Source organism: Marmota flaviventris, chromosome 9 (genome assembly GCF_047511675.1).
Source record: "Marmota flaviventris isolate mMarFla1 chromosome 9, mMarFla1.hap1, whole genome shotgun sequence".
NCBI lineage: Eukaryota > Metazoa > Chordata > Mammalia > Rodentia > Sciuridae > Marmota > Marmota flaviventris.
In genome coordinates, this window is record NC_092506.1 from 30,688,312 (window position 1) to 30,832,490 (window position 144,179).

The 144,179-nt window shown below is 43.2% G+C and overlaps 2 protein-coding genes across 3 annotated transcripts; one reads left to right on the forward strand and one right to left on the reverse strand.

Moving 5' to 3' along the window:
- The first annotated feature begins 44,462 nt into the window (after positions 1–44,462).
- On the forward strand, positions 44,463–63,281 carry Elf5 (E74 like ETS transcription factor 5). Of its 2 annotated transcripts, XM_027936664.2 has the most exons (6): positions 44,463–44,583; positions 52,907–53,140; positions 55,983–56,033; positions 60,937–61,005; positions 62,341–62,536; positions 63,005–63,281. In XM_027936664.2, exons 1-6 carry the CDS (start codon positions 44,463–44,465, stop codon positions 63,099–63,101), a joined length of 768 nt encoding a protein of 255 aa, XP_027792465.1. In that variant the 3' UTR covers positions 63,102–63,281. The 2 variants fall into 2 exon arrangements, with proteins under 2 accessions (XP_027792465.1, XP_027792466.1); XM_027936665.3 differs by lacking the exons at positions 52,907–53,140; positions 55,983–56,033.
- A 5,557-nt stretch (positions 63,282–68,838) lies between these two features.
- Cat (catalase) lies at positions 68,839–104,763 on the reverse strand. The gene is made up of 13 exons (XM_027936470.2): positions 104,610–104,763; positions 94,361–94,532; positions 93,132–93,242; positions 92,038–92,168; positions 91,308–91,412; positions 90,576–90,701; positions 87,905–88,096; positions 87,287–87,439; positions 83,298–83,436; positions 80,347–80,477; positions 72,261–72,368; positions 69,868–69,951; positions 68,839–69,554 (listed from the first exon to the last, which is right to left on the reverse strand). The coding sequence occupies exons 1-13, from the start codon at positions 104,673–104,675 to the stop codon at positions 69,489–69,491; spliced, it is 1,584 nt and encodes a 527-aa protein (XP_027792271.1). The 5' UTR covers positions 104,676–104,763; the 3' UTR covers positions 68,839–69,488.
- Positions 104,764–144,179: the final 39,416 nt, after the last annotated feature.

Sequence of the window (144,179 nt, forward strand, 5' to 3'; positions counted from 1 at the left end):
CGCTTGCCTAGCATGTGTGAGACACTGGGTTCCATCCTCAGCACCACATTAAAAAATAATAATAATAAAATAAAGGTGTTGTATCCATCTACAACAAAAAAATTAATTTAAAAAAAATTCATTCCTCTCTCTTTCTCCCCACTCCCTCTATTGGATAGACTTTCTTTCTGTTCTGGTCCATGTAAAATCATCAATCTAGTTACTTTCAAGTAAATTAAGTCAACAGCAGTGCTTTTTAATCCCCGTTTCTGCTGCGTGTGTGCGCATGTGTGTATGTGTGTGTAACAGGAGGGTCCCATGTGCGATGAAGGAAGGGATCTACCTCTATTTCAGTGCCACACTCATCTCTGCCTTCAAATGTAACTCTTCCCACCCTGACCTTGCTCCTGCTGCAGGCTGGCAAGTTGGGGTGCTGCTGTGTCCTCAGGTGCTGGAAACTTGGCCCATCCACCCTCCACTCTCATCTCAGCAGGGAGCCTCTCTGGGCCTCCCAGCTCTGGGTTCTTTGCTCTCTCTTCTCTCTTCTTCCTTCTCTGCCTCCTGTCCCTCTCCCTCTCCCTCTCCCTGTCATCCTCTGTACACCAGCTGCAGGGCCAATCAGATGCCCAGGGCTGTGCATTCTGAGGCTATGGGGGACAGGAAGGCTTCCCCTGTCTACATACTATACACCCATTTATACACTATGCAGGCCTTTCTAGATGAGGAAGGAAGTTCTAGTGTGGAACTTACCTGAAGCCTGGGGACTCCCCCAGACTCCCTGGGAAGCTTGTCGCAGGGTCCCCCTTGACTTAAAGCAGTTCCTACCTTGCCTCCCTAGCTAGGTTACATCTTGGAAGATGGGAGATCTTACATCTGTAACTTCAAACACTTGAAATTAAAGACACCTGCCACCTCTGTTTGGAAGTTGCACCATGCCATGGCTAGAGAAAGGCCCTCCGGATGCAAGTGAGTGGAATATGGGAGATGCAGCAACGGTTGACATGTTTCGTCACACTACAAGCTAGCATTTGTAGACAGAGAAGAAGAAGGGACACTATTAATGCTCTGGATGTGATCACTCAGGAGCCCAATGAGCTCTAAGAAATAGAGCCAGGACCAAAGCAGAATGGGAAGGCTATGTAAAGATATGTATCAAATGCTTATTTTTTCCAAAAATGTGTGTCCCCTACAGCCAAGCAAGTCTTTCTAGGGGTTATCTTAAGACAATCAGAGAAGTACACAGTGGCTCTCTACAAAGAAGTTCCATGCAGAATTGTCTACAATGAAAATAACTGGAAATAATCTCCATGTTCTACAGTAGGGAACAGATACTTAAATAACTATGTTCTTGCAATGGAATATTATGTAATTATTAAAAAGAGATGTTCTTAAACTGTATTGGAGTAGAAAGATATTAAGATATCTGATTAGGTGAAAAAGCAGGTTACTAAATCAAAAGTACAGCATAATCATATTTTTATTGCAAAGATAAAGAATATATTATATTTATGTCATGCATGTGCGTGTGTGTGTGTGTGTGTGTGTGTTTGTGTGTGTGTGTGTGTGTTTTCAGTCATCTCTTGGTATCTGCAGGTTATTAGTTCCAAGATCCATTCTCCTATGCCAAAGTCCAAGAATGCTCAAATCCCTTGTATAATTTGCATATCCTCTTGGATGCTTTAAATCATCTCTAGATTACTTATAATACCTACATAATGTAAATAGGTAAACAGTTATTATACTATATTGTTTATGGGCTCATGACAAGAAAGAAGTTTGTATGTGTTCATTACAGTCAATTTTTTTTCAAATATTTTCTACCCATGATTTGTTGAATCCATAGATATGGAACCCATGGGTATGGAGAGCTGACTGTACAAGATATAATATCTATGTGCCTGTGTGCGGTATATAAATATTCATATTTGGTATATAATATTTATATATGTAAATATTTATATGTGGTATGTAAATATTGGCAGTAGCTATCCTGATATTGGATGTGCTCTGTTTTCATTATCTATATGTTTTCAATTTTCTACAAATAATAAGTTTTACTTTTGCAGTTAAAAAAAAATAATGAAAAAATTTTGGTTGTGTTCAGAAGATAATCTGTGTGTTTTGGAGAAAATATAGAAAAACCACTCATTGAGAAAGCAGAGAGCTACAGCTTCTGGAAACATTGAAAAAGACTAAGGTGCCCAGCTTCAGGGGACAGCTCTTCTCTGCCCCTGCTCTTCACAAAAGGTTGGTGCACTAATTGGGGTTCTTTGTTGCAAACAATAGAGCTCAATATGGCAAGTTCCAACATTATTCAAAGATATTAGGACTTCTGTTTCTGGAAAGATGCAGATGTACTTCCTGCTTTCTCTCCAACTGAGTATATCTATTGAGACCCCAGGAATGATGACCCAGGAGGTAAGTTTTCTGAGTTGGTTGTTGGTTTCATATATTTCAGATTTGAATAAAGCTTACATTCTGTAACTGAGAAATGCAGATGAGCACAGACATTAAAAGCCCCCAAAGAAAGTGATTCTCAGTCCAGGAGCAGGAAAGGGGCTTGGTAGGAAGAAAGAAGTTTTTAGACTCTCATCACTCTACTCCAGACAAACACCACAGGAAAAAACTGTGCCTGACCACACCCAGGCCACCAAAGGCTAACTGGGGCACTACCTAGACTCCCACATTGGCCAGGCTGTAACTGAGGCTCCCAAACACCCCCACCAGTGTGGTGTCAGAGAAGGCCAAATGGGGAGTGGGGACCTTCAAATGGCAGCAAGCACCCTCCCACCACAGTGACCAGGAGCCCTCAAGAGGAGCCTGGACTTCCACCCGCACCCAATAGTGTCAAGTTGTCCTTCCTCCCCACACCAGGGTGCTGTCAAAGGAGGCCTTAGGAGAAGTCAGGGCTTCACCACCACCCGGAGATAACGAGGCCACCTCCCTTTACTGTTGTGTCATGGAGGACCCGTGACAATCAGTAATAAGGCACTCTGATACTTCCAGCCTGGGTGACATTAGTGAAATCCAAGTAGGAAACTGGGACTCTGGTTTCTGTCCTAGAAAAGGCAAAAATCTTTCCTCCACCCAAGTATCAGCAGATACCAAATGGGGAGCCTGGACTTCTACCGAAGCTGACAGTGATAAGTAGCACCTTCCTTTCCCCTGTCAGAGCACTGTCCGAAAAAGCCAGCTAAAGCAGAAGGTGTAACCTAATAATCCAAATGTCCAGTTTCAATAGAAAATAACTTCCCACAGCAAAAATCAAGAATATTTATATAAAAGAGAGTCACTAGGTTTCCAATACCAATATGGCAGAAACCTTAAAATTATCTGAAAATATTTTCAAGAAGTTATCATAAATACTTCAATGTACATTTTTAACATTGTTGAAGCAAATGAAAAAAAAATAGAACCTTTTATCAATGAAATAGAATGTCTTGATAAAGAGAAGATATAAAGGAGAACTAAATAGAATTTTAGAGCCGAATAAATGAAAAAAATAATAATAGCAAAATGTAAACACACACACTTTAGTGACTGAGCTGAACAGCAGACTGGAAGGAGGAGAGGAACAAATCAGTGGACTTAGAAATCATAGAACTAACCCAACCTGAATAACGGAGAGAGCAGAGTCTGGATTGAAAGAATTAACAGAGACTCAAGAACTTATGGAACTTTAACAAAAGACACAACTTCATATCAATGGAGTTGCAGAGGAGAGGAGAAAGAGGAAAGGGCTGAAGAAGTAATCGAACACATAATAGCTGAAAATTCCTAAATTTGCAAAAGATATATAGATTCAAAAAAACTGAGCAACAAATTCCAAACAAGATTAAGCTAAAGAAATTAATTCCAAGGAACATTACAGTCATCGTTCTATAAACTAAAGACAAAAAAAAATTTGAAGCATCTATGGAGAAACACCACCTTGCCTATTAACTAAAAACAATTTGAATGACAGTGACTTTCTACTTAGAAACGATGAAGGCCAAATGGGAATGGAACAATAGTTGTTCAAATGCTCAAAGAAAGGACCTATCCATCCAGAATCCAATTTCCAACAGAAATTTCCTTCAGGAATGAACGTAAAATCAAGACATTCTCACATGAGGGACACTAAGAGAATCTGTCACCAACAGACTTTCCCCAAAAGAATGGGTAAAGGAAGTTTTATAAATAGAAAGAAAAATAACAAAAGAGGGAATCTTAGAACATGAAGAGAAAAAAAAACTATGGTAAGAGCAAAACTGAGTAAAATCAAATGAAAAAGTCTTTCTTTTTCATCTTGAGTTTCTTAAATTATTTGACAGGTGAAGCAAAAAGTTATAATATTGGCTGACGTGATTCTCAATACATTTAGAGGAAATATTTAATATAATGGTATGACAAATGGCGGCAGTGAAGGTACATAAATGGAGATAACTCTGTAGTTCCCTTGAACTGGTAAATGTCAGCACGTATAGACTGTGAAGATATGAATGTATCTCTAGAACCATCCCTACAGTAGCTATCAGAAACACAGAAAAATCATTGTGATTCTAAAAATGTTTTAGTAACCCACATAAAGGCAGATAAAATGAAATAGGGAAACAAAAGAGAGAGAGAACAAAACAAAACCAAAAAACCCTGCATATTTAAGGTCTAAGATACTATTAATTACATTAAATGTAAGTGGTCTTGGGCTGGGGTTGTAGCTCAGCGGCAGAGCGCTCGCCTAGCACGTGCGAGGTCCTGGGTTCGATCCTCAGCACCACAAAAAAATAAATAAATAAAACAAAGGTATTATGTCCAACTACAACTAAAAAATAAATATTTTTTAAAAATGTAAATGGTCTAGGTGTAAGATTAAAAGACAGAGATTGTCAGAGTGTGTTCAAAAATATGACTCTATTGATTGCTATCTTACCTCAAGTATAATGACATAGATAGATTGAAAGTAAAGAGGTTGGAATTTAAAAAAAGCAAGGTGGCTATATGAATATTGGATAAAGCAAATTTCAGAGCAAAGAAAATTACAGAGGCAGAAAGTATATCACATAGTGACTGAAAAGAGTCAATCATCCAAAAGACACGGGAACCCTGAATGGGTATGCACCAAATGACGGAGCTCCAAAATAGGCAAAGCAAAAACCAATAGAAGTTAAAAGGAAAAAATAGACAAAACTGTAAGTATAGTCAAAGACTTTAACACTTCTGCCTCAACAATTGATGAAACGACTGGACAGAATATTGTCATGAAATAGAAGAACTCCATAACACCATTGACCAACAGAGTCTAACGTTTGTAGAGCACACCACCCAGCCACAGCACAATAGGCACCTTTGAAAGCATCTAAGGAACAAACATCAAGATTGACCAGGCCATTAAACGAACATCAACCAATTTCAACAGTGCTGGGTGGCTCACAGGTCTCCAGGAGGGTCAGAGAGTCACACTTGGGAATTTTGCCCCTGTAGTGATTTGGATGTGATGAGTTCCCCAAGGATTCATGTGTCAGAATCTTGGTCCTCAGTGTGGTGGCTGGAAGTGGTAGAACTTTTGAGAGTTGTGGTCTAGGTTAAGGTGACTGTCATTGTGGACACTACCCTCAAAAGATATTAATGTAGTTCTCAGGGGACCCAGATTAGTTCTCTCAAGAAGGTTGTTGTAAAAGAGAAGGAATGGCTGCTCCCTAGTCTCCCTCTGACTTCTTTTCCCACCATGTGATGTTCTCCCGTGGGTTCTCACCATGAACCTATTGACCATCATGTGACTGATTTAGCTGGTGGAGGGAGGAGGTCACCAAAGCCAGAAGCAGCAAAGATAACTTTATGCCTACAAAACTGTGAGCTCAATAAACCTTTTTTTCTTTATAGAGAACCCAGCCTCCAGTATTTTGTTACAGCAGCAGAAAATTGACTGATACAGCCACCAAGAATAACACCTAGACCCCACATGCTTTTTCAGAGATGCCTCTGCCACCAACACTAGGCAAAAGTATCACATCTCGACAGTGCCATCCCAACCCTGCCAGGACTCTGACCCACTGCCACCCATGGGAATGAACCCCTCTCAGGGACAGCTTCCTCACATTTTCCCCTTCAAAATCAAAGTCTTGGAAGAGACATCTTGAAGGATCCTAAGTCCCATTATGTCTCTGATTTGTAAGTGGAGCTGAGACACCGGAGCCTGCCGCTTCCATTGAGGAATCAAGACTCAAAATGCAGAAACAGCTCCAAGAAGAGCGTCCAAACCAGCTAGCCGCCACAGCCCGGGCTCTGCCTATTCCAGGACCAACGGCCCCCGAGGCCTGTCCCAGCAGCCCCAGCCCCTCTCTGCACCCAGCTGAGAGACTGGGCTCCTGAGCATTTGCAGCAAGGAGACCTCAGCTCTCCGTAAAGAACCTGGATGCTTTCCCAGCTTCCCCTTCACCCCACCCCAGCCTGGGACTTGCTTCTCCTACCTTTGAACTCCCAGGTGGAAAAAAGTCACCACAGTATCTCGCCCTTCCATCTCGCCAGAGCGGACTCTTATTTTCAGGTCGGATTGTTTTTCACTAGAATTGAATCTAATTGAGGCCGCCCAGGGCCAGCTATCTATCAGGAGGAGCAAGTGAGGGTAGGCGGGACACACGTGGGACACACATTCACACTTGACCCTCACTCCTGTCGAGCTGAGGGAGCAAGAGCAGTGACTTATTCACACCCAGCTCCAGACTAACTGCAGGATCCCCTGTCCCCAGCTGAGGGGCTCACAGGGCACACAGCAGGGGACACAGGGCAACTGGAGGGGCTGCCCTTCTTCTCCAGATGGCCTGAGCTCTCCCACCCCTGGGGAGTTTGGGGCTGCAGTGCAAAGGGAGGAAAGACAGCAAGACGTGGGATGTCACCCGGGGAAATGGCTGGGAACTGGGGTGTCAGGCGGACCCAGCTCCAAGCCCATCTTGGCTGCTTCTCACCGTGAGGTTTGGTGCTCACAGTCTCTCCCTCCACACTGGTGGTGTGCTCTGAAACTGTGATAACAAGACCAGAGACGCACAAGGGGTCTCCAGCCCCCATGAGTCAGGGACACAGAGGCCACCTGAGGAGCAGGGGGTGGTATGAGAACAAGACAACAAGAAATCACAGGAGACCCACATCCTTGGAAGGAAGTCTTCCCCCCTCCATTAAAGGAGGACAGAACTCTCAGAGGACAGAGGAGCACAGGTAGGCCTGAGTGAGCAGAGCAGGTCAGAGCCGAGGTAAACTGAGACCAAGCCCACAGACATCCAAGAATGAAGGGGTCAGAGCCCGCTCAGATTTACTCTGAATCCCCACACACCAGGAAGAACCATTTCCTCAAAATACAGTCAAAGAAGACTCATTCCCCAGGGCCCATGCCCTCAGGAACACCTCTGATGGTAACTGTCAACAGGGCACCAGCTCAGGAGGAGCAACCGCCACAGCAACTGCTTCCTGCAACTTCTGCCAAGGGACAACTCAATTCAAATCCCAGATCCGCCATGACTAGCTGTGTGACTCTGGGCAAGTTGCTCACATGATCTGAGCCAGAGTTTGCCATCTACTGAAACGGGGAGAATGATGATCCCAACTGAACAGGATGTGGTGGAATTAAGCGAGCTTTTACCTGTCAAGTTCGCACAACAGTGTCCAGAACACATTGAGCACTCAGAACACCATGCTCAGTGGGGTGTGGACGGCTCAAGCTTCTACCATCTGGGTTTGGTAGAAATAATTTGGTTTACTAGATGGTTTAAACTCAGCTGCACACTGAAATTGCCTGGAGAGTTTTAGAAAATACTGATGCTCAGGATCTCGCTTTCAGGGATTCCGGTTGACATGGCCCACAGCCTGGGAAGTGGGAATTTTTTATAGCTTCTCGGGTGATTTTGATGGAAAACCAAGTTTGAGAACCACTGGGCTCAGGGGCAAGGACTACGTTTTACCCACCATTATGATAATTATTGTTATTGCTGTTATTATTCACATTAGTTAATAATACTCTCCCCCGCCCCAACCTGACCACCAAGGAAACAGCCCAGGAAACCACTCTTCTTAATTTTTGTGGGACCTGGGAGTAGAGATGAAATCCACCAGGAAGTGAGAAGTGAAATGGAGAATGTGACTTCATTCCTTAGGGTCAACACCGGGCAGCTGTTTCTCAGGCAAGACAAACATTGGTTCCGAGACAACGCTACTCTGCGATCTTTCTCGGAGCTTCTGCACTCTCATTCTCAGCACAGGGAATGGAACCTCCTTTGCAGATTTATTCCTGTGGATTAAATTGCGCCCATAAAGATTTCCACGTGCCTCACACATACTTGGACCCCAGTAACTACCTGGGTTCCCTTCCCCTCATCCCAATATAGTCCTCGATTTCTGGCTTAAAGGTCATGGTTCTGTGTTCAACCTCCACAAGGTCATAGGAAAAATCTTCCCTACCCCGGATGTCATCATTTCTCCCCTTCCCTCTGAATTCCCAACAACATCCGGCAAAATATGACAGTTAACACAGCAGAAAGCCTGAGCTCAAAGTCCAGCTCCTTTGATGGCTCTGGGACACTGGACACATGACTTCCTTCCCCTGGCCTTTGGTATCCTCATTTACAGACCACAGATAACAGCCTACGACATATGGTTTGGTGGTTTAGTTCCATGGATTTAATTGTACATGATACATAAGAAGGCCTTAGCTCATTAGACCTCGGCACATAATTAATGCCCCACATTTTGCATACATTATGTCATTTGATTCTCACAACAATCCTACATCCCCAGCCTGAAACTAAGGCTCAGAGAGGTTCCTCCACCAACTCCAATTCTCACAGCTATTTCTGGTGCCCTTTTTCGGTTTACCTGGGAGTTGCCAGAGGTCAGGCTTTTGGTCAAACAGGTAGAGAAGAGGAATTCCAGGAAGGCCCAGCAAGGGCCTTGGAGGCCTGCCTGCTGCAGCTCTCCCCCCACCCCCCGGGGGAGGGGGCGCATCAGAGCAGCCCCTGGCTCTCAGGGAGTCTCCCACACAATGTGGGGCCCCTGTAGCTCCAGGTGTCGGTGCCCATGGTTCATTTTCAAAGCCAGGAGCATGCCGGTTTCACAAGGAGATTGTTGGCATCCCTGTGGTCTCTGTTACTAGAGACTGAATAGCCAGTGAAAGGGACCCATTGTGCGGCCTCTGCATAAAGAATACTCCATTTAGAGAAAGAATTCAACTGGTTTCTCACAGAGAAAGAGGACAGCCCCAGTCAAGAGAGAACAATGCAGATCATTCACTAAATTTTTACTTAATGTCTGAGTCCCGTGACCAACCAGGTTAAGGGCCACACATGTATGCAGAAAGGGAGACTCAGGCTGAGGTTCTAGCAGAGGCCCCCTCCACTGTCCACCAAGGCCAAATTAACTCTGGACCCTTATGGACAAAATGAGGGGTGTGGATGGACTTCTACCATTTGGGTTTAGCAGAAATACTTTGGTTTGCTACACAGCTGTGCACTGAAATTACCTGGAGAGTTTTAAGAAAATACTGATATTTGCTGCTAGGGATTCTAATGGACATGGCCCACAGCCTGGGCACTGGGAATTTTTTAAAGCTCCTCAGGTGATTTCAATAAGCAACCAAGATTGAGAACCAGTCAGTCCAGGGGCAGAGATTGTTTTGTCCACAGTTACATCTAGAGCCGAGCACAGGACTTGACTCGTATTTGGTGCCAATAAATATTCGTGAGCTGAGGGGGTACCTGGCTGACTCTGAGAAGCTATCAACCTCGGCTTCCCTGGTGGAGTTCTGTCTGTGTTGATCACTTTACCCTCCGTTGGGATTGAGCACAAGTTTTGGTTATTTTTTTTTTGTTAAAGGGTTGTCTCCTTTAAGCACTTTTTTAAAAAACCACTGGACCATAAAATCTCTTAAGATTCTTTCCAACTCTAAAGCACACCGACTCCAAGACCATAAATCCCTTCTTGCCCTTTGAGAGCAGCGATGTTTTAAGATAAATTATCAGGGCAGGCAGGTCCTGGGAAGGGCCCCTGGGAAAGCCACTTGACCACCCATCTGGTCCCTTGCTGGTCCCTGGCTCTTAGAGCTGAGCCCTTTCTGCTCTGGGTGATTGACATCTCCAACTTCCATTCTCGTAACTTCTCCTACTGGTTTATACTCAGTCCCTGAGTGAACTGAGTCGCTCCCAAAGTTTTGATTCTGATTTAGAAGATGGAGTTTTCCAAATCGAGATCTCAAGCTCTGCCCTTTCTCCTGAGCCCTGGACTCAGCTATCCAAGTGCCTGCCGGGCATCTCCACTTCAATTTCCCTTAAGCATCTCAAATTCAATCTGTCATCGCCTTTCCCCACCCAAACCTGCTCCTCCTCCCGCCTCCCCTATCTGGATGAACAACATCACATCCACCCAGTTGCCCAAGTCAAGAAACCCCAGAACCACCTTCGACTTCTCCCTCTCCCTGCCTCACACCCCACCCTCTGAACAAGCCATTATTTCATTCTTTTGTTTTGTTGGTTCTTTTCAGATCTACGTAACCTTAGAGTGTGTTTTGACATATCACACATACATGGAGCATACCTCCCCATTCTTTTGGTTGTACAGGATGTGGAGCTTCACTGGTCATGCATTCATATATGAACATAGGAAAGCGATGTCCGATTCATTCTACCGTCTTTCCTATTCCCGTCCCCTCTCCTTCACGCCCCTTTGCACCACCCCCTACCCCCCACACCCTCACCCCATCCCCCACCCCCCATTGTGTGTCAGCACCTGCACATTGGAGAGAACATTCAGCCTTTGGTTTGGGGGGACTGGCTTATTTCACTTAGCATGATTTTTCTTCTGAGTTCTTTATCCCCACAGCACTGCCAGGGGACCTAAAACAGGTTCAAAAATATCACTGGGAATAAAGTTTGGGCTCCTTAGAAAGAAGGAGAGATGGATAGTCTATATCGGGGCACTGGGCACTTCCCCCACTCCCAGTTGCTTCTGGTCACCTCCTTCCTGCCCTTATGTTCTGACCGTATTGGCTCAACCGGGACATATTTGCTGCACCCTGTGCATCCTTTGTACAACCTCCAGGTCAGGTCAGGTGCTGTGCATAGGATCCTTACCCTCCTTTTCACTTCTAACTAAAATGTCCTGCCCCTCTCTACACAGCAAATATACTTATTCTTCAAAATCCACTTTTCAAAGCTTTGCCTCCCTCCTCCCAGGGCCTGCTTGGACAAGAAATTTCTTTTCTTTTTTTTCTTTTAAGTGTTAAATACTATTTATTTGCTCAGTGCTAGGCAATTTTCTAAGTACCTGACATCTTTAAACCAACTGAATTATCACCACAACCCAGGGAGACAGGAATTGTGACTAACCCCATCTTACAAATAGGGTATGAGAAGTATAGCCCAGAACCTGGGATTCAAGTTCCCTTGGATAAAGCCCTTCATACCTGCCTCCTAAGAGCAAGTATCTGGGTACCCGTATCACAGGCTGTAAGAAAACAGCATGCTATTTAGATGAGGACTCTTTCCTTCAAATCAGACCTTACCCTAACACCCAAGCTCTTGCAGTGGAAACAGGAGGCTGAGCCCAGCAGGCGGAGGGACCCAGCTCCCATGCCTCCCACCCCTAGCATCAGTGTGCAAGAGCGTGGTAAGGGAGCCCAGTTCCTAAGATTTCTTTCGTTTGTCATTCTGATGTTCACGGTAAGATGGCCTTCCTACCCAGATGCAGCTGTGAAATTGCAGACCTACCTCCAGGGCAGCAACTCAGTTTTTGTGTTTAAAATGTCCATGTGCATCTTTCTTAATGAACGAAGCCACATATCATTTCTGAATGGCTAGAGCTTATCCCATAAAAAACCCGAGAGGCTTCAAAGCTTTCTGTAGCAAGGTGCTTCTGTTGCATGTCCTTGCGGGTTGTGGCCAGTTGTGTGGGAACGTTCCTTGCTGCCTAAAGTGTCCCCTGTGCTCCAAGTGAGCCCAGACTAGCATCCTATTGTGTGCTTTATCCTGTTCTCGTCCCTGCAAGGGTCAGGCTTACCTCCAGCAGCCTCTCTTCTGTGCTCTTCTTAACCTGTTCTTTCCACCCAGCCACTGATTTTTTTAAAAAAATCAATCTTGTTTAAATTGTGCCTGAAGTAGGAACAAATAGGATGAGAGAAGTTCTCAGTAAAATAAATGTCCTTCAGGACAATATCTTGTGACTTCTCCCATCTTCATTCATTTAACATTCACAAAGCACTTATGCACCAAAAACACTGGGTGTCAAGAACAAAATCATGGGTAAATTAGAGCCACTGCCCTCAAGGAATCACATTTAGGAAGAGAGATGCACAAAAGGAAATAATGATACCTCTATAGGTTAAAAATGTTATCTGCAAAATGCAGCATGTACACATATACATACACATGTGCGCGCAAACACACACACACACACACAGATTTAACTCTCCCTTGAGGAGTAGCAGTGGTCTGTCAAGGCTTCCTGGAGGAGGAGGCATTTGAATCAATTCCTGAAGCAGATCGCTCCAAATGCTCAAAGAAAAGATAATGCAAATTTTGCAGTGCAGATTAATAATTAACTTTACTACACCCATATGGAATCAATGAGCCAAGTCAACTTGCTGCAGGGAGACAGAAATAACTAGCGTTGTGCAATTCCCATTTTCCCAACACTGCTGGAAGTGCTTTCCACACATCAGCTCATTTAATCATCGCAACCATCTTATGAGGCGGGAATTCATGTCACAAGGAAACACAAGGGAACAGAAGCAAGGAGGAGGTGAGCAGCTTTCCTGAGGACACACAGTAAGAAAAGGCCATCCAAGTGTTGAGCAAGGACCTTAGCCCTTTGGCGTCCTTGGAGTAGAAGTCAGTGACCTGGCGAGGACCAAGAGCTAAGGTATGAAGAAGAAAAGGAGATGGGAGGAAGAGAGAGGGAAGAGAGGAAGAACAAGAGCATGCGTGAGAGACAGCAAGAGAGAGAGTGAAGTGCAGAGCTGGAGTCAAGGAGGAAAGCAGGAACCTCACCAGTGATCTCCGGGCAGATCCCTGAGCTGCAGTCTAGAGATGGGGGGCCCACCACCCGGAAAACCAAGAGACTCCACCAAGCCCAGGACTCCCCAAGTGCCAGCCTCACAGGTGAGAAAGGAGCTGACCAGCAGCCAGAGTGTAGGCAGGGGACAGAAACAGAAGCTTTCCACCTCTAACCAACCCTCCCCCCCAAAAAAAAAAAAAAACAGTAAAGGAAATGGGTCCAAAGACTTCCGGGCTGGAAGAGCCCTAGAGAGCAGCCAGTGCAGACCCCAATTTGATAGCTGATGCAACCCAGAAAGGTTGCGTGATTTGTCCACAGCACTATCCTTGTGTGCTTTGGCTCTCTTTGCCTAAAACTACTCCACTGGTAAGGAAGGAGGCAGAACTGAAATCCAGGGCTCCTGATAGACTGCAGTCCAAATGTGTGTCACTATCCCCTGCTTCCTGCAGAAGCAATTGCTCACTGGAAGCACCACCCTGCCAAAGAACGGAGGTTCAAGGGGCAGGAGCAATGGGGGTAGAAGGCTTTGTGAGTGTTCCAAACCATGGTTGAGCTCTTGAGGAACAGGCATGGGGGATTACTCCCATGAAGTACAAGAAGAACCCCAATTCTTTATCACTTGTTTCTTGAATAATCTGGCTTCCATTAACTGATCAAGGAGAAGAGGGACTTCTGGAAAAATAAGTGATGAAAGACTGAACTCCAGAAAAGCACCTGGGATAACCCTTTGGAAGTGCTAGGGATTGAACCCAGGAGTGCTCTCCCACTGAGCTACATCCCGGGCCTCTTGGTTTTGTTTGTTTTTTTTAAGAGAGAGGAAGGGAGAGAGATTTTTTTGATATTTATTTTTTTAGTTTTCAGTGGACACAACATCTTTATTTTATTTTTATGTGGTGCTGAGGATCGAACCCAGCGCCCCGCGCATGCCAAGCGAGCACGCTACTGCTTGAGCCACATCCCCAGCCCCAGGCCTCTTGGTTTTATTTCAAGACAGGGTCTCACTAAGTGCCCAGGCTGATCTCAAACTTACAATCCTCCTGCCTCAAACTCCCAAGTAGCTGGGATTACAGGTGTGCACCACCATACCTGTCCAGAAGGGAACCTTCTATGAAGATTTAACAGGGTGTCCTGAAAATGTTCTGTCCTGTGCTCTGCAGAACAGTCACTCAACATTCAGATGCATATTCTAGTGTTAACCTTGTTAAAATTGTTGACAAATAAGTGATATCCTTCACTCTTCCCTGCTTCTCTGACACCTATCCCTGAAATGTCCCATGACCAACAAATAAATGCTGATGTTCCAGCACCAGGGGTGCCCTAATATTCAGGGTGATTCCTGATTGGTCAGTATTAATCCAAATACAATTTGTTAAATAATTTGAATATTACATCTACTCATAAGAAAAGCTCTGTAGTTCAGTTTGAATATATATATATATAGTCTTTCCATCAAACCAGCACAGTATCTCTTGAGAACCTACCAGGTCAAGGTCAGGGAATAAATCTGGCATGAGTCTATGCCCAGTTCATAGCTTTCAGTCTTCCAGTCCAGTCGGGAAGGGCCTATGCTCAACTCCATGCCACTGTCAAACAAGAAGACCTGCAGTGTTCACTGATGGTTCTTAGGTAGGGGTGGTGCAGTCCCTCTGTGGAGTTTCTAGAAATGAGGGAGGTATTTTTAGTTGATGTGATAACTGGCTTGTAGCAGGAATTCAATGGGCAGTCTCACAAAAAAAAAAAAAGAAAGAAGAAGAAGAAGAAGAATCCTCCCCCCAAATGCTAATAGCACCCTGATTTCATAGAAAAATATAAGCAATCAACATGGAATCCATCAGACAAAGCGTTTTGCATGCTGAACTGCTGCCTCCCAGGTTTCACATGGTGCCTGCCATTTAACCATTGGGCGGAGTCTATGGGGGGATGAAGTTCTAAGAATCTAAGAGGCAAAAAGGAATTTAAGGGGGGAATGTTCTGTTTACAGAACCCTACCTTTCTATGTGGCACAGAGCTAGTGCTCCTTCTCCTGAAATGAGGCAAATGTTCTATATTCTGAACACAGTACCACCAAGACTCCCCCTGTCCAAAAAAAAAAAAAAAAGTTTAATGAATGCTATATTCATGCTAGCCTAAAACCATGGATCTGGAATACTGAACTTGAGCCAGTACATAAACAGTTAAACCATTTCTTGCTCCTGTTTTTGTTTTTTCGTGTTTTTCATGTGCAATGCAGCTCCTAATCCTACTGGTTTCATTCCTATGAAATGAAAGTATTGTCTGAACCAATACACTCCTCTCCTAAGCTTCCTTTACAGTCCCTCTGTTTCAGAAATAGCAGAAACGGGAGTATTATTTACACCCTTAGAATTCCACTCGAAAGAAGCAAAGGATCTCTTGTCCCTGACCACAGAGCCGAGAGCTGGTAAAGCAAATTCTAGTGAAGAAATAAGTCGTGTAGAAAACTAATCCATCCTTCAGCCAAAACTACAACATATTTTCCCAACATTAATCCGGATTCCCATAACACGACTGTGAGAGCTAGAGTAGCTTAAATATCGTGGCCGTGTAGTAGACAGGCACTGGAGATCTGCCGAGCATAAGAATGAGATGATGAAACTATGTACATTGTGGGAGGCAAGGTCCAGATGCTGCCCGGAGCTGCCAAGAGGTCAAGTCCATGTGAAGTTCAGAGGCTGGAACCTAAAGCTCTGCCCTGACTTCTACTAAGTATTCAATAGCTTTTCATGGATTTATAACAGCAGCCACAGCTGATCATGACTAGGTTTCTCTCGCATGACAGTCGCTGCATCATTATACTTAATCCTCCCAGCAATGCCGAGCAGTGGGGTTCGTCATTATCCCCATTCTACAGATAAGGAAAGTGAGGTAATGAGAAATTGAAGTACATGGCCAAGAACACACTGCTAAAGGAAGCAACACAGCAGGTTTCCAGTCCTGATCTCTGATCAAGTCAGCCACTCTGCCCTCTGGGATGGGAGGGGAGTGAGTTCCTGACTTTCAATTATCTGGAGCCTTGTAAGATTTCAAAATGTCCCATCTGGCAGATTTTAGAAAAATGGGAGTGGACGGAGCTACTTCTGAACACCAGAGCATCACCACCAAGGACCTAAGGAGACTGTGCCAGATGTTGTGCCCCAAAACTCATTAACAAAAGGATGTCTAAAGAGTTCTGGAGGCTCCGGGGCTAGAAGAACAGAACAGACCAGAGGGCAGAAGCAGGTTCAGGGCTGTGTTCCCAGAAAGACCTCTGACAAGGCTGGAAGAAGAATGGGCTTAAGAGAAAAGAGACACAGAGGGAAGAACATTTCAAACAGAGGGAACAGCATGTCCCAAAGCACTGCCTCCAACCTCACCATGTCCTGCCAATGAAAGGAGAAGAGAGATTCACCTGGAAGAATTTTTTTTCTCCCGCCTCCTCAAACCTGCTGTCAAGACCCAGGGGCCAGGTCTCAGCATACTAAGATTAACCAGCACAAACCACGAATCAAATCTCTGGGGGAATTGCTAAGAAGGCATTTGCAGGGTGATAGAAAAGAGCCCGGAGCAGGCCACCACCCTGCAAAGGAGTTCTGCACATGCCAAGAACCCAAGGGGCCAGAGTGTGTATGCTTACATCAAAAGAGCCTGCCCCTTTGAATTTAGGGGATCTTACAATAGAAGCATGCACATCTGTCTAGAGCTTCAGCTTTCACAGGATCCTTTAATTACTCCAAATTGGAACTGAATCCCGATTTATTTATTCATGCAAACTCTAGAACTTCTCAGACAACAGCAGAGTTCCCAGGTAAACTTGGGGCTCTGTTCAAGATGAGTCACTCAGAAGAATTAAGCGGACCTCTGAGATGGGCCAGGTCTGTCTTCAGCAAGAATTGCTGGGAGCCCATATAGGATAAGTACCCTGGAACAAGGGCACCTGGGAAACCAAGAGTGATAGGAGAAGAGGGCAGAAGCACCTGATGAGGGTATCTAGAGCATTTTGGATGTGTTCATTAAGAGCAATTAGTGGACACGGCTTCTCGGCTTCTCATGGTTATTCTTAGGGGAGTCAGATTTGCACTGAACAGTTTCAAAGAGTAGGTTTTTAGACACTGTGCTGCTAAGATTATTGTAGCTCTTCTGATATGACAGAGATTCAACTCAAATAGCTTTAAAAAAAGACAGAGGATGGTTATTAACTTATCTAGCTGAAACTTGAAGGAAAATACAGGCATGGCTGGGTCACAGGTCCAAACAATAAACAGGACTTGGTCTCTCTCTGTGCAAACTCTCTGTGCAAACTCTGTATGTGGGTAACACATCATATAGCCCCAGAAGGTGTCAGCTTACAGCTCCCAGCTGCACACAGAAGAAAAATTCCTTTTAATCACTTTTAAAAAGAACCCAAGATAAAGTCTTCACAGTAGAGTGGCTGGATTCTAAACAAGCATCTCAAGGAGCCCCATAGTATCATGGTTCTACCCAGATTCAATGAGAGGGAAAAATAGAACCCAGCTCTCTGAGAAAAGCATGTCAATGTTACACTGTAAAAATAGCATGTGTAGTCCGATACATTATTGCAGCCATGTTTGGAGACTATGATCTGAAGGTGATTGATAGGCACTTTCCAGTTAGAGAAGGCTTGCGCTACAATTTCTGGCTCACTGCTGACTGGGTAATTTGCTTTCCAGTTCCTAATATGTACAACAACAAAACATACATAGTGTACATCATTTATATCATAAATGCTACCTCTGTGTACACACAGCAAATAGGAAAGCATGCGCTATTTTCTAAGTAATGTCCTATTGTCACTCATCTAGTCACTGAGGGAGTATATTTAAGGTGTCAAATTAATGGACAAGGCATGGTTCTAGGAATGAAGTGATAACAAGATGATGCAGCTCCTAGTTTTGTGAAGCTTCAATCCAGCAGAGAAGACTTCATCGAGTAATTGCAAGTATAAAGGATATAATGACGAAAAAAGTCAAGGGGCCCAGGAATTTAAAGCAGGGAACACTCACCCAGTCCAGGGCTTCCTCCCATACCTCATGAGAAGAAGCCAGCTGGTCTCATTAGAATTTGCAACACAAAGCCCCACTGACCTGCACAACCTACCCACTTCCTGGATTTATTTTTCTCTAGAGCTCTTCTCTTTATCTGACATAAAATGTTTTATGCATTTACGCTTCTATATTGTCTGTCTGCCCCTTGGGGAGCTCTCCAAAGGATTAAATTCATGTCTTTTGTTCACTGTATAACCCCAGCATCTGTTTGAGTACCTGGCATAATTAGCACTGGATGGATTCAGGATATTCCAGACAGGGGGATTAGCACAAGCAAAGGTCCTGGGGAGAGAAAGCGTGGAGAATCCCATTGAAAGAAGAAGGGCAGCAAAGCTGAAACATTGAGGAGAAGTATTTGGATATGGCCCTTGAGGTAATTGGGTTTAGATGAAGTCATAAGGATGGGGCCCTCACCATGGGGTTAGTGCCCTTGTAAATGGAGGCAAAAGAACATTCTCCATCCATCTCCATCACTCTTCTGCTCTCAGACTCAGTTCTCTTTGCACATTGGTCCCATTTCCTTATGCTGTTGATGGCTTCCTCCATGTAATGAAGGAAAATGTCCCCCAGATCACCAGGATCATTGTCCTTGCAGTCCTAATCCCAGAGAAAGACAGATGTTCTCTTTCTCTGGATGCAACTCTACGCTCAGTGAGAACTCTGGCTGTTTCTGTTTGAGGTGCAGGAGGCTGGAGACCTCTCTAAATGGCCAGCCTGGTCAAGGTCTAAAAAATGCCTGGGAGGAGGGAAGAGGGACTTTAATAAAGGAAAAACAAGCTGCTTTTAACCAGAAAAAGAGAAAAAGGAATAGTGGCCAGTCAAAAATAACAGGAGTCCTCCACATTACCACGGGATACTTGCCAAAAACAAGAACAAAAGGGCTGGACTCATGTCCTCTCTGAGATCGAGATGTCACTGCAAATAATAGTTTCATCAATTCTTCTCCCTCTGTCCTCCCCCAGTAGCCAGACACTACCAAACCTTCAGCTTTAATCCAAATGTTACTGCTTCTGCAAGGTCCTACCTGATTTCCACTATCAAAAGTGTTCATCCTGCTCACCATTGTTGGGCACTCCCTGTGTGCCCAGAACAGAGCCCAACATGACGTTAATACCATGTCATCTCATCGTCACACCTCATGAAATAAGTATACTATTGCCCCCTAGGTTAGTTTGCTAGGGCTGCCAGAACAAAACTCCATCACCTGGGTGGCTGAAACAATAGCAATTTATTCTTTCATACTTTTGGAGCCTAGAAATCCATATCAGGGCATTAGCCCAGGTGGTTCCATCTGAGGCTGGGAGGGAGAATCAGTTCCATGCAGGAGCTGCTGGTAGCCCCACACATTCTTGGCGTGCAGATAGCTATCTTCTCCCATTTCCCCCACATCTTCCATCCTCTGTATGTGTCTGTCTCTGTGTCCAAATTTCCCTTTTCCATAAGGACACAATCATATTGAATTAGGACAGACCTTAATGATTTCATCTTAACTTGATCATCTGCAAAGACCGTATTTCCAAACACATTCATGGGTGTGGAAGTTTAAAACTTCCCTGTCTTTTGGGAGCATACAACTTGACCAATAATACTTCCCTTTTACTTCTCACATGAGGAGACTGAGTCTTGGGGAATTTATGTAATCTACCAGGGTCACACAGCCAGTAAGAGACTCCAGTCTCTTAAGGTCCAGGGTCTTAAGAACCTTACTCTGTTTCTCTTCTTATTCTTCTCCAGAAATTTCATCTCTCTTCAGGACACTATTTATGGAATTTGTTTACAGTATTGCCTCACCCCCTTCTAGACCAAGACCTCCTTATGAGCAGAGGTTGATCATATGTATTGTTATTTCTCCCAATCACCTATCAAGGGCTCAGCCAATAGCTCTCAGATGAAAAGAGGTGGACATCAAGATCAGGCAAAACCTAACCAATGTTCTTCAGAGATGATTTCATTTGCGAACCAGAGATTTGTCTTGAAGAGTTTAAAAAAAAAAACCTTTTCACTTGCTTCTCTGGTTTGTTTTGGCAAATGTTTAATGAGTCCCTCCTTTGAGTTGAGCACAGTTCTAGGTACCCAGGACATAGACATAAATCAGAAAGAGCCCACACCCTACCCACTTAGTGCTTATAACCTGGTGGACAAGACAGATGAGTCAATAAATCCTTTTAATACCATCTCAGGAAGCATTTGACTTCTCGGGTAAAGACTATTTTAGTGTGGGGAGTCTTCCAAAAACCGACGAAAGCAGGCATTCTAGAACTTTCTCAACCTCTCAGAAGTTGGAGAAGAGTTCCTATGAGCCAGGGCCCATCTTAACACAGAGAACTAGAATATAAGACAAACACTGGCAAATCATCCCCCCACCATGATACAGAGGAGAGTCAGACTGAAACAAGTATTCTTAAGAAACTGTGCAGAAGCTTGGACTAAGCCATAGAAAAATGTCTTGTGGCTTTCTAATCCAGGCAGATCTGAGTTCAAATGTAGATTCTGCTGCTCATTAGCTGTGTGCAAATCTCTCAACCTCTGAGTTTCTTTTTCTATCAAAAGGGAAAATAACAAATGGAGCCAGCTGCTAGGTGGGTTACATGGAACAAACCCCCCAGCACCCCCACCCACCCCACCACCCCCTACCCCTGTAGTAGCAGAGATCCTGGAAATGTAGTTAAGGCAGACTCTGGGCATGTTGGATGTCGGTTGAAATTCCAGCTCTGAAGCCACCTTGGGGAGTTACTATTCCTCTCTAAACCTCGAGTCCCTCCTTCTAAAATAGGAAGAGTAATCATGGAGGTGTGTGAGGTTCACAAGATAGCTATCAAGGTGCTTAGCAGGGTCTGGTCTGTGACAGATTGGAGTAGTTCCACTCTTCTTGTGAACATGGCCCTTTGGCTCTACCTATAACCTTATGTTCTTTTCCTACCTTTTATCCCAGGATACCTTTACTTTGTCTCTTATTGTGGTAAGATAGACATAACATAAAATTTACCATTTTAGCCATTTTCAGGTGTGCAGCTCAGTGACATTAAGAATACTCCCAATGTTACGCCACTGTCACCCCCATCTACCTTCAGAACTTTGTCATCTTCCCCAACTGAAACTCGGTACCTGTTAAGTACCCAACCCGGCCCCAGTCCCCGTCAGCGACCACCACTGAAGTGTTCCAGGTACCTCATGGAAGTGGAGTCCTGCAATCTTTTGTTTCTGGCTTATTTCATTTGGCATCACGTCTTCAAGTTCCGTGCATGCTGTAGCAGGCGTCAGAATGTCATTCTCTGACCCATTCGTTTTAAGCTCAAGTTCAAGTTTTGTTCCTTCCTCCAACTCAGGCCACCTTCAGAGACACAATAACATTCAAGACGGTGACGACAAGAAATAAGCACAAATTATCTTTTTCCTCATTGCAAATACACTCGTGCTGAACACTGTGGCGCACACCTGTAATCCCAGCAGCTCAGGAGCCTAAGGCAGGAGGATTGTGAGTTCAAAGCCAGCCTCAGCAACTTAGCGAGTCCCTGTCTCTAAATAAAATATTTTTTTTTAAAGGGCTGGGTATGTGGCTCAGTGTTTGACCAAATAATAGCAATGCCTATTCTTTTCCACGGGACATCAGAGGACAGCTCAAAACTCCTTTAAAGGCCACGTGGTCGCCCATGGCTTTGTGGAGAAGGGATGTGTTTCATGCAAGAAATGGCTTCTTGGCACTTCAGCCCCTGGGGTGGGGCATGGCTGAAGGACAGGCAGCTTCTTGCCAGTGTTTACTCCACACAGTACCATTATGTGTCCATAAATCTATGCTTGCCTCTGTCTCCTATCTCTGGATCCAAAGTTGAAAACGCCCTACGGTTCTCCTCAGTAGGAGCATAAATCTCTGCTTAATCCTACTCATTTAAGACAAGAAGAAATACTGTGGGTTGTGAAGCCACTCCTTCATGCTAATAAGCTTGACCTGGCCTGGCCTGGGCCTCTGCCTCCCTCCAAGACTCTCGCCCATCACTGACAAAGGGCTGGGCTTTGGGAGGCTCAGTGTGCACCCCACGGGAGGTGCTCTACCCCACTCCACCCCCTGAGCTACCATCAAAAACATCCTGTAATGGTGTTTGTGATGGTGGAAAATTGAACACAACCAAACCGTCTAACACAGCCATGCAAACGCTGGAGGTCGTGAAGAGCACAGTGAAGAACACAAAGGTGTGGGAAGGTGCAAGTGTGTGCATGTGTGTGTGTGTGTGTGTGTGTGTGTACGAGTGCTTCAGCTCATGTGAGGAGCAGTGACTTTGACTGTTCTTCTTCAGACGTCTCTGCATGTTCTGGAGAGGACATAGATTCTTTTGTGTGTTCAATTCTGAAGGTTGCCATAACGTTTCACCACCATTGGGTGACTTACAAAAACAGAAATTTATGCTCTCACGGTTCTGGAGGTCAGAAGTTCTATGTCGAAGTACCAGCATGGCCATTCCTCTGGCACAGTACAGGGGAGATCCGTTCCTGGCTGTTTCTTGTTTCCGGTGCTGCTGGCCTTCCCCGGCTGGGGGTCCTCAGCACTCCTCTCTCTGCCCCCTCACCTTCTCTTCCATGCCCCTGTGTTTAACTCCGCCTCTCATAAAGGTATGTGTGATGGCGATTAAGACACACTCTGCCTCTCGGGACCCTGCTCTACACACACTATTCACTCCCGACTGGGAGTGGGAAACTGGAACTTGGGTCTGTCTTTGGAGAGTCACTTTTCAGCCCAGTATACTCAGGTTTTCCTTTTAGGTGCTGCAACTTTGTATGTTACTTTAACCCCAGTGCCCAGTGCCTGGCTCATGACAGGCTCTAAGTAAGTTTTGTTTTGTTTTATTTTGTTTTGTTTCGTTGAAGAGATGAAAGGCCCAGAGAAGGTACCGAGTTCAGGGTGGAAAATTGGGATGACTTCTTTTCTCTTTCTTTTATTGTTACTACTGATTTTGGATGTCATTTCCTTCTTTTTAAAACCTAGATTTGGATATTTGTTCCTCTAAAACCAGGAACCTAAAAGCCTCCTCTAGTCCCATACCACAGCACAGAAGCAGCTGGAGGTTTCTCGACGACGCCGTCTCTGTCCTAAAAGCCTGTGAGTGACGAACTCCCACCCTGTGCCCTCCTGGCCCATTCTTTTGGGCAGCCCCCTCCCCACAAAGCACACGAAGCTCTCAAGACATTGAGAAAAGCTCCATCCTGTCCCTGTGCCCTCTCCTTTCTAACACCAGGAACACTGATGAGAACACACCCAGAGGCTGGGCCCCAGGGTCTAGTGCCTAGTGTCCTGCTGAAACTCCTTTCGCCCGCCACCTCTTAATTCCACTGACATTATTCACACTGAGCCTCCACAGGTTCTAGCTTAGGGATGGCAAATAGATTACGAAAGCATGGAATATACTTTGTTCTAACTTAGTTCCCAGTGCTTCCTCTTTTCCCCTCCCCTCCCCTCATTCCTTCCTCTGCCTGCCACACACAGCAGGCACAGAAACACGGTTCATGATGTGGATTCTGCACACAAAGCATCGGGATCCTCCTCAACACCACTCCTCGGGTAGCCAAGCCAGCCGTCCAATGTGGCACATGAGATGAAAGCCATGTGCCATTCTTCATCCGGCCTGTGGTGAGGAATATGTCTTCATCACCAACATCAGATGTGGATGGTGCTCCTAATGTACGCAGGGGTCTGTAATCCAGGTGTGGTTTTGGGAAAGATATAAAAGAGTCACAAGGCACTGCCAGGCAGCCTGGGTAAGAGTCAAAAGACACCATGCAGTCAACATGCTGGAGGAGCTGAGATGACAGCAGAGACCCAGGAGGGCTCCAGGTAAGCTGCTTGAGGGAATCCAAGTCAGTGGGACCATAACAGGAAGAATACTAGGTGCCCTCCAGCAGATGAATGGATACAGGAAATGTGGTATACATACACAATGGAGTATTACTCAGCCATAAAGAAGAATGACTTTATGGCATTTGCCCAGTAGATGGATGGAACTGGAAACTGTCCTGCTAAGTGAAATAAGCCAGTCCCCAAAAGTCAAAGGTCAAATGTTTTCTCTGATATATAGAAGCTAATCCAAAATAGGTGGGGGATAAAAAAAAAAAAGATGAAAGATCAGTGGAGTAGATAAAAGAGAAAGAATGGAAGGGAGGAGAGATGGGATAGGGAAAGACAGTGGAATGAACCTGATCTAACTTTCCTATGTACATATATGACTATGCCATAGTGGGTCTCACCATCTGTGCATCCACAGGACACTAATTTAAAAAAAAAAAAAACTATAAGTAAATAGCAGAAAAATCAGTAGAGTAGGGGGAAGGAACCAGGGGAGGGGAGGGGGAAAGAGGAAGCACTGGGAACTAAGTTAGAACAAAGTATATTCCATGCTTTCGTAATTATGTCAAAATGAATCCTAATGTTACGTATAACTAAAAAGAACCAACAACAAGACAGAAAAAAAAAATCAACTTTAAAGAGAGTGTGGTCTAAAGCTCAGGGACACACAGGAATGGGTGAGATGTCTGCAGGAACCAGAAGTCAATGAATAGAGTTACTCCCAAAGTCATTCAGGAATGGTATCCCCTCAGAGAGGCCTTTCCTGATAAGCTAAACATGACCAAAACCTAGACTGGGAACCCTACTAAGATAGGAACCTGTCTGCTTTGTTCTTCACGGGGCTCCATGACAGGGACTGTTCAGAAAATATCTTGGAAGAAGTGGATGGACCCAGGTGCCTGCTGGGGATCTTGCAGGACCTGAATATGGAGAAAGACGCAGGCGCAGTTGTCTACCGTCTTTGGATGTCAAACCCAGGCACGTGGCCTACTGGAAATCTTTTCCAAGTATTTCCCGCCCAACCCCACCAGATGTACGAGGGCACAACGGCCATGCCACGAGCAAGTGCAGTTGGGGAACACTGAATTAAACAAAGTGGAGCACGTGTCTTTCCGGTCCATCTTTCTTACACCTTTACCATGTCCTTGTGGCTTTCCAAGTGTCCCCGAGGATTCACTCGCAGGGTTCTTTTCATTCTTTATTCTTCCTCTTCCTCTCTTTCTTATTTATCTTCTTCACAATTACTCTGGACTTAGTGCCTCCCTGAAGGCACTTTGGGAAATGGAGCTACAGGAGGTGGAAGCTGGAAAGACTCTGGAGGAGAGGCGCATGCAGACACCATGGTAGGTTAGAGGATTAACCCGGGAGCGGGGATTAGCAGAGGTAAGAGCCGAGAAAGGCAGAGCCCAGCTTGGAGGATGTCGCAGGAATCCTTCCTCCATCATCACGTCATAAAGAGGATGGGACAGGCACTATCCTGGACAAAAGGGATAGAGAGACAACTCCAAGGAGCCCATCCCTCATGGACGGGGGGGAGCACATGTTCTGGTTTCCCCCACATACCTATTAGAAAGTACCATATTTACTCTCAAAATTGTCCTGGTCTGGATAATAACTGGCCACTCAATGTATGCACCATATTTGTTTTCAAAACTATCTTGGTTTGGATAACAAATGGCCAGCCAATTCATGCCTCTTACCTATTACAGAAGAGACTGTGAAGCCAGCCCACAAGACACCTTTGTACAAAGGTGACATGGCCCACAGATTCCTATTGGGACAAGTAGCTATCTCCCTTGTGAGCATTAAATAAAGGTGTTTTTGTGGGATGATGCTGGTCCTTCCAGCACACTCAGCTGGGCAGGTGGCGCTCGGGGTGGATTTCTGCCTCCACTCCCTCGCTGTGGGCAGAGATTTGCAATCCAGGTGTGGATTCAGGAATGAAGCGAAAAGACACAGGCCCTGTCTGCCCCAGCCCTCTTGTGCCAGGGAACAGCCTGCATAACAATTAGTTGACATCTTGAAGATGATCGGTGGCCAGTAAATATAAACACAGTGCCCAAGAGTGGAAAGTACTGCAAAGAAAACTAAAGAGAAGGGGAATGAGAGTCGTGGAGACGAACACGAACACGGTGCACAAGTCCAGAAAGCACCAGTGGCTTTGTGGTCTATGGCAATGGCGCCCCCTGGGGTCGAGTAGCACGGCCTCCCTGACAGGAGGTGCTATTTTAGAGAGGGTGGTCAGGAAAGGCCTCTCTGGGGAAGTGGTAGATAATCTGGTGCTGACTGTAAGGAAAGACGGACAAACATGAAGGAAACAGTCTCCATGACATGGTTGGTGACTGGCTTCATGCAAGGGCTTTGGGGAACAAGCGTTCCAGGTAACTTTGAACTTCATGCTGAAAACTAGGGAAATGAAGGTGGCCACTCAGGTTCACCCAACACACCAAGCCTACCACCAGTGGGCAGAACAGGGAACACACTGGCAAAAGAGGAGCAGTCCCTTGTCCTGGGGAGGTGACCAGCTCAGTCAGAATTTCCCAACATGTATCGGGTAGAGCCCTAGGTGGGTGGTCTGCTAGTGAGTGTTACTAGAAAAAAACTTACCAAAGAAGTAGAGGAAACGCTGGGTTTAGCAAAATCAGACAGGTTTCTCAGAGCTTTCCCTAAGCTCATACACTTTGTGAATGCCACACAGCTTCTCCCTAACCCAGCTGCCCAAGGAAAGTCGGGGTCCCACAGTGTCTCAGGCGCTGCCCCCTGGGGGGGGGGGGGCTGGACAAATGCCAAATGCGCCAGACTGGAAAGCAGAGGTAGATAAGGGCAGGAAGGAGACCGAGCTGGCAGAGATAAGGAAGCCACCGCAGAGCCTCCTGCTCAGCCCCAAGAAGGGCAGGGGGTTCCCACAAGTGTCAGAACCCCCAGCTGCCATCCAGCAGAGCTGCCTGTGGCTGTCCCCAAAGGCCTGGCTTCACCCAAGCTCCAGTGGTAACCTCTGAGTCAGCTCCCCTTGGGGCCAAGTTTAGCCTCTGACTGACTGGCTAAAGTGGTTGTCTGACTTCCTGGGCCTCCACTTACCCTTCTATAAAATGGGGATAAAAATATTGCCCTCCCTCTCCTGGGTGGCACGAGGCTTTGATAATTACTATTTGGCAGGGTGCTGAGGTGCTGACAAGCTCAGTCTGACACATTTCTCCCTGGCTCCTCTGGACGCCGAGCCTCGCCTCCCTGGAGACCTCAGGCCCGGGCAACGTGCAGCCAGAGCCCGGCGTCCGTCTCTGGCTCCCCATCTCATTCTCTCTCATGACGCTCCCGTCAAAGCAAGCGCCTCGCCTCACCCTCTGCTGACACCTGGGCATTGTGGAGGTGGAAGAGCCAGACGCCAGCTGCCATTCCAGGACCCTGCTGCACCTGGGAGGCTGCTCAGGGCCGGGACACCCAGAGGAGGTGTCACCTGCCTGGAGGCAGCCATGCGGTGTCCTCGCTGAGGAGGAGGGGCCCCTGCAGCCCGGGCCGTCACAGGCCACGGTGATGACAACATCGGAGGACCTGAGTCCAGCCCAGCCTGGTGGGACAAATGAGCTGAGGTGGGTGACCAAGTGTGCATGGTGCCCTGGGGGCGGAAGGGACACAGGTGTCCAGTGGACAGAGCTGTGTTTGCCTCAGTGCTAACCAGCCCCGTGACCACTCTGAAGGGGCAGAGCACCATGGTCTTCTGGGGCTGCTTCCCCTCCAGGTTGACTGTGAGCTTCATGGTTACCCAATCTCAACCAAATAAGGGGTGGCGGGGCGTCTGCCAAGCTGCACCTGGTGTCTGAGCTTGGGCTGGACTCCCTTGGAGACAGCTCTGCCTGGTGTAAGTGGCCTAGGCCAAGGTAGGAGGATGGACGAGGAGGAGCCGTTGGGCCTCTCTGTGTGACTTTCAGACTGGTGTGCTCATCTGCAGGATGGGGTCGTGACGTTGGCTGGCCTCAGAACCCATTCACTGATGCAGTGCCACCTTGCGTATCTGCACAGACATGCCTTTTGCTTGGCCTCAAAGCATCGCTTGGGGAGTGAGTTTTCATTTTCTCCCTTGGCTAAATTCAGCTGCTGGAAAATGCATACGACGGGGCTGAGATCCATGGGAATGTGGTTGGAAACCTCTAGACCCCCGACCTTGAATGGCAGTTTTAAAATTGAGATCTCTTAATTCCTGGAACCTGGGAGGACCAGAGAGGGACTAGGTTAGAGAAGACGGTAGAGGTCTGCGTGGCTCAGTTTCCAGTCCCTGCCTTGTTTAAAAACAGTCACCGTCTTTAGCCCTAGCATGTTACCAAGTGACTTGTCAATGTCAGAGGAGTCACGCAAAGAATCTCTGGCACGTCGTTAACCTCGTTCCAACATGTAATTAGCCCAAAAGGCCTCCTCATGGCCTCCATACAGCCTGACATCATAAAGAAGCAGATATTTTACTATTCACCGAGCACTGTGAAGACTTGAAAGAGTTAATTATGGCTCACTGAAGTCTGTCCCCAAAAGCCCGGGACCCAGGAATGAAACTGTCTATTTTTGAGTGTCCCGTCTTCAAGAGAGGAACTCAGAGCCATTTTCTCCATGAGTCTGAGAGTGAGCCTGGTTTGAAAGTAGACCCACGGAGGTCCCGGAGGGAGGGCTGGAGGTTGGACTTGGATGGGGGCCTTCCTCCTGGTTGGGGCCATGTATTTTAAGAGATATCATCTGTACAACCCCGGGAGAGAAAAGAGGAGCCAGGAGAACTGGAATTCCACTTACCCTCCTGGTTCCATGGGGTGAATCCACCTAGAGCCGCTTGCAATCTCTGAGCTGGAGAGACCAGGAGTGTGGCCAGAGTTCAAAGGGAGTTCAGTCCTAATCTGGATGTTACAATCTAACCAGCAGGCTCTCAGGACATTATTATCAGTCAAGTGTAATTATAGATAAAATAGTTTTATTAATCAGCTTCCTAAGGGGACTGTGTTTATCTGATGATTGTGTGTAGAATGTGTGCATGGGGGAGGAGGAGGGAGGAATCTGCTGTGTGGTCTATGTGATGGAGGGGGGGTCGGGGTCCAAGGACAGAATGACACACATGTGGCTGGGAGTAACGTCTACATGCTAAGTAAACTCTGTGTGAGAGAGGCAGGACTGTGTGTGGTAGCAGAATGGTGTGTGTGTGTGTGTGTGTGTGTGTGTGTGTGTGTTTACCCAAGTTCTTGTTTCTCCACTAGACCTTGGATCTCCACTAGACCTTTTCTCCCCCACACACACAGAAAAGGGCTTTCCTATATTCAGACTTAGGTGGGGGACCACAGACCTCCCTGTTTGCAAATTCCACCTGCAGGTATCCTCTTTGGTCATGCTCGGCCACATTTTCAAATCTTGTCTTCAGATCCAACTTGGCTTGTCTTAGGTGTCCATCACCATAAGTCACTTTGTCAGTTCTGAGGGATCCTGAACAGGCAGGGATCCCCCTCCATATTGTATGGACTGACCCCAAAGTCAACTCCACTCACCCCTGAGTAGGAGAAATGAACTTTGTGGGATTCAGATGCTGGAGCTCTCTGTGGAAGTCTGCAGGTCTAACTTCGACTTTATGAAGCATCAGAGGTGAGATGGGTGTTGGGTGACACTCCAAGGCTGGGGCCCCTAAAGTGAGGCTGAAGGCTAGGCAGCTGCCTGTGGAACAGGCACAGAGCCGGTCTGGTCACCCTGCCCTTCCCCTGCAACCTACTCGAAGCATTAGGTGCCTTCTCGGGAAATGCCCCATGTCTGCTGGCTCATGCAACTCACCGTTCGTGTGGCCTGGAACATTTGACCAAAATTGTGCCCCCAACACCACTACCTCCCATCAGAGGCCCTGGTGCAAATTCTGCCCTCTGTCTTGAACTTTGCTTGAAGTGACAGCTGTAACCTGGGGGTGGACACAACCTGAAAGCCAGAAAGCCCAAGTGGCTGTTTTCTTTCCCGTCGAGGCAGGTGGCCCACATTCTCCCATGGGGACTTCAGAAAGGTGACCCCACCAAAGCCCCACCCCCAGGGCCTGTGCAGAGAGATGTAGGTGGTGCCATCTGGATTGGTTGCGACCAAGAGGCAGTTCTGTTGGCAGGTCTGTGGTGACCCCTTGGATTCCTGGACCTTCTTTGCTCCCAAAAGGGCACTTTGAAGTCGGGAGGGGGGAGTTGGGTGAAGGAATGAATGTTGTATGAAAACCTTGTTCCATTTAAGCTACTTAAGGACAATTGGCCAGATATAGTGACCTCCTTACCCAGGTTCATCATTTTTTTGATGAGTTCCAGGAAAGAAACTAAAAATGAACAAATGGATATATGAGTACCTAATTATGTGCCAGATGTATACACTCATATTGTTTTGGTTGGATCTAGGGAGCAGCTAACATTGTTCTCATTTTGCTGATTAGGAAACTGAGACTTAGATTGGGTTAATAATAATTGTATTATGATGATGATGATATAATAATTTGCTGAGTATTTAATAGGTGCCAGGCACTGGGCTAAGTAGTTCTTATGTTATATTATCTCACTTAACAGTCAGCAAAACTTTTTGGAGGGATCATTTATTTTCAGAAGAGGACACTGAGGCTCAGAAAGATAAGTGATTTGGCTAAAGATGGAGATCTGAAATCCAAACCCACATCTATCCGACTTAAAGTCTTATTAGTTCTTTCTAACACTGGCTGTTCCTTAGTGGTCTTTGCATCTGGTTTTTACTCTTAGCAACACCATGGTAACCTGTTTAATTACGTTGTTCCAAGGGGAGCCACAGGGCCAGCTGTCAACTCCAAGGGAAGTATTGTTCCACCCATCTGCCTTCACACACCGAGAAGGAATTAAAACGTAGTTATAATAAAAAAGGATGTGGGTGAGAGTGAAGTTAGGACTTTGAAGACACCTGTCTTCACTTGAACTCCCTGGGCTCAATGATAACACCAAGGCTGTGAACCCTGGGCACGTATCTTGGGGGTAGTCAGTTCCTAAGAGGAGCCTCCCTTGGTCTGCAAGCTCAAGACACAAGTGAGTCCATGTTGATGGTGAGACTGGGAAGCTTCCCAGCCTGAGGGCTGTCCCCTCAGACCTACCAGGAACCATTGGATTCCTCATGGGAGATAACGGCAAACTTTGTATTAAAGTAATAAACCAAAAACACAAGATTTTCATTAAAAAAAAAAAAAAAGAATTCCTACCTTCATACACGACTCTGTTTTCCATGGAGACTGGTTCTCCAAATGAGTTTCTGATCAGAACCAACCTTAGGAAATTTTAGAGTGTAATTTATTCCTTTGAACTTGTGGTGGGGGGGTGGGTGGTATTGTTTTTGGTACTGGGAATTGGACACGGGGACATTTAAACACTGAGCCACAGCCCCACCATTTTGTATTTTCTTTAATTTTAGAGACAGGTCTCACTAAGTTGCTTGGGGCCTTGCTAAGATTCTGAGGCTGACTTTGAACTCAGAATCCTCCTGCCTCAATTTCCAGAGCCATCGGGATTAAGGCCTGCGCCACGGCGCCCAGCTTTTCATGACAAATGAAACCGTGGAAGACGGAAAAATATTGCAAAGCCACTATTAAAAAAAAAAAAAAACTATTAGCTCAGAGCTGACGGAAGAAGAAAACCAAGCAAGAACCCATAAGAAACATCAGTATGACTCTCAGGAAAGCAAGAAAGTGAGGCAAGAGTAAGAACAGACCTAAAGTTTGTGGTCGAGTCTCCACTTATTGCCCTGCACAAGGTTGCCCCTGCAGAGTGACAAAATCCGAGGTTTCCTCAAGGATGAGGTCCCATCCATGGGCTAGAGGCCGCTTGTTCATAAGGCCGGGGCTGCCAGGTGGGGACAGGTGAGGCTAAGCCGACCCTTGCTGAGTAGGCATCTGGGTAGCCACACTCCTCCCCTCCTCCCCTGCACCTCCAGTCTCCCTTCCGTGGAAAGAGCCTCCCCTCTGGTCACCCCAGGCACCACACAGCACAGTGAGTGGTCAGTAGCCTGGACTTTGAGTCAGGTGACCCCAGAATTGAATCCTGGTACAGCTGCTTAGGTGATAACCCTGAGCAAATGACTGAAGCCCTTTGAGCCTCAGTTTCCTCATCTGTAAAATGGGGATAATGATAGCCCCTACTGCTGCTGTTGTTGAGCCTGGCCCATAATAAGCATCCATTTTTAGTAGGTTATCCCAACCCTTCCTCACTCAGCTCAAATACCAAATCCCACAAGAGGTTGTTTTTTTTTTTTTTTCAGATGGCCCCAGACCTTATTAGCCTCTTCTCCCCCAAAGTCCTATAAGTTCCTGCCTCTTGAAATTATTAAATATTTCCTCTTGAGTTCTGTGTTAAGGTATCTGTTCCTCAAAGGCCATATCTAGGTTTTACTCTTTTTTATATTGCTCTTATTTATAAATATAATGCTACCTTGTTGCATTTATTGGGTTTTTATGACTATATTTACCAAATTCAAATATTTGATATATACTTCTGTAATCAAGATAAGCTTCCTAAGCCGGACGCTATGGCACACACCTATAATCCCAGAGGCTTGGGAGGCAGAGGCAGGAAGATCACGAGTTCAAAGCCAGCCTCAGCAACTTATCAAGGACCTGAGCAACTCAGTGAGCTCTGTCTCTAACTAAAAATACAAAAAAAAAAAAAAAGGTGGGGGGTAGGGTGGCTGGGAATGTGGCTCAGTGGTTGAGTGCCCCTGGGTTCAATACCTAGTATAAAAAGAAAAAAAAAAAAGATAAGTTTCCTAATCCATCTGTACATTTAACAGTGTGTTCCCTCCCCAAGATTATTATTTAAGTAAATAAACATGGTAAAGAATATCATCCACAGAATCTTAGAGATAATGTTTGGTTAATCAATGAGGATAGATCCACATGGATCCAATTGTAAATTCCCCACCATCCCTCCTCAACTGCCACCCTCTGTCCCCAGGCCCTTCCACCCCCATGCCTTTGTATGGTGACTGACAGGAGAGAGGAGTTTGGTCTGGGGATAGGAAAACTAGCCTGGTCACACACTGGCTACCTGTCAGGCTACCTGAGTGCTCATTCCCACTCAGCAGGTGAGCAAACGGGTTCAGAAAGTCAAGTTCACCCTGCAAGTTCAGGGCTAGCCTGCCTGTGGGAAGATCCAGGCTTTAATGAATGGTTGAGGCTGGGAATCATGGCACATGCCTGTAATCCTAGCACTTCAGGAAGCTGAGGCAGGAGGATCTTGAGTTCAAAGCCAGCCTCAGTAATGGCGAGGCACTAAGCAACTCAGTGAGACCCTGTCTCTAAATAAAATACAAAATAGGGCTGGGGATGTGGCTCAGGGGCCTAGTGCCCAAATTCAATCCCCGGTACCCACCCCGTGGCAAAAAAAAATGAATGTCGGATTATCCGTTGTTGACCTTCATTAGTGAGGCTCCAGATGAATTGAGCTCCTTAGTCATGTCTGCAGGGACAGGCTCACTCGCTATGGGGATTTCAATGGTGGCGCCACTGGTCCCAACTCACCCTCTAACCGGCAGCATGGAGTGGCTCTAGAAGTCAAGGCCACCGTTTCTCAAATGGTCACCTCCAAAAATCTCAGAATGCAAGCTCGTGCCTGCTGAGGCACTGGGGTTCAATAGGAAGACAAAGGAAAAGGCTGCCTCAACAGCCCTCCTCTGAGAAGGGTCACCTCCCCTACCCTCTCAGATCTATGCTCTCTCGGAGCCAGATTCGAATTTCTGATCCAAACCCTGGAAATCCTCAACAGGTTGACTTCCCATACTGAAAGAAAGGGGGAGAGGAAATCGAGCCAGGAAGCTGTGCCAACTCTTTCCCAAACATCAGAATTAAACTTTAGGAAATCACTCTTTTTCCGTGATGCATCTTAACAAAATCAGCTTCTGCTATTTTTCATCAGTAGTTTTCATTTTCCTTAAGTTTCTGCCAACCATCGTCTTTGCCAGAGTTTGACCTCCGTGATGCCTTCTCTGCTGGAGATCCATATAGATGCCTTCTATGCTTCCGGAAGGTTCATAGCCAAGGAAGGGTTCCTAAATTAGGGAGCCACCTCACTGTTGTTCTCAACTGAATTGGGGCTCCTGGTCAGGAGGATGGACAGTGTGGAGAACTAAAGAGTGAGCTAGACACAGGAGGATACCCAAAAAGAAAACAAGAAAGAAAGAAATCTGAGCGTGTACGATCCAGAATTGCTGAAGCATCTATTTGTCCTCAGGTCCATGCCTAGAATTTAAGGGCACAAAAGGTCTACAACTCTTGTCTTTGCTCTCAAGGGCCCTGCCAGCCATCTGGGGGTACCCCAAAACATTGGTAGGTCTTCAGCCTACATTCTGCCTCCCCGAGAAGTACCAAATGATAGCATAATGGCCTACCTCAGCTCAAATCCAGCCCCAGCTGTGTGACATTGGGCAAGTTACTTGAACTCTCAGAACCCGTATCCTCATCAACAAATTTCAGGTGGTGATAATGATACTTACCTCGTAGGAATGCTGTAAGAATTAAATGACTGAATACACACAGCCTGCAGGGACCCTGCCGGGACAGTTCCTGGCACCCAGGAAAGGCTAGCAAACGGCAGCTGGTAGGATTATTCCCTGTGGCAAAGCAACGTCACCCTATTTGGTACGGTAATCTCAAAGGTCGGGATCTCAATCAACATCGGCATCTCTCTCCATGGCCCGTTATCACAGCTGCCATTACTAAAGTCCACTGTGCACCAGGAGTGATCACAGACAAGGTCCTGATAAGGAAACTGAGACCCAAGACATGGTGGGGGGGCCTCACCTAATGTTTTGCAGGCAGCAGGTGCCAGGAGTTTGCTGTCCACACATCCAGGGACAGAAAACTTTGTTCTTAAGTATTTGAGCCAACAGAGCATAGAAAATATACAACTGTTCCAGTAGGTTCCTTTCTAAAATGACATTGGGAGATGGAACCAAACAGCATCTGCCACGGTTTACTTAAACCTTTCTTTTGCTTCACTTTGGTTTTGGGCCGCCTCTTGCAGGGAAGGTCAATGTGGCAGGTTTGGGGGAAGAGGAAACACTGGCGTGGAGGGAAGGTTCTAGAAGTGGCAGAGACATGGAGCCCCTTGCATCCAGCAGAGAACTGGGTGGGACATTCGATGGGACCCCACCCTGTCCCATAGCGATGCGTCCCTTGAACACAGGATTCCTTGATGTCTGTACCCAGTGTCTTTTTTGTTCCAAGAACCGTGCAGGCACAAGATCCCATGAGGTCCCAGGATTTCCACCCCAAGTAAGAGACAGACTGTGCTGGCAATGACCGTGAGACACGGGACCTCAGGCCAATGGAGAGGGAGGGGTCCAGAGAGGCAAGTGCCAAGGCCAGTGCAGAAGCAGAGAAGCCAGCTCCTGTTTCCACAGTCCAGTTTTAACACTTGGGTAGGCTTGAGGTCGACCCAGGGCTGGTCACCAACCAGCTGGGTGGCCCTCAATAAGCACGTTACTTCTGTTTCCTCCTCTTAAAAAGGAAATGATAGCTACTCTCCAGCATTTCAGTAAAAATGACCAAGATAAGACAGATGAGCCAGCCAGCATGATATTTGGCTTGGTAGACACTCCATACCTACGTGATCCCCCCACCACCACCAAAGAACTAGCCCAGGAGCACCCAGAAACTGGTAGGCCATGCAGTGGAGAGGATGGGCTCTGGAAGTAGGCAGTCTAGAATAAAATACTTGTTCTACCACTTGTTCACCATGTGACCATGAACAAGTTACTTAACCTCTCTGTGCCTCAGTTTCCTCATCTGTAAAATGGAGATGTTCCAACCTTGTTGAAGATCCGTGAAAATTTAATGTTAGGAATGTCACAAGACAAAACACAGATAAGCCACACTCAGGGCTCTCGGCACTCCCCGTGTTTTAAATCGTTAAGCTACACAACCAGCCTACAGCTGATGGGTTCCCCACTTTGCAGATGAGGCAACTGGAATTCTGAAATGCTCCATCTGCTTCCCAGGTGTACCCCGCCAGCAATGGCTGAGCAGGGATTCAAACCCGGGGAGTCTCCCTCCAGAGTCAGCTTGTTTAATCACTCTGTTATGAGATTAAGCCCCAGGAATGTTCCCTGTTATTGCTACATGGTGACACCAGAACAGGCTGGGGAATCTGAATGCCCCATTCCGGCCTCTGCAGGCCTTCGCCCTCCTCCTCCTCCTCCTCCTCCTCCTCCCCAAGCCCCATCTCTTTTCTGCGTCCGACATTCGTCACGCAGTTGTGAGAAGTGTAGTATTTGAGATCACCCAAGATCTCCATTCCAATCAAATTTAGATTACGTGTGATGCTTAAACTTTAATTAGAGTTCAATTCCTCTTTTATTTTGGTTTTATCTTAATCATCCCTTTCATCCACTGGTCAGAAGCCTGTAATTTCACACAGTCACCCAGAGATGCTGCCTTGTGCGTTCAGGACTCTGAGATGGTCGGTTGCCATCAGACACGTCCTCTGCCAGAGAACTGCTTCCTGGAGAATAATCGAGCCCAGAGAGTGTAGAAAAAATGTGATTTCTCCAAAAGGCTCTTTTCTAAAAATACTATCACACTAATATGTTTTCCCCGATAACATCTCCACTGTGAAAAATGAACACATAGCGACACGGAGAAGATGGGACAGTGCTCAGCAGGAAGGACTGAGAGAGGGCCCTAGAGACCAAGCAGGAAGAGAAGTCTCAGGGCTTTAGAGCTTACAGGAATCCCAAGACCATCTAATCCAGTTATTTGCAAAGTCCTTTTAAGTGCAGATTATTTTGTTCAAGTGAAATCTTACCCAGAAGATTTATAGAAAAGCTGAGATGCTCTTACTGAGTCACAAGAGTGGTGGTGGGGGGGTGGCATTCAGAATCCAACCCCACTCCACACCCTTCCTCTCACCCCTTATGAGGGCTCTGGGGAACCCCTAGGGTTCCTCAGGACTCAGTTTGAAAATCACTATCCTAATCCCCCTTCCTCCCTCTACCACGGAGAGAATGAAGCCCAGAGAAGCTGCCTGACTTGCCCGAGGTCACAGAGCCAAGCCCGCAGCCCAGGTTGTCCCCTTATCTTTCTTTAACAACTTTTCCATGATGACACCTAAATCCTTGAATGAACTGCCTTTTGTTTGCTCCAGCTCCGGTGTGAGTTTGCATGTTTGTGCCCATGCCCAGTGTTCCCAAGAAAACCCAACAAACCAGTCCCTTGCTTTCCCTTTAAAGCTTGGAGCCTGCAGTTTGGACACAGTGTCTTGGCCGCTCAGATCGCCAGGAGCCCGCACGGAAGGCAGAGGTTGTAAACCTCGCCCCGCAGCTGACCTGGGGCTGTTTCGCCATCTAAATTAGGTTGAGTTTCTGCTCCCCAGGGAAGGCCTAAAAATGCCTTAAGTTCTCAGAGAGACACCCGAGAAGAGAAAGCCAGCAGCCAGGTCAGGGCCCCTGGCCCACCCGCTGAGGACACATGACTGTCCTCTTGGGGAACAGGGCATGGGCGAGGAGCCACGTGGTGGCTCCGTGTGTCCAGATGTGGACACGTTGAATAAATTCATGTGGTTGATAATCGCACTGGTGCTCACAGTGGAAAAGCCCAGCAAAGGTCTCTCAAGCCACCTGTGCCCTTCACCTGGCCGAAAGGGGTAGGTTGGAAGAAATGGTAAAGAAGGGGGGACTCAGATCAATGTGCCGGGTAAAGGAAGTACTGGGAGCATAGCAGCTAAGGACGTTATCTTAGATGGCCCTCCCAGCAGCCCAAGAACAGAGGTCATTCCTTGCATTGACTGATGTCGCTCAGACAGGCTCATAAACTTATTCTGAGTGGCACAGCCAGAAAATGGATTCAAATTCTGAGTCCCTCCAAAGCATCTCACTGCAGAACTGGCATCCTTAACCACTACCCCACACTGCCCCACCCTTCCTTCCTATCACACAGGAAAAAGGGCAAATGATAGGACATACTAAGGCATAGGATTCAGCCAGCCCCAGGGGAGAGGTGACACAGACAGGCACTAGGGCTGGATTTCTGAGTTTTCCCCCTCCAGCTTTGCCCCAAGAATTCCCCAGCACACGCTGGATCTTACGAATCTCCCAGAGGCAAGAATTCTCTGCTTGTTTACTGAATCCCCTGGACCAGGGGGTGAGTGAGCTGGGTACAAAGCAGGATAAAGGTAAACTTTCTGCATGTGAGCACCATCCCCCCCCCCTCCAAGGAGCATGTCACACTGTATGTCACCGTCATCAAAGGGGCTGTGCATAAACCTGAAAAACCAAACGAACCTGTCTGTAGGTGTCACTTATATCACAAGGCTACAGGTGCCTTTTTTCCAAGGTCTGCTGGTGCCGGGAGCGCCTGCCTTCACTTGTCTCTGGACCTACAACCGCTGTCCTCACGTAAGCACTTTTCTTTACTCTCTTGGATGAACCTTAAGGGGCATCAGGGCTCAGAGGCTATGCCCAGGACCTGGGTCTGTTTCTCAGTCTCCAGTTCCAGCGCCAGCCCACTGTGACTAGGCGGTCACAGTGCCTCCCGGGAGCTGTTTGACTCAGATGCCACTGCCTGCCTGAGAGGGACATTTTTCCCTCCCCAGGCTATGGGGCCACCCACCCCCTCTCTCCAGCCCCTGTTCCCCTGGATCACTTGATAGAAGTAGAGGGAACTGAGAGTGAATGCTGACAGGGGCTCCACCCTCCACCCTTCCTAAAGCTGTCTGTACACAGACAAAAATTCAGCTTCAAGCTGAGCCCCCCACCCCATACCTGCACTGGACTCCTCAGATCCCCCATTGGCCTGCCCCCACCCTCAGACACAGAGGACTGCCTTGTTACAGTTTGGGGCATTTTTTAGGAATTTTTCTGTACAAAAGAGTTTAAAGGAATCCCACTTCACCCTCTCACACCCCATTAGAGTAGTATATTTCCAGAAAGGCAATGGTGAAGGTTTTTTTCCACTGTCTTCCCTGGGGTATGTGGGTTTCCTGTGTTTCTCCCCCTGCTGGCAGCAACTGGTAGCGCATGCTCCCTCCTGACACAAGCTGGGGACCCGCATCCATCTGCATGAACGTGCTGAGAATTTCATGAACTGGAAAGGAAGGGTGTCACAGATCATTAGGTAGGACTTCTTCATTTCACAGCTGAGAGAACTGAAGTCCCCAAAGGCTCCGTGATTTAGGAAGACAGCTTTGTGGTTTGGTCTAAAGATTCAGGAAAATGGGTTATTTGCTTATCCGAGTGAAAGCTGGGTTTTGTGGTCTTCGTGTCCTCTGTGAGAATCTTTCTTCATGAGTCAAGGTGTATTTGACAGGAGTTTCCTGTGCCATTGTCTTCTTCTCTCTGACATTGCCAGAGTAGCGATTTTTCAGTATGTTGACAGTGGTTGATTTTTCTCTCTGGGACAGGAATGGATGCAGATATTATGCCAGCCTTCGAGTGAGCATAATATATTAACTCATTTTATTAAATCCTTAGGACATTCTGAGGATTTCATGTGAAAATTCCCATTTTAAGGGTGAGGGAACAGGAGCTCAGGGATGGTCGTGAATGTTGATATAGCACAGCGGTATGAAAAAACAAACCAAGAATTTGAGCAGATGGAGTAGTAGGAAATGGGATCTGTGTCTCCTGCCTCGTGAGTGGCCGAGGTAGAATTAAATGCCCCCCGCCAATGCAAAACAGGTGGACTTTGTGTTGAAGCCCCACAGCAAACGATATGGCGTACCTTCTATGGGTCTATGCTGTACCTTCCAAAAAACAGCTAAAAACAAACAACCAAACTCCCTAAGCAAGTTGAAGAAAAATGAGGACTCGCTTGATAAGCCGCCAGCTTGGCTCTCAGGGTGGCTGTGGTTTCTCCCAGAGCAAACACTCATGTGCCCAACCCACAATCTTTCACAGCAATTGTTGAAATATCCCACTCAATTTTCCCCCTTCCCACTGAAGAGTGGGAAGTTGACTCCGCCTCCCCCACAAGGCTCAGGACCCAGTGGACACTCAGGTGTCCCAGGGGTTTGGGAGGAAGAAAATATTTTTCTTCCCAGCCACACTGCCCAGATGGTCGGATTGGGGAAGGTCCTCTCAGCCCCCTTTGGTCCGCGGTTTGCACCTGCGTGGCCTTGTTCTATCCGGCGATGTTTTGATACATAAACAGCCAATGTGTAGGTGCTTAATTGGGTAGATTTTTGGTCACATGCCCGGAGCAAAGTTGATGATCCCCGCCAGGGTCAGGAAGGAATTTTCCTCCTCTGGTAAACTGGCCAAGGCTGGGTGGTTTTCTCCTTCGCCTCTCTCTGGAAGGCTGAGCAGAGGTGCCTGGGTGCTGAGGCCATGGGCCCTGCACCTGTTATTGCTGCCTCTGGTCCGCGAGGGGGTGAGAAGCACACAGGCCTATCCTGACTGGGTGGACCCTCTGTGCGGGCCGTCGGTGTGTAAGCTGGCTCCGAGACGGGCTAGGAAGCCACCAGAGGCATCAGGGGACCTCAGCTTGCATACCATCGCTGTCTCACTCCCAAAGGTACCTGAAGCCGGTCTTTCTTATGCCTGATTCTTCCACCTTGTGTTAATCGTGTTTAATCCTTTTCTACTGACCCGGCAGCTAGAACAGTAACTAATACTGGGGGAAACTGATTCCCACCACAGTGTGTCTGTTTGTGGGCAGTAAGTGAGAGTCTAGAGCAGGCAGAGCACCCTGCTATCCCAGAGAAAGACTCCAACCATCCTGAGATTCCCAGACTGGGGCAGAAGGTAAAGGGCTTCTATTTTCCTTCCATAATTATTTCTTGCATTTCAGAAGAAAATAGAGAGAAGGGGGAAGAAGTCATCAGAGGGCTTTTTCAGAGCTATGAATCTAATCTGTGGTTGTACTAGTCAGACTTTACCCCCATTTCGTGAGTAAAGTCCAACCACAGTATCCAAATATTATCAATCTACATCCAGATGCAGGTGGGAAGGTGTGCATACACCCCAAGTTTGGATGTGTTGGCTCAGTCAGGTGGAGGCTGCAGACTATCACAAACGTGGGGTCTTCTGGAAGTCTACCCACCAGTGTCCCCGTCTACTAAGTGAAGAACTAAGGTTTGGAAAAGTGCAAGGGGCAGAATCATGAGTCCAAGTTCAAGGCTCAGTCCAGGATGACAATCAGCCTCAGAAAGCAAAGCGTTGCTAGACCTACGGGTCAGAGAATTTTCTAGACCTTCCATTCTTGTTCTGAGTGGTCATTAGGTCTACATAACCTAGTGCTTCTTGACCTTCTTTTCACTCCACTAGCCTTTTCTCACCATCCCTCCTGGAGAATGGCTAATCTAACCTCAGGCCTGGGCTTGCATATCACTGGGCCTCAGATGTCCTCACTGAGAAAGGGGGCCCCACACCTGCTCCTTCTCACCCAACCCACTCCACTGCCATTAGAAAGTCTATAAGAGCCAAAATGTCCAATTACTGCAAGGACCTTAGAGGGCCTACAGAGAGGAGGTGCTCAACAAAGCAGGCATTATCGCTGAGCTTGCCCACCTGGTACATGCTGGTTAAGAAGCCGAGGTCTTTTGTGCTGAGCTGAGACTCAATAGCACCTCCTCCTACTGCAACAGCAAAAAAGGAAGAAGGGGGGGTGGGGGGTACTTTGCTGCAGTCATAAAAGACATTTTCTTCCGAAATGCAAGAAATAATTATGGAAGGAAAATAGCATGTTGTGCACTTGAGAGAGCCCTTTAAGAAAACTTAATGGGTCTAATTTGCCATAGAAGGAATTACCATAGGGAATCAGATACGGCATGTGCACAGCGCTGGAGAGATTACAGATCAAGTCCAGTGGGCTGGACTAGAAAGGGGAAAATCCTTAAAGGAGGTAAATACCCTATTGATCCAAAAATTCCCTAATTTTTTTATGATTAAATTCAACTTACCTAATGACTTAAAAAAAAGAAAGAAAGAAAATACCAATGCTACTTGTCAGGCATTGACTGGGAAGATCTCACTTGAAGTTGTGGTCAAATTCTGTATTTGGAGGACGCCCTGTGGACATTGAGGGCCTGGGGACTGTGTTTCTGTTCTCTTGCCTTTGGGGTCCTCCTCTCCTTGCTCCAAACTCAATGAAGGTCTTGCCAGAGGGCTGCCAACTTTCTCTGCAGTTTTCTGAGCCTTCTGGCCCAAGAGTGAAGGGGCATGTTTTCATCCTTAACCTTCACTTAGAAGAACTTTTCTGAAGTCTCGTCCAGAAAGCAGAAATGACTTTGGATTCCAGGGGCCCTTCCCTCTCATCCTTCTTCACCCTGCCCTCCAACACCCGCTCACACTCCACCTTCACTTAGGATATAAAATGGGCCAATCCGTGGGAACATCGGAGTTCCAAACCCTGGCAGCCTTGACTTGTGTTTGATAGGCTCCCCGGGGAGATCCATGGTCATCCTTCCAGGCCCATGACCCTGTCCAGGCATAGGAGAGAAGTCTTCCTACTGGGGTCTGGGGACTCGTGGGTACTGGCCCAGAAAGGGTATCCAAGCTCGGTTCTTCGTTTATGTGCAGAACGCAGGTCTTTGTATGATGCAGGTGGCGACGATGGTGATGATGGTGGCAGATTTGTGAACATCCCCAAGGATTTGGTGCCAGAGTCACACAATCCCAGCCCTTCTTAGTATTGCTATGAAACTGTTTTTAGCAAGGAAGCAGATACGTCAAGAGTCTGAAAACATAGGGCCTCCCACCTTCTTAACTCTCCCATCTCTTGCTGTGTGACCTTGAGAAAGTTATACACATTCCGTGGGGCTTCAACCTCCTTCCCTGAAAAGTGGCAGGTGAGAGGAGAGATTAGACAAATGTACTATGTTCCAATGTTGGTACTCACACCACCGACAAGATGATTCTGGCCAGAGGTTGGCAGACTCATTCTCAAAGATCCAAATAGCAAAGGTTTTAGGATTTACGGGCCAGTCAACAAAATTAATGATATTATGATAATATGGGTACTTATTTTAAAATACAAAATCATTTTTGGCTGCATTTAAAAGTAAGTGGGAGGTTGGATTTGTCCTGCCGGCTATAGTTTGCTAACCTCTGACCTAGGAGGTGCGTGAATGAGCAATTCCTATTTAAATGCTTGTGTATTATTTTATGTACATTGAAAGAACACTAACTTTCCATTTATGGTAAGTAAACATTTATGTTAAAACAAAAAGGGAGTGGATTTTTTTTAAATATTTTAAGTAAATAATGGTGCTTAGAAGTATATAGATGGAGTGAAATTATCATAGTAGCAAATGCCTAAAGAGTGGACTGAAGACATTGGATTAGATGATGGATAAAACCTAACTGTCTTAGAATTCCATCTTTCCTTATCCAAGGACTTGGAATCTAGTCTTTTCCCTGATGTTGACCAGTGCAGTGATCCCGAGCTGCTGTGCCCTCGGTACACGTGGAAAGGGACTGTCGCATTAACATTATTTCAAGAATCAGAGAAGTTGAGTGAATACATTTTTTTTTTAAAGAGAGAGAGAGAGAGAGAGAGAGAGAGAATTTTTTTAATATTTATTTTTCAGTTTTTCGGTGGACACAATATCTTTATTTTATTTTTATGTAGTGCTGAGGATCCTTTGCCTACCAGTTGGCTGATTCTGCCCTTGCTGCCCGAAATCTCAGCACCTCTACCCCTCAGCTCACACACCCCACTTCCAGGTCCTAGCTCAGAGTAGTTGTTCTGAGGAGGCCAGGAGTCATGAAGCTAAAATGCTAATGTACCCAAAGTGCATGGAGCCCAAAGTGTGGTGTTTGTGACAGTGACACATGCTCTTCTCCAAGACCTGGGGGTCAGATGTGCTGCAGAATTCAGAAGCCTTCAGGTCTTAGGTAATGCAGTGCACACACCCCAGAATGCAGATCACCCTTCAGGGACTCAGACGCCTCCAACACATTCATAACTCTGCAGTGAATCCTAGTCACTACATGGAATAAATAAAACTGTTACTAGTTCTAGAATCATATGACAAATAGTTTTATACACTGTTATATATGTGCACATGCACATGTGTGTTTATACAAACACACATAAAAATATGTATCACCAATTCAGTGGCGTTTTGCTGGAGAATAAGTGTACCAAATACACATGTGCTTGTGCCCCCCCACACACACACACACTCACACACTCACACATACACACTCACACTCATACACTCACACACACTTTCAGTTGTCAAACTTAAGGATTTCAGAATTTTGGATATAATCCTACATAGCAATTCTTGCACTATACTCAGAAGCATATTGCTAGCCAGCATATGTCAGAGTTCCAAGGGTCAGCCAAGGTCACTAAGAGGCAGGATGGCACAGCAAGAGCCTCCATCCCCAAGTCCCAGCTTTGCCACTTTCTAGTTCTGTTTCTCGGGTGATTATCTCCACCCCTCTCCCTCAGTTTTCTCATCTACAAAATGGGGATAAACAGGATGTGGAGAGGATTAAAGAGCACTACTGTGACCAGCAGTTAGAGAGGTGCCTGGCCAGTGTCATTTTCAAAAACCAAAGGTTGCACTGCTGGGAGCTCCCACCTGGTGTGGCTTCCAGAGCCCACCCCCTGCACCTCCTCACAGCCTCTCTGCCATTGCAGGGTGATGTTGGACTCGGTGACACACAGCACCTTCCTGCCCAACACGTCCTTCTGCGACCCCCTGATGTCGTGGACCGATCTGTTCAGCAATGAAGAGTATTATCCTGCCTTTGAGCATCAGACAGGTACGTACACCTGGAGGGGACCGTTTGAGGCAGCTGGGAGGGGCTCCAGAAGGGGGTGCTGGCCTTGGGCAGACGACAATGCTGTGTCGGGGCCTCGAAATGGCAGTGTTTGGGATGGAGGCTAGGATGGGGAGGCCCAGGTGGAAGGACAGGCAGCCTCTTGCAGAAAGGAAACACTAGAATCCTCACCCAAAACTCTCCCAAGTCCTGTGTGGAATATCAGGTGCTCAGTCCACTTGCGTCCCTCTGTTGTTCCCAGGCCTTCCTCCTCACCCTTCCTCCTCTCTCTCTCAGCCCATTTTTCTCCACCTGAGAAGAAACCATGAGAACTTGCGCAAATCTCATGCCAGAGGGAGGCCAACTGAGCTTTGCCCCAGAAACTCTCTGAGGGCCTCTGTCCCTGAGTGCTTGGGTGACTGCACATCACAGCAACCCTGGCCGAATGCTGGCCCGGCAGGTGCACACCCCAGGCAGTGATGCAAGCCCTCACCAAGTGTCAGTCCTCAGTGAGACTTAACCCTGCAAACGCCGGCCTAGTGGAGTCCAACCTGGTGTCCAGAGGCAGTGCCCAGAAGGGGCCAAGCCTCCAAGTCTGCAACACAGTGTCCACCACCACAGGGAAGCCCCCACCTCTGGGACCACAGGCCAGGGCTGCACACACACAATTAGGAACTCACCCACACCATGCAGTCCTGTACCCACCCCATGCACACACTCACAAATCTCTCGCCATCTTCAGAAAGGTCTAGATCGTTGCATTTGGACTTGAATCATTCAGACACATAACACAGTTCTTCCTCAAGCCTAAGAAGCACATGGTTTCCCAGAAACACAGTGAGAAATGTACTCCACCTCCTTCCCCTGAAATTGGGGTAAGAGGTTAAATCTAAAGGAGAAAGTGACAGCTGTCAGGTCCCCATTCCCCCACGTGTCCCACCTAGGCATAAGGCCAGCCCTCATGTCACCCCGACCTGCCATTGCAGGACCTCCCTCCCTGCCTGTTCTCCTGGGTGGCAGCTGGGGCGTCAGCAGGGGGAACAACCTCAATGACCTGCAGGCACCATGCCCAGGCTCTGGGCTTCACGTTCCATGGTCATCGAGATCCAGGTGCTCTCAACATGAGGTCTGGCTTTGACACTCTCTCACCCTCTCATGCCCCAAACCTCCCACCAGCCCCATGGGGATCACAGGTGCCTACCTGGTAGGGTGGTGATGAGCCTGAAATGAGTTAATATTTGTGGAGCATTTGGGCTGTGGTCTGGCACGTGGCCAGCACACGTAGTGTTTACAAAACGGGTCAGTCGTTCCAGTTTGGGATGATGAGAGAGTTCTAGAGCTAGATGGTGCTGATGGTTGTGCAACAATGTGAACTTATTTGATGTCACCAACCTGTACACTTAAAAAGGGTTAAAATGGTAAGTTTCCTGTTCTGTTTATTTTTCCCCAATTTTTTTAAAAATGAAGAATCAAAAAGGAGTAAGTCACCCATGAAATTGCCAGTGTGGCTTAAATCTGTCCAAGTCTTGGATTCTCAGACACGGCCTTCCCCATGGAGGCCTTTGCATTTTTATGAGTGTAATAGAAGGTAAGGCCAGGTCATGGCTAGGATTCCTTCCAGAAGCTTCTCTAAATCCTGCATCTAGCAACATCACATTCATAGCCTTCTCTTTCCCCCACTCTTAAGAGAATAGAAATTTCCACAAGGTGTGAGGCCAACGTCAACACAATATCCTTCAGGAGTGGCCTGGGTCCTAACATTCCCTGCCGACACACATGGCTTTTGATAAGTCACCGGGCCCTCTGTATTTCAGAAGCTGACCTCCTAAAGGTCAAAGCTGGGCATGAAAGCTCAGTCTGAGTGAACACCTCTCCGAGCTGCCCAGCGCCAGGTGAGCCTCACGGTCTCTGGCTCTCCTCGGGGTCCCCGTGGTGGGAAGAATACCTGGAGGTACATTCTTGTCCTCTTCTGACAAGGACATTGCCACCCAGAGAGGTGGTGCACTGGTCCAGGTTTCCACAAAAGCACTTTCTACCAGGGAAGCATCAAGGACAGCACATTTGCCCCTGGGCACCTCTGCAAACTTTCAGTGCTGTGTGGCTCTGAGGCATCTCTCCGAGGTCCCCGCCCACCTCACAGGGACCTCTATCTTGAATCAGAGCTTGCGTTGGTGTGGACCTAATGGCAGCTTCCTGTGCAAGTCCGGCTTCAAGTCCTGGCACTGCTGTTCACCAGCCCGTGTCTTGCAACAAGTTTTTAGAGATATATTTTCCTTTGCTGAAAGAATAATTGCCTCCTAGCCTTGGGAGGAGGGAATGAGATTTCTTATGTTTAGCAAGGTGACAGCACTCGGTGAGGGCTTGCCGTAGGAGGAACGTTTCTTAGTCCCCAGGTAGGTGCAGGGACAGCCAGCCATCTCTCACCTCTCCTCACTCTTCACGTTGGACAAAAGCCACACCGGTCTCCATCGCAACCTTCCCAATTCAGAATTTTTGACAGAGTAGGTACATTGCAACCAAAGGGAGGGAAAGCCAGAGAGAAATGATGTTCCCCTAGATCAATGATGTCTAGGAGAGGACAGGGAGGAAAACATCCCAAATGGTTTCAGCAGATACAGCTGAAACTGTGCCCCGATGAGCTGCCCACAAAGGATTCCAACCGGCTCTTTGAAGGGGACTTTCATGCAACTGCACCACAGGCTGAAAGGGGGACAATCACAAATTGCAAAATTCCCTAGAATTGCATAACTCACCCTGACCTTGAATTTGGCTTTTTCAAAATAAAGAATTATCAATAGTGAAAATGTATTCAAGTTGAAGAGGTGCGTACATTTCACATGCGTACACTATTTTTTAAATTTTTTTTTAGTTCTAGGTGGACACAATATCTTTATTATATATATATATATATATATATATATGTGTGTGTGTGTGTGTGTGTGTGTGTGTGTGTGTGTGTGTGGTGCTGAGGATCGAACCCAGTGCCTCACGCATGCTAGGCAAGCGCTCTGTCACTGAGCCATAATCCCAGCCCCAACATACACTATTTTTAAAAGATTTTTTTCTCCAAGTTCCAGGAGTCAGTCCTGTGATGAGTCATTGAGTATTCTAGCCTAGTCCTGACTTCCTAGAGCTCTAACCTAGACCTCCACATCCCACATACCTGTCCCCTGACTGCCAAGGTGGCTGTGCCTACACCAGGGACCTTCTGGGCTTTGGAATCTCACTTTGTCTGTAGCAGAGGTTTCCAGGCTGGGGCATTTCTAGGGGTTCTCAGTACCTCAGGGCACACCCTAGAAGAGAGCTAGGTCCCAATGACAACTGGACTCATGCTCCACCCTCTCCACCCCCATCCTCCAGCAGTTTCCTCCACTTGACTTCTAAAGACAGTAAAGCACAGTGGGTATCGAGGTTTGGCTGCAGGAGTTAGAACACACCTATAGGACCCACTCCTAGCTCTACCCTTCACCAAAAAGTCACCTGAAGACTTCCTTTCTTCATTTGTGACATGTAACCATAGAAGACTTCATAGCATGTGGGGAGTATAACATGAGAAAACACAGGGCTTAGCATGACAGGCAGAGGTGAAGCACACAATAAATATGTTAGCTATCATAATCAAATGTGAGATTTTATTTTAAGAAAGAACTTTTAAAAAGAAAAAAAAAAAAAGTAAAATCACTGAGCCAGAAAATCAGGGAGAGAGGCATTTGGATCCCACACAGGCTTTTCTTAACAAGATTCATGTGCTTGGGTAGAGCTGTTTGACAGCAGATAAGATACAAAGGTTAAGAGTCTCAGAACTTCTATATCAAAACCATATAATCAAACACAAAATCATCTGGAAGTCTGGGGCGCCCTGTGGCAGCAGTCACATCCCAGGGGACCTTGCCTCTGCTTCCTCCTCTACACATCTGAGCCTCTGGGTAGCGTGGCCCCGACACCCCCCAGGCTTGGCCCTCTCTGCACCTCCCTAACTCACCCTGACAAGCCATGGCCCTTGGCAGATCCCAGCCGGCTGGCTCTCCTCCTCTTTCCTGCACCCCATTTCCTACACTGCTCCTGGGCTTTCTTTTTCCCATCTCATGGTCTGAGTCATTCCAGAGGTTGGGATGGGGAAGCCAAGACGGCCCACTGGATGGGCCTAGCCTGGCTCCAGGAGGAATCTGGAAGCAGTTTACCTATCAGTGCGGGTTTTCCCTCATAAAGTCCTTCTTGCAGTGACAAAGCTACAACTGATGGTGCCCCTCCTCGCTGCCCAGTTCACCCACCACCGCTCTTTAGGGCCGCCTGGGGCAAAACACTTTCCCAACTCCCTATGCTAATAAATCATGCTAATTATGGGCTGGAGTTGCCCGGCTCAGGCCTCCTCTGAGGCAGACTGTCTGCCTCCCCCTCACCAAGCCCTCTGCTGACTTTGTTCTGGTGTCCCTCAGCTAGACCGAGGAAAACCTCCCTTCCCTGAGAACAAACGTCATCCTGCAAGGGGAGTTGACTAGCAACGGTCCCCTTTCCAGTTCCCAGTGTCCCCAGGGGGGCCACTTCAGGCATGGATGTTACCTGCCAATGCTGTGAGCACTGGAGAACACCAGCTCAGCCCTGAGAGAGCTCAAGTCCTTCAGAATTTAAATACCTCCCAGGATATGTTACCACCATGAGAGTTCCCCCAGAATTGCCAAAACTCCCTCTAGCTCCCCAACGTCCCTCCCTTTGCACCTGGCCCTCAAGGTGTCCTGACCCACTTCCGACTTCAAAGGAGCTGACACAGCCTGCTACTTAATAGTGGCCTTTGGACACAGGCTGCTGGCCGGCCTCAACCGGAGACACAGCAGGAGGGCCGCAGAGCTCAGTTTCCCCACCAAGTTTAGCTGCTGTTTTAGGATGATAGTTCCATTAAGGAAAACTCTAGGCATTCTAAAATACATTTGCTTAAAGGTGACAGATGTGCGGATGTACGAATTCATCCTTTATCTTCCCTGAATTCTTTTCTTCCAAGTAGCAGAAGGGTCTTCTTTATGTCATTCGCTGGGGTTGGAAATACTGGCATCACCATCTCTCCATCCGCTTTCTGATTTTTCAAATCTAGACTAGACAGACAGACAGACAGATCTTTCTCCTTCTTGACCCAAATCTTATTTTAGTCATTCTTTGAGGTAGGCACTGCCCTTGGTTGGCGTGGGCCCAGTGTCCCTTACTGACCACACCGTGACCTTAGGGGGATAGAGAACCTCAGTCTCCTCATCTGGAACAGGAGGTGATAATCACTGGTCACCCTGTTACACCAGCTGTGGTCTGGGTCGGGCTCCCCGTACCCCCAATTCAGGGTGGGCAGAGTCCAAGGTCTGGGGAGGGAGGTGCTGTGAGTCCTCTGAGCACTTCTGAGAAGGGCGCCTGAGGGGAGGGGAAGAGCGGGGATTATGCTAGAGATGGCAGAAGGGGACGAGAAGCACCTGTGGAAAGGCTGGGCCATGGAGCAACCTGAAGGAATGGACGGGCTGTGACAGGGAACGCAGGGTGGCAGGGGTGGATAGGGCGGGCCTTCTCACCTCCCTCAGCCTCCCCAAGGATGGGACCATGGAAACACACCACCACCAAAACCACCCCTGGGTATTGGCCCTGTGGCCCTCCTTCATGTCCCCGAGGACAACCGCCTTCCTCTCAGCTCTGGGCTGTGGGAGGCTGTGCTGACAAGGAGCCAGCCACTCTTGGCTCTGGCCCCCAGCTGCCCGCCAGGGCCCAAGCTGCACACAAAGCCTGCTCTGTGGCTGAGCCTGCCTCCCAGAGCAGCCGAGAACAGGGAGCCAGGCCAGCAACACCTGCCTAGTGTCAGCATCCACCCCCACCCGGGCACTTCTCCGAATCCTTGAGGCCCTCTTGGCTTCCAGAAACAATATGGTCCCCTTTGAGTGCCAAAGAAAATAGCAAGGTGGTAGAAGTGGAGAAGGGAAGAGAAGAGCGACTCGGTGGAACCTTCCCATGAGCAGAAAAGTAGGCTGTGGCCTCCCACGGTCACACACCGATAGCCATCTCAGCCAGCAGGGCCCAGCGGGACCAGCGTCTGAAGAATGTCAAGGCTCATAAACATCTCTCATCAGGAAACCAGGAACGTCCAAAGGCCCCTCAGATTTACTCAAGCCAGAAATCAGTAGATGAAAGCACAGAACTGACTTGGGCTTGGCCCCTGTTATCCCAGGAGCTCCTGCACGCGTGTGGTGACCGCCATGTGCCTGACAGGCCGGCCCCAGCCAGCAGCCAGGGAGCAAGAGCAGGGGAGGGGGGACTCTCAGCCCTCCTGGCCACCTCACGCTTCTCACCCACCAGGTAGAAGCAATGACATCAGCCTTCACCAGCCTGGAGGAATATTGACTCCTTCATTGACACGCGTGTGAAATTCTGGTTAAATTTTTTAAATAAATCAAAACAAATCTACTGCCCCTCAAACTACTTCATGATGAAGTTTCTGGAAGGACTTTGAATTTTAAGGAGAGCCTCAGTTTCCACCTCTGTGAAACAGCCCCATCTCACCTACTTGGTAAGGTTATTGGGAGAATTTGAGAGACTTGAGGTAGTGTCACCAAGGACATGTGGCACCTTCGTGACATGCAGTGGGTGCTTGGTGAGCAGTAGCCCCTGGAAGGTCAGGGAGACCATTCCCTCACTGGTTCAGAAGTGCCACAGCTGTGTTGGGGCCAATGGCAGTGGATGTAGGATTGAAAGTGGAAATAGCAGTAGCACTAATTTGCTGTGGAATCTAACTCAAGGGACCCTTCCTGTCATCCACACAGCCTGAACCAGCCACCTTCACTGTCCTCTGCTCTCTGCCTTCCCCCTTAGCCATCTCCTGCTCTCTAGCTCTGTCTGCCTCTCTTCTCATTTTCTATCTCTTCTCTGTGTTGACCCTCTGAGGACCAGTATGATTGGATGGGAAGGGCAGGGAGTGACTTCCAAGTTCAGACTGGGATTCAGATCCCAGCTTTGCCACACACTGGCCAGGGTATCTTATGACATTTCTCATTGACCCTGAAGTTCCTCATCTGTGGCCTCCTAAGAGACAGGGACTAAACCTGCCTTAGCTACCACGTATTCCTAACACAGATTTTGTTGCATCACATAAAGTAGGGGCACAATGATAAAGTTAAGAATAGTATCGAAATCATCCAGGCTCTGTCCTAAGTACTTTTAAGTATATTAACCCATCCAATCTGCAAAACAATCCTATAATATCAGTGCTATAATTATCCCATTTCACCAATGAAGAAACTGAAGCTGTCATTTATTGAATGGATGGATGGGTGGATGGATGGATGGATGGATGGATAATACCATTAGATTACAGGAATTATTTACATCAAAGTTAGACCTAATATCTGGTACCTCACCTCTTACCCCTGTCTGCCACTCTCCATTTTTCCTTGGGACACTAGGACAGGGATGCTGAATTTCTAGTTTCTGCCCCTGTGCCAGGTACTGCCATTTCCCAGCCTCCCAGACAAGATGGCACCCACAATTGCCTGGGTGTATATGCAGCTTATATGGAGGAATGAGGGGCTCTGATCTCAGAATAGAAAATTCTCAAAACACCACCAAAAAACACAAGAACACCAACAACAAATTCTCCCATGTCCTGCTTCCTCTAGAGACACTAGCTATCATGGTCCAAGCTCTGTTAGACTCTAGGCAATGTCTAAACATCCCGAGCCCTTGGCGGGAGATGGCCAGAGACTGCACCAGCAGGTAGCCGTCATGGACTGCCCGTCCATGAGAACTGAAAGAATCAATCCAGCTTCAATGGATTGATGTGTTCAAATGTTTCAAATGTGTCTGGTACACAGTAGGTGTTTAACAACTGTTGAATTGCTTGGTCATGGTCTCTGCACCAGTCTACATACATTAATCTCCTGTGAGTCAATCATATTGTCCTCATTTTACAGAGAAGGAGACAGAAACTTAAATGGCTACAGACTTTGCCCAAGTGAAAAGCAGCCAAATCAGGATCTGAACCCAAGCCTCTTGGGCTCCTGAGCTTGCCCTCTTGATACCATGTTGTGTGAAACCAAATAGCTGAGGAGCATTTGGGTTTTCCTCCTTCATTGGATCCCTCTTTCTAAATACCAGAATGAGTTCTGGTTATCTTCCTTCTCTGGCCCTAAAGTCCATCTGCAGGACCCAGTCCCTTTGGTTTTCTCTGCAAAGTAGGAGGTGGCCTGGGACCCTGCAGGACACCACAAGGCTGGAAGACCTTTCAACCCACTGAGTGAGGGATGGGGATGTTACAACTGGGGGCCTTGGAGATCCTTGTCCCTCACTTCTCTCTCCTCTGGTGCAGCCTGTGACTCCTACTGGACTTCAGTCCCCCCTGAATACTGGACCAAGCGCCACGTCTGGGAATGGCTCCAGTTCTGCTGTGACCAGTACAAGTTGGACGCCAACTGCATCTCCTTCTGCCACTTCAACATCAGTGGCCTGCAGCTGTGCAGCATGACACAGGAGGAGTTTGTGGAGGCCGCTGGCATCTGTGGGGAGTACCTGTACTTCATCCTCCAGAACATCCGCACACAAGGTCAGGTCAGGGTCAGAGTGCTTGGGGTGGGACCAGATGCCCTCTAGGGTCCTTCCCTTCCATGGGCCTTGCAATGCAAAAGTTAGCTGGAACTCTCAGACAAAAACTCTCAATAAATAGAAGCTCCGTTTGGGAATTTCAAGTAAAAGGGAGTAAGTTATAAGAAAGCAAGTCGAGCATACTTTTAGAAAGAAAAGCTAAAAACGCATTGCAGGATTGCCCAGGAATCAGACCAATGTTCATGAAGATGTGAAACTACTTGGGGAAGACAAAAAGATATTTCTGCTTTATCTCACATTAGTCATAAGGGGAAAATATCAAATAGACCCTTTTCTGTTTGAAGAGGAATCCAAATATTTGGCATTTCATTTTTATCAACTTTCTGATGGTCATGCACTGAATGGCCAGAAGGTGGCGCCATTAACACGATTTGACTTGAACATCCTCTGAGAGCAGGATGTTGCTGAGAACTGTTTTTTCAAACGTGAAAGGTTTTTTGAAAACATCTAATTCTGTGTAGCAATGTCATAGATAATGGAACTGCTGTCCTGAGTAGTTAAGCGACCTCCCCAAAGTCGCACAGCAAACATGGCTGATTCACTGCACAGCCTTGATCTCCAGTCTCTTTACTGGGAGGATGATACACACCTCCAACGGGCTTCCTGAGAGGATTTAGTGAAATACCACCTGGCACAGCACACGAGGAAGCCAGTGCAGTAGATGGAGCTATCTTCACCATCTTTCATATCACCAAGAGGCAGAAATTTTAACAGCAAAGGAAGACCACCTCAGCTCAATTTTAACAAAGCTCCTTCTATGAGTTGGCACCTTCTCTTGGAAAGGCTACATCAGGAGGTACAGGAGGAAGGAAGGTCCCATCTCTGGAGATAATCAAACAGTCAAGCCCCTATTGAAGGAGGTGCTTTGTCAAGGATTCCTATTTCCACAGAAAGACCACACCAGACCTTCCAGCTCTGATTCTTTGGTCTTTATTTGCTCCTCTCCAACGCAAGGGCAAGAGGGCAGGAAAGCCAAGGAGGGCCAACTGGACCCTAGTGAGCCTGTGCCCTGAGCTGGGACAGTGGCCTGTATTAGAGTGTGCATTCCCTGACAGGGGACAAGCATCTCTGGGAGAAGTTGTTCAGGGCTCCACTCAGGATCTCCTGAGGGAACCGCCTTGCATGAGAATCCCAGGACCATGGAGAGGAGCATACTTCATCCTTCAGCCTGGCACTGCCAGTTTGGCCAAATGCCAAGTGTGTCCAGGCACCAAACAGTCCCTGGGCTGGGGCCATCTATCATTAACACCTCCTATCTCTGGCAATTGTTATATCCAAAAATACCTATTTCTGGTCCCATTAGCTCAGGGATCTGGGCGAGATGGATGAACTAAAAGCTGATTGCTTTTTAATAAGTCATTGGTGGCTTATTTTTTTTCTAAGGGACCCATGGTGACATGTAAGGCATTCTCCAGGCCAGGAGGGCTTCTCATGGAGCAGTAGAAGTCTATTCCACCAACCTGCTCCTTTCTAAAGTCCCTCCTCCAGTGTTTCTCCAGAAGGTCTGTGTACATATGTATTGTGACCAAAGTTTACACAGTCCCAATTGTCCCAGGACATTGTTCTCATCTATTGTCCTGAAATAATTATTATTAGTGATGCCTTTCATTCTCAAAAGCATTTCCATTTGGACAATAAATTTGAGGTCATTATTTAGTTTATGCTTTGTGTTACCACCATAAATTAGGGAATAGGACAGATGAGGGAGTTTGGGACAGGAGAGGAGCTAGAAGGGGAGGTCTAGGGCCCAGAGAACCACAGTAGGATTTAAGGACCCAGAACCATGAGGGTGTGGTCACTGGAAGGAGAGGTCAGTGGGAAAGATGGAAGGCAAGAAAGCAAGTTGAGCATATTTTTAGAAAGAAAAGAAAAGCTTAAAAACACATTGTAAGGACTGCCCAGAACCAGACCAATAACAACCAAATAATGCAGGATGTTCATGAAGACGTGTGGGAGAAGATGAGTCCTTTCCATCCCCCATTCTATTCTGGTCTGTGCTTTGGGTGGAGTCATCTGAGGGGCCTTGGCTAACCAAAACAAATGAGGACACGGCACCAGGAAAGAACAACCACATACGTGCCCTGTTCCCCATCTCCTCCATGAATAGAAAACAGAGTCAGGAAGCAGTCAGTCCTCGTGTTGGGCACCAACTTGAAAATGTGATCTGAAACTCCCAACTCAAGCCCAGCCCACCCCAGGCTGCAGAGTAGGGAAGCAAGGCCCTGGTCTTCCAAATCCTGGGTGAACTTGGCACTCAGATCGGGTTTTATGCCCCTTTTGGCCTCTTGTGCCCATGCTCCCCTTTGATCACTACTTAACGCACATTTTAATCTCAGGGGATTATAATACTGCATCAGAGGTCATAGACACAGAACCAAAGGGGAGCTGAGTGGGTGCTTTGTTTCAGGTCACCATTGACAACAACCAGTGACCCCAGACACCACCTGACTGGCAAAGCCACACGGGGTTCAGTGGTCCAGACCCGCTCAGAGCCCAGCCCTCTGAGTCCCCAGCCCGGGCTCCCTCCCAGTGCCCACTCAGAAGGTCCACAGAGCCTGCTGGGATGCCTGGCTCTAGCTGCTCCTTCCAAGTGACCCTTGAGAAGGAGATTGTTACCTCTGAGAGGTGGCTTCAGGGTGTTCTGTAAGGACCAGATGGTCCCGGAGCTTCCTTCTGAAATAAATCACCCTCTGAGGGAGCTGTTTCTCCCCTCCCCGCAACACGTCCTCTCCTGCAAACCCGGACTGAATGGTATGGTTTCTGTGTTTCTTTTTCTTTCCCAGGTTACTCCTTTTTCAATGACACTGAAGAGACCAAGGCCACCATCAAAGACTGTAAGTAATCAAGCTCAAGCTGCCCAGGGCTATGCCATGGCTGGGTGGGGGCACGTGGGCTTGATGGGGCTAGAAGGTTGGTGACTGAAACAAACCAAGACCTGGAGAAGAGAGTGGGAAGGGGCGTGGCGGGGAGAGCGAGGATGTGGCTCTTGGGGCCACGGCTCAGGTCTGCGGAGTATCCATCCTCCCTGAGACTTTGTCTCCCTGTCTAAGAATGTCAGGACCCTGTGGGGTTGTGGTGAGTTCAACAAAAGTGCCAGGTATGTGCCAGCAGTGTGGATGCTCCAAAAACTGGTATCCATTAGCTGACATGCTAATGATCACTCAGCGTTAGAGGCCTCGTGTCAATACCATTTCAAAACAACCTGAGCTCACCAAGTAGGTTGAATTCCTAATTATGAGATAATGAAGGATCTCAGATGGTCTCACTCATCCTGAAGATCAGCTCCCCATTTCACTTTTTCAGACAGAGAAGGTTCTGGAAAGGGCACTTTTGGAGCTTCCATATTTTAAAGATGATGATGATCATTGCCATGAGTTATTAAGTCTCACCACAAAGGTTCTGGCCCAGGGACCTGGAGGAGAGGTGGTTCTGGGGAAACTCCTTCTCCCCGTGGACTCCCGCTCAGTCACCTGCAAAGAGGGCCAGAGCCTTTGTGTGACTTCCAAGGCCCCTGAGAGGTGTGAGCCAGCTGGGCAACACACAGGGACCATTTCTTATGATTTATTTCTTCTTTCTCTAAGGTCCCTATCAGTTTGTTTAACTCCTGGTTAACGAGAATTTAGGGTAATTTTGTTGTTTGGTTCTTGGAGCTCTACCACAAGAATAGCCACATCCAGGAGCCATGCTGTGGCTTCAGCAGCCCTCCCCTTCCTCACTCTGCTCCACAGAACCTGCTCCCCTCCCAGGAGAGAGGAAAGAAAAGGTTACCAGGAATAAATGGCAAGCGTAGAGGCCCCGAGGTGGGACGAATCTTGATCCCTGAGAAACGATCCAAGAAGACCAGGGGTCTCGCATTAACTTGTCTAGGCTGGTAGTCACTCACCACATGTGGCTATCTAAATTAATTAAAACTAAATAATACCAAAATCCAGCTCCTTAGTAGCACTAGCCATATTGTAAGTGCTCAGTAGCCACAGGTGGCCGCCATATTGGATTGCTCAGATTTTACCATCACCGGGTTCTCTCAGACAGCGTTGGTAAAGCATTGAGCCTCACCAGCACCAGCAGCAGGAAGGAAAAGACCTGAGGCAGAGAGTAGGGCAGGGCACATTTATGGGAAGCAGAATTTGGTTCAATCTGAGCAGGTGGGCAAGCTGCTGAAGGGTTATAAGCATGGAAATGGTAAGATCCCACCTGCATTTTAAGATCCCTCTGCTACTGTGTCTGGGGCAGAAAGGAGTGTGGCCAGGAGGCCTCAGTCCAGGACATAAGTGGTGATGGCCCAGACCAGTGATGGGGAAGAGATGGAGAGAGGTTTCTGAAGGTAGAAGTGGTAGGCCGAGGGCTGGTGGTTAGCATCTCTGGAGCATACACTCATGGAGACAGGTCATCCTCTCCTGGCGGCTGCCTTCAGCTCTGCCTAGTGTGCTCCCTCCCGTCAGTAGACATGATTTCTAGACTGACTCAGGGGTAAGGCATCGGATGAGCCCACCTGAACACCAGCTTCACAGTCTCGCCATGGCCCAGACACCAAAGCCTTCCCAGGGACCTCTGAGGCCTAGGTCTGTACTTCCGCAGCCCTGATGACCCACAAAACAGAAGCCCTAAGGTATAGTTTGAAGGGTGCAAGATAAGTACAAAGGCAACACTCTGGTAGCTTATACAGTGAGCCCCTTCCAGAAATCCAGGACATACGGCCACAGAACCTATAGCCCAGGTGGCATTTCATGGTCTCTCACAGCCAAGAAATGAGAGGCTGCCTTTCAATGTTGATGTGCCAACCAGAGACCAACTCAGTACCCACCAAAAGTGCCAAGGCCCAGCAAGCTATGAAACCATCAGGACTGGCCAAAGCGAAGCCCCCAGCCCCTCTTGGCTTTGTCTTTTCTCTCCACCTGCCCCCACCCACCCATGCTGCCCAAACACCCCCGGGGGCTCCATGCACCCAGGAGCAAGTCCTGCAGTCCCGGGTCCCCTGCTGGTACCTCCTTGCTCTGATCCTCGGGGCGTCCCCACATCGTCCCAGCATGCAGTTCAGACTTCATGGCTGGACTGCTCGTACCATAGCCTGGGATGGGCTTGATCTGGAAACCCCACCCCACGCCTCAGGACCCCAGCCCAGCTCCTGGAGAACACTTGACTATGATTTCAGTCAACAAATGAGAGAAAACCCTTCGGCCACATTTTAAGTTTCCAGACTCAAGGTCACCAAGCCTCTCCAACTCACAGTCAGCTGAGAACCCCGGGCCATGCCTCCACTCACCCCACACCAGGGACACAGCTGAGATTAACCAGCTGCAAGGCAGAGAGACCTGTACCCCCAAACACCACTGGCATTTGCAGAGAAATCTAGAGGGTTCGGGTGCCACTGAAGATGCACCAGCAGGGCTTGATGTGAGAACCTACCTCAATGTCGACACCGCAGTAATGACGTCAGCCCCTCTGCTCCTGCCACCACCACCACAATTGACACATCAGCCAACTGAGGCCTGAATCTAGTCAACCCATGAGTAACTTCAGAGCCACCACCAAATCAGACAGAACAGGACGGCCTCTGGCCAGTCCAACCATCCCCTGACCCCCACCACTGGTACCATCCCACTTCACCAAGACCTGCATTGTCTTCATGCCATCAGGCCGAATGCCCTTCTTCCAAAACACCAGGCAAAATCATTCAAGTTAGAAGTGTGACTTTTTCCTTCTCTTTTTGCCATTCTGGATCTCAATGAAAGCTTATTTTCTATTCATAATTAGTAATGCACCTTTGCCTATCTTTACGGGTCCATTTGTTTTCTTTCTTTCTAAAAGTTGAAGTCAAAACAAAAGATAGGTCTGGGGATAGGAATAGACAGACATCGCAAGGGTCCCTGAGATGGAGTGAGAGTCAGGCAATTGCCCACGCTCAACAAATCCTAGTGGATAACTTGTCATTCAATTCTACTGAACCCCTACCATGAAAGATGTGATAAGGGAGGAGTCGTGAGCACCAGCTTTGGAATTCTCTGGGTTCACGTCTTGGCTTCACCATCTGGAGAAAATTCCTAAGACTCTGGGTTTCTAATGCCTTCTCAGTAAAATGAAAATCACAATAATATCACACAGGGTTGTTGCCACGCCCAGTGAGATGCCATATGGGAAGCACTTAACTGGACTCAGCATTGAGTACATGATCCCTATGTATCAGCTGTTAGAGGAGACGGGAGGAGATGGGTTTTTATAGTGGCGTGGAACCATTGCAGGATGCCAGGGGACTCACAGGAGGATCTAACCCTGAGGGTAAGTTCAGGGAAGGCTTACTGAAGAGCTGGGAACTTAATCCAGCTGGGTAAAATGGCAGAGTGGGGAGCCTGTGCAAAGGCCCTGAGGTAGAAGAAAGCCACACCCCACTGGGACCATCTGTCCCAAGAGAAGGGAAAAATTGGGGGAGAAGAGATAAGTTTGAAGGCCTGAGTGGTATCAGCTTATTAAAGGTCTTTGTGACAGCCTTCATCCTGGGGACAACAGAGAACCCCTGCAGGACATTGCATTAGTGAGTGACATGACACAATGTCCCTGAGACAAGTCAACCTGGGCAACAGTGTGTGCACAGGACACCACTCTTCCCTTCTCCTCCTTCAGTGCAGCATATTACTGGCCCACACAGTAGGCGCAGTTAGGAGGGTGGAGCATAGAGGCTGCTCAGTGACACAGAGCATGACTATATATACCCAGCAGTGTGCCAGGTGCTGATGGGGTACATCTGGAAAGACGACTCTCTGCTCCCCCATGGGCACAGACAGACAGTGACCTCCATAAATAAATGCATAAAATAATATACTCAGATGGTTAATAAAGGGAAGCAGTCATGGAACGCTGCCTGGGGTACCTGCATGTGACTGCACCATGAGGAGTCAGAGAAGGGCCCCTGGGAAGGTGATTTTGAGCCAAGATTGTGTGAACCTACAGATATCCAAGGAAAGAGCACTCCAGGCATGGGGAAGAGCAAGTGCAAAGGCCCTGGGGAGGAATGTGTCTGCAGGTTTGAGGAGGAGTCAGAGGTGAGAGTGACTAGAGCAAAGAGAGCTGGAGAAGCAGCAGAGGATATGGGTCAGGAGAGACCAGACCTGGTGCTGCCATACACTACGGTGGGACGGCGTGTGTCCAGGTGTCTCCGACTGTCGCTCACAGCATAGCTTATACATAATGTAACCCAGTGTCGACACCGCGCTTCCTCCCTTCATAAGCGCTGGTCTCTTTGCTTCAATGTGCCCCTTCCAGTGTGTCCTCCACAGAGAGCCAGAGAGATCTCCTTAAAACGTGGACCTTCGCTTTCCACTTTGGTATCAAATCCCAAACCTCCCTGTGGCCTCCAAGCAAGTCCCCGCATGGCCTGCTGGCCACCCGCTACCCCCTGGCACAGGGCACCTGGCTCCCGCCACACTGGCTCTGCACGCCTCTCACGTCCTTCACTACATTTAAAGCATCAGGCAATCCGTCTGCTTTGCCTGGCCAAGGAGTCCTTCCGTCCACACAAGTGGGGGCCTTGCCTGCTCTGATCACTCTTATATTCCTGCACTGAGCCCAGAACCCCCAGTGTGGCAGGTCCCCGGGATCCAGCGCAAACACTGTTCAAAGGCATCTGCTTTGCATTTGGCCTCTTTGTCCCTTACCTGGGCTGAGTGCCCTCAGGCGGTCGGTGAGCATCTGCTCCTGGGTGTGACCCAAGGGCTCAGTGCTGCTTCTGTCCTTCTCCTTCAGATGCTGATTCCAACTGCTTGAAAACAAGTGGCATCAAAAGCCAAGAGTGTCACAGTCACAGTCGAACAAGTAAGTACAAAGACCCCGGTTTTCCATTTCTAACGTCCTCAGACCATCACGGGATTTGCCTGAATGAACTCTGAAACTGAACTTCTGAGTGGGACCCATTACTCCCCAAGGAAGGCAGAGCCACGGCTGATGGCTTTCGTTCATATCAGAATCAGGGTTGTCTCTTCTCCCTTGGAAAAGCAATTTTAAGAATTGAAGTGAGGAAGCAAGGACAGTTTCTAACCAGTTCGTATTTCTGAATGAGGATTTTGTTTTCCGGGTCCACCCTCGGGCTTCTCTTGGAAGTACTCAGGGGAAGTACTCCCAGCGTTAAGAGAGCCACCCAGCAGCCCGGGAGGCTGAGGCAGAAATCGCAAGTTCAGAGCCAACCTCAGCAACTCAGCAAGGAAGGCCCTCAGCAATTTAGTGACACCCTGTCTCTAAATAAAATATAAAAAGTGCTGGGGATGTGACTCAGCGGTGAAGCGCCCCTGGGTTCAATCCCTGGTACCAAAAAAAAAGGGGGGGGGGCGGTGGCGAGAGGGAGAGAGCCACCCACGCAGAGTCAGGCAATCATTCCGTGGGAGGTGTGGTCCCAACCACTTACCGTGAATTGAGTCATTACATAGTCTCACCTCTGGATGAGACATGGATGCTCTTATTCCACTTTACAGATAAGGTAAGTAGACAGATGGCAGTTACAGAGCTTGGAAGCGGGCAGCTTCAGGACCCAAACCCAAGTACCCAGTCTCAACTGCACTACCATGGGCAAGAGAAGTGCCGACTTTTTGTGAACAACAAAATTGCAGGTTTCTGCAGGCGACAGAATCATAGCACAACCACACCGTCTGCCAGAAAGGAGACCCTGGTGGTTTCATTCCATGAGAATAGAACATCTGTGAGCCACAGCACTGCCGGTCAATGTAAATTTGATGTCTCTCTGTGTTTTGCTTCTGCTTAATTGGAAGACAGATGTTTCACAGTTCAGGAAGGTTTCAAATACAGCATTCATTCATTCCATAAGAAATTTCCCCAGAAAGCAGCAACTCTCAGGGGTTATTGAGAAGTTGTACAATTCTTCCTTTATTTTTTTTTTAATCATCTTTAATTGGGCACAGCGGCTCACAACTGTAATCCTAGCAATTCAGGAGGCTGAGGCTAGAGGTTGGGAAGTTGGAGACCAGCCTCAGCAACTTACCAAGGCCCTAAGCAATTTATCAAGACCCTGCCTCAAAATGAAAAATAAAAAGGGCTGGGGATGCAGCTCAGTGGTAAAGCATCCCTGGGTGGTTCAAAACAACAACCAAAAAAAAACCAACTTTTTTAAGTAACTAACTTTCCTCCCCTTCCCAAAAGGCCTCCAAAGTTCTCATCTCTGGGAATTTGTGCGAGACTTGCTGCTGTCTCCTGAAGAAAACTGTGGCATTCTGGAATGGGAAGACAGGGAACAAGGTATTTTTCGGGTTGTTAAATCAGAAGCCCTGGCAAAGATGTGGGGACAAAGGAAGAAAAACGACAGAATGACATACGAAAAGTTGAGCAGAGCTCTGAGGTAAGTTAATAGCATCGAATGCCACTGAGCCTTCAAAGACCAGTTATATAAAATGGCCGGCCATAGAAAATTGCCCTGTGTTTTTGCAGCTTTTATTTGATAATGGAAAGGTCATGAGACAAAACTCAGGTTCTTAGTTGCAGGTGGTATTGTGGTTTGTAAATTGACCTGCTGTCCTCCTCGTTCTTGGCAGAGTTCCCCGGGGATCACTCTGAATCCAGGCCATCACACACACACACACACACACACACACACACACACACGCACGCACGCACAATGTTTTGAACCGAGTATGGTAAAAGGATGTCTGGGAAAGGTTTAAGTGTAAGCTGATAACAGGGTGTGAAAATACCAGAGTAACTGAAGACCAGCCTGTCACCGGAGAGGAATGAGGAGAGCGAGTGGATGTCCTGTTGTTTTCCTGGGGTACAAACCCTCTCTGGGTTTCTCTTGTGCTTTCTTTCACAGATACTACTATAAAACAGGGATTTTGGAGCGGGTTGACCGAAGGTTAGTGTACAAATTTGGAAAAAATGCACACGGGTGGCAAGAAGACAAACTATGATCTGCTCCAGGCATTAAGCTCATCGGATGGATTTCTCTTTTGAAACAATCAAGATTGCAATAGACATTTGAAAGTCTTTTTTTTTTTTTTTCTTTTTTAACCTGCAAATGTGCTGATGAAATTTCTCCACACCTCAGCTTACCCACTTGGGGTGTTGGCAGGAAGGGACGATGCCCTTTGGCGGTACCTTGTTCAAACACTATTTCCCTAATCAAGTGTCACAGAACCACAGTAGCTAATGTCATTGGTGCTGTTCAGAGAGAAGGATCTAATTCTGCCATTTGAGACACACCCAATACTTCCATTCCAAAGCTTCCCGTGGTCTCCGGTGGTTAACTGTAGCAGCTCACAAAGGAAAAAAAAAATGAAATCATGTTTAGTTCTTTAGCTTATAGTAGGAGAGAATGAGCTGTAAGACATACATACTTTAGATTTTAAATCATTAAAGTCAAATTCTGCAGAAAAGTATCTGAACAAAAGAGTTAACCCATTAAGCTGGAACATAATTGGATTTAGCATAGGTTAGTCATAAATTGCTTAACCAGAGATTTTCTTGACCATTCAGCAAAACTCCATGGCCCACCTTCTGAAGTGATGACACTTCAAATTAGCCACAATATTCATTGAGATCATCCCCCCTCTCATCCTGACCAGTGGCTGGCATCAGATATGCAAAAAGTTAGTCAACAGACACTTGCATCAATTTCTAAATCACTGCTGTTTCTTGATTCAAGTGGTCAACTCAGTAAAATCATAGCTCATTGATTCTGTCTGTGGTCAAGACATTATTCAACCTTTATAGAGCTGGATATGTCCCAAAACGTGTAATGGCCAATTAAGTGGTCTCTTTTGTTTCATCTTCTTGCCTGGTATATACTCAAGTACTAAAATATATTTCCTTGAAAAAAAATAGCAACAGTGAATTGACACCAATAAATGTTCACGGGTTAAAATCTGCACTGACATTTTCTCATCATTCACTGGTATGTCAGTCGTGACCTACAACTAAGTGGACTGCACCTAGGACTTCCACTTCACCACAACTGGAATCATCAAGCGATGAGGCACTGATCCATGACACAGGCTGCAGACCTCCATGTTCAGTTAACTTCAAAAGTAACTTGTTCTAAAAAATGTGAATTACTGTAAGATAATCTATTTTTGGATTCATGTGTTTTCCAGGTGGATATAGTTTGTAAACAATGTGAATAAAATATTTAACATATGTGACTGTCTGCATTGTTCAGTTCAGCAGAGGAGGTACATAACAGCGAAGTATTGTCAACACCTCCGGACACAGTGCCCTCACCTGTCATTCCAGCTGCTCAGGAGACGGAGGCAAGAGGATCACACGTTCAAGGCCAGTCTAGGCAACTTAGCATGACCTTGTCTCAAAGTAAAAGATAAGAAGGTCTGGGGACAAAGTTCAGTGGTAGAGTGTCCCTGGGTTCAATCCCAAGCATCACCAAAAAAAAAAAAAGGCATCGAATTGACAACCTGTTAAAAACCCTGGTGATTTTTAAAGAGCCCCAAAAGATTCAAGAAATATATGGAATGATTCTACCCATCACCTTTAATATTATAAAAGAGAGGTCCACACACAAACGAGCTCATGAGCTAGCAGAGCAAACAGATGCATTTTTGTGATACACAGTGTGTGTTAAGTTGTTGATGATCTGAGGTTGTGTTTGATTTCTTATTGGTAATTGTCTTCTTTAGAAATCAGGAGATTTACATAAAATTCAGATTTCTAGATTCTTTTCAGATATCAGATCTGGCAATACTAGTTTCTTAGTCATTTTTGGCCTAAATTTTCTGGAGATAAGCTGAAGCTGCACCTACGGGCACAGAATCTGGTCACTTCCTACTGCCCTCTGTTTATAATGTCAGCTACCTTCCAGCTCTGCTCTGCCCTGTTGATTTTGGGCTCGGTTTAATTTTGCGTACATTCAGAATGCCTTTACATTTTGAGTTCAGGACCCCCGCCCCAGTCACCTGTCAAGGTAAGTGCTCTGTTAAATGACTAGAGCAAAGCCCAGGGTGAGGTTGACAGAAGAGATGGTCCAGGAATTTGGAAGTTAGCTTGGAGCTTGCAAGCAAAGAGCTGGGCCAAGAGGCTCCAGGAAGGGCGGGCCCTGAGGTGGGCACAAAAGGCAGAAGTGGGCAGGACCCTGGAGTAAGTGGTGGCTCCTTTCCCTCCTGCCCCAGCACATCAAGGGATCCAGAAAAAGCTTGACCTTTCTGCAACTCAAGCATGTATTTCACAAAACTGTTAAATCAGCATCCTCTGGATGAGCTTCATAAGGCTGCCCGAGACAAATTACCAAAGTTGGTGGCATAAAACTAAAGCGGTGCATCCTTCACAGCTCTGAAAACGGCAAGTCTGGGATTGAGGCATTGCCAGAGCTGGGCTCCCTCCATATGCTCTTTGGGGGGGGGGGGGGGCTCCTTCCTCACCTCTTCCAGCTTCTGGGGGCGCCTGGTATTACTGGCCTTGTGGCTACAAAATTCCAAGGCACCACCATCTTCACATGGTCTGCTCCTCCTTCTCCCCCTTGGTCTCTCAGAAGGACACCTATCCCTGGATTTAAGGCCCACCTGGATAATCCGGATCCCCTTATCTTGAGGTCTTTCATGACATCAAAGGTTCTTTTCCCAATATGGTCACATTCACGGGTTCTGGGAGCTAGGACATGGGTACATCATTGGGAGAAACATCATTCAACCTGCTACTTAAGCATGTAGCTTAATTCATTGCAGAATGGAAATATAAGGGATTGTGGAAAGTGCTACACTTTAACTTTAAACATTACTCTAAGTAAAAGAAGCCAGTCACACAAGACCACATGTAAACAGAATGTGGACCCCGTTTAAAAAGAAAGTGCAGAGTAGGCAAATCTGTAGAGAAGAGCTTAGATTTAGATGGCCCAGTGCTAGGGCCAAAGGGCAAATAAGGAATGACTGCTAACTGGTAAAGGGTTTCTTCAGAGTGTCATGGAAATGTTTAACATTGATTGTGGTGATGATTACAGGATTCTGTGACTACATTAAGAACCTTGATTTATACACTTGAAATGGGTAAATTTTATGGCATGTGAATTGTACCAGCCCACTGGTACTTGGCACTTGGTTGCTTCCACAGTTCAGCTACTGTGCATAATGCTGCTATGAACTTGTTTGAGTCCCTGCTTTCAGTTCTTTTGGGTATACATCTAGAAGTGGAATCATTGGATCACTGGAATTTAGCAGCAAGGGAATCATCAGTGGCCTGAATGAATGGAGTAGGTTCAAGAGAGGGCTGAAGATAGCGGGATGGCAAATACAGGTAACTCTTTCAAGATATTTCTCAGTAGAGGGGAGAAAAATAATATTAACAACAGAAGGCTCTGAGGTCAAGAGAGGGTTTGATGAGAATCTTAACAGCAGGTTTGTATGCTAGGAAGAATGATGAAGAGAGGGCAGAGGGGTGGGATCGGTGCACACATGGGGGCCCATCTGCGGTATGAGCAGAGCTCATCTGTCAAGGTGAAGGAAAAAGAGCACGGAGACATCAATGCCAGCAAGTCAGAGGCTTTGGCTGGAGGAAATGATAATGGAGTTATCTCACATTCTGATGAAGAACTGAGGGATGGGGTGGCTGGGGAGGCGAGAGAGACAGATTTCCAGGCAGTGCTGAGGGCCCCTTGAAGCCTGTGGTCAGATTCAAGAGCACCCAGCCAGCAGGGCTGTTTTGTTCTAGCCACAATCATCTTCTCCAGTGCAAGAGCCGAACAGGTGAGAGGTGGGTTTTACCAAGGTAGGGTTTTAAAGCAGTATCATTATCAACTATATAAAATCTAAACAGACAGTAAAAAGGGACGACGAGCAAAAGGAGGGTGACAAACAGTGAAAAGGTGGCTTGGTCGGTGGACTGAAGACTCCAGGAGTGCCCCAGAAGGATGGGAGGGGAAGCCCATTGCTCAGATATCCACCCACATATCGCCTCCATGGTAGGAGACACTTCCTCACCCTCTGCCTTGGGGTTCAGCCATGCGACTCGCCTTGACCAATGAGATGTGAGTACACATGATAAGAACAGAGGTTTGGAAAGCACTTGTGCAGTTGGGACTGCATTCCTGCACTTCTGCCATCATGGTGAACCCCAGGAGGATGATACATGTGACACAGGGTGACAGAGGCATACCTGCCAAACCACCCGAGCTGAGCCCAGCCTACATACACCAATCCCTAGCCAACTGGGAACAGAGGTGATGTGTGATTGCTATTCTGAACCACTGAGTTATAAAGTGGTTTGTTACAAAGCAAAAGCTAACCAAGACAGTGTGCTCAGAAGGCCGGTTAGACAGATGTGGAGGTTAAAGTCAAATACAATGAGTGATCATCACAACCCTTGGGAAATAACAATTTGGGGCCCCATGGAGAGATGACGGAATGAATACTCAGAAGAGCAAAGCCATTTGCCCCAGTCCCCACAGGTAGAAAATGGCAGAGCTGTAATTTGAACCTAGGTCTACCTGGTCCTTGGTCACAGTAAGTACTGCTTCTCACCCATTTCATCCTTCTTATAAACTCAGCCCAGAAGCTCTTAGGAGATTTCTCAACATCACTTAAGAGGAACATAATCAGAGAGTTAACCTTATCAGTATTTAACTTTGAAAATCACAATAAGAGGCTTCCAGAGCAAAATCGGGGACACTTTCAAGTGTCCGGTATTTACATACAGGAAACGTGTTAGATACGTGTGGTTTTAATTACTTATTTTTAGATTACGAAAAAAATCTAAAACTAAGAACTCTATGTCTTGATGTATATAATCAATTTTCAAATAACCTCCCTCCTATTATTGAATGATATTTATTTGTATGGGCTTAACTTTAAGATCTAACACTAGACAGAGATGACAGTAGTGAAGCTGTGCTAACAATATCCACCATTTGGTGCAAATGGATGGATTTACTTTCTACATCTAGAAATAGAACAGTATCAAAGCATACTTAAATGCAGGAGGAGTTTAGACAGGAGAGTTTGACAGTAGAGAAAGAAGTTTGTGCTAAAACCTGAGTTTGTATCTATCTACTAGTGGTATAATGCTTTTCTGAAGTCTAAATCTCAAGAAGCTCCTAAGTACAAACTGGTTTTGAAGATGAAAGGAATAGGGATTTTCAAGAAAAATGGGTTTCATTTAGTATTTAGAATTTACCTTTAAAATCTTCCATGTGATTTAGAAGCATAAGGCAAATGTGAGTTTAAAGAAAAGGATAACTAAGAGTTCTGTGCCCCTATTTTTTAAACCTATAAAAAGTAAGTGAGCTAACAAAAGCAAGAGATCTAAGTATGATTTCAAAAGTCAGAATATTTGCTATTTTCTCACTGTTCCCAAAGGTTGCTTTAAGACTATGAATTTTTAAAAATAACGCAGTGTCCTCAAGATATTGGTACTTTCATTTTTAAGGGTAAGCATCTGAAGACAGATGATGTCTGGTGTCATTTTTCAAGTTATATATATAGTCAAAAGAAATCAAGGCGGGCATGATGCTGCATGCCTGTAACCCCAGCAACTCAGGAGGCTGAGGCAGGAGGATAGAAAATTCAAAGCTAGCCTCAGTAACAGTGAGGTACTTAGCAACTCAGTGAGACCCTGCTCTAAATAAAATACAAAATAGGGCTGGGGATGCGGCTTAATGCGAGTTCAATCTCCAGTATCTCCCCCAAAAAAGAAAACGAAATCAAATACTACTTCTTCTATTCTTAGAGATTATTTTATTGTAAAAATGTAAGCAATTACAAATCAGCTTGTTGCAAAATCAACACTGTATTAGCATAAACACAATCCAAGTGAAAACTGGAATCTGGTCAATTACAGGCATTACACATCAAGCTGCGATGGCACTACTATTCTCTGAAGACACTGATGCAGTAAGAGTAGTTTTCCTATGAGAATCTTAGAAAAATAAAAATTTGAGTGGATCATCTTTATATTTTCTTTTTATATAATTATAGCCACGTTTTTATTAACAGGCCATAAGGTGATATGTAAACATACTTATTTCACCAAGATTTTTCTTATCAAATAAAATCATATTTCTACCTAGAAATTTTCTTCTAGTCATTTTAAATGAATAATCCAACCAACTGTCGAATGCAAATACATGTTTCTTTTACATGATTGTTAAGCCTTAACTTTATTCTCTCCTAAGGAAGCAGCATTAAAAGTCACTGTTACATTATTTGCTATAGAAACCTGGATTTTCATTTTAAAGACATTAACTTTCATTCACACATTAGCACAGGAGAATCTTCACCCAGCGATGAGTGGGTTGCAGACGTGAACATCATGCTTCACTTCACAGACGCAGAGTTCCTTGCAGAAGGAGGAGGCCCTAAGTCTCACAGGTTAGCTTTCTCCCTTGCAGCCAAGTGAGACCCGGCCTGCACAAAGGTGTGGATCGCGTTCTGTTTTAAAAGAACAAGTGCATCAGGCTAATTAACTCACAGGCAGCTACTGGTATCTTCTTTCACTTGTACCCGAATGAAAATAGTACTCCAGAATTCATTCATTTTAAACTTCCATTGTCTAGAGCTAAAAATGAAGAGTATGGTTTTTCAGGCAACTGCTCTATTTCTCAATTGAATTTCTGAAAAGCTGCTTGAGAAATCTATTAGTTGCAAGAAACAGACCCTGGAGGGAATAATGTTCAGTGGAAACCAAGCTGTGTCTAACTAACCCATGCTCACATCCCATGAGGGCCGGGCTGCTCGCGCTCACCTTAGGCTTCTCAGTGTTGTATTTGTCCAAAAGAGCCTGGATGCGGGCCCCGTAGTCAGGGTGGACATCACTGAAGTTCTTGACCTAGAACCAAATGAAAATAAGTGTAAGCAGCACCTGCACCCTTACTATGCCCCCTGCTGTCTCTGTTTCCCAGTGTATTTTTAGTAGAGGAGGAAGAACATCCCAGCAGGAAGCAGTACCACAACTCAGGTCTGGGAGTGGGACTTGAGGGTCCAGTAACAACTCCGCCATATACTGACTAAGCAATCTGTGTCAGTCACTTAACGTACCTGAGCTTCAGTGTCCCCCTCCCAAAATGCACAGAATAATTTCACCTATGTAACATCATAAAAATCAAGTATTTGGTCTTTGTCCTATGATCCTGGCACAGAGCTCCTGAAACCCTTGGAACTGTCTTCTGTGTGAGACTGAGATGACTCGTGGGGGGTCCTAGAGAGCTTCAGGATGGAGCTAGTGCCAGAAAGACCAAGTGTGTGATCAGAAGGTCACACCCAGTCCATCCCTGAGCCTCCAGGAGGGGAGAGGAGCTAGAGATTGTGTTCAGTCTCCAGGGCCAGCCATTTCATCCCCTGAGCCTATGTAATGAAACCTCCATAAAACCCCTAAATGACAGGGGTCAGGAGCTTCTGGATGGGGGGACACTGAGGTGTAGGAAGGTAGCACCCCCAGAGAGGCCAGGGAGCTCCAGGCCCTGCCCGCACACCCTGCCCACTGCATCACCTCTACTTGGCTGTTCCTGAGTTGTAGCCTTTGTACAAATGGATAAGTGAAGTAAAGCTCTTTCCTGAGTTCTGTGAGTCATTCTAGCAAATTACCAAACCCAAAGAAGAACCATGGGAACCCCTGGATCTGTAGTCAGAATATGCAGAAGGCAGGTAGTAGGACACTGCATTGGGCAGTCTTATGGGGCCGACCCTCTAAGCTGTGGGTTCTGACACTTACTCAGATACTGACAGGTGCTATTAGAATTGAACTGAGTTGTGGGGCACCCAGTTACTGTCAGAGAAGTAGAGAGCTGCTTATCGTTGGGAGAAAAAACACACAGAACCAACCGCATAGAATATTATAAGAAGAACACACAATAGATGAGTGGCATTTGCTACATGTAGAGAGCTGAACTCAAAGTTCTCAACAAGTTATTAGCAACTGTGTGAAGCACTGCCTGAGTTCACAGTGAAGTGTACGGAGACACTGGCACCCACCAGGCAAGCCCACATACTTCAGGCAGGAATTCCTGACTGCAGGCTAAGCCCAGAACGTGGAAGGAGAAGGGGGGACATCAGAACAAGTGACAAAGACTGCAAAGGATGCAAGCCCAGTTCCGCTACTTATAAGTTATCTTATCCACTCTCACCAGAAAAATGAGATAAAACCTGCTCTTCCAGGTTCCAGAGCAACCATCTGGTTCTCTGCAGGTTCCTGAACCCAAGCCTTCAACATCCCACACAGCTGCCCTACGAACAGAAAAGCAGCAGCACAAGGAAATGGTAGGACTCCTAGATTTACAAAATGTTTGTCCCTGTGACAGGCCAGGAAACCAGAAGTAAGAGAGCTTCAGAGCTCCGTGAGCAGCCAGCAGAAAGACCCTCTCCCCAAGTCAAAAGGTCAGCCTTCCTTCTGGAAGTCTCCCAGTTCTCACCCCAGAAAACAGGCAAATGTCTAGTTTACATCTGAAGGAGGGTCAAGGTGTCATGACATCAAGCCTTTAGGCAGGTGTCAAACTACAAATATGTAAGCTGTATTTCTTATCATCCAAAACCTAAGGAAATGGTAGCAGGAGTCATACTCTAACATCAGACATTGACTTGTATTTACTATCCTGCACAGAAGTTGGTAGCAGTTAAATTAAATAGCACAGGAAAGAATTCATCCTGAACTCAACTAAAATTATTACACACTGGAAAAAAGGCTAAGGATCAGCAGATATGTCATACCAGATAAAATGAGACTAGAAAATAATCAAAGATTAATTGAGGATTATTACTTTAAAAAAATAAATATTACTTAGGCTCAATTTAAGTAGGAGAGACATTCTCTTTCAGTATATTAGACAAAGGGAAATGAGGGGAAGGTAGGGGGGATAGCAAAAGGAAAGCCAGTGGAATGAATCTGACATAATTTCCCTATGTACATATATGAATACACCACAGTGAATACCGCCATTGTGTACATCCACAAGAATAGGGTCCTAATTAGAATAAGATATATTCCAGGCTTTTATATTATATCAAATGCATTCTACTTCATGTATAACTAAGAAACAATTAAAAAAAGAAAAAACGATACTTCTTTTAAAGGTTCTCCCACATCACTGCACTACCTCCATCAGCCAGAAGATGTCACCCTTCAGCTTACAAAGATTGACTCACCACTTTCTTCTGGATGAAGAGTTGTGCGTCCTTGAGATGGCCAGCAATGTTTTCACACAGGCGTTTCCTCTCCTCTTCATTCAGCACTTTTGTATAGAATTCCCTCACCTGCTCAGCAAAAAGAAGGCACAAAGAATCAAACAACCAATTTATCTCTCTCTCTCTCTCTCTCTCACACACACACACACACACACACACACAAAACACATCCAAAATGCTACTTTTGAAACATACCATTTTTAAAATTTAAGGATAATATAAAATAATTGGAACTGCCATTTGTGTTTTCTTGTGTTTTAAGCAAGACAGGAGGAACTCATTTCCTAATAGCTCATGAGTGTTTTTTAATAATGTTCTTCATAGTCAATGCTTATAAACATTCTATAAATACAAGGCCTACAAATACACCACATTTTAATATCAATAAGTCAAAAATGTGCAAGTTGTCTCTGAATGTAAATGCAACATAATACAATCTTTGTTCAATTTTCCCAGAACCATGAGAAGAAAAAACTAATTCATTTAAATAGAATATCAGTGCTTACATTGGCAAGACAGATATTGATAGTGATATTTTGCTTAGACTGCTGAATTTACTACTGTAGCAAATGCTGATAGATTAAAATCTATGAATTCTAGTAATCTCTGCTTGATCCTGAAATCAACCATTTCTAGGTTGTAGCTATGATTTTATTCTAACATTTCATTCATTCATTCAACAAGTATCTGTTAAGTATGATTAATGTGATAGACTCAGCTCTGCACAATGTTTTGTTAATGTTTATAAAATTCAATAATATCCAATTATGCAGTTATAAAATTCATAAAATCTTGAGATATATATCGTTTTTCGAAGTAATCAAATATTTACATATACTCTTAAATTTGAGGAAAGTATGGGGCTGGGGTTATAGCTCAGGGATAGAGCATTTGCCTAGTATGTGCAAAGCCTGGCTTCAATTCTCAATACAAAAAAAAATTTTTTTTTTTTTTTTTTTGAGGAAAATATAAATCTAATAACAAAGTTTAAAAAATCAGACTTCAACAAAATCTAATTAAAGTACTGCACCCTGGGAATTTCCTCAGACATAGTTCCAATTAACTAATTTTTTCTTTAACTATATCTAACATTTTTTATAAACATCCACTGGGATTCAATATCTGTTGAATTTTTATTTTGAAGATTATTTGTTTCCAGAAATTTCTATTTGGTTCTTTTTCAAATCTACCTGGCATTCTTTGATTTTTCTTACATTCTAATTTTCTCTTATAGATTAATTCTTGTATCTCCTTAAATATGCGTACATGCTTATTTTAAAAGCACTTTCAGATTATCAGGTGTATGATTCTTCCATCAGCAATTTCTCAGGCCACTGGATTTCATTGTATGTATTGTAGTTTTCCCATGACTCATATTCAACAGGAATTATCTTCTATGTAAGTACCAAATGTGTCCCATCTGTGAAGATATCTTCATGTGGTGATTTTCTCATCCTCTCTGCAAAGCCCAAAAGGGCTCACTGATTTACTTGTTTCTTAGTACACAGCTTCCATGTGGCTCTAGATGGGATCAGAATGTAGATACCTCACTTGAGAACAGGAGAGGGCAAGAACTCCCAATTTCTCAGGATTGAAGAAATTGATTCCATTTACGACTCACATGCTTCCAAGTTGCATCTTCAGTTTGAATGGTGGGGTGCTCTTTCCTGGTCTTTACCAATTCTAGCTCCCTACAACACGTGAAGCCTGAAGCCTTACTTCTAACCTTTGGTTTGTTTGTTTTTATGTAGTGTTGGGAATCAATCCAGGCATGCTAGGTGCCCCACCACTGAGCCATAACCCCAGTTCTCACTCCTAACCCTTTGGAGGCATAAAATCTTCATAAGGGGCAAATCAGGTCTAGTTACCTCCATGAGACTTCAATGATCACTCACTAATTCCATTTTCATTTCTGGGCCTTAAAGATAGTGTACAGGTAATATGTCTTAATTATAATAATTAGCTGAGCTGCATTATTCTTTTAAAAAAAAATTTGACCTAGCATTTCTGTGTGAGAAGAAAAAGAAAACTCTCCTGTGTCACCTCAATCTACCATCTTGGACTAAGAAAGGAATTAGTTACTACATTTTCAGTGGTGCACTACAGCCAGCTTGTCATAAAAGAACATTATCATGATTTCAGGAATTCTTTAAATAAGTTATTAAATATGCTTTTGTAAAATTTAAATTCTATCAGTTTAAAACTGAAATAACAGTAAAGATGAAAGAAATACTCAAAACACATCACTTTATAATTAAGACATATTACCTGTGGTTTTAAGATTGCTTATACCTGTACTATCTCTCTGGTGGAAACAGTATGTAACAGTGATATTAAGTATCACTTCCCAAAGCCATAGGTTCAAGGATATCATTTGGGCAGCTTAAAATCTGCCTTTCTGGGGTTGTAGCTCAGTAGAGCGATTACCTCCCATTTGTAAGGCACTGGGTTTGATCTTCAGTACCACATAAAAATGAATTAAAAAAAATAATGATATTGTGTTCATCTACAGCTAAAAAAAATTTTTTAAAAAAACATCTGCCTTGGGGAATAGCCCCATCCTGAAAATTGATGAATATTACAAACCACAACTTTCTCCCCCAGGGAGTCAAGAGTTAAGTATTTGTCAACACACGACTAAATAAAACCCCCACAAAATATTTATTCTTCTGGAGATTTGATCAATCTCCAGTTTTTAGAAGCAAATAAAAAAGTACCCACATGTGTGTACAAAGATAAACAGCACACCTATTTCAGCATGTGGCCTAACTAGACTACATCACAAATAGCATGAACAGGAAGACTCTTCACCCAACCCTAGCTTCTGTCTTCACTACTGTTCAAATAAAGGCAGTTAACTTTGAAGAAGTTCAACTGGAGGACTCTCCTGTGCTCTGACTTCAAGTCTAGCTAACAACCACTACCCTACAACTTAGTTGCTTACTGCAGAGGGGCATGGACTGTTCTATCATTAATAAATAAAGGATTTGAAACCACTCCATCAGCTCCACATGTTAACCATTGACCCTTTGTGGCAGGACCAAATTCCTTTTTTTATTAAAAAAAAAAAAGTGTCATAGTTACCAGTCAATGCAAAGTAAGAGAATTTTTTTCTTTAATAACCTTTTTAATTTAAGTGGAACATACGTGGCAGTAAAGAGCATCAATCATAAGTGTAAAGTTCAATGTTTCAGTGAACACAACTGTGTAGCGACCACCCAAATGAAGATGAAATAATACCCACATCTCAGAAATCCCCTTTCTCCTACCTAAAGGCAATTCATTTTCACTTCTAATAGTATAAATGTGTTCGGGCGTTGTTTTTTGAAATGTAATCATACAGCGTATATTCTTATCTGGTCTTTTTGCTCAAAGTCATGTTTGTACAAATTCAACTGTATTATTGGTTTATTGCAATAGTTTATAAATTTCCATTACTATACATTGTGAGAATATACCATTGCTTACTTTTCCATTCTTTCGTTAAATGAACATTTGAATAGCATGAATAGTCTTATAAATGTCTTCAAATGATCGTATATATAGCTTTCTATTGGGTATCAACTGAAGAGTGGGTCTGCTGGATCCAAAGGCAAGCATATGTTCAGCTGCAACAGATATTGTCAAACAACCTTCCAAAACAGCTAAACTAGGCTAAACTCACGTCAGAGTTATTCTTGTTCTCACAACACTTGATAGGGCAATCTTTTAAATTCTAGCTATTTTGGTACAAGTGTAGCAGTGTTTCTTAGTTGGAATTTTAGTGATGATTATTGAAGTAAACCACCTTTTTCAACCATTTGGATATCTACCTGGTGATGTGCCTACTGGACTGCTCATTTTTCTATCCAGTGGTCTTTTTCAGATTGCTCTGTAGGAGTTCCTCATATATTCTGTATATAACTCATTTGTTAGATGAATTGCAAATATATTTTCCCCATTCTGTAATTTTTCTTTTCAATTTCTAAATGATGTCTCATAGAGCTGGGGATATGGCTCACTGGTAGAGTGCTTGCCTAGCATGCATGAGCCCCTGGGTTCAATCCCCAGGACTGTGTGTGTGTGTGTGTGTGTGTGTGTGTGTGTGTATGTATATATATATATATATATATATATATATATATATATATAGAGAGAGAGAGAGAGAGAGAGAGAGAGAGAGAGAGAGAGAGAGACTCATGATAAAGAGTTCTCTTTCCTCATGAGCTAGTCTTATTATCTACTGCCCTAATCATTAATCTTCTCTTCAGCTGTGTTAATCTCCTTTTAAATTCATCTACTATGTTATTATTTTAAGTTGTTGCAATTTCTAGTTCAGTATGTCTATTTAATTTTTTATAGATTAAAGTTATAATATTCCCCTTATTGTCATCTATTTTCTTGAAAACATTAATCATAGTTATTCTAAAACCTGCTTCTTACAATTCCATTATCTGCATCTCCAGTATGTTTGTTTATACTGTCAGTTTTTTGTTTTTTTTTCTTCATAGCATCTTGATTTTTCAGTCATAAAGTCTTATGTGTTAGGTGTACCTTATTATTACTGAATTGACATTTATACGTGAAAATATCTAGATATAATCTGAGGTTCTATTATCTGCCAAAGAAGATTTATGTCTGCTTCGGGGAAGCATTAGAATGGAGAAGATCACCTGTGATATTACAGCATGTACATTTGGTTTAGGGCCATGGTTCCTGGCTCAGAACTTTCTCCCCAAAGTAGGCCACAGAAAATAGTATTTTTCTTCCCTGAGCAGGTCATATTTTCCCGTCTCTCTGTGTTGGAGTTGCCATAAAGAAATTCTCTATTCTTGTCTGACAATAGATCATAACACACTCCTCATTCCAGAAAGTCCCATAAACAGAAGGGAGAATTTCTGCACAGAGGCCAAGCAGAAACTGAACAGATCTTGCTGGGTTTCCCTACTCAGTCTAGTAGCAGTAGCATTAGATATGCAATAAAATAAAAAATAAACCAGGGTTCCCAGGGCTTCCAGATAGCTGAACATGAGGTTCTTCTTGGAGGGTGTACTGTCAGAGAGGGCATAGAAGCACTGTGCCCTTCTCCCATACCCTGCTCTATGCACTCTTCATCTGTATATTCTGTTAATATCCTTAATAATAGAACTGTAAACATATTTCCCCAAGTCCTGTGAACCATTCAAGCAAATTAACTGAACCAGACCTGAGGAGAGGGTTGTGGGAACCCTAATTTATATCCCTATAGTGAGAAGCACAGGCAAAAAAAAATACCTTGAGGCTTGAGATGAGCATTAGGGGTGAGGGAGAGCAGTCTCAGGGACAGAGCCCTCAACCTGTGGGATCTGACACTCTCTCTAGGTGATGTGAGAAATGAATTAGATTAGGAGACACTCAGTGTTATGGCTTGGTTATGAAGTCCCCCCCACAAGGAAATTCATATGTTGAAGGCTTGTTCCCCAATGCAGCAACATTCAGAGGTGGGATTTGGAATAGTGATTGGCCTCTCACCTCATCAAGGATTAATCCACTGATGGATTAACAATTTGATGGCATTATGGGAGTTGGTAGAAATTTTAGAAGTCAGGGCCTAGTTGGAGGAAGTTGATCATTTGGTAGTGTCCTGCTTTGTTTTGTTTTCCTCTTCTTCCTCTTCCTCCCCTTCCCCCGTCCCTCCCCTCCCCCTCTCCCTCCTCTTTTCCCTCCCCCTTTCCCTCCCCCTTTCCCTCTCCTTCCTGGCCTCCAGGAGCTGAGCAGCTCTTCTCTGCCATGTCATTCTATACCTCAGGACCAAAGCAATGAAGCTGCTGACCATGGACCGAAATCTTTGAAACTGTGAGCTGAAATAAATCTTTCCTCCTCTAAGTCGTTTTTCTCAGGGTATTTTTCACAGCATTGAAAATCTGACTAACACACCCAGCTAGTGTCCACTATAGACTGGACCACTTGTTTGCTGGTGGCAAGAAATCCCCACGCCTTTCAAGGTCACAGAAGTCTATGTCGATTGTGGTGGAGTCCCGACACGTCCTGTCTGAGACTGAGCTGATGCACAGCTGCGTTTCAGCTCTTGGGAGAACAAGTTTATTTCAGGTTTGCCCTTCTTCCTAGGCATGGCCCTTCAGGGTTCCAGCTGGAGCCTGGAGTGGTAACCAGAGGTTCTCCTTCTCAGCAGACCCTGGGCTGCAGGCCCATGAAACTGCTCTGAACTCCACCGGCATTCTGACCCATTCTTGCAAGACATTAATAAATGCTTTATGAGGAGAGGACAAGAAACTTCAGGCTTGCCTGGCACCTTCTTTTTCCTGCACTTCCTTCTCTCTGACATCTTGATCCCTTAAATCCTTGCTTCATTAGCTCTCCAAAACTTCGAACCACATGCTTTCTGTATTTTCCCTAGCATTCCAATGTTCTCCATAAGTGGATAGGTCTGCCAGAGCCAGAGTAGGAGTCCACGTGAATCATTTTTAACAGAATAAATCTGAACCTTCTTTATTTCCCACATGATTTATCATTATATAATCATGTTATAAATCTATAACAACAGTAGCATGACTGCTTAGAAATGTGCATACTATATGGTCATAAGAAGATCTCTCAATATACCAAGGATCACATGGTAAATTTTAAGGTGCAAACAGTAGCCTCATTATTAATTTGTTCAAGAGTTGTATGATGCATATTGTACCTATATTGACCCGGCACAGGCAAATTTCTTTGCAAGACAGGGAGTATGCAGCAATATACTTAGTAACACTGCATCACTAAAAATATAAAAGTTTTATAGGAGCTATTTTAAATTAAACCTGGTTTATATCTTCAAATAATGTTTCCACATACACACACACACACACACACATGCAAATGTCTTTCAAATATATCCTCCCAGTGAATTAATTCGTATATTTAAGTATATCTTACTTGGAATCCACATTCTCATATTGAGAAACTAGAAATAGGTTCCAACCCAATTTAAATACTAAGTTTAACATAAATGACCTGTATAGAACTCTAGAACAACTACATTTTTTAACTTTATTCTTGTGAGTGTGGTGTAAGTTGCACTGAACACATGACTGGCATGGAGCTGCCCGTGCATGAGCCCCTCACAGCAGCTACTGAAAGTCCCCTTAGGGTAGCCATAGGTGATTGGAAACAGGATGAGCACCTGACCTGCGGCAGTCAACTACAGGTTGACCAGAGACCAATGACACAGAAGCCAGGGTGAAAAGATTAGCTGAGTCCATCTGATTCTCTCTCTCTAGAATCTGATACAGAAGTATTAAGAGGAGTAGAAGGTGCTCCCCCACACTCACACACACACACACAAAAAGGGCTAAAAAAAGATAATAGCTACATGTAACATTTGAAAGGCTCTGAGAAGGGCCTGGCAGTGGGGAAGGGGTTATTTAACAGATTATGGATCTGAAACTCACAACATTAAGAAACAGAGCTTTTGTGACAATATTGAGGATCACACCATTGCAAACCTTGGAGTTGTGGCACACTGCCTTCCTATGCTCACCAATAGTCACAGGAAGAACAACAACATACCTCTCACTTGATTGCTATGTAGACTTGTTGCTTCTAGTAACATCATTACTTAAAAACTAATTTGAAGAATATGCAATAGTTGGTTTAAACTGGCTTCAAGCAGTATAAAAAGATATTGGTCAGGATTATCACCCAAAATAGAAATGATAAATGAGAGAAATATTCATATTTTAAAACAATCGAAGGAACAGGAAAAACATCTAAGTAGATTTGATGGTGCTTAAGCTGTACTTGCTCATTTCTTAGATTTCTGTGAAAACACATTTCCCCAGCAGCCCCAGCTATATCCCTTCAATAAGACTTAGGGGAACTGAGATGAGTCTCCATACCTTGAACGGAAAGAGCACAGTAGTACAACTATTCAACCCCTTCCAATAAGGATCATGGTTTCCTATTAGAGATAAGTCTTCTCTGAATTCAATTTAAGATGTTAGACACTTTAAGAGAGGGGGGAAATAGGCAGACATCAACAGGGAGAATAAGTAAGTGACCTCCACGGCAGACAAGGAACAATTACCTGAGTGACATTGTCCTCATTGGCACTATTGAAGCGCTTCACATCTGCAGAGGCTTGTGAGCCATGCTCCAGGGCTGAGGGCTGCTGTTCCGGAGCACTAAAGCTGTTGGGATAGTAATTTGGAGCACCACCTTTAAAGGAAAACAAGACTCATTAGTAATATGAAGACTGAAACCAGTAGGCAAGCAATTAATATTCAAGGAAAAAAATTCAAGCGGTAATCAAATACACATATACACACACGTGCAATTTTTCACTTCTCAGACTTGGCTACAGGCAGTGCTAAGAGTCTTAGAGAAGGCTTCATCTTCTCAATGCTCATATGGGCTGCCTCAGCCTGAGTGAACAGAGATCTCCAAGTCCATTTCAACCTTCAACAGTTCTCAGCTTTGTAGTCTCCTGATGCTCACCCACACAAGCATAAGTTTTCAAAGATTTGATGTGGTCACTACTGAGACTAGACTCATAACACATTTCAAATCGAAGAGTTTTATTTGGACTTGGGTTCCACTTGAACACTGAATCACAGAACTCTTAGGAATAACTTGAAAGTTCTAGCCCTGTTCCTTCCATCCACAGACCAGTTATGGAGCTCTGAGATGCTAAGGGACTGTGCAGGTCACCCAGGAATGAGTCAGCAGGAGATGTGGGCGAGAGCTCTGGGCTTCTCATCCCTTCCAGCACAGCCTACTTATTATATCTGGCCATTACCGAACTCTATTCCACTGCTCCTTAAATGTTTTTAAAATTCTCACATTATCTCTCTTTTACTATGATGACTTTGATTCTAGCTTTACTTTCACATTCCTCCATAGACTAGTAAAAAAGATATTTTTAAAAATTTTATATTTGTAGTGTGTCAGCATTCATTTATCTGGACTTTATAGAAAGAAATAGTGACAAATATAATCACAATATTTTCTATGACACAGGCTTTTTTTTCCCATTCTGGCATACTTGGTTTCCAAATGACACTCTGCCTCAGCTGAGACCTGTGGAAGCTGACTTATCTGGGCCCACACTGCCTAAATAGAAACTTCAGTGGTTTGTGCAAACCAGCCTGTGGTTGGAATTTTACCTAGCTCACTGCCAGAGCACATTATCCACAGTGGATAATTAAGAGATGCCTATGTATGATACCAATCAGGGCACCAAGTATCAACAGAGAGAATAAGCAAGTGACCTCCACGGCAGACAAGGAACCATTACCTGAGTGACACATATCACCATTATGAAGCTCTATTACTAGCTCAAGAAATTTGTCTGCTATGTCTCCAAGGAAAGCAAAATGCTCCAACAATCAGATACCAGTGTTTTCTGCACTAAAAATTTGATCTTTAACATGATCTTTGAGTAATTTCAAAATTCCATTTCCAAAAAAGCTCTGACCTTTACTCAAAGTGGGAGTTGTCTTTAAAGCACTGACTATTGGGAATAATTAAACTCTTTCATGGATCTTTACAAGCACAGCCCACATGCTCTACTTCTAGAATCAGGCAGCGTGTCAAAAACATCCATACACAGTTTTTTCCTTAAGAATGCCACTGTAATGGTAAACAAGAATGGTAAACATGAAGCAGTTGTTTATGAGTAAAGTTCAAAAGATACATTGATCTCCGATTGACAGTTTCAACAAAAAAAGGACTGAAGAAAGTGAATGGAAAAAAACAACGAACAGAAGAATGAAAACACAGAAGACTACTTGAGGCAATGACACAATTCACGTCTCTGAGTAAATTAGGGAACAAAAATACTGCAGCCACCTACTAGAATTAGTTAGGAAGCGTGTAAACTTGTTCCATACGTGGAAAAGGATTAATAGCAATGGTAATGAGCAAAGCACAAAGTTACATATACAAAATAATCTAAAGTATAAAAAATATTAATAGAAAAGAACAGCAAGAAACACAGTAAAATGCCCGGTAGTGGCCTTAGGATTCTGGGACCATGAATAGATATTCTTCTCCTCTTCTGTATTCTCCAAATTTCCTTTAAGGCACATTTGTTTTTATCATAGAAAAATAAATTTTGTTTTTATATAGGCATCTATGACTATAAATATCGATCATCAGCAAAATTTCTGAAGAGATCAATATAAGCAACCTGGTACGGAAACACGTGTCCCAGGTAGGAATTATAACACTAAGATCTATACTAAACTGTGGGACAGTGAAAGAAAAACACAGGCATTCTGCTTGGATAACTAAAATAAGTAATTAACAATCCAAGACTGTACATAGCACCCAAAAAGGAATTAAAAGAAAAAAGTCATAAATTTGGTAAATGAGCTCCAAAAAACGAAAATGCAGTGGGTTGTTGTCTCGCCAGTTGATCTCACTCCTGTCTAAACAAGGAGTGGCCTAGAAGCACCCAGTGGTTTGCGCAAACCAACCTGTGGTCGGAATTTTACTAGCTCACTGCCGGATCCATCTACATGAATTCAACCACATTCCCTCAGCACAGGGAATCCCCTGACCTCTCTGCCTTCCTTTCTCTCCTCCCACTAGGCCATCCTATCCCTTCCAGACCCTAGATGGACCTGCTCCTCCACGGCCTCAACAGAACCATAAAAAAAGGCAGAAGACATCAGGTCTTGGCTTTGCATTGCCAAGGTTGTAAGTCCTAGTGATTTGAGGAACCGTCCATTTTGTAACTCTCATGTAAGCTTCACTCTAGTACAGCCAAATGGCAAGATCTTTCTCCCTGCCTTCAACTATCAGATGGCCAGCAAAGTAAAATCTGAGGCAGGAACTCTTGACAAAATACATCAAAGAGATACAGGCGGGAGAGTCCTGGGGAAGTCTGAACCAATAGTGCTGGGCAAGAAATACTTGGTCATGGCAGCACCTGCGGAGACTATCACAGCAAAGGAGGTCCTGTGGGGATGGTTTGAAAGCCACTGGTGTCCTGCCCTCTGTACCCTCTGCCCTGGCAGGGAAGCCAAGGCCTACCCTGATTGTCATGCATGCACATGGGGCCATCACGCTGGTAGTTGGCCACTCGAGCACGGTAGGGGCAGTTCACAGGAATCTGAAGATAGTTGGGTCCCAGGCGGTGGCGGTGAGTGTCAGGATAGGCAAAAAGGCGGCCCTAGGGTAACAAACATGACAGAGACAGTTACTTGTGAAATAGGAAGTGGCTATAAATGTCATTGTAACATTCAATGTGAAAAGGACTCTTGTTCATGGTCACCACAAAACTCTGCCTATCACCTCTCCAAAGAGCCAGGGTCTTCTCATTTATGAAGTGAGTTCTCCCTAACTGAACCACCATGTGATCTTCAGGCCACATGGCCACCCATAGAACTTCATGTCTGTCCTAAAATAATGCCTCTTTTTCCTCCCAAATGACAAGAAAGAATCCTGTCTTATATTATTTCCCATTTCTAAGAAAGTTTTAAGTTGTAAAATAAATTTGCTAGAATCTAACTAACCAGAATCCTGAATTAATTCCAAACCTCCTCATTCCCCAACTCTAGGGAAGAAATCAACTGTTTGCTCTTAAAAAGCAGCACATTTCTACAAATCCAACTACATGGGAATTCTTCAGAGAAGCACCTTCCATATTGCATTCTGAATCATCTTAGGTATGCTGGGAGTTCTGAAACCTTTTAGGTCTAAACAAAGTACTATGCAAAGAACACTGGTTCAAAATTGTCACTTATACTCTGGTTTCTCTTCAGATGGTATAAATCTTTCGCCTTTTTCAAAATCGTCACTCTACAATGTCAAAGGTAACAGAAGATTGATAAATGCTTTGTATTAACCAAGGTAGATAAGCATTTAGACGTTTCTTTCAGTTAAAACTTTATGATCAGTCTTAATATCCAATTTCAATATTGAACTATTCTCATTATTCAAAATTCTACTCTATGAGCAATGTTTCTTTCATTGACTTGATCACTGATCTTGAATCTTAATTAGAATTCTTATGTCCTTAATTTGACAAGACAAAAATAAAGCCAAGTTGAATATTCTATACCAAATCAACCCTACTGGCATGTGGTACCTAGTCTCACAGTTCTGTCCACAATGTGCTCTTGATTGAAAACTCCACTCCCATTGTCATCTTAGATAGTCTAAGATAATACTCAGATGGCTGGTCATGCAGCCATGACTAAAACCCAGCTATAGTCGAGAAGCTGGTTGCCTCTTTTGGCTCAAGAAGTTGTGCTCCAACTCTTATCAACAGGGTACAAGATACAATCTAGCTATGAGCAACTCCTGAATATAGCCTCTATCACATGGGTTCTGGTTTTCCATCAACCTACCCCGTCTACGGGTGGAGATCCACAAAGGTTATGAAATGGGCACAGTGAGGCCATACCTGACACCAACTTGAATCTAGGTCTTACTCAAGGCCCTGCCCCTGCATGCCCTTGCTGAGCCTGGAGGAAAAAGCAGAACAGTCCCTTTGCATGCAAGCAACTGGCCCACTTCTCCAACTCCAGCTGGTAAACTGAAGAGTATGGGAGTAAACAGGCTGCACCTGCATTGTCGGGTACTCTGGGGACAGTCTCTCTGGGACTCACACTACACTATTTTGTCATTTCACAGTGGTCTGGCTTATCATTTTAGATAGTCTTAAAATTTGTTAGTAAGGTCAGTGAAAGGTAAATCAGAACACTGTGCATTAACACCCCAACTTCCACTGCCCAAGCTGCAGCCCTCACTGGCTCTCATCCGGAGCAATTTCAAAGTCCTCCTAACTAGTTCTCCATTTCTAGTCCCTCCTCCAACAATACATCCTACCAAAAGAATCTTCCTAAAGTCCAATCAGATTATATCACTAACCTATTCAAACACCTTAAACTTGTTACCAAATGGCTAAATGAGTACGACAGTCCCTTCTCAACTGCACAGCTCCTAAACTATTTTGTGGAATAAGAATTCACAGCTAACTGACCTGAGAAGTTATGGGAAAAGCTAGGATAGGATCGACAGTCTGATAAAACTTAGAGAAGTTCTTTCAAACACTTTGAAAAACTCATCAGGAAAAACTAAAGCACACTTAACTTAAAACATATATACTTGTCATAACTAAAATGTGGAAATGACATGATTGATTTCCACCTGTCATCCTTTTTCATGCTTTTTTCCCCATAATTTCAAATGCCTTATACATGCATTTGCTTTTGTTGTAGAAAATAGGTATTCACTCTTGGTCCTTTTCCCTGGACCTAGAATTCCATTTATATCTTCAATGTTCTACTAATCATGTGACTCAGTGTGCTTGCCTCCAGGTCTCACTATGATCCTAGGGACCAGTGATTCTTGTGAGAAGATTCGGGTGAACTTCTGTTCCTCAATACTACAGTTATGCAGTCTTAGTTTGGCTATGACAATTTCACACCATGGTGAACCCCATTAGCCCCTCCATCAGAGTTCAGCACTCCTCCAAACCCAGGCAGGAAAGCTTTGGGGCCCAGGGTCACACTGCCTTAGCTTCCTCAGTTCCTCAGTTTCAATGCAAGCATTTCTACTTATGCACTGTAGTCTGCTCAAATTTCCCTCATTATTCCCAGTGCCAGCTCCCTCATTCTCTATTTATCACCAAGAGGAGTGATTCTACTTGTTATCTACCAGACCACATTGCTCAAAACCAAAGAAACTTTTTGTTTTCCTAGAAGGAACAACTGTCTAAATTTCCACTCAAGCACTTAAAGTCTCCTCTGACATACACTCAATGAACCAGTCCAAACTCAATTCTTCTCATTCAAGAAAGAATGACAATGTAGCTGAAATATACCCAACATATTCTACCTGTCCTGTCCCAATTACCTGTTGAAAATAAAAATCCTGGCCATTCTTCAAAACCCATCTCCAATGATACCTCATTCCTAAAACTCTGTCACAGACCTCTGATCAGACAACATTTCAGCTTTGGATTCGTCACGGCACTCTGCCTTATGTTATGGTCATCTTTTGTTTCTATATCTGTCATAGCATCTAGGACAGGGCTATCACACAACAAGAGAAAGGTACTCAATTTATGTTAGTTAAAAGGAACCAAAAACTAAAGCCAAAACATACTTTCTATGAAAGCCCTAAATATCCCTACTGTCATAGCAAAAAGTCAATATTTAAAAAAATTTAAAAACAGGAATCTTAGCTTGTACTCCATGGAGACTGACACCTGCCCTGGAATCAGAACTTATATAAGCAAAAACCTTCAGTCACTGTGGTCTGAGCTAGGGTATGATCTTTAACCTCTGTTTTGTTCTCAAAGTCTAAAAACACACACACAAAAAAAATGATTTACATGTTAATTATTAAGCCAATTATTTCCTGCTGATTTGTGGTCCAAAGTAGAATCTCCATTCTTTGTACTCTTGGAAGAGCATATTGGTAAGTGAAAACGGGCCCTGAACGCCTAGCAACTACTGCAAGACATATCACTGAATTAGTCTGCCTTTAATCACTGGCAATTTAATTCATAAAAATTGTCCCCAGATCTGCCTTTATAGATGAAAAATGCAAACAACACCATGGAATAAGAAATAGATGAACTTATGCTGACTAAGGTGTTCTAATCAATTAATTATTATTCCCTCCTGGCCATCTCAGGCCAAAACCATGCTTTACCCTACAAATACAAAAAGGTACTTCTATTATGTTTTTTATTTTTAATTAAGAGACTAAATGTTCACATCTTCACCTACGTAGGAACTTTACTAGAGAACTTGGTTTAAAATTGGTTTATTTAGGAATGCCCATCTAAGGATGTTTCAGCCCAAAGAGTTCCACAAGGAACTAAGTACCCAGGTTAAAGTTTAAGTAAATGTTCTAATTAATTCCTGGTATAAAGATCATGCCAAATCACACAATGTATGTGTGAGAGTGTGTGTGTGTGCGTGCGGGCGCGCACACGCGTGCCTGCGCATGTGTGTGTGTTCACAACAGGACACCTGCCTGAGAACATCTCAAACCAGCAAGCTTACCTGAAGCATTTTGTCAGGACTGGCCTCAATGCCAGGTGGCATATTGCTCGGGTCAAAGGCTATCTGTTCAACCTCAGCAAAGTAATTAACTGGATTTCGGTTTAAGACCAGTTTGCCAACCGGGATGAGAGGGTAGTCTTTGTGAGGCCAAACCTGAAAAGGATGTCATGTTCACAATTATCAGACAACCAACTGAAGAGCATTAAAGGTGCCTATGAATATATCAACTTTCAAATATAATCAAGTTGGTGAAAATAATTTTTGACCCCAAAAAACATGGTAAGAATTTAAGGTGAGAATGTAACTAAAATCTTTTACAATAGTAAGTAGCAAGTATTGGCCCTTTCTCAAGGCAAAAGTACATCAGATTTCCAAAATTCATTCCCTGCTAATAACAATAAATGAAGCCCCCTATAGAAACTCCATGAACTTATCCAACAGAAGTGTGGAACTGGGATGCTGGGGGCCTCACCCACAGCAATAAGACCTGAAGTGCCGCCACCACATGTTGTCTATGATGTCCCTGCTACTGTGAACACGCCATTGGGATTTGTGTTGTTTTCTTAATTAGGTAAGAAGAGACTTTAAAAAGAAACAACATAATTGTTGCTGACTTACCTTGGTGAGATCAAATGGATTAAATGGGAAAGTTTCTGCCTCTCTGAATGTCATGACCTGGATGTAAAAAGTCCAGGAGGGGTAGTTGCCTTTGGCAATGGCATTGAAAAGGTCCCGGAGGCCATAGTCAGGGTCTTCCTGGGAAAGTCTTGCAGCCTCCTCAACAGGAAGGTTTTTGATGCCCTGGTCAGTCTACAGAAAGGAAAGAACGAGGTCAAACTCTAACTTACTGGTCAAGCTATCAAAATTTAATCAGAATTCATTGAACAACTGTGAGAAACCCTACTCAAAGACTAAGCTTTCTTTACAATAGTTTTATTGTTTAAGTCTGATACTAGTGAATGTATCAACAAGAAATTCTACTTGATTATCTTGATTCTTTTAAATATCAAGTAAATCCATCTAGATATTTTAAATTTAACATTATTTCTGTATTTCCCTTTAATTCTATATTATTTGAATTTTTCTACTCATGTTACTTTTCTAACCATAAAAAAAACAAAATATATTTTAAAATAAGCAAAATATTAATAAAATTAAAGGACTTCCTTTTTTTACATCTAGTAATTTTTTAAATCCCATATTATAACAGCTCAAATAAATTACTGAGATTGTGCTTAGCTAGTATCTCTCCAATCCCCACATTCTTCCTGATTTGTTTTGTTTTTAAGGAAATCACCAAATATAGTTCACAGAGCTGAAAAAAACAGCTGCTCTGAACTGGTTCTCTAATTATGAATGGGCAAAAGTAGTATTCTGACTCTCCAAACAAGCCAGAAAAATCAAGGAAGTTAAGCCACTTTCACACGTGCTCTTATTATCATACCACATTGCTCCTACACCGCTCACCAGGATCCTTATTCTAAAAGACTCCCAGCAAGCCAAGTGTCCTGGAAAGACTTCCTGAGCAAAAAGCAACTCTGGAAGGCTGCTCTATCTCTATCACAGAAATTTCAATTTCTGTCTAGTAAATGGCAAAGTCTAAACTCTTCTTACTATTGGTCCAAAAGCCAGGCCACCTTCAGGATTAAAACATGAAGCTCACTATGTGCAGACTACCCAAAGAGCTAATACATTAAACTGTGCAATAATATTGAAATACTCTTATAGCCTCTACTGAATCCCTTGAATTTAGAAAGGAATCCTCATAGGTCAGAAGAATACAGACTGATGACTCCACGAACACCTCAGGATATCTTGATGAGCAGACATGTTAAGCAATTCAGTCTTTCCATGGCCAGCAGTGTTATCCCACTTTACAGTGAAAAGAACTGGCGCACAGAGAACTTTTAGTAACATGCCCAAGGTCTCAGTTACGCAGAAAAGTAAAGATTTGAATTCAGGTTAGCCTAACTCCAAAGCTACCAACTAGGCTGGCTGCCCCACACACAGTCCTTTAGTCTTGCTCTAAGTGACTCCTTTTGGCAATTACAAGCCAATGCTTCTTGAAACCATTCCAAGTCATAAAAGCAAGGAGAGATGAATGTTTCCGTGTATGATATACCCACACAATTTGTTTACATAAAAACTAAGACAAGATAGAAGAGAAGAGGGCTTTTGAATGTCACTAAAAGGGATACTTCATTGATCAGGAAGCCACTTCCTTCTGCCTATTTTAGCAGTAGTATTTGGAAACAGAAGTTCTTAGGCTTCTATTTTTAACTAGCTCTCTGGAGTTCACTGGTAATATCACTTATTGTAATAAATGCCAAGATCATACCAAGAGAGTGCTCTTTAAGTTATTTCAGTTGATTAAAAAGTTCCCCCAAGCTTCTCCAGAAGTAAGTAATTTGATCTAAGTATATGAAAGCAAATTAAAAAAAGAAAAGTATTATTTTGTCTTCTGACATTTGTAACTGATTTTAATTTTTTGCCTTGTTCAAAAATACAACCTCAATAAATGCTAAATAAATCAATGGATCACCTAAAAAATTAGTAGAAATGTTTTTGAGACAATAGTATGAGATACTAGAAGTGATGGTAAGATTGATACATGCACCAATCTGCCTTAATCCTGTTCTGGACCCTAAAAGGCATCTATGCTTAGGGCAATGACTCTGGGCTTGGAAAGGCAGAGCCCCACAACATTTCACATTTGCTAGGGCTTGATTCCAAACTCCAACAAAGAACTCTCAAGAAGCTGGGATAACCTAGGTAGAAATCTCCTTCGGCCTAGCCTGGAAGCCTTAATCATCTCCCTACCTTTGAGTTCAAACCAAAACCTTCTGTCTTCCCACTCCAGAGGAAAATCTTAACCTGCACCAGAAACACTAACCCAGAGAGTCAGTACAAAATGAGCATTGAAAAAAATATATTTATATATATACATATATTTTTTTTTCATTTATTTATATTTGTGGCAGAACTTACAGGGTCCAAAAGGGGGGCAAAAAAAGCTTGAACTGTTGATTGTAGCTATGTGCTACCTCTGGCCATGCATAAAGTAGAGATCAAAGAGAGACTACACACAGCTCTAACTGAGCAGCATGAATTTACTCACTGGGGTGGGGGTCAACACAATATTCACAGTGCTGATCAACTAGACCAATACTTTCTATCCTAGGCAGTAGAAGAAAGGGAGAAGTGGGAGAAGCCCAAATTCCTGCTCAGACTTCAGAAGGAATAAGGAGAGGTGAATAGTAGGAGCCTCTGCCTCAAAGGCAACATGTACCTTATAATGGAATTTACAATAAACTGCCTCTCCATTTGCGTTAACCAGCTTGAAAGTATGCGATCCATATCCATTCATGTGCCGATGTCCATCTGGAATCCCACGATCACTGAACAAGAAAGAAACCTAAGGAAGAGAAGTTAAAGCCTCAAATCTCTCAGTTTAAATCAAAACATTCTAGGTTTTTAAGACATTCCTAAGTTTCCAGAAAATCCCTTAATGACACAGAACATACCAACCAATATCCCATGGGAAGTTACTGGTATTATTTCATTTACAGAAAATAACAAAGAGAAAAGTTTCAAAGCAGGATGATAAACGAATCGTTAATGTCATGACTCAAAATTCCATGGGGGAAGCTTAAAACAAATCTGAAAACTAGCTTAAGCCATTATTCAAAATTCATTTTAATAGCAAAATAGTTTGGTACTATTTTCCCCTTTTTTCCTAATGTAGAGCTTCATCTCAGACTAGAGACTTTAATCCTTAGTATTGCTAAGTGTCAATTTTAATGTTTCCAGTTATCTAGCATCAACATTAAAGGCCTATGAATGATGAGAAATAAAATCAGTCATTATAAAACTCTTCATGATCAAGAAATTTGAAGAAGCATCCCAGAAAAAAGTCAGAAGACAATTCCTATAAAGCAGCCCCATCTGGGAATCATGAGGCCTAATTAATAGTTTCACCCGAGTGATGTATTATAATTCAATGAAAAAATAAGATTCCCACCTGATGCAGAGACTCAGGACGTAGGCTCCAGAAGTCCCAGACCATGTCTGGGTCCTTCAGGTGTGTCTGAGGATTTCTCTTTTGGCTGTGGATAAAGGATGGAAACTAAATGGGGAAAAAAGAAAAAATTCCAAAAACTAAGTTTATAGGAATTATGGTGTCTTACATTATACATTGCCTACTGCTTAGTTATGGATCATAATTCTAAACAATACTTGAATTTAAACTGTCAAACCCTAAAATGAAATTTACTCAGCACATACAAGTAGTACCTAAGATACCTAAAGTATTTCAAATATACAAAGCTAAAGTATCTCCTTAAAGAAAAATAAGTACGTATGTACACACACACACACACACACACACACACACACATATACAATCAAGGTCTACATGCACCTCCACCAGAGCATGCAGAGACATCCTTTACATATTTTAGGGCAAAGCCCCTCTTTTGACTAATCTTCAATGTTCTGCAAGGAAAACTATACTCTTCCCATTTAAGGCAATGAATCTTGAAATGCCAAAACCAAGACTAACAGTAATTGTTGTCATTTGATCTTATAAAAAGATATTAAATGTAAAAAATATATTTAAAAGGACAATCCAGATAACCCAAATTCTCTTCTTTTTGCCTTTCCTGAGGCTTCTCCTCACATGCCAACCTACACAGAGTAGTTGAAATCAATTTAAAGCAACATTTTGGAACATAAAATATGCTATCACCTACCAATAAGGCATCCCTGATGAAGAAAATGGGGGTGTTATTTCCAACAAGATCCCAGTTACCATCCTCAGTGTAAAATTTCACTGCAAACCCACGAGGGTCACGAACGGTGTCAGCTGAGCCTGATTCTCCAGCTGAGAGTCAAATGGGAAAATTAAGCATAATAAGTCATAGTATTCTGCCTCCAAGAAACCAAAAGTCATAAAAGAAACCTTAGGATCTGTAGTTTCTAATCCATTTCCCAGAAGTAAAGTAGGTATTTACATGCCTGGGGTAGTAGGCATTTACATGCCTGGGGTATATCTAATTACCACCCACCAGCTAATTAGATCTACAAATCAAACAAAACAATTAATTGAGAGTAATAAGAGAGCATATATAATAACAGTTCAAAAGATTATCCATTTAATATAACTTGGTTTAAACTTGTAATTAAATTTTAAATTAATATAAGGGAAGAAAATAATTACAAAGATAAAGAGAGTGAGATGTCAAAACTATGAGGTTAACATTAAGAAAATCAGTTAAAATACAAGTTTATTTTGTAATTTGATTTATTTTTGCATTCTGCAATATTTTTAAATGCACAAAGCCTAACATAGAAGCCAAATTAATCATGTATTGTGATGTGTAAGAATTACACTGTGATATTGAGAAAAATCACTTAACCTTCTGAAATGGAATAACCCTATTCTGCAAAGCAGATCTGAGCATTAATGTCTGTAAAGCACCTAACCATGGTCGGTACAGACTTAATTCTCAATAAAGGACAACTATTACCATTACTATTAAATAAGAGCCTTACTCCATGCTTCCCTTTGAGGCAACCACTTATGGAAAGCTCTTCCCAGATGTCACAAAACTGCAGAGGTAACCTCTGTTATAAGAGTGATTTTCCAAGACTTTAACAAACAGAAATATGAGTAATTTCTTACATGTCTCCAAATATTTTTTCTACTGTAAAACTTGCTAAATTTTGGAGAAGTGCTTGTTTCCTATTTCCTAATAAGTTTTCTTGAAATTTTTAAGTTATAAATATCCCAAATAAAGTACAGGCTGAATTGCACAATACCAGTCATGCAAACAGACTGACTTACCAACAGTAGAGAATCGAACTGCAATCGGAGTTCTCTTTCCAATATGCTCAAACACCTTTGCCTTCGAGTATCTGGTGATGTCATGTGTGACCTCAAAGTAGCCAAAGGCACCTAATGAGAAAGATACAAAAATGACCCACCATGAGACCATCACTCAGACTATCAGCCTCTCAAACAGGCACCTAGTGTTGAGAGGAAACTGGTGGTGTAGCACCAGCCTTTTAGGAGCTTCCAATATGATGGGAGGAAGAGGAGCTGTCCAAACACAAAACAGTGAGATTAAATGCAAAGCTCAATTATCATTCATGTTCAAGTAAGTGCCACACAGCTGGAGCCAAGAGGAAGAAATGAGTGGGGCTAGAAGTAATTGGTCAAAGTCAACCCAAAGACACAAGATCTCAGAGGGCCTTGATACAGGTAGGGCCTAGGAGAGAAAGAAAACAAGAAGAGAAGAAAAGGGGCCGGGGTTATGGCTCGGTGGTAGAGCACTTGCCTATCATCCATGAGGCGCCACATAAAAATGAATAAAATAAAGGTATTGTGTCCCTCTACAATCAAAAAAAATTAAAAAGAAGAGAAGAAAATACAGGGAAAAAATAGTTCTAACAGTTATCAAGGATGCCTCAGAACCAAACAACAAATTGATTAGCATATTAAGTCATGATAGAAAAGACACATGCAGAAAAGACAGAAGAAATCTATCTAGGAGGAAGAACTAAAGAAATTAGGAAATCTTAACTGGAAGTCCAAGGGTGCAGGCCAAGAGAATGTTTCATTTCTTTCTCTGGGGCTCTTTTTCCTATTGAGTTTTTAGCTTTCTTTTAAACCCCATTCCCATCTTTTGTTTCCATCATAAAAGCAAGATCAAATTTTTACAGAAGTTTTAGACAAAAAGGAAGGAAAAATTACCCAAACCTACCACTCTAACACAACTATGCTCAATATTGCAGTTCATTTCAGTATGTAGTAAGAGCACCATTTAACCCAAGCAGTATGATAGAAGAAATGGAAGATCGCTGTTTTAAAATAAAACATTTTATATATACTGTTCAATCCAAGGAATCAACCACTATGTAATTACTAATTCCCCTTTTAGTAGACATTTTTTCTTTCTCTGATGAAAAGACATTTGGCACTTCTATCCAAGGTCCTCCAACACTTTGGGAAGGAATTTTGACCCAGGTATTCTGAACTAATCTTTTTTTATACCAAACAAACAGAGCTCTCACCTGCTCCTTTAGCATGCACAACTCTCTCGGGAATTCTCTCTCGGTCAAAGTGAGCCATTTCATCAGTAAAAACCACATCCTGAACAAGAAGGGGCCCACGGGGCCCTACGGTCATAACATTAAGTTTGTCTCCTACTGGATTCCCAGCTCCGGTGGTCAGGACATCGGGTTTCTACATGAACACAAAAGGAAAAAAGTGTAAGAGAGTCAGAACAATTCAACTTGGAACACACTGACACAGGATACATCACCATGCAATTTTTTTATTACTTGCTGCCCTTTTTTTAAATTCCCTGTGTCCAAAGTACTAAATACTTCAAAAACTGCCTGAAATTTAGAGTCAAGTCTCAGAAATCCTGACAAGTCTCAATCCCAGTCTGCTGAGATGCTTGCTCTGAAGAGCAGAAAGACAGCTAAATAGCCTGCCAGCTGGCTCAGTACCTGCTCTACAGTGAGCCACAGGGTTCCACAAGGAAAGTCCCCAGACAAGGAGCCCCTAAAAAGGATCACTTGTGCATAATACTGAATGTCCAAACTGATCATGAGAAAATGGCTAGCACTTCACACAGGGATAACCAACACTCTGTTACAGGATGGATGTTCAAGGGTGCCATCCTGTACAGGGCACTCATTTCTCTCAAGACGATATGCCAGGTACTTGTGACATCTCTTTTGATTAAAAAAAAAGTGACTTCGGGCTGGGGATGTGGCTCAAGCGGTAGCGCGCTCGCCTGGCATGCGTGTGGCCCGGGTTCGATCCTCAGCACCACATACAAAGATGTTGTGTCTGCTGAAAACTAAAAAATAAATATTAAAAATTCTCTCTGTCTCTCTCTCTCTCACCTCTCTCTTTAAAAAAAAAGTGACTTTTATTGTCACTAAAAATATCTTACTTCTCATAAGATATAGTATTAATGTCCGAAAAATGTCAAATGTCTCTGAAACGAAACAGGATATTTTACTGTAATAAAGAACTAGTTTTGACCCACCCATTTCTTCAATTTCAGTGACATCAAAAGCCTCCAAGCTGTCCCTCCTCTCAGGACATGTCTCTCCCGAGGCATTCTTTAAGCCTCACAGAGTACCTCACAGCTCTTAGCTTCATCCTAATCCATGGTCAATGGGGTTTTTTTGACCATAGATAACTGCCTCTCCAGTGTCTTCCCTGCCCACTGGGAAATCAAGGGAAATGTAGAAGAAGCCAAGCTTTGGTTTCATTCTCCTGGGAGAACAACTGAACAGGCTCTAAGGAGGAAAGTCAACAGACCGATCCCACATACCAGAAAAGCGTTCTGAGTACTTCCACATCTGGAGTGGATCTATAACATTCATTCCCTGTGCACAGCTGTCCTACATATTAAAATAAAGTTAATCCTGAATCTTCTCTACAAGGTGATGTGGTGGGGAACTTAAACTATAAAAGTCCTGTGAGCTATTTGAGAAAAGACACTGAATAAGAGATCATGAAATATGCAAAATTAATGAACAAGATCTCACACATACTCATAAATTCCCCTAGCCTGCTAGAATTGTTTTCACATCAAAATGGGCAAAAACCAAGAGGGCACCATGTCTTAAGAAAGCATGAGTGCTGGATTAGAGCTGGGGCCCAACTTCCAGCTCTGCCAATCAATCACCAATTATGTAGCTCCTGGTTAAGTTACTTACTTTTGAGTCTCAATTTTTCATTGGAAAAATGGACAGAATAAATGCACCCTTGAGTTCATACAAGAGTTAAAAGAGCTAAATATATACAAAACACAGACCACACACTAGGCACACATACACCACTTAACCCTGCTGTGAGAAAGTGACCTGATAGCAGAAGCAGCAGAGCATTTGAGATTTTTCTAGTAACCATGACAGATGTATATCACTCTCTTTTTGAAAATACACATTTAGCTAGTAGGTGTGAACTTGTATAATTTTATTTTTCATTTAAAGTAGAAAATGAATCCAAAAAAAGAGCAAAAGCGCACAACTTTCCCTTTAGTTTAATCCTAAAGCCCTAGTTGGGTACAGTGGCAAGTGCCTGTAATCCTAGCAGCTCGGGAAGCTGAGGTAAGAGGATCATGAATTCAAAGCCAGCCTCAGCAACTTAGTGAGGCCCTAAACAACTTAGTGTGACTCTATCTCAAAATAAAAAATAAAAAGGGCTAGGGATGTGGCTCAGTGGTTAAGCGCACTGGGAAATCCACTGGAAAGTGGTTAAACCTCTGGGTTCGATCTCTGGTACCAAAAAACAAAAACAAACAAAACCCCTAAAGCCTTGGTCTTCAGCCTTTTGATAGCGGCCTCTCCAGTGACTTGCACACAGGAACCAGCCAGGGGGCTTTTTAAGGCATCCCAATGCCTGAATAACCCCCCAGAGACTGATGACATAGCAGTCTGGGTGAGGCCCAGGATATTTTTAAAACCCCACGTGATATCAAAGTGAAGACAGATTGAGAACCACTGACAAGAGCCTTGGGATGACACAGACATAATAAATGAACTGGGGCAAAATAAACCTGTCTGCTCTTTAAATACTTTTTTTTAACCATATAAAAAAGGCACTAAAGAAAGCCTAAAAAACATAAAGGGAACTTCCCAAAAGAATAATGCCAAGAGGATCCCAAGCAGCATAGTAAAATAAAAGCTAAACACCCTACTACATATACAAAAATTCACAACAATCCTTCAAGGTAAGGAGAACTATTATCCCATTCTCAATATGGGAAAACAAAGGATAAGAAAGTAACCTGCCCAAGGGGCAAAGCCACAACTTGAATCCTGTCTGATTCTAATGACGACTCTTCATTGATTGCCTAGGTTACACTAAGCCACATGTGCGCTATTTATAATCACCACAAAGAAGATAGAAACTCAAGACACAAATCAACCAATGCAAGGAGTGAACTTCATTGGGATCTGGATTTGAACAGTTTTAACAGACAGGAGACAGACTATGCCAGGGGCCCCCAAGAGCACCCCCAGGTTCACTGATTCTCTAGGACTCCCAGGACTCGGCATCCAGTCATTGTCACGGCTACAATTTACTACAGCAAAAGAACACAAAGCAAAATCTCAAAGACAAAAGGTTCATGGAGCAAAGTGTGAAGCAAACCAGGAGCCAGCTTGCAAGAGCCCTCCAGTGAAGTTCTACAGGACACATCCAGTTTCTTCAGCAAAGAAAAGGTTAGGGCCACACATGTGAAACCGTGTTCAGCAGGGAAGCTCTTCAGACTCAATGGCCAAGTTTTAAATCAAGGGCCAGTCACGTGGCCCCTCTCAGCTTCCCAGAGGGGCAGCAGTTGTATAGTGTAAACCCTGTCATTTGCACGGTTTAAATACAGCTATCAGGGTAGTGGGAACACCCCCAAAGCCCAACTCGCAGACACCAGCAAGGACCAACCTTGCAAGCAGGTCTCTCTAGGGACAGCAGTCTCCCACCTGCTGTAGTCACTGCTTTTCTTCACCATCAGGGAAACCAATCACACAACTGGAAAACTGTTCATTTTTCTAGATGTGACCATGAAATTTCCAAGGAGCCCCTATCTTTTGGAGATAAACACTAAAATATTTATAGATGAAGTGATACCATGTCTGCAATTTGCTTCAGAAAATGAAGGTGATGCAGGTGGAATAATAATGAAACAAGATCACTATGGGGGCTGCAGGGCATGGACTACACTAGGTACGACACTGACCTGTCCTTCAGGACTGGTCTGAAATTTATCATGATATAGAATTTTGATTTTTTTTAATGAAGAATCAAAGAAAAATGTTTAATGCAAGATATATGGCAGAGGGCTGGGGATGTGGCTCAAGCGGTAGCACACTCGCCTGGCATGCGTGCGGCCCGGGTTCGATCCTCAGCACCACATACAAACAAAGATGTTGTGTCCGCCAAAAACTAAAAAAATAAATAAATATTAAAATTCTCTCTCTCTCTAAAAAAAAAAAACGATATATGGCAGAAGCTGAAGCAAAGGAAGGAAAAATGGAGGGCTGCTTCAGTGCTGCTAACACATGAGTGTGGACTCCACCAGACTCTGTTCTGCTTTCCTATATTTACATGCTTAATCAACTCAAGAGCAGGAGAGTTCCACACCACCCATAAAATACACACTGGGCAGTGGACCTGCTGATTAATACTCCTCCTGCCCAGAGGGCTTATCATCACTAGGGAATGTGAAAGTTTAATTTCCAGGTAGGCCACTCAGTGCTAAATTGTGCATTCAGTCTCATGTGCCTTCTTTTTTTTTTTTTTTTTTAATCTTAAACACTCTAGGGGGTAGTTCTCAAGTACAAAATAAATCAATGAATTCACAACACCAGATGCACCCAAATATCTAGTAAAGTGAACTCATCCTGGTTAAGCCAACAGGTGGTTATCAGTTAATATGAATCAGTCTATACTCAAAAGGCAAAAAAGAGTTTTTATTCTTTTCTATTTGTTGCCTAAATTATCCTATACACTGTACTTAAGGGATTCAATAATAACATACTCAATAAATATGTATCCAATAAAATATTAAATAATATATCATCATGCTAAGGATGTCGCTCAGTGGTAGAACACTTGCCCAGCATATGCAAGATCCTGGGTTCAATTCTCAGTACCTCAAAAAATAATAATAATGCATCACAGAACAAGTGAGCTCTAGTAAGATTAAGAAAAAAACAAACTACAGTCTTGATAAAGAACATAAACTGCTGGATCTGAAAGTGTACCTGAAACTGTCTTCACAACACACTAACTGCTATCAAATGTGCGACCTTTACAGCCTGTCAACCTAAATACAGATGACTCTCTGAAGAATACTGATATGTTTCTTGGGGAACAAGCGAGGAGCACTGCAGTGTGGAACATGCATCTCGTGGAAACCCCAGGCATATTCTAAGAGGAAAGGGAAGCTTTTAAAGATAAAAGAGGAAGAATTCATAAATTGTTTTGAAACAATAATCCTTGGTCACAAGATTAATAGGAAGGGTGTTCAAAGATCAATAACCAGGTGGCACCAGCCCAAAGTTGAATAGACAGTTGCTACACAGATGCCCTTGCACAAGCATGTTCTGTTTAAGGATGAAGTGGCCTTTGTGCACAGTCATGGCTCTGACAGCCTTTGGTGACTAATTCTTGTTACCAGGACTAGGAGCTTTAGCACTGGTGGTGGTGGTGGCTTGACACAAGCAACTCCATTTTGATTCTGACAACTTTCACAAGCCTTAGGCTAACATTCAGGGCAAGGCAGAACATTAAGGTTTCTAGAACGCAAAGCAAAGAATTGCATATCCTTGGTGTGTAACCTCATGGGGACAGGGGGAGCAAAAAAGAAAATTTACAATAGCTCCAAGGATCCCTGGGAAGAGAACGGAAAGGTAGTTTTAATTCCAGAAAAAAAAGAAGAAGAATGACAGTATTTTATTATTATTATTATTATTATTATTATTATTATTATTATTATTATTATTATTCTATAACACCTTTTACAAGAAAGAATATCAGACTTCATACTGATAGTGCTGGCCTCCAAGAACAGAGTAACTGAATACAGCTCCTCCTTTATGCGAGTGAGAAATGTTTTGTTTTTCAAACAAGGCTCTGTCATACTATTTTGATAAGACTAAACCCATTACAATAGTTTCTAATTTTCCCTTCTTTCCTCTCGGCAAATTGCCAAGTCACTTACTTGACTACTACAATGTTTTCAGCCAGAAATGGTCAAAACATTGCTACTGGTTTTCGAGAATTAGAAACAGAATAATTGTGTAGAAAAATAAAACTTTTAAGATACACAGAAAATTACTATTGCAAAAGAAATTTTTTCTTTCTTGGAACTGTCTTAAGTAAATCTGGTAACACTGAGATCAGGGCTAATCCTCAAACTTTCCAGAAAAGGTAGAGTTTTGGATAGGGAAAGGGAGAGTTTGGAGACATCAGCTCAAAAAATAAAGCTCAACAAATGAAAGATTCCTTTATTCTTTGTATTAGAAGCAGCAGTAGTCACTGAATTTAGGAAATTAAAAATAAAAATGGGAAAATAAACACAAATTAATATTTACTTATTTATTTTACATTTTGCAATCATCCTCTCCTTTCTTACTTGAAGAAAAACTGTGGAATTGTCTAGATATTGGTGAGGAAGTAGAAGTGAAAACTCAGAAATTTTGATTCCATGTCTCCCGTTTTCCCTGCTGACATACTGTGACTCAGCAATTCCACTTCTAAATATTTCCCAAAAGAAGTAACACATGGATCAAGGATGTGTGTCAATGTGGAGCACTTGCCTAGCATGTGCAAGGCCCTGGATTCAATCTCCAGTTCCAGAAAGAGAGGGAGAGAGAGAAGAAAATGAAAGCACATGTACATAAAGGGTTAAATCACTCAGTCACTCCCTCTCCAACCCATACGTTGGCAGTGTAACATCAACACTTACTATCCAGGTTACCCTAAAAATTATAGACCCTTGTGGGCTATATACATAACTCACTGACAGAAATGGATGGGCTAAGACCCATCCTTTCTCCCAGATAACAAGGCACTGTATAAAAAGGTAAGGCTTAAAATGTTCAGATTCTCCAGCCTGATCTGATGGGATTAAAACTTACTCATTAAACCTAAGCATCGTGAAGAAAGAGCCCTTGCATTCTAGGCAGTGAACAAAAATACCCACTTAAGTTCCATTCAGAGAGGCTAAGGATAACTATAGAATGGCCTTCCTCTGACCAATGTATTTTGGGAGTAAGAGGCAAAGACTTTTAAGTGGATCCAAGTCACACCTGTGAAGACACTTGATTGAATGCTCCATTATTAAAGTTTACAAAGCTCCCAATTCACTTGTCAGCAACAACATCTGACCACAAGGAGACACGCCCAATAAATTGCTTTCACATTGGCTGACTCTGGTTCCCAAGGAGGATCCACCCAATTTGGCATCTTCTAGCTGGTTCTTGAGGGAGGAGACAACAGAGTGCCCTCCCATAGTAGGTCCAAAATCTAAAGCTCCCACAGTTCAGTAAAAGATTAAAACTAATTGGGGACCAGAAGGCAGAATACTGATACAGAACTTCCCACTTACATCAAGCATTTAGCAAGCATGGGGACATGTTTTGTTTGTTGTTTGTTTGACATCATATGTTACCAGCATATTTTTCTAACAAAAGAAGTATTTTAATGTCAGAAAATTAAAAAGAGATCATGTCTATTAGTCTATTACCATATCACAAGAAAATAGCTAGATAGGTTTTCACTAAATATGGAATGTATATTTTAGACAATATAATAGCTTCCAAGACACCGAGGTAGACTGCATTTTGCAGCCTCCCTTACAATTGTGTGTCCTATAACAGAGTTCTAGCCAAAGGAATGTAAATGGAAGTGACTCTAGTCCCTAAACCTACCAACGTCCTCCTCTGTGGCTAACCCTTCTATGGCTGAACAGCAATGGCCTTCAGCACCTTAAAAGCCATGTGCTGACCATGAAGGAGCCTCCTTCAGCCTGGAGCCCTCAATAATTGTGAGGAGCAGAGCACCTGCCCACTCCCTTCAACCTCAAACCACTTTAGATCATCTTATAGGTGAGAAAAAAATTTCTAATATATTTACATCATTATACATGTTGGGATCTATTATTATAGCATTTAACCCACCCAGGATTAAACTTAAAGCATGGGCTATGAATCAACAATAAAAAGATAAACCAATTTTTCACAGGACAAAAAATTTGCTAACAGACACTGCAAGGAAACATAAAAATGATCCATAGCACCTGAAAAGATGCTCAGCATCATTAATCATCTGAGAAATACAAATTAAAATCACAGAGATAAGAGCTCAGAACCACAAGAATGACTAAAATTAAAAGACCAACAAAACCAAGAGACAGTAGGATGGGATTGACTGGAACTCTCGTACACCTCTGATGGAAGAGTAAAATAGTACAACCAGTTTGGGAAAAGTCTGAGCAGTTTCCCATAAAACATTCACTTACCCTATGACCCAGTAAATCCACTCCTAGGTATTTTCTAAGAAAAATTAATACATGGGTGCACATAAAGACTAATAAAAGAATTTTCATAGAAACTTTATTCATAATAGCCAAAAACTAGAAATAAGTAACAAGAAGGAACTTTTCAGGGTGATGACAATCTCCTATACCTTCATAAGGGTTTTAGATTCATTGGTGTATATATTTATTGAAACTTCTGGAACAGTAGACAATATTTGTGCATTTCACTGTATGAAAATAACACCTTAAAAGCATATACACACATTGAACTGTTAATTCACATGATCCATGTTTAGGAATAAAGCATACTGATGTCTTCTTACTCTGAGGTGCACTAAATAAATTAATAGACTACTGGATGTATAAAAGGATGGACAGATGGAATAACCTGTTATAAAAGACATGTAGCAAAACATTAATTGCAGGATCTATATATGAGAATATGCTGCAAAATTCCTTCAACTTTTCTGAATGTTTTTTTCACAATAAAGCATTTGAAAATTACATAAGCTAGGTGGCTTGGGCAAAATTCCTTCTGGAGGGTAAAAATAAGCAATTTTCACTCAGTAGCAAAAACTGAGAAATATCAATGTAACTATCAATCAGGAGGATGTATACAATATGCTGAGATGCCATGAGCAAAAGAGACAGCAATACTTCAATGGAGGTACCCAATTACAGATGTGCTTTGTGGCCCAGCTGTTTCTCATATGGGCAACTATGCCTGGGAAATCAACAGCAGGGACTTAAGGATTCAACAAAAGTTAATGAGTCTCCCAAAGAAATAGCAAGCTAGTCTCAGAATAAAAGAGAGTCTTTAGAAATGAATACATTTGGTTTCTAAAAATCTCACTATTTCATCCATAATGTTCTTCAACTAGCCAATCATTTATGAAAACTTCAGTGTGAACCAGGAATCAGCAGTCACTGGGTATGCAACAACTCCTGGTCTCAAGAAGCTCAGTTCTAATCTTGACTCTGCCACTAACTAACTGCATATCCTTGATTAAGACTCTTACATCTTGGGCTGGAGATGTGGCTCAGAGGTAGAATGTTTACCTAGAATGCATGAGGCCCTGGATTCCATCCCCAGTACTGGGGGAAAAAAAAAATAAGTTAAGTCTCTCTGGCATGAAAAAAATGAGCTATTTTAGTGGTGTATAACAAAGAATGGGATTAGGAGCTTAGCGAAGAATGTCAGCCTTCTCACAAACAGGGAACCATTAACAAAATTCATGAGAGCACTTGGCATCAATGCCCCAGTTTATGAACATTTTAGCACAGTTTTGAGAAAGAGCACTGAGCTGGATAGGGAAAAGTGTAGAATTAGCCCTCTCCGCCATGTTAACCAGAAGCCCTAGGAACTTGGCATGACACTCTGGTCCAACCAGCCAGAAAACTCAACCAAATGCAGTCTCATCTAATCCAATCTTCTCAAAGATGCCCTTTAAGACTCTGCACCTCTGGGCACAGGCCTGGAATGCCTCCCCCACCACCACTGGATTGGATCCCTCTCATTTTAAAAGATTCTGTTCAGATGTCACCTGCTCTGGGGAGTTTCACGGTCAACTTGTTCATTCCCTTTACCAGTCTTCAGGTACTTATTAGACCCTTCACCACACTGGTGACTTATCTTCTCTCCCAGACTAGACTCTGAACTTCTCAAGGATGTGGTTCTTGCCTCATTGGAATTTGTACACCTTGGCCCAGCACAGTGCAAATGAAATAATAAATTTTTAAAAATATATTTTATTTAGTGGTTTAATGCTGTACGTACTACACATGTCACCATGATTGCTGCTGAAGACATCCACCTAAAACACAGTTCTTATATCCCACAAACATGAAAGCATGCAGATATTGTTTCGGGAAGGTTAAAGCTAATGCCTGCTCCCACTCCACTCTGACTTCCTTTCTTGAAGCTGCAGCTCTCTGCCTCTTTCTCCATGCTTTTTCCTTCCGCCCTCAAGCTGTGACCTCTGTCCCAGTTGGCAATAGTGCAAAATTCTGAGCCAACCACCCGGGTCCAGTGGCCAACGACAAATCCTGCAGGCAGTCAGCCCCGCGCCCCAGAAGCCGCTCCCCTGTCCCCTATGAATGTAACAGTCCACCTCCACCCAAAGACAGCCCCCCGCCGCCTGTGGCCGATGGTACAGCCCGGCTCAACGCAGCCGCGGAAAAGCAGGGGCCGTTACTCGCCAACGCCCCGCTCTCGGCGGGGACCCGCCGGCCGGCTCTGAGCGCACAGGGTGTACCTGCGCCGCCCGCTGCTCCTTCCACTGCTTCATCTGGTCGCTAGCTGGATCCCGGCTGTCCGCCATGGTGTTGAGTTGGCGTTGCAGAACGTGCCAGTCAGCCTCGGATCGCGCCTCTCCACCCTGATCGTCTGCTGCTCAGCGGCAGAGGTCGGAGACTTCACGCTCCGCCAATCAGCGCCGCCCCCCTCCTGCCGCCTCCTGATTGGCCGCGAGAGCTCTAGGCGGGATGGGATTGGAAGCCCAGCGGGACTTGGAGCGGGGGCTCCCGGAGCCAGGAGGGCCCGGACCCTGCGGAGAGACTGGTGCTGGGGAGAAAAGGGGAGAGCTCTAGGGGCGCGACAGGTGGAGTAGTGCAACTGTGGCTCGCTCAGCCCTTAAGAGTCAGAAGTCCTGGGTTGAATTCCTTTATGCAAAACAAAGTTGTGCCATGTCCTGATATAAGTATTGTTTGCTACTGAAGGATGGGTGGATCCTTTTTTCTTACATACTCTTTTTCTTATTCATGGATTATCACTTACCAGGCTAGAATACTAATAATATTATGAACCAATATTATCTGTACTATTACCAATAATATTGTTTAGATTACCAGTATTATCCTCATTTTACAGAGTAGGAAACTGAGGCATAAAGAAATTAAAAAATAACTTTCCCAAAGTTACACATTTATTAAGTGATAGAGTCAAGATTCTAGCCCCATCTCCAGAACCCGTGGCTTGTTGCAAAAGTGAATGTTGAAAAGAACCAGTCAAGTCATTTTCTTCCTCAGGATAAATATCAACAAAGTTAAAAAAAAAAAAAAAAAACATAGATCTCCAGTCAGTCACATGTTAACCTTTGTTCTTTATGTGAACATTGCCCTGTTGGAGTTCTATTATTTGTTATTATTATGCTGTTTTCTGTTTATATTATTGTTGGTTTGAATTCCTAAAAAATTATTTCCATAGAAAGAGAAATGGAGAAACAAGACCAATTTCTGATCTGGTAATATCTTTTAAATAAGGTGTATGCTAGGCAGGGATGTAGCTCAGTTGGCAAAGCCCTGGGTTGACACCCAGTTCCAAAAAAGACAAAAAAAAAAAAAAGAACCCATTTCCCCCCCAAAAAAAAAAAATCATACTGGGTACATAGGTAGAATTTCTATTTATTGGCTTTTTTATTATAATTTAATTTTAGTTTAAGTGAAAACACTTCTAAAACTCAGCCCTACTTTGAAAATACTGGAAATCCAATCTCTTTGACTCCTAAAAGTAATTCTAAGTGATAAACAGATTTGGACCCAGGTTTTAACATTTTATTCATAGGAACACATGAGTATTAGGTTGGTATTGTCATTTAGTAAATGCTGCTTTCCAATTGTTCCAAACCTGATGAAATAAAAATATACTGGCATAAAACATAATGTTATTAATCCTGATATCACCAAATCTAAAACCAAGTTTAAATATTCAAGAGAAAATGTTGGAAAGTCCACTGGGAAGCTTTATAAATTTTCTTTAATCAGTATTAAAAGAAATGAATGGAGAGAATGAACTCTATGACTTGTTAGATGACAGGTGTACCAAGCAGTGGGAGCAGTAACGGCATCTAAGGTAATTATTTACTTATGTCCTGTTTCTCACACTCTGAGAGGGTAAATCTTCTACATATTTTAATTGTCTTCACTATGTCCTTATGAGGGAATTGCAGGGGTAAGCAGAGGAGAAAAACAAACAAAAAAGGACATAGTAAGAGATGTTTATAATTCAGAATGAGTCACTCATTTGAGGAACAAGAGTGAGCAGTGCCACCCACCGCTCTGTGATCCTACCACCGTGGCCCAGATGTCCCTTGGTGTCTGAAATGGCTGCAGTTGGAACAATCATGAGAAGAAAAAATTTCATATGCCTTTTCTCATCCTAGCCTCATGTGCCATGCTACACCCTGAGTGTCTGAGGAAAAAGAAATGCATTAGAAAATAAGCTAGAATTTATTTTTACCTTAACTTCTCTGTTTTCTGATATTAAGAGTAATATATACTTACTAATAGACACTTGAAAATGCAGACATATATATCAAACAATCACATATTAATGCTAATAACTAGGTATCTTTCTTACCAACATTTTCTATCATATATATATACATATATACATAAAGGTATGTGTGTGAAAGAGAGAGGTTTATAATTGATTATAAAGAATATATAATCTTATGTCCTTCTTCTTTTCACTTAACATCATAGGATGAAGTTTTTCCCAAGTCATTAAATATTCTTCAAAAAATGTGAATCCCCACTCCATGGCTGCACAATTTGCAATCAAACTGTGTGTCTATACATTTTCCATTACCAGGAATGCTTAAATTTTTTTGTACTGTGACAGTAGTGATACCCCTCCTCTGCATTTGTATTTGCTTCTTTTAAGATCCGTTTTCAGAAGTACTTTTCAGTTCAAATCATATGAACATATTAAGGCTCTTATGACATACTGTCAGTTGCTCTCTGCAACACTTGAACCAGCTTAAACTCTCACTGGCTGTAAGAGTGTGGATTGGCAATAAAATCTTAAAGATAGGTGAGTAGCTGGATTCTATATGTTTACAAGATGCATATTTCATTAGATTCTTTTGAGTGGAGAACCCTCTCATGTTACGTTCAGCCCACTGAATGCCTGCTGTTCCTGGGCCCTCTGCCTGAGACGCTTTCAGAGCACCCCAGTGAAGGAGCAAATAGTGAGGCAAGAAAGTGTACAGAGTGCCAAAAGGGGGAAGTACAGTGGTTGTGGGGGTGTACCTAAGAAGATGGCCTAGCCTGAACTTGGAGGCCATAAGAGGCTTCCTTGAGGAAATAACAGCAAAGTGAATCTTGAAGAATGAATAGATGTTAGGTACCAGGGCAGAAATAAGCATGCTATGATCTACCCTGTCACCAGAAATCTGAAGAAATTTCTGCATTTTTCCTTGAAATTCTGACTTTATCCATGCTGGTACTGTGATGCCTCAAGTAGGACTGGGAGAGCAAGAAAATATTTACAACTGGGGTTAAGGCCTTTTCAAGTTCACCCAGGTACACTGATCTCTGTATTTGACTTTGGCTTTGACTCCTGCTGTTTACCCACTTTCCGGGGATCCTGCCCAGCCTATGTAAACCAATCATGTTTGGCTACTGGGATGATATGCCCAGCTGGGAGTTATTTTCCAGTGCTGCTATCTCCAAAGTGTTTGATTGCCAGTCTCCTATGTGCGGATGTCACACGTGTGCTCTCCCTTGGCTTAACTGTGTGCAGAACCAGGTGCGAATTCTTGCACCCTGACAGTCCCCAAAATGACAGAAAACAACAATAACAACAACAAAACTCACAGGCAAACCAACACATTCAATGTCGACTGAACCTGAAGTGTCTATGGAGAAATGTGGTTATGAAATGTACGTATTTTGAGGGGAACCACTGGCAACAGCTGGGGATGGTAGTCTAGGTGGAGTGGGACAGGTATCTTTCTCCTCTCTTTTTTTCCTCATTAGCCCAGATCATAACCCAACAGGACTTCAAGAGGCAAAACAGCATGGTACATGGTTAAAAGTCCCAACACTAGCATCAGGGCCCTTGAGGTTGACTCTACTGTGACTATTGACAAACTATGTGACCTCAGGTAAGCCACAGTCTTTCTAAGCTTCCATTTCTCTTTTGTAAAATGGAGATGGTAACAGCTTCTGTCTTACTTATAACCTAAGCTGCTAAAACAAAATCTTGTTTAAAGATCAAAGTTTACTTCTCTCACTCAAAACATCCCATACCTAGATGGTGCAGGGCTGGTTGGGCATCTCTGCCACCTTTAATACCAGGCTTCCATTTCTGAGTCCAGTAGCTCCTCCAGCTCATATAATCATAGCTGCATGACAGTCAATGGGAAGGGGGACAAAGGAGCACGTGGAGCACATACCCATTCCTTTTTAGTATCCAACCTAGAAATGACACTCATCATTTCTACTCTCATTCCATTACTCCATATTTAGTCACATGGCCATGCCTAGCTCTACAGGAAACTGAGAAATGTAGTCACTGACTGGGTGACCATGTGCTTGGCAAAACTCAGGCATTCTATTATAAAAGAAAGGGCATGTGCCATGTGCCACACTGACCTCCTGGGGTTGTTGGATTCAGGGGATGTCGTGCACGTAGATATCAGTATTCCCCAGTTATGAGAATGACCATTGCTCTTGAGCCCCCTGTGACTTTTATGGACTGATTCAGCTGCTGAGAAAATGCAACAGACTTTGTGCTCACACATTATGTTCCTCCCATCCCTCTAGGGTGTGCTGTAGTTAAGAGACTGCCTCTTGCCACTTCACATATGGCTGCAAGGTCACATTGTGATGAACAACCAGAGTTGTAAACCAAACTTTCCCATCCTGCATAACCATCCTCTCAAAACTTATATTAGCAAAAGCTTACATTGCTCCTGCTATGCCCAGGCTCCACACTAAGGATTTTTCCAACACCTATCTACAATCCCATAAGGCATCACCCCTTATTATCTTCACTCTATCAACAGGAAATTGAGGAACACAAAGGTTAAGTAACCTCCCAAAGTCACATACCTAGTTAGTGACTTTGGATTCAGACCAAGCAGTGGCTCTAGAGAGCACATGTCAACTCCTAAGTTGTTTTGCCTGCAACAGAGTGTACAGGAAGACAGGAAGATGGGGGCGAGTGCTCCCCATTCTTAGAATACACCCAAAGCCTTGTCCCACACCCTGCTAGGACCTGGCTCTGTGGGAAGCACACTGATGTAAACCAATTGTGAATTTCACATTTCACATTCCTGTGATTGAGAAAGACACAGGAAAATGACATTCTAGGCTTTTGAAAGAAAGAATCATGAGCGGTGATGGATTTGTGATTGCAGGCTAGAGAGCCACGTGGGGGTGAGGAACAGCCAAAGGTGATAAGAGTGGCGGAGAAGAAGGTGGACAAGATGCAGCTTGCTGAGCACAGGGAGCAGGGGAAGGAGGAAGATCTTTAGCCACCCCTTCTTCCTCTCAACGAAGCACAGGCAGAGACTCGGACTTCTAAAATTACAGAATGAAGATCCCCGGGAAAACATGTCTATTCAGACAGTTTCCACCGGGCAAGAGCTTCCACTGGCCTGGATTACCTCTTACATGCAGCTCCTGCCCCAGGATAGGTGGACATAAACAAATTCTACTCTGAGACTCTGTGACATGAAGTAATATTATTCTAATTGTGCCAAGGATCAAAAGCAATGACCTCATGCAAACAAAGGTCATTTGTAATTTTTTTAAAGGCAATTTACACTCAAATGGGTCAGAAAAATTACACACATGTGCAGAATTCAGATATTAAGATATCAAGATGATAAACAGGGCAAGTCTGAGTAAAAGGCAAACTGGAGTTATTTGTATTATTTTTGAAAATTTCTACAATTTTAGTATAATATCAAAATAAAAATGTACCAAAGTGTGTAAGTATATTCCTAGGGGGCCAGTCATATGTAACCATCTTCTCAGGGAATACCTTAATCACAAATTGTTCAGTAGTGGACTGAAAGACAGGGTGGGCCCAGGTTAGGCTCTACATAGGGGTAAAGTAGCAAGAGCAAGGGAAAAAATAGGTGAGAAAGAAATGCCACTCAAACTTCACCTGCATCGCCATTTCACCCAGGAGCCAGTGATTTGTTTTTTCTAAGAACAAGTTAAGACACAATCATGGTTTGCATCTGTAATGTCCCCCAAAACCTCATGTGTTGAAGACTTGGTTCCCAATGCAGCAATGTGCAGAGAGGGAGCTTTGGGGAGGTGGTTGGATCATGAGGGCTCTGACTTCATCAATCACCACCACTACGTCAGTGGGTTCATAGCTGAATGGACTATTGGGAGATGGTAGAAACCATAGGAGGTAGAGCCTCATTGGTGAATTAGGTCATAAGGCATGTCCTGGAAGGTCGTCCGTCTCTCTCTCTCTCTCTCTCTCTCTCTCTCTCTCTCTCTCTCTCTCTCTCTCTCTCCTTCCACATTTTGTCCTCATTGAGGTGAGCAGCTTTGCTCTGCCAATATACTCCTCACCATGATGTTCTGCCTCACCAAAAACCCACAGCCATGGGGCCAAGTGACTGTGGACTGAAACCTCTGAAACCATGAGCCAAAATAAATCTTTCCTGCTTTAAGTTGTTTTTCTCAGGTATTTTGTCACAGCAATAGAAAGCTGAATAATATAGACACAAAAATCGAAGATAAAAATAGGAAGATATAAATACAGATAAATAGCCTTATGGTTTTCTTAATTCATATGTATGAGATTTAATGTGTTAATAGTTTAAAAAAAACCTTTAGTTCATCCCACAAAAAGTGCTGTAAGTTAACCTTGTATTATTATCTATAAGGAATTACTTGACAATGTTTGTTTCTAACTTTTTCATTAGTGTATAATTAGCTATCCATTTAGTAAATATCAGCTATTATCTTGTCTAAATACGCCCTGATTTTATGGCTGCCTTTGGTTATGTTTGGAACACAATGTATCGTGCTGTAGGTTCACACTGTTAGGTTTAGAGATTATTCTGTATATTGTTCTGTTGGCAGAAACCCTGAGAATACAAGCCTTGATGTCAGAGGATGATTACATGCAGGAAAAGTGTCCTGCCTAGTAACGTGCATGTGTCTACAGTAATCATCAATCAATCATAGAATAAACTTTGAGCCAAGAGAAGTACTATAATGTTGGAAAGGGACAGGAGCACTGAATCCCACTACAAACAAAAGTTGCCCAGAATACCAGCCACCAAGTCACATAAGTATGCCACAGTGAACTCCACAGAGAGCACCGCAGTTGGGAGCATGACTCAACAGTGCTGACGGCAGGCTAAGGGGACAGGGAATTCAACATAAGCACACGGTCAAAAGCACTGCTTTGGGCAGTGCAGGGGAGCTCTGTGGTTCATACCAGGAAGGGCCATGCCCTCCTTACATCATATTCCCCATGTCATTTCTTTGCTTCTCTGAAACATATCAGCATGAAAGTTCTATGATCTGAAGATGGAAAAAAAATTGTAACTCTCAGAAATATTATATAACATGAAATAGGATAGTCTAAAAATCAGACCACAAATTGTGAAACCAAAGTCAAAGTTCTATTTGTTCTGGGCCAGTGAACTTTTTTTTTTTTTAAAGAGGCATGTTTTTAAAGATAGAAGCTAAAAGAACAGGGAAAATATTATGAGTGCAGATATGTGGAGAGTCCTGCCTGCACCATGCCAGATGGTCCAGACACCCCACTCCCAACCATTTCAGCCACCCCTGCATCTGTGCTTTACCTAGGAAATGAAAAGCACATGGCAACACGGTCACTGCAGTGGACAATTGTTACAAACACTCCTTCCTCCAAAGCACTAGAAATTCGTGAATGTGGAGCCAGGAAGACTGAATCATAATTAAATGCAGATGTGAAATTACTTTACACTATTGTGGCTTTGAAAGAAAGAAAAACCCAGATGGAAGCCAGTGTCTCCCTGAGAGAGCCGAAAGCCACACAGTCTGGCTGAGGGACAGACTGAGCTGTGAAGGCCTAGCTGGAAAGGAAGACTTAGAAGGAAATCCAAGAAATAAGGGTGAGTGGATGGAGATGAGAGAATCTGCCCCTCATCAGGTTACAAAGGAAAAAAAAAAAAAGGAAAGAAAGAATTTAAGAAAAACAGAGATGTTGATCAAGACTAGATCTCAGTGCTAACACAATAAGAGGGGGAGGGAAGAATAGAATCTCAGTGGATCAGACAAAGCAGAATGAGGGAAGGGAAGGAGATGGGAATAGGAAAGACAGTAGAATGAATCAGACATACTTTCCTATGTTCACATACAGTGAATACACAACCAATGAAACTCCATATCACATACAACCACAAGAATGGGAAGTTATACTTCATGTGTGTATAATATGCCAAAATACACTCTACTGTCACTAAAAAGAACAAAAAATTAAAAAAAAAAAAAAAAGACTAGGTTTTGGGGAAAAAAAACTATCCAAATCCAAAGTTAAAGAAGGGAATGTACTTTTTGTTGTTGTTGTTTTTTTAAGATTTTTTTTTAGTTGTTGACAGGCCTTTATTTTTACTGAGAATCGAACCCAGGACATACAGTCAATCAACAAGTACATGAAAAAATGCTCACCATCTCTAGCTGTCAGAGAAATGCAAATCAAAACCACCCTAAGATACCACCTCACTCCAGTAAGATTGACAGCCATTATGAAGTCAAACAACAACAAGTGCTGGCGAGGATGTGGGGAAAAGGGTACACTTGTACATTGCTGGTGGGACTGCAGATTGGTGCAGCCAATTTGGAAAGCAGTATGGAGATTTCTTGGAAAGCTGGGAATGGAGCCACCATTTGACCCAGCTATTCCCCTTCTCGGTCTATTCCCTAAAGACCTAAAAAGAGCATGCTACAGGGACACTGCTACATCGATGTTCATAGCAGCACAATTCACAATAGCAAGACTGTGGAACCAACCTAGATGCCCTTCAATAGACGAATGGATAAAAAAAATGTGGCATTTATACACAATGGAGTATTACTCTGCATTAAAAAATGACAAAATCATAGAATTTGCAGGGAAATGGATGGCATTAGAGCAGATTATGCTAAGTGAAGCTAGCCAATCCCTAAAAAACAAATGCCAAATGTCTTCTTTGATATAAGGAGAGTAACTAAGATCAGAGTAGGGACGAAGAGCAGGAGAAGAAGATTAACATTTAACAGGGATGAGAGGTGGGAGGGAAAGGGAGAGAGAAGGGAAATTGCATGGAAATGGAAGGAGACCCTCAGGGTTATACAGTGGAGGGGGTAGAGAGAGAGGAGGGGAGGGGAGGGGAGAGGTGGGGAGGGGGGATGGTGGAGGAGGGGAAAGGCAGTGGAGCACAACAGACACTAGTATGGCAATATGTAAATCAATGGATGTGTAACTGATGTGATTCTGCAATCTGTGTATGGGGTGAAGGTGGGAGTTCATAACCCACTTGAATCAAAGTGTGGAATATGATATTTCAAGAAATTTGTAATGTTTTGAGCAACCAACAATAAAAAATTTAAAAAAAATAATAATAAAAATAAAAATAAATTCTTTTTTAAATGTAAAAAAAAAAAAGAGAGAGAGAGAATCGAACCCAGTGCCTCACACATGCCAGGCAAGTGCGCTTCCACTGAGCCACAGTCCCAGCCCCAAAGAAGAGAATGTGTAGGAGCAAAGTCCAGGGAATAGTGGGTGGGCAGGGATGAACATGGCTGCAGGAAGAGCATAAGTCTCCAGGGACAGAGGAACAGAGGATGGAAGACCAAGCTATGAAGACCTTTCTGCTCTGTTGGCAAAATAGGCTATGGTCTGTTGAGAGGCTTATATTTATCAAGAGGAAATATTTCCACTTAGAACAATACTTGCCTTGCAAAGCTGAACAAGCTGTTTCACCATAAGTGTTTCTAAGCAGCTGCGACTGGTTGGGACCACATACTTGCAGAGACCATGGTATGCCAGACTCTCAAATCCAGCTGATAACTCTCTTGATTGGTGAACCACAGGATTTGTTGTAACCAGCATTCAGGCCGATGGACTCCTTCCTTCCTAGCCACAGAGCTAGTTTTCAATACTTCATTTATAGCAATTAATCCCTGATTGTTCCTCCTCAGCAAAACTACTCAGTTTCTACCTTAGGGTGTGTTCCATTGCCTGGCAAGTTAAAATCAAGCAAACAAACAAAAAAAGACTTGAAATATTTAAGCTTACCTAAATCATTAGGTAATGCCTAATGTAATATGTGTAAGAGCTAAAGATGACTTTACCCTCAGAAAGCCCTGTGAAACCAGGTAGAGTCTGGAAGAGACCAGTTAATGCTGGTCATCCAATGGTGTTCATCCAATAAGGAGATCAATCATCCTGTTTCTCTGGAACACAGAGGTTTCCCAGGACATGGGGCTTTCAGTGCTAAGACCAGTAGCTAACCTGGATCTCTGGTTATCCTCCCACCCTAAGTTGTTACAACTGCCACCGCCATTTGGCTCCAAGTCCCAAATCCCAAGGACAGATGGAGGATGGAGGTACACAGCCATGAGAAGAGATTTGTAATCATGAATAGAATTCCTGGAATCCCTGCCACCTCCAGCTCAACACCTTGGAATTCCTGGTTACAACACAGTGAGAAAGCTGGAAAGGCTTTGTTAGGGCTGTCAGCCTGACTCTTCACTTGGAGCCCAGGTCCCTCTTGCCTGCAGCAATACTGTGCCCTGCCATCTTTTCTAGTAGACCATGACAGCTGTCATGGTTGAACAGTTGATCCTGTCTCAAGATTTAAAAATAAAAAGATCTGGGGATACAGCTTGGTGGTAAGTACCCCTGGGTTCTATCCCCAGTACAAAGAAGGAAGGGAGGGAGGGAGGGAGAGCAGGGAGAGGGGAGGAGGGACTGACTTTGCATCTGGACTACCTTCATTTCATTGTAGCAGTGGCACCTCCTGAAACCCTAACTCCACTGTCACCATGATAACTGCCACCTCCTCTCACTTTGTCACCATTGCCTCCACAATCTTTTGCCACCCCAACCGGCTACCTCTCCTGGTCACTGCTGATGTGTTCATCCAATAAGGAGATCAATCATCCTGTTTCTCTGGAACACAGAGGTTTCCCAGGACATGGGGCTTTCAGTGCTAAAACCAGTAGCTAAAATCACATGGATCTCTGGTTATCCTCCGACCCTAAGTTGTCACAACTGCCACCGCCACTGGCTTGTGTCTTAGAATTCAACATGGGAATTGTGGAGGATGCTTCTGACCCAAGAAAAAGTGTTGGAGTAGCTTTTTCCTTTGCCTTGAGTATCCTGCTGGGGCCCCTGGAGAAACACACACCTCTGTTTCCCTGTGGAACTGTGCAACCCTGTAAGACTACACTATCTTTCCCCAGTCTGTTTTCTGTCCACCAGCTCTCCCTACAGCCGTTACCTCCAGGCCAAATCTGCCATATCACTAACCCCCTTGTCTTTGGGGAGGACTTTCACCACACATCCTGTGTGGTAGGAACTGTACTTTAACTTACTGCTGTGGACCAGTATATGTGCATTGATAGAGCATGCCGAATACTCACATTGAACCCTTAACATTTGCTGTGGTGTTATTTTAAATGCTAAAGGGTAGGGAAAGAATGCTTTTAGAAACTTTTTGAAAAAGAAATGAAATCTTTAGAGGAGATATTTCTTAATCTCACCAAAAGCTTTCTTTAAAAAAAATCAAAATTGAGATTAATTTTCTGGTTTTTATAAAACCCATATATGCTCACCTCAAGTGATTTAGAAAATCATATAAATTCAACCTCCAAAATCACACCTAATCCCACCATCCCATATAACTACTGTTAGTATTTGTATCAATTTGATATATAGCCTTCTATTTATACGTTTACTTGCACTTAGATGTAGAAGGCTTTAAATAAAAATGAGATCATCTGTAGAAATATTATGTAAGTCTACATGCTATAATAGCTTGTGTTTTTTTTTACTTCTGAATATTATGAACATCTTCCCTGTTGACAAATAATAATCTACATGACCAATTTTAATAGCTACATGGTATCCCATGTATTCCATGGTATCCTATGGATGTTTATCCCAGGTGTTGAGCTTAGGAAAGTAGGAGCAGAAATTTCCCTAAGAGAAGCTTATAACAAAACACCTTTCAGCTGGACACAGTAACACATGCCTATAATCCCAGCAACTCAGGAGGCTGAGGAAGAAGAATTTCCAAGTTCAAAGCCAACCTGGGAAACTTAGGAAGACACTGGGGATGTAGCTTGGTGGTAAAGCACCCCTGGGTTCTATCCCCAGTACAAAGAAGGAAGAGAGGGAGGGGGGGAGAGGAAAGGAGGGAGGGAGAGTGTGGAGAGGGGAGGAGGGAAGTACTGACTTTGCGTATAGACTAGCTGCATTTCATTGTAGCAGGTGGCACCTCCTGAAACCATAACTCCAATTTGCCACTGTAGTTTAGAGAGTAGTCCATAAAAGAAAATATCTAAAAGCACATCTCCATTAAATATCACCAAAAGGGGCAAATAGAAAACCCAGAGGCTCTCTGGTCTAATAAACAATGATTCATGAATCATAGGCAGGAAACCCTTCCAGAAAAGAAAAACACAAAGACAAGAAAGTAATTTCACTGCCAAATGTTGGCAGTGTAGTCCAAGTGGGTGAAAGCAGTTCAAAAGAGGTGGAGAGAGAGAAACTAGCAACCAGGAAGAAAGCAGAGGTGAAATTATCAAAGAACACAGAGAAGTAGCCCTTAAGATAAGAAAAAGAAGGCAAATATACAAAGGGCTCTTCAAAATGTGGAGATTATAATAAATAATAAGAAGGAGAAAAGCCTCAAAAGGAAGAAGCAAACATATAAGAAATGCAGGGGGCATAGCAATATGTCAGGGTCTTCTTAAGTCAGAACAAAGTTTAAATTGGGAAATATTTCATACTTAAACTTTTGAATACAATAGAATTCATATATATGTAATGTAGGTACATGTAACAAAGAGTACCAAAATCAAACATCTGTGGGTCCACTACTTTGCCTAAAAAGTGGAACATGACCAGTATGAATAAAGTTTTTTTGTATTTCCCTTCCTTCCTCTTGCATTTCTTTATAATTTAGCCCAACATGTATTTTTCATAAATAATGCACTTGGAGACAGATCTACATATTTTAAACTTTATACAACTCATGCAATTATAAAAAGAATCATTTATAGACAGGACAGTAGCCTAAAAAGAGGTTTAAGATGCTCAGGCATGTGCTATGGTCTGTGTAAGTGTCCCCGAAAGGTTCATGTGTTCAAGCCTTGGTCCCCAGGTGGTGCTTCTTGGAGATGCTGTGGCCCTGTAGGAGGAAGGCCCTTGGGAGAGGTCCTTAGAGAGTCCAGGGTGCCCTGCGTGCCCAGGACAGCCTTGAGCGTTGTTTCCCCACGTTTAGCTGGTGGTTTTGCAGGCATGCAGAATGCAAGAGTGACGGGGTCATGAAGCCTCCACCAAGAATTCAAAGGAAAGCTGGGAGGCCACGCAGTGTGTTGCAGGGACAGAGTCCCTGCGAGCCGCTGCTACGAGTACTGTGTGGAGCTGTGGGAGTGAAGCCAAAGCTACAAGGAGACCCCCAGAAGGTAGAGCTGCTGGCAGCGTGTGATGCCTGCCAAGGGAGCAGCGAGCAGCATGTAGAACCTGCCCAGCATTTTAGGGTTAGGATGTCCATCTGGGCTAAAACCAGCAAGGCCAGAAGAGTGGGGCTGCCCGAGCCCTTGGAGTCCACCTTCTGCCATGGTGTGCCCCGTTAGCTGGACATAGAGCTTTAAGATTTCATGTTTTCCCTGCTAGATTTTGTGGTGCTTTGGGCTGATCCCTCCTTTCCATTTTTTATTCTTCCCTTTTTGTCTGGGAATGTTTACATTGTGCCCATCCATCACTGTAACCTGAAGTAGGCAATTTTCTTTTTATTATGCCTCACAGTTGAGTTTGCCTTGAATCTCAGAGGAGACTTTGGACTGGGGCTTTTCAGCAGTGCTGGCCCAGTGAAGTCTTTGCGGACTCTTTGGGATGGACTGAATGCATTTTGTTGTGAGATAGACGTGAACCTTTGGGGGCCTGGAGTGAAATGCTATCATTTGGATAAATATACCCCAAAGGTATCCTTGGGGTATATTTGGCCCCCAGTGTGGCATATTAGGAGTTGGCAGAAAGTTTAGGCGGTAAGGACTATTAAGAGATCCTTTGGTCATTAGGAGAATGTCCCCAAAGGTGATGTGGGACCTCCAAACTTTTCTTTCTCTTTTACTTCCTGCTCAGGAGGTGAGCAGAATACCCTACCAGACACTCCCACCATGACATTCTGCCTTGCCACAGACCCAAAGCAATGGGGCCAATTGATGATGAAGTAGAGCCTCCAAAACTGTGAGCCAAAATAAAACTTTTTTTTCTTTATAAGTTAATTATTTCAGTTATTTCATTATAGTGACAGAAAACTAATACAGTATTTCTGATAAAGTGATGGGACAGACCAAAGGGAAGTCTCTTTGAAGGCTAAGATGACTCTTATTAAGAACTTACACTGAGTGTATATTTGGGAGTCATTGGATGTGAACATGTCTAATAAACTGTTAGCAAGGCGCAACACAAGTGTCTTTGCAGAGGCCTTGATAAACCTCTTAGGGAATAGTTTATTCTAAAAGAAAAAGAACTCAAGCATGAATCACTGAGCCTAGAAATAATGCCTTAGTTTGGAAAAAGAGTGATTTTGAGTATATCATGGGAGCTCGTGCAAGCTTTGGGTGCAAGTTTAATTCCAAGGCAGAGACAGCGCTATAAAGTGAAACATGGGAGACTTATTTTTCTATACTCTATAACACATTGGAGCCAGGCAATGCTACTATGACATGCCACCAAAAGATTATGACATAAAGGAGAGAGAGCCATTCCTTCTCACACTGCCCCATGAGGGCTCCATGAGGATTTGGGGTATATAGCAGGAGACAGAACCATATTCCCTTACTAAGACCTTGAGATCATCTCCAATTTTCACTTTTGGAAACAATGTTGCCATGAACATCTTTGCAGGTACAACTTTGGGTACTTTTGTAAGGCTTTCTATAGAACATATTTCTAGAAATTGAGTTGCAAAAGTCACTCTTTTTTATATATAGGATTCCACACTGGCAAAATACCCATCACACTAGTCTTAAAAGCAGGTATCCACTGTTTCTATCCCCACTATATTAGCTTTCCTTTACTATGATGAAATACCTGAGGCAATTAACTTTATGAAGATAGAAGGTTTTTAGCTCACGGTTTTGGAGGTTTCAGCCCAATATCAAGCTGCCTCATCACTTTGGGCCTCTGACAAGTGAAGCGCATCATGACAGAAGTGTATGGCAGAGCCAATCACTCACCTAATAAGCCAGGGAGCAGAGGGAGACAAGACCAGGGTCCCACAATCCCCCTCACAGGCACATTCCCAGTGACCTAAGCACCTCCCACGATGTCAAACCTGACAAAAATTCTAGCACCTCTCAGTAGTGCCATGCTGGGAACCAAGCCTTCAACCCATAGGCCTTTGTGGGACATTAAACAAGCCTTAGCATCCATCTTCCCTCCACCTCCGACTTTCATTCACATGCTGCCTCTAATTGGTCTCATTAATTGCACAGGCCACTGGGTTTATGTTCAGCAGATCTGATCTTCTTGTTCAGAAGCAAGATTTAATGATCGTGAATATTAACACATATGGTGGTCTGAGAAAGACTACTGAGAAATGGTGGACAGTGAGATGAGTAGACAGACCGGATGGTTCCTTAGCGTCTCCGTTAGTTCTTAGTTTTGGCTCCTTGACTCAAATGCTCAGTGCTAGAAAGAAGGAGGAATTTCTAGATGTTTTGAAAAAATGAACTGTACTAACAAATTCTTCATTAGGCAACTTCTGTCAGGTGTCTTCAGCAGGAGGAATGGATGAGTGGTGCCAGCCATCTGCCACACAGGTTGATGGGTTCTTTTTCACACTTTATCTCACTTAATCCTTCTGACAGTTCTGAGAGGGAGGAGATGACATAACTGAGGCTCAGTGATGTCTAGGGGATGTGACCCGCTATTGCACGAGGCTCAGGGTGTAAGCCAGGTCCACCTGACTCCAAAGCCCATGTTTCTCGCACTGTTTGAGAAGCCTGTCACAGTCTTGCTCGAGACGATGTTCCCAGGTAAGTGGTTAGGCAATATTTGCTAATGCACCACCTCCCAGGATAAGGAAGGGATCAAAAGAGAGAAGAGTATTTTTATTATTGGATTAGACCCTTGGCCTATTTTGTATTTATTTCTTCCATTTATTTGCAGTATTTTTGAATCGTTATTTTACCCATCTTACTATGTGCGGGTGACTGTCCTAACTTTCTGTTTACTCTGGTACAATGTTATTGAGTTTATGACCCATCTTTTAATGAGCTAATTTGAAAAATAACAATAGAAGAGAATATTGAACTTGTGAATTCTAGGTTTGGGGATTGAATCTGAAGTTTCCCTAGCACCAGGTTTCTCTAATTACAACAAAATACCAAAATTAGCCTTAGAAAGAACTCCCTAGGTGGCTGTGGCTCCATTTCTATTGGAATTCAAAGCCCCTTTACAGTCAGATGAAAGGACAGAAGATTAAGAGGGGCTAATGTTTATATTCTACAAAGTCAAAATTCATTCTGGCAAAAATGCAAGTACTATACAGTCGTGAAAGATTTAGATACATTCAAGGATGATAGATCCAACCGTGAGGTATTAAGGAGATATTAAGAATGTCGGGATTGTTATACATAAACTGAGGCCAATGACAAGAGAAACAACCACCATGATCCTCCCATAAGTACCCCTGAGTGGCACCAGGCCAATAATACAATTGGTCTGAAGCAGGCTGGTATTTTTTAATGGTCACATGTAAACCTCTTACTGGCTTTGACACTGAGATTTTCTATTCAGGCAAGCAGTACACATTTTCTGTTTTTGCAACCTCCACCTACTCTTCACTACATTTTGTAATAATACCATAATTTTTGCTTGAAGGAGTTTTTCCCTTCTCTATTCTAACTCACACTTATACCCCAAAAGTTTGCAGTTTCAAGTTAAAGTGAAGCCTAAGCCAATGAGCATACCTCATGGTTCAGAAAGAGACGTGTACTCTAATCTAGTCACAACCAAGTGAGATTCATTTATAGGACTTTTCTCTAACTTTTTAGTAGAAAATTAATTTTCTTTTTTAACAGCCTTCTTTTAATTTGGAGGACATGAGGCCAGAATAGCTGCATCCGTTCTGAAAATAAAACTAGCACATGCAAACAACTGAACATTTAAATATAATGCAAAGTAAAGCCAAGAGGTAAGAAGAAAACATGAAGTGCTTATGAAATATTTTTAAGTCCTAAGTGTAGTATTATCTGATGTACCTGGGGATTCCTCTTGGATTTAATATTTATACTAGCAATACATTTTCTTCTTTGTGTAAGTCAATTTGAGTTGAGGTTTTTTGTTTGTTTGCTTTGTTTGTTTCGTTGTTGTTGTTTTGGTCACTCACAACTGTAAAAGTCTTCACTGATACAGAAATGCCCAGAGCAGGGCATTTTAATGACAGATTCTAAGATGTGGAATTAGCTGAACTGGGTGAGTTAGGATACATAATACTCACCTAAACTTCTCAACAATAGTGTTCTTGATAGGAAACATACAGGTTGTTAGAATCATCCAACCTTCTATGAAGTTTCACTAAGAAATACAAATTATCCTATGTGAGCTGGGCACAGTGGTGCACACCTATAATCCCAGCAGCTTGGGAGGCTGAGGCAGGAGGATCGTGAGTTCAAAACCAGCCTCAGCAAAAGCAAGGTGCTAACCAACTCAGTGAGACTCTGTCTGTAAATAAAATACAAAATAAGGCTGGGGATGTGGCTCAGTGGTCAAGTACCTCTGAGTTCAATTCCCGATTCCAAAAAAAAGGAAAAAGAGGGCTAGGGCTAGGGCTCAGCGATAGCATACTTACCTGGCACGTGTGAGGCACTGGGTTAGATTTTCAGTACCACATATAAATAAATAAAATAAAGGTCTATCAACAACTAAAAAAATATTTTAAAAAGAAGAAGAAAAGAAAGAAATTGTCCCATGTGAAAGAAACCGAAGAAGACAATAATCTGCCTTGGAAAACCCTTTAACCCAAGCAGCACATGAAGGTAGAACCCAAGTTCAACAGAGAACTGGGATATGAGCAAAGAACCATCCTATTTTTATATGAAAGAAATTCTCAGTCTGGATTATAGAATTAATAACTTTCTAGATTTTGATTACTTTGCCTTAAAGTTGAAACTTTTTTTTTTGTTTTTAAAGATATGTATTTCCAGAGAACTCATGCTGGGTAAACAATAAGAACCTATGATTACAAATGGTCTCCAACTGGCATAATAAAGACATTTGAAACCTACAGAGAAGCAATGTCCTCACCTCCAAACACAGAACAGGATATGAAGCCCAGGATTTGACAGGGATCTGGAACAGCTATGTCGGTTAAGCAGCAATCGGAGCAACTCATAGGGGTTTCCCTGAAGAAACTGTAAAAGTGCCCAGGGAGAAAGATTCGTATTTAACTATGTGCCAGGTGCAGAGAACCTAAAGCAATCTTATGACAGTTCTGGTCAAGAAAGGATTTTCCAGTCCCCATATCTTTCCTCCCTCCTCTTGCTTCATCATAGAAGAGCATTAGAAAGAGGAAGGCAAGAAAGAGAGAAGCAGCTCATCACGTCCCTCCTTCCCAGGTGACATTTTATTGTCCACAGCAGCCCGAACTGGGGGAAGAGAGAAAGCACAAACACCACAGTGAGATTAAATTTACAGCTTTAAGTGACCATACATTTTATTATCTGTAACCACTGACTGCTCAAATTTTCACCCAGGAGTAGAGAAAGGTCCACTCCCACTGAGAAGGTTTAGAAAAAGACAGAAATGAACTTGCTTTGACCACAGCACCTGGCTGAATACACTGGTCTCAGTAATTTCAAATCCTATTAGAAGTTGGGGCCACAGATCTAAAATAGACCTGTGGTCCAAGCCCTAACTCACTCACAAACGTCCTCCATTTGGCAAGGAAACTGCTCAACCCTATAAGAGGAGTATCCCTCTCCCCTTCATGTCCCAGGTCCCTGCAAAGGGGAGGAAATCTGTCCCTCCCACAGTTCAAGATTCTTTTTCTACTCCAGGATGATCAATGGTAGCAACACTTCCTTGAGGGGAGAATTTCACCTCTGTCTTCCCGGGAGGGACATAATGGGACCCATGACTTTGATCAGAAAATGATAATAACCCATAGTAAATTTCTCAAAATTGGTGAGTCAGTTCTGACTAGTACTCCATGCAGAACATCCGTAGTTCAGTCCTGGTTGAGCTAGAAAGTACAACCAGATCTTTGCCATGGTATTTCCTCCAACACGAAGTCGAGACAATCAGAATATATAGTCCCTTCTTATGTGTCCTCATCTCAGATCCTAATCTGGATTTTACTTAATCTCCTATCAGCCTAGACAAGAAGGTATTAACATCTTCTAAGAAGAAGTAATTTTTAGGCATAGAGCATTCATATTCAAGATTTAGGAGGATAAAAAGATTTTTTTTAATAATATACTTCTGACTTGCTTTTCAGGAGAGGACATTTGGAATCTCTCTCCCATGACTGTTTGTTTCTTGAAGACAGCTACTTTTGCTGTGCCACTCATGGGGTATAAGCTACTATCCTTGATGCAGGTCTGTGGTGTAAGTGTGAAGGGGTAGTTCTCAAGGTATAAAGTGATCCTTTACATGGGGTCAAGCTGTGCCATTGCTTTGCCACCCCCTGAGTGCGGTGGTATTTATAAAAACATACTGATGTCGCTAATCACTGCACCTGGCTGCTCCCTCTGCCTCTCTGCTCACTTCTCTGCCTTCCTTCTCTCTCTTTCTTGTTCTTCATTTCTCCTTGAATGTGTGCTTCTCCACTTTCAAACAGCCACACAGCCAGATGTCATCAGAAATTCTCCTTCATCTCTCAGCCGAATGGGTACCATTCCAAGGTCAAGTATGGATGAAAGAAGCTAGCCAACACTACCAGGATTTTTTTTTGCCAAGTCATCATGAAACTGCACCCCTAGCAAAGTTTGCCAAGTCACCATGAAGCTGCACCCCTAATAAAATTTCTTTCTTTCTCGTCCCTTCCATCATTTCAAATTAAGAGCGGTGACTTTGTTTTCCCCCCACACCCTGCTCCTTATCTTAATGACTAACTGTGGAGTGAGTTAAAAGCACTAACCCTTCCCTTGCACGCTCCCCAACCCCAGGTTTCAGCAACGGTCCCAATTAAAAGGGAGCTGTAAAAAGTGTAGGGCCGAGAACTGCAGGCACAGAACCCAGACCACAGAGCTCCAAAGAGCAATCCTCTCACCAATGGTTCTTAGATCCAGAGACCCAGGAAGACTTGGTGACGTGGGACTAAGATAAGACACCACACCCCCATTCCAGAACTGGCTATTTCTCAAGACTAATGAACTACCCTGACACCCACCTGCCTGAAATTAAGATGACATTCCCATGAAGAATGCTGTATAAACTTTCTCTCAGGGGTGCCAGGCAAGACGAGCCCCAGTGCCAGCCTTTCACCACCTCCCAACCTGCTGGCTGGCTGCTAAATAAAACCTTCTCTTCTCCCGCCACTCTGTCTCTCTAGTTCATGGCTCTCTTGGGTGGCAGCAGAATTGAATTGTTTGTGGTTTCAACCGGATCTGTTAGAGAACCTACAGAAAAAAACTAAAATGTAAGAATGAAAAAAAGAAAAGGGGCCCATAGAGTCACTTCAGGTGTCTAGATATTGATAGGGTTCCTCCAGCAGTTCTCATGTCGTCCCCTCTCCTGTACCCACTGCTGCCTTTGTGTCCTTATGGTAAAGCCCCTTGTCTCCAGGCCTCCTCTGCTCAAGGCTGGGCCTTGTGATTCTTACCAGTTTTCATCATGAGTTGGATCGATGGTGAATCCCTCTCTCTAGGTCACAGCTTACACTGTTTGAGGTGACACCTATTGCCATAAATGAACTACTGCTGAGCGTTCAGTCGGGCCATTAGGTACGAAGACTCTGAGTCCCTAAATTGACCATTGGTTTATTGGGAGGAGCTGGGGAGCTTGCAAAGCTGCAGACTGCTCTTTGTCTTCTTGCAAAGCACATCTCTCTCTCTCTCTCTCTCCCCACCCCTCTCTCTTTTAGTATTTTAAAAATTTTATTCTAATTTGTTATAGATGACAGCAAAATGCATTCAATTCATAGTACACATATAGAGCACAAGTTTTCATATCTCTGGTTGTACACAAAGTAGAGTAACACCATTCGTATCTTCATACATGGACTTAGAGTAATGAGGCCCATCTCATTCCACTGTCTTTCCTACCCCCATTACTCCTCCCTTCCACTCCCTCCCCTTTGCCCTATCTAGAGTTCATCTATTCTTCCCATGCTCCGTCCCTCATCCCCATTATAAATCAGAGAAAACATACAGCATTTGGTTTTGGGGGATTGGCTTACATCACTTAGCATGATATTCTCCAACTCCATCCATTTACCTGCAAATGCCATAATTTTATTCTCTTATAATGCTGAGTAATATTCCATTGTGTATATATACCACATTTTCTTTATACATTCATCTACTGAAGGGCATCTAAGTTGGTTCCACAGTTTAGTTATTGTGAATTGTGCTGTTATTAGCATTGATGTGGCTGTGTCCCTGCAGTATGCTGCTTTTAAGTGCACAGCACATCTTTCGTAGGGCCGTGTGAGGTTAAATCTTAACTATGGTATAATGTATTGAAAACAACTAACTTGTTTGCTAGTATTGAGAAAACATTTTCCCCAGTGGCAAAACACATATGTTCTCATAAAATGCCAGGAAACATACACCTAAAGTACATAGCAGGTAGGCCATTTGGAGTCTTATTTTTCTCCTTTGTCAGGGTCATTGTGCCCCACTAGAGTTAGCCTCACATGCAAATGTTGCTGTCCTGCCCTGTTCAGCATTCTAGTCTCCTTTTGCTTCAGCTAATAAACAGGAACTCTGCATCTGATTCTTCAGGGTGCACACGCCATGACTTCAGGAGATCGGGCCCCAACAACCTATATATTTTCTGCTCACTCTTCCAGATCCAATCTCCAGCCTTCTGCACGCTAATATATACTCCAGATGTCTCTTTGGATGACTCCTTGGACAAACATCCCCCAATACCTCACCCCAGCCTCTGGTAACTACCATTCTACTCTCTTCCACTGTGAGTTTGACGTTTTTAGATTCCACATTTGAGTGAGATCATATGGTGTTTGTCTTTCTGTGCTTGGTTTATTGCGGTTCCAGTTCTGTGTTGTCATGAAAGAGAGAATTCAACCCTCTCTTAAGGCCGAAGAGTACTCCCTCGTGTATACATACAACTTCATCCATCCTCGGTAACAAGACACTTAGGTTGATTCCACACCTTGCCGGTTGTGTATCTTGCTGCAATGAGCCTAGAAGAGCCAAGATCTCCCCATTGTCCTTATCTCATTTCCTTCGGAAAGACCAAAAAGTGGGGTTGTGGATCATATGGTAGTTCTAGTTTTAATTTTCAAGGAACCTCCATACAAACCTCCATAACATCTATCCTAATTTACGCTCCCACCGATAGTATATAAAGGTTTCCTTTTTCCCACCCACATCCTCACCAAAACTTGTTTTCTTTCATCTTTTGATAACATTCTTTTGAACCATCTCATTGTGGTTTTAATTTGTATTTCCCTGATGATTAGCGATGTTCGGTATTTTTTCACATACCTGTTGGCCATTTCTATGTCTTCTTTTGGAAATGTCTATTCCTTTTTTAATTGGGTTATTTGTTTTCTGGCTATGTCAATACAATTTAGATGATAATCCTTCATTAGCTACTACAATTTGAAAATATGTTCTCCCATTCTGTAGGTTGTCTCTTGTTTCCTTTGCTATGCAGAAGCTTTTCAATGTGATGTAACCCTGTTTTGTCTGGTTTTGTCCTTGTTACCCGTTTTTGGAGTCAAATCCAAAAAAAAATCATTGCCTAAACCCCATGGAGCTTTTCTCCAGGTGTCTTGACGTGACCATGCATGTGGCTCCAAGGCACCCTGGCTTCTCACTGGGTTCAGCCAAGAGGATACTAGCATGAGGCAGAGATCAGGAGAAAAAGGCCAAGGATGGATTTACCATGAAGCTAACAAAGCTTAAACTTTAGAGCTCTTCACCTGCAGGTGTTCCTTCCAAATGTCTGTTTACATGAAATGTGTTCTTATGAAACTTAAAATGGAAGAGATTTTAAGCACAAATTAATATGACCATTGTCTCGTTCTACTCTAAATTCTCCCTGATTATATTACTTATCTGGTGTCACTGGAGTGGTAGTAGGTATATTCGGCATCTGGCGAAAAAGACATTAAGTTTTTAGTTGGATTTAGCTGAATATAATCACACAGTTCACCGTCTCTTCCATGTATGATTTTCTGCTCATGAAGTTTCAGAGGCTAGAAAGCAGCAGAGATTTGTCTGACTAACGCCACGTGTCTTTCCTATGTCCGGTGATCATCAATGAGCCTTTGATTCGTCCACCACTTGCCAACATTTGGCCCTCTCTCCCCACCTCCCTATCAGACTGCAGCATATTTTTCTATTCTTGGCACCCGAGTCTTATCCTCCACCAATTTGCTGCCTGCACTCCTCGTTCTCACCAAGCTGAAGTCCATGACTTTGCCGAACCATGCATTGCAATGTTCTTCTCTTGCCCTGGATGGTCTTATCCAATCACAAGTACCTAACTGCTTATTTATTTTTTGCTGTTTTAAGAAAAAATACTGATGTTGATGAAAACAACATAAAATTCTCATATCAAAGCAAAAATGATAAATACATACCATTAGTTCAAAGAGTATTCAGAATTAGCCACTACAAAAGCAATTTGAAATGCCCTAAAATCTTACAGCATCTATATGAAAGAAATTAGGTATTGATATACCCAAATTTGACAATGTCTATGAAATTTAAGTGGTGTTTCCAGTAGTAACTTATAAAGCTGGAAGAAAATTTCTCTGAACTATTAATAACACAGATAAATTTAGATAAGTATGCTGAAAGAAAAACTAAATTACCTTTTTATTCTTTTTATAAAAATTGTGACTTTTGTATACAAAGAGATGATCAAAGAGTATGCAGTCGTGATTTAAAAAAAACAAAAAAAAACTGAAGAAATTCGGGATAAAAGGACCCTACCTCAACATCATAAAAACTATATACATAAAACCCAAAGTCAACCTCAATGTAAATAGGGGGAAACTAAAAGTATTTCCTTTAAAATCTGCAACAAGGCAAAGATGTCCACTCTCACCACTCCTATTTAACATAGTGTTAAAAACTCACCAGAGCAATTAGGTAAGAGAAGGAAATGAAAGGAATAAAAACAGGAAAGGAGGAAGTCAAATTATCACTGCTTGCAGATGATATGAGCCTATCCTTAGATGGATCCAAAAAAATTTCACCAAAAGACGGCTAGAGCTAATAAACAAATTCAGCAAAGTAGCAGGTTACAAAAACCAATACCTTTCCTATATACCAACAATGAATCTACTGAGAAACAATTTTATTCACAATAGCCTCAAAAGAAAAAAAAAATACCTTGAAATAAATCTAACCAATGAGGTAAAGATGCCTATAATGAAACCTATAGAACACTGAAGAAAGCAATCGAAGAAGACTTTGGAAGATGGAAAGACCTCCCATGTTCATGGATAGGCAGAATTAATATTGTTAAAATGATCATACTACCAAAAGCAATATACATATTCAATGTAATTGCCATCAAAATACCAATGATATTACTCACACAACTAGAAAAAAGAAAAGAAAACAAAACAAAAAAGCAGTCCTAAAATTCGTTTGGAAGATTGAAAGGCCCCAAATAGTCAAAGCAATTCTAACCAAAAAGACAATGCAGGAGGCTTCACAATACCTGATTTCAAATTATACTACAAAGCTAAAGTAACAAAAACTGCAGAATACTGGCATAAAAACAGACACATAGATCCGTGGTACAGAATAGAAGACATAGAGACAAACCCACACATCTACAATCATCTGATCCTCAACAAAGGTGCCAAAAACATGCACTGTAGAAAATACAACTACTTTAACAAATGATGCTGGGAAAATTGGTTATCCATATGTAGAAGAATGAAACTAGACCCTTATCTCTCACCCTGAACAAAAATCAACTCAAAATGGATCAAAGACCTAGGAATTAGAACAGAAACTATGCAACTCCTAGAAGAAAATGTTTAGTCAACAGTTCAGCGTAGAGGCACAGCAATGACTTTCTCAATAGGATCCCTAGAGCTCAGGAAATAATGCCAAGAGTTCACAAATCAGATAGCATCAAATTAAAAAGCTTCTGCACAGCAAAGGAAACAATTAAGAACGTGAAGAGAGAGCCTCGAGAATGGGAGAAAATCTTTGCTAGCTACTTTTCTGACAGAAGATTAATATCTACAATACATAAACAATTCAAATTTTATACCAAAAATCATATAATCCAGCTAATAAATGGGCAAATTAATTAAACAGACACTTCTCAAAAGAAGAAATACAAACGGCCAAGAATATGTGAAAAAAAAATGTTCAACATCATTAGCAATTAGGGAAATGCGAACCAAAACTACACTGAGATTTCATCTCACTCCAGTCAGAATGGCCTGTGCTTATATCTAACCAGCTTGGTTTAGGGGAACAGTTCTCAAATTTGGAGCTGTACAATTTATATATATTTTTTTAAATATTAAGGTCTCCAAAGAGCTCTCTTTTGTTAATGTTAGAGATTATCTATCTGTCCACCCATCTAATACATCTGCATGTGTATGTTTTTGTGTTCATGTGTAGTTAGAAATGACAACTGAGGAATTGACAATATTTATTTTATAATAAAAATAATAATCCCATTATATGTTAATATAAATAACATATTGTTATAAACAATGGCCATATTTTTAAAAAATGTTATGAGAATCATGGTGGTGTTTTGCATTTTTGAAAGTGTCTGTATTGTCTGACAAAACAGATGACAATTAAATTCTCATATCTGCCTTTGCATTCAATCTCATATCATGTGAGTTTGGAAAACTCCACTGTACACTCGTGAGAGGATGAGCATTAAAAAGGCAAGTAACAACTTGGTGTTATTAGGCTAGTTTGGACCTCGCTGACTCAAAGAGCCTTGGGGACCAGCAGCACTTTCTGGCCCACACTTTGGGAATCACATTTTGAAAAACACAGTTTCCTCGTCTACTAAGTGAAAAGTCTGAGCAGAAGAACTTTAAAAAAATGCTAATACTAAAATATTTAAATCCTTTAATTTGTTACTAAAGAAATAATAGCTACCTTTTGGTCACTTTGGAAGTTAGCTAATGAGAATTCAGTATAGGCCATCTGAATGTTAATGATAGTCAAGTGCCCTGGTGTTAAACTTCACTTCTGAAGGGTATCAGAAAAATAAAGAAGGGGGAAAAATATATATAATGTGAATAACTACGATTTATTGAGAAATGAACTTACAGATTGGAACTCTGAATCTTCACATTGACTAACATCTTTCAAAAATTGGATGTGGTTATGGTAAGGCATTTTAAAAGTTCCTATAAAATTACAATAATGATCCCCAACTTCTCATTAACTAGGAACAGGAGGATCTGCAAATGTGTGACCAACCTCCCCTACACTCAACCTGAGTATTTCAAGTTCTAAGCAAGAAAAGTAATTGTGAACAAAATAATGTTGTTAAATGCTGAGAGAAGTTTACATAGTTTAAGAACTGAGTTCAGGAAAAATGCTCCCCTCTGCTGCTTACTGGTTAATCCGGGCCGAGAGCAGGAATGGCTCTTGTAACTCTCCCCACCCTTTCTGGGAAGTGTCCAGCCCATTGAACAGCCTTGTTCTGGAACATCCAGTTGAACTGGATCTCTGGTGGTACATTCTGCCAACCTGAGATCAGTGTGCATCAACAACATAATTCCTTGCTCTCCTTTTTTTCCCAACCCTGGGGCTTGAACTCATTCTGGACCCACAGAAAATTGCCAGTGGTATGTTGGGTGGTAATGGTGGTAGATGTCAAAAGTAAGAGGGAACAAAGAATCAGGATCCACCAGAGAAGTCAGTTATTGTTAGATCAGGCAACATCAGCACAATAGACATCTGTTCTGTTTAGAAAAGAACTTTGTTTAACTTATGGAGCTGTCAGTATAAGCCACGCTCTTAGGGTATGTCATAAAATGATCTAACCTGCAGACTGGAGTCAGAATCCTCAGCCTAATATCAATGGTAGCTGTCATTGCAGAATTCCGTTCCATTTGTGGTTTCCCCAAAAGTGCATTGATTTTTAGCTCTTAGATTCATAGCTTAAGAGCTTTAGGTCTACCTAAAGCTCTGAATTGGAAGCAATCAAGTTCCACTAGCTAGGCATTCCTCAGTTGTTCATGTTCAACAGAGTTTCACTGGGTGTCTATATGGACATGCACCAGGTGTTCAATAGTTAATAAGATGATCATGATCCCTGCCCTGTGGACCATACGGTCTAATCTTCCTTCAGTTAGCACTATCACCATCAGGAATTAGTCAATCAACTGTTTCCAAAGGACAGTTGACCAACCTGGAAAGAACTGTCCAATATCCTCAATTTTAAAACAACTGGGGGCTGGGACTGTAGCTCAATGGTCACACTTAGCATGTACAAGGCCCTGGATTCAATCCCATTGCACCCAAAATTAAAATGACTATGGAGAGACTGTACCTGTGCATCTGAGGTTCAAATCTAGTTAGAAGGGCAGTACTGGAACTTGGCTTTCCTAATCCCCAGATCTTCTCTCTTTGTTTTTTCTCCCCTCCCCCAACAAAAACTCCTGAGTTCACATTTAGAGCCCTGACACTTATGCTGACACATGCAGGAATACTGATTTATCAGCTCTGGCAAAGGAAATATCTTGTTTGTATGGTGTATTTGCCAGCTGCTAGAATACAGTGGTGACATAAATTTGTTTTTCATGAAACTTTCTGTATTTTCAAAATCAAAGTCCAACAGAGAGCTGAACACATGGGAAATATTTCATTTATCATTTTGATTTAGGGATGGATTTATTTATTTATTTAGTTAGTTAGTTAGGTATCGGCGGACACAATATCTTTGTTTGTATGTGGTGCTGAGGATCGAACCCAGGCCGCACGCATGCCAGGCGAGCGCGCTACCACTTGAGCCACATCCCCAGCCCTTAGGGATGGATTTAAAGGGTAAATATTAAATAATGACATCAATCTTTATTATTTTATGTGTAAGAAAAGTCTCATCAAAACCTACCTCTCATAGACATGAAATATGCCTTAAGTTGGCTTATCAGGATTACTAAAATGACTTAATATAACCTTTGGATCAGAGATATAAGAAATGTTCTAGACACAAAAAATTGTGGAATATTTTTAGGAGAGAGAAGACTGAGCTAAACTTCTCTGTGGGGGTTTTCTTTTCTTTTTTCTTTCTTTCTCTCTTCAGAGACCTAGTGAGTTCAGTGTGGTTTATGACCGTGTACCAGGTAGAACAGTTGAGCTTATGGGAAAATTTCCAAGTAGTTGCTTTTTCTGGTTGTCTGAAAAATATTTATTTTTGAAAATGAAGACCCAGGAAAACCCCGGTTGGTGCAAAGCTACATGCTCACAAGGAGTGTAGGCAACACCAGAAAAGTGTCTTGAGCAGGGTGGGGGCAGGGGAGTGCAGGAGAGAAAGAGTAAACACATGTACCCTGTGCACACACTGAAGTGTATGTCCATATTTTCTCTCAGTCCAGTGTGGAAAGGAACACTGATTCCATTCCATATCGTAGATGAAGAAAATGAAGTTCAAGTTCATCACTTGTCCAAGTCACATGACCAGGGATGCAAAGCCTGATCTCGTTTACATTCTCCTGATTATAAATTCTATGTGCTTCCCACCATTCTAGTATGGCATATCCATCACTGTATTTAATTCTCACAATAACTCTCCTGAAATGGATGTTATTTGCAATTTCAAAATTGTTGCCTCAGAAAGGTGAGGTCATTTTGCCCTGAGCCCCAGGGTAATAGGGTGAGCATTTTGTAATGTAGTGAGTGCCAAGCACTGCCCTGTCATTTCAGCCTTGCTCAAACAGGCTCTGGGATCCTGTAGGTCTATATAAGAAGCCTGAATATCCTCTTCAAGAACTTTTAAATTTTGAAATTTTATTTTAATATAATAGTTAGAAATGAATAGAAGCATTGAGGTTGGGGTTGTGGCTCAGCGGTAGAGAGCTCGCCTAGCATGTGCAGGGCCCTGGGTTCGATCCTCAGCACCACATAAAAATAAAGAGATAAAATAAAGATATTGTGTCCAACTACAACTAAAAAATAAATATTTTTTTAAAAAAGAAATGAATAGAAACATAATTTGGATGACCAAATAATGTGATCAAGTTTCAGTGCAGGCATTTATATTCCTGTTTATACTCCTGATAACACTGTTTATTTGACCTTTAGTGTGTTGGCAAACAATCTTGGTCACTACTGGTCTGGCAGGACCTCATGTTAAAATAACAATGACTCTTCAGCATTTGTACTTGGTGTTAATTTTGGGTTTTTTTGCTGACCATAATTCTCTTTTGTAATGATAATTCACAACTGGAAGATTGTTAGAATATTAGGTGATTTAATCTATCAAGACAGAGGCAACTCTAGAGCATCTATATAGGAGAGATATTAATGGCTTTATTGGGTTGGAATGAGGAACATTGAAAAAATTCTTGAAGCTTCCTTGACAAAAATGAATGCAGTTTTAATTTAATTTCTTTTAATTTGGAGTGGCTAGGGCAAGTAGAGATCACAGTAGCACTAAAGCCCTCCCCCATGTCACTTTTGGTAACACCACTAAATAGAGACTTGTTTGACATCCACTTCATGAAAACGTCATAATAATCACATAATTTTTTCATGGCAGATTAATGGTGAGAGAATAGGGAGGCCTAATACCTGCTGCTTTCACAACAGGTAAATGACAACTGACATCAGGATGCAAGGTGCCAAGGACATTCCACCACATTTAAACAGAAAGGTGCAGAGTAATCCCATGGCATAAATGAGCGAGATGAGCTGAGCTCAGATGGTCCAGCCGCTCAACACACGGAAGCCTCAGCAGCCACGAAAAGCAATGTTTCAGACGATGTATAAAGTTATAAACTTTATTCAAGCTTGTTTGCTTCGTTCTTACATAATTAATGAATTATGCAAATCAGTGCACAGTGACCAAAAATAGAATTTTGTTATATTCGAAATGTCTGTCTTATGGAGTGAGTTTCACAGTGACCATCTGCTATTTTTGCCCACTCATCCATTCTGTCTGCTGGGAGAAGTATCCTGATTATTATTTGAGTGTCCACCCTTCCTCTGGGCAGCCCAGGTCTAGTGGCTACTTGCTAGATGGAGCAGAATAGAACATTTTTGTCCATGCAGAAAGCTCCGCTGGATACCACTGACCTAAACCTCATATGAGATGATGTAAAAATAATATTATAGTATTTTATAAATTTCAGTTCACTTCTAAAAGTCATTATTAATCATACTCATTTTCAGTTTTCAGTCACAGGAAAAGAATGATTTTATACAAGTAATCGAGGCCTCTGCAGATCATGTGCAATCTTTGAGAAAAAATCTTTTGATATTATAATAAAATGATGATACTCAATTATTACTTCATCTCTTCCCTCTTGCAGACTTGTTGAAAATGAAGTACCCACCTCCAAGATCATTTCATAACTCCTCCACTTACTCAAGTAAGTGGAACCTTTCTGGATTGCTCAACTTAAAAATACAAGAAACTCTACAAATTCTGAACCAGAAGACAGGGATATGACTCCGATCCAAGCTTTTCCCTCAGGAATTTGGACCACAAATGAATTGAGAGAAATGCAGATTTTAATGGTTAAAGCCACAGTGTCCTGTCACAGAGCTTTGATTTCAGAGCTATAACAACACAGGTTTCCCCCATTATTCAAACTCTCTCCAAACTCCCATGTTCTGAACCCAGAAAAGGAATTCATTTGGATAGCAAAGAATACTTGTATAAAGAATAGAATGTGCCCCCAAAGCTCTTTATTATTGGAAGTCTCTACCTTAGAGTCAAGAAACAGTACTGACTGATGACATTCATTCCGCAAGAAAACAGGAAGAAGCATTTCTTCCAATGCACCTTTGGAACGCATGAATCGTTGTGCTTTCTGAACACGTTTTGACATGTTTTAGCTGATAATCATTTGGTTCTGTGGTGTTCAAAGAAGTTATTTCTACTGATGGCATTTTAAAACAGTATGTCTAAAGCCAGGGGCGGTGTTACATACCTGTAATCCCAACAGCTCTGGAGGTTTGAGGCAGGAAGATCACATGTTCAAGACCAGTTTAGGCATCTTAGTGAAACCCTGTCTTGAAATTTAAAAAGGACTGAGGATGTAGCTCAGAGGTAGAGCACTCCTGGGTTCAATCTCCAGAACGACCAAAAAGTGTGTCTAGAAATATAATTAAAAATAAGGACTATAGAAGGAAAACACATAAATATTTGAGACTCAGAAGATGGATAGTTAACTATACAAAGATGAGGTTTTAGCAATTAGATGCATTGCAAGTGATAAATGATTGTAAGAAGAAGGAAAAAGTCACATGGTAAATGTATAAAAGTCTCTGCTCATGTTTACCTAATGGAGAGGAAAATAATTATGAAAAACCTTAATTAATTGTCCTCTCATCTCCTAAAACAGTTGGGGATGGTATAATCTCTGTGGTGTCCCTAAGGCACATCCTCCCCCTTTCACACAGTGAAAGAGCACGCCTGGCCTAGGGCTTGGCAGAAACATGGATAAATCCTCAGCCAAGTAAGTCAGGGAGGACAGGGCCTGAGTTTGGAGGCAGTGGAGGGAGTTACAAAAGAAAGAAAAGGGACTCTTAAGGGTGAAGAGTGAAGGGCAGAAACCTAGAAATGCTTGAGGGAATTTTGAAGGACAAGAGAACTTGATTCAGTTTTGTTCAGTGCTGGATAGAACTGTGGCATAAGTGCGCTTGTCCCTTTCTCCAAATTTTCAGTAAGTGTCTGATCCCACAAATGAGTCTTTTTTTTTTTCCTTTCTTGGAGGAGTAAAATATAGTTGATCTTGGTATGGTGGCCCACGCTTGTAATCCCAGTGGTGTGGGAGGCTGAGGCAAGAGGATCTCAAGCCAGCCTCAGCAATTTAGCAAAGCCTTCAGCAACTTAGTGAGACTCTGTCTCAAAGTGAAAAAGTTAAAAGGGCTGGGGATGTGACTCATTGATTAAGTGCCCCTGAGTTCAATCCCTGGTCAATAATAATAATAATAATAATGATTGAGTTGCATGTCTGGATCAATACTAAGCAGAGAGAAGAGTACTAGCAAAAGATAGTGTTAATCTTGCACTTGGGCCAGAAGGACCCACCCCAGATTCCACATCCTGGTCTAACACAGTGCTACTCATACTGTAGTACAAATGGACACCTGTGGCCCCCGGGGTGGGGGGGGGGGGCGGGGGAGGTGTCAAAAGGCCGATTCATATTCAGTGGATCTGGAGTGGAGTCTGAGATCCTGCCATTCCTACAAGCTTACAGATGCTGCTGTTGCTACTGGTGGTGGGAAGAGGGACTCTGCTCCAAGAGAACATGCTCCAGGACCTTGCACAAGTGGCCCAAGCCCATGTCCAGGGATACTTTGTCCCTGAGTGCATACAGGCCACATTGGACTCATCCAGTGTGTATAAACCTACATTGCTTATCCACATACCACTAGGGCTGTTTGCCCAAGGAGTGGCTATTGGAAGGCAAGTGGACAGAACTTAGACATGTCCAGCTGTGCATAAATACATGTAAGGCCGCTCATAATGTGATATAATGCGGGGAGGAGGCATGAGAAGAAAAAAAGGGGGTGACCAGGTTGGGAGGGGATTTGTGGGTAGGTCCAGCTCTCCCCACTCTGTTGAATTCCAATGGGGAACTAGAAGATCAAGAATTCTGAATTTCAACCTGGCATTCTAAGTTTTTATAAAGGCATATTAGCCAAGGTAGGAGAATAGTATATATTTTTTAATAGTTTGTTGTAGAGTCATTGGGTTTGTGAGCCTCTCTTCTTACTCCTGCCCTATCCTGCCCTGGACTCTGTAAATATTAGGGCAGGTCTGTACAAAGACGACACACCTCCAGGCAGACCCAGAGTCCTTCAGAAACTGGAACCATCCCAAACAGAATCTCACCAGGAATGTGTAGAAATCAGGATTTCTACACAAGGATGTGTAATGGGAGGCCTAAGCTGACATCTGGATTCCATTAAAATGTTTGGAAGGTATCAAGATGTGAGAAAGCATTCACAATAGCTAAAAACTATGGAACCAACCTAAATGCCCTTCAACAGATAAATGGGTTTAAAAAAAAAATGTGCTGTACATATACACAATGGAATATTACTCAGCATTAAAGAAAATGCAATTATGGCATTTGCAGGTAAATGGATGGACCTAGAGAACATCATGCTAAGTGAATTAAGCCAATCCCCCGAAAAACAAAGGCTGGATGTTTTCTGCTGATCCATAGTGGTGGGGAGGTGTGGGTGGGGGTAGGGAAGAATGAAGGAAATTTGAATTGTGCAGAAGGGAGTGAGGGGAGGGGTGGGGCTGTGGGGATGGGAAGGATGGTAGAATGAGACAGACATTATTACCCTATATATGTGTATGATTACCAAGTACAGCCAGAGGACTGAAAAATTGTGCTCCATTTGTGTAAAATGTGTCAAAATGCATTCCACTGTCATCTATAACTAATTAGAACAAATTTTAAAAAAAAAACAATAGAAGGTAAACCAGTAGAATAGAAGAAGGGGGTCAGAGGGAAGCAGGGGAGGGAAAGGGGAGATAAGAAATTGATCAAATTATACTATTTTATTTTGTGCATGTATGAATATATTACAACAAAGCCCACTGTTATGTATAATTATAATGCACCAATAAAAAGGAAAAAAATTAGTGAGAAAGCAAAATATGTTAAGATTCTACTAGATAAAATGATGGCTTCACCCCCAGAAAATTTGTAGTCAAATTAGCATGTAAACAGTCAAACATATACATTAATACATTAGCAAGTTTCTTTCATACTTTGAAGCACAAGAGAGACTGTTGAATATTCAAGCAGATTAAACAACATCTAAAACATTGCATCTTATTTTAGTTTTCCAGCCAGCAGAGAAGGCAAAAACTAGAGCAAATTACCAAATACTATTTTAATGGTCTGTACTTGAACTTCTAACTTGGGACAGTTATGATAAGATTACAAAACCAAACACACCTTTGTATACACAAAAAACCCCAATGTCAAATATTTCACAAAGATACTGGTGAGGAAGTCCTGACCAGTCAAATTTAAAATATGCTTGCGGGCTGGGGATGTGGCTCAAGCGGTAGCGCGCTTGCCTGGCATGTGCGGGGTGCTGGGTTTGATCCTCAGCACCACATAAAAATAAAATAAAGATGTTGTGTCCACCAAAAACTAAAAATAAATATTAAAAAATATTCTCTCTCTCTTTAAAAAAATAAATAAAATAAAATATACTTGCTTTGACTATCTGTTAGATTTTCTTTCTTATTGGCTAAATTCAGAGGCTGTTGAAGACCAGACCCAGCCAGGTTGGTTAGGGGCAGCATGAAGCATAAAGAGCATTGATCCAGGAGTCAGACCCCCAGATTTTAATCTCGACTCTCTCTGCTAATATGCAAAGTGACCTTGAAGAGTCAGTCATAAGCCTCTCCGTGGCTCATCTTTAAATTAAGGTGACATATTTTCTAGAATAATTAGTCAAGAGAAAGAAAGAAAAGTCCTCCAAATAGGAAAGGAAATCAATGAAATAAAATAGTGAAATTGTCATTTTTGGTTGATGATTGAAACTAACATACAGAAAAACGCCACCAAAAAAACTGTTAGAACTAGTAAGAAAATACACTAGATGTGAGTGATACAAAATCAACACCAAAAGCAGTAGCACTGCCAAACACTAACAACAAAGTAGCTGGGTAGGTGGTGCACTCCTGTAAACCCAGTGACTCGGGAGGTTAAGGCAGGAGGATCTCAAGTTCAAAGCCAGTTTCAGCAACGTCATGAGGCCCCAAGCAACTTAGTGAGACTCTATCTCAAAATAAAAAATCAAAAGGGCCAGAGATGTGGCTCAGTGGTTAAGCACCTCTGGTACTAACAAAAACAAACAAACAAACTAGCCCCCCTCCCCAAAACTCAGGAGAATAATCTCATTTATAATAGCTATAATACAATAAAATAAGATGTTTAGAAATAAATTTAACCAGGGAGGTGAAAGACTGAAAACTGCAAAATGTTGATCAAAGAAATTGAAAAAGACACAAATAAATGGAAAGATACCCTGTATTTGTGGATTGGAAAAATTAATATTGTCAAAGTGTCCATAGTATCAAAGCAATTTACAGATTCAGTGCAATCCCTATCAAACTTACAATATGCCAGGCACACTGGTGCATGCCTATAATCCCAGCAACCCAAGGCAAATTTGAGGCCAGACTTAGCAACTTAGCAAGACCCTGTCTCAAAATAAAAAATAAAAAGACCTGGGGATGTGGTGCAGTGGTAAAGCAACCCTCAGTTCAATCCCCACTGCCAAAATAATAACAATAATGTCATCATTTATCGTAGAAATAGGACAAAAGGGCCTAAAATTCATATGAAATCACAACCCCACACATACATGCCAGATAGCCAAAGCAATCATGCACAAGAACAAAGTTGAAGGTATCAGATTCCAAGATATGTTACAAAGATATAATAATTCAACAGCATGGTTCTAGAAAAAAAAAAAAAATAGACACATCAACCAGTGCAATACAATAGAAAGCCCAGAAATGAACCCATGCATGTGACGATCAATTGATCATTGACAAAGGTGCCCAAGAATATGCAATGGGAAATGGATAGTCTCTTTAATTAATTGTGTTGGTAAAGTGGATATCCAAATGAAGAATGAAATTGGACCCTTAAATAACACATGCAAAAAAATCAGTTCAACATGGAATAAGAAATTTAAATGTAAGGCCAAAACCTGTAAAACCACTAGAAGGAAATGGGAAAACAGAACAACATTGTGTAGGCAATGATTTTTTTTTTAAATTTGCCCAAGTGCAGGTGACAACAGCAAAATAAACAAACTGGATCACACCCAACTAAAAAGCTGCTACACAGCAAAGAAAACAGCAGTGTAGAGAGACAACATGTGGATTAGAAGGAACTATTTGCAAACTATATATCCAACAAGGGGTTAATATCCAAAATCTATAAGGAGCTCAAACAAGTTGATAACAAGAAAACAAAAGCCCAGTTAAAAATGAGCAAAGGAGCTGAATAGATATTTTTCGAAAGAAGAGATGCAAATGATTAACGAGTATATGAAAAAAATGTTCAGCATCACTGATCATTACAGAAATGCAAGTTAAAACCACAGCAAGCCATCGTCTCACACTTTTTTGAATGGCTATCATCAAAAGTACAAGAGATAACTAGTGTTGGTAAAGATATAGAAAAAAAGGGAATCCTTGTACACTATTGAAGGGCCTATAAATTTGTACAGGCATCATGGAAAACCATATGGAGATTCCTCAAAACACTGAGGATAGAACTACTGTATGATCCACTAGCAATCCCACTTCTGGGTATTTACCAAAAAAATTTGACATCGGTTTATTAAGGAGATATCTGCTCTCCTATGTTCATTGCAGCACTATTTATAATAGTCAAATTATGAAATCAACCCAAATATCCGTCAACAAAAGAAGGAAAAACACACACACACACACAATGGAATATTACTCAGCTTTCAAAAAGAAGGAAATCACACCATTTGGGATAACATATGAATATACGTGGTAGAGACTATGCTAAGCAAAATAAGCCAGGCACAGGGAAACAGTGTTCTCACTTGCATATGGAATCTTAAAAAAGTCAAACTCAGGCTGGGGTTATAGCTCAATGGTACAGTGCTTGCCTAGCACATGTGAGGCACTGGATTTCATCCCCAGAACCACATAAAACTAAATAAACCAAATAGAGATACTGGGTCCATGTACAACAAGAAAGAAAGAAAGAGAGAAAGAAAGAAAGAAAGAAAGTCAAACTCATAGATGCAGAGATAGGATGGTGGTTACTGAGATTGGAGCTGGGGAGCATGAATAGGTGATGGTCAAAGGGTATTTGAAGAAATGGATTGTTAACTAGCTTAATTTAAATATTTTATATTATATTCATAAATCCTAACACCCATTTTGTACCCACGTAGATTTATACTATTATAAATTGTCAATTTTCAATTTTAAAAATACCATTAAAATTAATGTGACTACAAAGTCTTCAGCACAAACATTCTATGGTATCTATAAATATATTATTATTATTTTCTTTTTTCACGAATTGCTGCTGATGGTCTTCTTTTTTGTCATTAGAAGAACTGACATTTATATCACAGAGTTAAAGAGGAGACATAAGCTGAATCTCATTTTTATTGGCAAGAATATTGAGGCTAGAGTTCAGAAGGAACCTATTCAACTCAGGCTTACTTAAACAGAAAGGAGGAACTTACTGACTTGAAATTAGAAAGACCACAGATGAGCAAGGTTTTTAGGTTGACAATATTTCAGGTTAAAGTTCAACAAAAAAAAGGGAGCTTTTGCTTCTCAGTTACTTGTTCTGAAACCTAGAATCTTATTTTAATTTCCCAAGAATCCCCATGAAGTGGATAATTTTCTTCCTTTTTAGTATATGCAAATATCTACTTCATGGAGTTGTTGTGTATTCAAAATAAGACCATGCAATTTAAAAATACGCAGCTTGGAGGGGCTGGGGCTGGGGCTCAGTGGTAGAGTGCTTGCTTCGCATGTGTGAGGCACTGAGTTCGATTCTCAGCACCACATACAAATGGATAAGGTAAAGGTCCATCAACAACTAAAAAAATATTTTAAAAAAAATACTCAGCTTGGAGGTGGGGACAACCTCAGTGGTGAAAATGCATATTTAACATGCTTGAGGCCCTGGGGTCAATCCTCAGCATCCAAGAAAAACAGTGCTCAGCCAATTCCTGGTACCTAGCAAAAGCAAAAACATTGTATCCTGTGTACGTGTGTGGTAAAACATGTATGTCTTATTTTTATTACACGTTGCCACTGCCGTCATCATCATCATAATCATCATCATCATCATCGTAATCATCATCTACACTAGTGGTTTCCAAACTATGCTCCAAAGAAATGAAAGTTTCCCTGGGCTTGCAAACAATGAAACATTTGACACCAATAATGAGAATTACTGAATGAAGAGCAAGTTTACTGATTTTTAAAATGTATTTTATGTAGTTTCATATAAGACTTTGCTTACATTTCATTGCTGAAAGCAGATTTTAAAAACTACTGATGATGTTCCAATCCATTAATTTTACTGATAATAAAACTGAAGCACAGAGAGATGAATCTAAATTCCCAGCTTTGAACATGTTAATGTACCTCTTAGGACATACTTCAATGCAAATAACAGAAAGTCCAAATTAACTGGCTTAAATAATAAATGGGAGTGATCAATCACACAATTAACAGGAAAGTCCAAAAGTAGGATCTAATTCAAGGATAGTTTGATTGAACAGCTCAACAAGCTCATCACCACCTGTCTGTTCTATCTTCCTTCGCCTGTGGGTTCCATTCTATGCCAGCTGTGCTCATGGATGTACAATGTTTGCAATTGTTCTGGGGTTTAAAATCATCCCAGGCCATTCAGAAAGAAAGAGGGTGTTTTCATGTCAATATTCCAAGTGAAAATTCTGACATTCATCCTCTAAGTTTGGGTCATGTGTGTACCTCTGAACCAATTAATGTCCCCTGGAGAACTGAATATACCCTTCAGGCGACCTAGAAATGAGTTCGATATTGTTCAGGTTTCTCCAAAGCACAGTGGCCATCTATGGATGGGTTATGTGCTCAAAGAAAAACTTGGGTGGGGTTAGGAAGGAGGAAGAGGGAATGAGCCTTGGTAGGCCACCAAAAAAAAAAAAAAAATATCTGCACTTTGGGACTTTGGGAAAATTACTTCCCTTCTCACATGTAAAACAAGGTGCTGGATTTGGTCAGTAATCTCAAATATTAAGTCACCTGGATGGCTTACTAAAGACTGCCAGTTCCAAGGCCCCCTGCTGGCAGGTTACATTTTTTACATAAGCATGACAGATGGCTCTTCCCTAAGTGGTCTCTGGGCCATCCACACAGCAACACTGGGCAAGTGAAAGTGGGGTCCCAGGACACCTGCCAGATCATGATCTGTCAGTTACTGCTGTGTGGTGAGGTAAGGAGTTGCTTCAGAATACAAACCAGCTAGGACCCTGAGCACACCGATCCAGCTAATTGTTTTTATGTAAGGCTTTCTTGATGAAAGAAGTGGTGTGCTGATAACTGCATGGCTTTATGTTTTTGTTCTGCATTTATCAGCTACCTAAAAAGTCATTTCTACCAGACACCAACAACCAGAGATGAAAGAAGATAGATCATGGGAGACATGTAAGAATCCAGTCCATGTGGGTCTTCAAGGCACAAGATGCTGCAAAATTCACCCTTTAAGCAGCTGCAATGAGGGGGTAAGGACATGAATACTTCACGTGGTCCTGAGGGTCTATAACCCTCCCTGTACCACTGTTAGCCACCAAAGAGTGGACCAACTTCCTTGGTATGAAGCTCTGCAATTAGGTGGCTATTTACAAAGAAGCTAAATTCAGATATGGCCCACACCACTGATAAAAGCCCAGCAGCAGGGTGAATTGGTACTGATCTTTGTTTCACCTGCTTTCCTATTTTCACA

Coding starts and splice junctions, on each gene's coding strand:
- Elf5 (XM_027936664.2), top strand. CDS start 44,463: ATGTTGGACTCGGTGACACACAGCACCTTCCTGCCCAACACGTCCTTC. Junction 44,584..52,906: donor TGCCTTTGAGCATCAGACAG/GTACGTACACCT, acceptor CCTCTGGTGCAG/CCTGTGACTCCTACTGGACT. Junction 62,537..63,004: donor AAGTTGAGCAGAGCTCTGAG/GTAAGTTAATAG, acceptor TTTCTTTCACAG/ATACTACTATAAAACAGGGA.
- Cat (XM_027936470.2), bottom strand. CDS start 104,675: ATGGCGGACAGCCGGGATCCAGCTAGCGACCAGATGAAGCAGTGGAAG. Junction 94,533..104,609: donor AGGAGCAGCGGGCGGCGCAG/GTACACCCTGTG, acceptor GTGTTCATGTAG/AAACCCGATGTCCTGACCAC. Junction 92,169..93,131: donor AGTTCGATTCTCTACTGTTG/GTAAGTCAGTCT, acceptor TTTGACTCTCAG/CTGGAGAATCAGGCTCAGCT.